At 36.4% G+C, this 141210-nt stretch overlaps 5 protein-coding genes across 6 annotated transcripts; 2 read left to right on the forward strand and 3 right to left on the reverse strand.

Annotated features, from left to right (window-relative positions):
• The first annotated feature begins 3635 nt into the window (after positions 1-3635).
• On the forward strand, positions 3636-9865 carry LOC140158723 (solute carrier organic anion transporter family member 3A1-like). The gene is made up of 8 exons (XM_072181915.1): positions 3636-4475; positions 5083-5379; positions 5975-6154; positions 6615-6828; positions 7123-7312; positions 8246-8439; positions 8659-8723; positions 8911-9865. Exons 1-8 carry the CDS (start codon positions 3683-3685, stop codon positions 9216-9218), a joined length of 2241 nt encoding a protein of 746 aa, XP_072038016.1. The 5' UTR covers positions 3636-3682; the 3' UTR covers positions 9219-9865.
• Positions 9866-9920: 55 nt separating this feature from the next.
• Positions 9921-14838, reverse strand: LOC140158724 (uncharacterized). 2 transcript variants are annotated; one of them, XM_072181916.1, is made up of 9 exons: positions 14611-14838; positions 13864-13981; positions 13223-13323; positions 12493-12594; positions 12289-12328; positions 11878-11972; positions 11082-11272; positions 10370-10574; positions 9921-10198 (listed from the first exon to the last, which is right to left on the reverse strand). In XM_072181916.1, exons 1-9 carry the CDS (start codon positions 14800-14802, stop codon positions 10106-10108), a joined length of 1137 nt encoding a protein of 378 aa, XP_072038017.1. In that variant the 5' UTR covers positions 14803-14838; the 3' UTR covers positions 9921-10105. The 2 variants fall into 2 exon arrangements, with proteins under 2 accessions (XP_072038017.1, XP_072038018.1); XM_072181917.1 differs by lacking the exons at positions 13223-13323; positions 13864-13981.
• An 8998-nt stretch (positions 14839-23836) lies between these two features.
• LOC140158725 (phospholipase ABHD3-like) lies at positions 23837-33386 on the reverse strand. The gene is made up of 9 exons (XM_072181919.1): positions 33148-33386; positions 32557-32720; positions 31896-32014; positions 31385-31491; positions 30733-30845; positions 27306-27479; positions 26641-26689; positions 25603-25768; positions 23837-24937 (listed from the first exon to the last, which is right to left on the reverse strand). Exons 1-9 carry the CDS (start codon positions 33256-33258, stop codon positions 24759-24761), a joined length of 1182 nt encoding a protein of 393 aa, XP_072038020.1. The 5' UTR covers positions 33259-33386; the 3' UTR covers positions 23837-24758.
• A 3002-nt stretch (positions 33387-36388) lies between these two features.
• On the forward strand, positions 36389-50767 carry LOC140158726 (proteasomal ubiquitin receptor ADRM1-like). The gene is made up of 10 exons (XM_072181920.1): positions 36389-36681; positions 43736-43852; positions 44488-44623; positions 45252-45350; positions 45936-46005; positions 46429-46688; positions 47257-47289; positions 48084-48244; positions 48834-48936; positions 49321-50767. The coding sequence occupies exons 1-10, from the start codon at positions 36484-36486 to the stop codon at positions 49455-49457; spliced, it is 1314 nt and encodes a 437-aa protein (XP_072038021.1). The 5' UTR covers positions 36389-36483; the 3' UTR covers positions 49458-50767.
• A 1031-nt stretch (positions 50768-51798) lies between these two features.
• Positions 51799-70833, reverse strand: LOC140158727 (epidermal retinol dehydrogenase 2-like). Its single transcript, XM_072181921.1, has 6 exons — positions 70510-70833; positions 66343-66515; positions 57004-57135; positions 56115-56359; positions 54394-54519; positions 51799-51931 (listed from the first exon to the last, which is right to left on the reverse strand). Exons 1-6 carry the CDS (start codon positions 70649-70651, stop codon positions 51805-51807), a joined length of 945 nt encoding a protein of 314 aa, XP_072038022.1. The 5' UTR covers positions 70652-70833; the 3' UTR covers positions 51799-51804.
• Positions 70834-141210: the final 70377 nt, after the last annotated feature.

The following is a 141210-nucleotide window of genomic DNA, read 5'->3' on the forward strand; positions in this document are numbered from 1 at the left end:
TGAAACGCTGAAGGGGGTGGGTCCGGTACCCCCCTCCCACGCTGCATGTGGAAGCTTTTGAAATGCATACATTTTTACATGAATTGTACCTTACATTTTGAATTATACCTTAAAATTACGAATTTTACCTTAAAATTATGAATCTGATCCTAAAATTATGAATTTTATCCTAAAATTATTAAGGGGCCTTGCCCTAGGCCCCCCCCGGTTCCGGAGCCACTGGTTTATTAGGATAATTAATTGTGACCTAACCTAAAACCAGACCAAAGGAAATTTCAACTATTGGCAACTTGCATCAGCACCCATTTTGTGCATATCTGGACTGGGTATGGGTTGATGTAGGCCTACATGTATGGTCATATTATTTTCCCCCAGAAAGTCTTCTTCATAATAAATTATTAATTATGCACCCGTGTATTGCTCATCGCTAATATTGATCATCGATATTTATATCAGGTCTGACCCAACCTTGATAGATAATAATATGTGAAACAGTTGCGCAGGTCCATAGTATATGTTGTGTCAAACAGTCAATAAAAGTTCATGTCCTCTATTTGTCCTCTTTTTAATCACAATAGAATTGTAGATATTGATCATTTAAATATTATCTTGTACTACGATCAATGCAACTTGCAGCAAGATATATGTCCCTATGTACTTAATCAATTTATTTACACCGTGCTGCAAATTGTGTGTGTTTCACAATAGGAATACTCTCAAATATCAATTCTAAGTACGCAATAACACATTGTAGTTTGGTTTTATCTGGAACTCTGAAAAACACGTAGACCTACGTAAACAGAAGCCAAAGACTGATGAGTAAAGGTCTTGCGATGAAGACGTGAGTGTGTCATACCTACATCTTGTTGGTTTGCACTATCATATTTTGCCTTCTTTCTTTAATTTTATCAGTTCGAATGCAGATAATGCAGTAGCTCTATATATTGACAAAACACGCAGCGCAGAGGTAAGTAAGCTTATTAATGAGAACTTTTGAAACCGTGTTTTAAATGACATCTAATGTAATAGCAGAGCAGCGGACATACAAATTCAGAAACTCGGCTTCACCATGTTCACTGCAATATATGGCTTCGTATGTGTCAACGTAAGCTTACAAAATGTGATATTTTTTGTCAACAAAAAACACAATTATTATAAATAACCCTAAACATTGTAAGTCTATTGTACAGTAATTGGAGAGAGATAGAAAAGGCAGAACTGAAACGAGACGACAATTTTGTCTCAGCTCTGCGCTTGTCATTTCAGGAAAGAGAGGTAGAGGAGACAGAGACATGACTAGATGAGAGACACATGAGACAGAGACATATAGCCCCTGCCCTGCTGCAGGAGGGGAACTCCAAAAAGACGAAACCGTGCAAACAAGAATACCACCAGCATGAAAATTGACAATTCGATGGAGCACTGGATTGGTACCTATTTTTTTAGAACATGCAAAGAAATGGTCGTTTTCAGTAGACAAACATATGCACGTATTGTCTGTGACATATATATTTATAGGCCTACTCCAATGTGACCCTCTTATCAGAAAACAATGCTAACCTTTGTATTGATAAGGTTAGATCAGGGTACAAATTTGACTCTGTATACGTGTATAGGTAAATAATTACATTACGAAATGTGTCAGCAACGCTATTTATATTCAGAGACATAAGATTGAATTGCTAAATTCTATAGATAATATAATTATTATTGTTTTAGTTGTGTTACATTGCAATTTTCCCGAGGAATTTCTTTAATTCTCTTATAAGTTATATTACTTACGTACTTCATGTAATTTGCTATGTTAATGCTATAGGCCTATGCATTTTATACTTGGAAGAGCAGTATATTTCAACCATTCAAGTTATAAACTATAGCCTATAGCAAACGCAAAACGTTTTCGACATTATTCGCAAAAGGTTAGAAAAGGTTGCCAGAAAACTTTTAAATGTCGGGTTATATAAAGGGTATAAAACGTGTTCATAACATTCAAAAACATTTGTTGATAACCTTCTGCAAATATTCTGACATAATGTTACACTTAAAAGTGTTGACAAAATATTTGGCACAAAAATTTGCAAAAAATATTTTACAATAACATTTTGAAAAATATTGTTGTCATACAAAACGTTTGAAAACGTTTCCATGACCATTATATAACCTGATATTTAGCCTGATATTTAACGTTATTAAAACGTTTTTATCTAAACCAAAACCCAAAGTATAAGATGTTTAAAAACGTTTTAAAAACATTTGTGTGTTTGCTGGGTATAGTAACTTCCATAAATTTATTTACTGTTCTTGGCTCATAAAGTTTGATTCCTGAATTTGATTAACATTAATATAATAATCTCTTCTACAATTCAATTCGATTGTTGCTGGTGACTTCTTGATCAGGCCATTTAATGATCAAAACCAAGAGGCTGGGGGATGCGATATTGCGGAGGGATTCGGACCCTCTCATAGGGGTCTCTTACTAGCATTACCATTAAACTGCTAGTTTGTTTGGTTTTTTTTTTTTTTTTTTTTGGGGGGCTCAAAGGGGTCCTGACTGAGGTAGCTCATTCAGAAATGATTCAAATGAATACAACGTGTACTTGTGATTTTTAACCATAAATTCATGCATTATTTAAACCTCGGTAGTTAAGGCCCTACATGCTTATCGACCATGAATGAAACCTTTTGGACGTATCAATTGAAGATATCCTTTAACAAACAAGCCGACATACGGACAATGCTTAGTACAACTTGTTTATAACGGAGTATACTGTGACGAAACATTGCAATATACAGGCTGCATCAAAATGTTTGGTACCCATCAGTTGTTGGTGTGTATTGACGAGCTTGCTTTTTCAATTATGCAACATTGGATCCTCTTGAAATGCCTATCCGCATCATGAGGATTTATAGTTTTATTAACGTATATAATAATTCATCTATTAAGCTCAGTGGCGGCGCCAGGGAGGATGGGGTATGGGAGCAAAGTGAATTTCAGCATTTCAGGGGGCAAAATAAACAAATATTGCGCAAAATTGCAGCAAAAGTGGAAATTTTCGTATTGTGAGTTTTTACAGGGCACTGATATAGCTCCTATGTTGCATTTTGATATGGCTGTCTTGTCCGTGATAACTGGAAACTGACGGGTACCAAACATTTTGATACAGTCTGTATACCTTTGGGTGAAGACTGGTGCAAGTGGCACAAGAAACATGGCCACAGAAACTACCTTCGATTGCTTTTGTTCATCTACAAAATGAATGAATACTACATGTATTTGAAAGTATATAGTAGAGACGTCTGCGAAAACATCGCGAATGTGGTTGCAAACTTGCAACAACTTGTTCTTGACTCTCCGCATGCCCAGTAACAGGTCTATAATGTCTCGACCAGCAAGTTCTCTGAGATCAATTTGTACAATTCGAACTGTAGTAGTAGATGGACATTTGTTTTTCAGGATCTCATGTGGCAATAGTGATCGTGAGTCTGGGTAGTTTCTTAAACCAGGTATTTCGTGAAATTATAGGCATCATTTTGCTTCAGCAAATGCAATATTTTACAGATGCGGAATTGAAAAAAAAGAAGGAACGAAACGGCTACATCTCATCATTTGTCTTCTTCTTATTATTTTGCAGGTAACTGCTCATGGTTGGCTTCTAAAGCAGCAATAATATAATCAACAACCATGTCGTCTGGATATTTTCAGTTAGTCTTCTCTTCAGGAGAAGATGATGGGTCTGCATTCAGTGATGAAGATGAAAGTGATGTTCGCGTTCACTTTGAAAGACCCAAGACTCCTCCTCCTCCTCACCAAACGCCTTCATCAAGTAGCACTTCATCACCCAATAACACCATTAAGGCCATCAGCCGGGATAGCAGTAAAACACGAGCAATGGCACCTATGACATACAAAGCCTATTTAGTCTTCTATACTTTACTTATATTGCTCACGGGCTGCGCTTGTAGGGCTTACTTACATGGAATCTTACGTCTTATACAAAGGACCGTGTACGTTACCGATGCCGAAATTCGCATCATGGCAATCGCATATGACATTGGTTTAATATTTGCTCTTGTGCCTTTATGTTGCTCCAATAATACTATTCATCGACCAAAATTGATAGGAGGTGGTGCTGCTTTTATAGGTCTCGGCTTTCTCCTTGCCTGTATTCCATATTTCATTATGAGGACGCAAATTCCAAGAACGGATCCAGAGAAAAATGAGTATGAATTATGCATCCCGGCACCAACAGGGGATCCATACGATACATACAATGTCGACAACCAGATGACATTGACAAATGTCAGTACTATATCACCTACAACATCCATACCAGGAGCTGAAAAGCAACCTTGGAGTACGATTTGGATAATCATGGCGATGCTGGTAGCAGGAGTTGGAAGCGCACCTCAGTTTGTTCTCGGTTTACCATACATAGAGGACACCATTAGAAGACCACCCATGGCATTTTGTATAGGTAAGAAACTCTGTATTAGTTCTATTTCTTTGTTGAATATTCGTCAACCTCTGTCACTGTGGTAATGGCAGCAGCCCATGATATTTGAACCACAATCAAAGTGATCACTGCACGTCACCGGAACGATGTTGCCATTCTATTGAGCCATCTTGAGTATTCGATTGTTATTATGAAAACGACTGGAACTTGTCAGGCAAGTTGGTCCTACTGGGGCCCTAAAACAGAAAATGACTTATCCTCAAAGGATATTGTTTAGTTGGGGGTATGGCAAATCGAGTATGATCTTGACTATCGATCTGAGCCTTTGAGGACCCGAGTTGTATTTTATCTTGTAAATAAGTAGGTGCAGAACCTAGAACCAGCAACACAATTGTACACATATGCACTAAGATCTTGAATTCATTATACATGTATCATTATTTAGATTATTTTTACAGACTTTTACAGGTTTACTCGATCTATATAACGTTTGTATAGCATGTCAAAACGCGATCCCTAGTTCAAGTCCTTAAATTCAAGTAAATAAAAATGTACGACAAAAGAAGTTTGTTGATACATCTGGTTCAATATAATAATATTATGATATCTTGTGTTATTATGTTTTTAGCTTTAGTGTTGTCTTCTCATTTTGGCGGTATATGGGTTGGTCAGTTAGCATCATTCTTCATGTGGCATCATATTAGCGTAGCAGACCCTGAGATCCTTACACGATGGTGGTTAGGCTTCTTCGTGGCCGCAATGGGAGCATTTGTCTGTGGGTTGGTGATATTCATGTTTAAAGATCCTGGTAAGAAGCAACCAGAAGCGCCACAGGAAAAAACGAATGGAAGCTACCAAAATAGCGAAGAAGAAAGTCATTCTACTGAGAGTCCATACTACCAACGTCTTGGAAATGATTCTACAGGTAACACAAATATAAGCAGTGGTAAATACTCCCGGATCGTATCAAAGTTACTTCACACAATGGAGTATCGCATTAACATGTTCTCATTTTAGGCTCCCAAACGTTAAAGGCTTGGCTCTCTAATTTTGATCAGATCCATGAGTAAAGATTTAATATTCATGTCCAGTATGCTAGTAGCCATTAATTGCAACGGTATGTATATCAGAGACAGAGAGTTGCAACATTGCACCAAACTTGTATGTTTGTAAATTAGTTTTGTTGACAGAATAATAAATAAATAAATAAATAAATAAATAAATAAATTCAAAAGTATACATGTCAAATTTTATTTTGTACACAAGAATACCAGCAAAACGATTTTCCTCATCCACTGATCTCTTATGATATGATGGGTTCGGTATGTAGACGATACTTTGCGAATCTATTAACACAACCAATGACTGTTGAAATAACACCGCGTGGTTTCTCCACATCATTAAACCTTGACGTTCATGCATATTATTGAAAATATTAAAATATTATTTCGGCACGTCTTGAGTGTTTTCAACGTATCAATATTATCATATTTCAATGTTTTTCTTCAAATCTTCTATAGCTCAACCCGCCATCTCAGTACCCGGCCGGATACACAGATTATCCAGAAATGTGCCTTTTATATCTGTGAATTTTGGCGGAGCTCTTGAAGCTGCTATGTTGACAGGATTACTGGTCTTCCTACCACGTTATCTGGGTTCAGTCACGAGTACGGGAATCGCACCTGCACAGCTCTTTGGAGGTGAGCGTAACTATACTTCAGATTGAAATTGAATAAAATGAAATTCAAATTCAAAAACTTGATTGATAACCACGGCCCAGAGCTTTCTCCTTGACTACAGGCCTTCTCTTGTAAATGCATTAAGCGATATAAGAATAACGGTCTTGCATGGACCTTTGTGTGAATAAATTGATACCGTTTAGCAGGGGCGTAGCGGGGGGGGGGCAGCTGGGGGCACCTGTGAAAAGTCTTAAGTCTCACCTGTGAAAAGCCCCCCCCCCTCACCCTGTGTTATGGTGGCCGCCCGATATTTAAGATTATTAGGCCTTTTTGTACTTTTTTGCCATCTTAAAATTAGTCTTGAATACAATTTTGTAACAGACTCTCAACAAATACGTTTACGTCCCGGTGTGAAAGCAATAATGTATTAAATGTTGATTATACCACTTTCCCGTCTTTCTTTCTTCCCTTCTAAACACAGGATCAGCTATCATATTTGGTGTAATCATTGGAGTGTTTCTAGGTGCATGTCTTCTTTACTTCAAGAAATGGTCAACCAAAAGACTATCCAAGATGGCTCTCCTTGCAAGTGTTCCAGCCCTTTGTCTTGCCTGGACGCTGTTTTTCTTCCATTGTGGTGACCCAAAAATAACCATTGGAGTAAAAGTCAATGATGATGTTATAAAGCAAAGCAGGTAGGCCTACATAATGGGCATTTTCAATATAACGTTGGCTTGAGGTAATAACGTTAACGCGTGCGTACTAATTTGCCGTCTTTGTGCGCGTGTGCATATGCCTACTGATATAGGCATGTATGTCAATATTTTGAGGAAAGGAGAATGATCTATTTCTTCCACGTTGGGTGTAAAACGCCATGACCATGACCATTAACGTTTTCTTTAGATGTGCATGAAATGGTATGCCAATTCCATCGTAATTTAAATAAGCACCTCTTTAACATCAAAACTTAACTCTTTTTGTTTCTTCAGAAACCTTCATGAACTGCTCCTGAATGCAAACATTACCGCACCGTGTGATCTAACCTGTCCGCCATGCTCACCTGAAACAATCACCCCAGTCTGCGGGGCAGATCATCTAACCTACCTGTCGCCATGTTTTGCGGGATGTTCAAATGTTGTAGAAATAGACCAACCAGATTATGACGGTCACAAATCATTAGTAAGTATAATTATAGTCAATATGGTTAATTCTTTTTCTGCGTTATACCATTAAAGGTTCTCACATCTCTCTGTGTGTCAGGTGGCGCTGTGTAGCGCTGCTGTGGTCTTCACAAGAGTACGCCATCTCCCTCGATCTGATGCCAAGTGCGTTGCACCTTGCATTCCTTGGTTAGAAACCAGCTTCACGTCATTAGTCCAAGATGTTGGTGGACGTCCTCTTCCTCGTTTGCCTTCCATAGCCCCTTGCAAAATATGTTTTTCTACACCTCCATATGGCCAAAGAACTTCAGCTTTCTCACCTTCTCACATATAAAGTTGAAAACTCATCAAAAATTAATTGTTTATAGACGGGGTTTGTTCACAACAAAACAGAAATGATTGCTCGCGACTAATAAAATCTCCTGGCCATTACGGATTTCATGATGCGTACCTTTATTATTAATGCTATTCCAACTGATCAGCTGGGAATGCGAAGATCAATGTAAAACAACCGTTTTTCAAAGTTCCCGATCTCTTCTACATGATCCTGTAGCTCACGTCGCTTGTACTGATTCGATATGGCAAATTGGATATTCCTAAGGCTTTGACGTCTTTCAGTACATGAAGTATATCGCGTCACATTTAAATCTGAGCCATTTAGAATTGAGAAACTTGCAGTTTTTTAGCCATAATACTCGGTCATTTGCAAAAATGAAGTCTTTTTAATTCCGGTAGGAAGAGAAAACGTCTAACGATTTGAAAAAACCTTACCGCAAAATATATCTTACGCAGATACTTGGCCCTTGGGTACCATGAGTGAGTACCCAATATGCTCAACCGTGTTACAGTTATCCGCAGACATTCTTTAATCATTTGCTTCTCAATATGCAATGTTGATTTTTAATAACACTTCATTTATCAATCACACATTCATCTGTCTCTTTTCTCCAAGAATTTTACAGACTGTACTTGTGTAAACATCACCAGGACATCTCCCACCTCTAACACATCTTATCAACCAGGTTATGCCATAGCAGGAGTATGTGCTGTCCATTGCAGCCCCGCTTGGTTGTTTTGGCTCATTTTGTGTGCTATCTACATACTTGCCGGCATCCAATATACGCCGCATCTGATATTGATGATACGGTACGTAGACGATACTTTAGCTGAGGATTCTTTATTATGTAATATCGTATCTAGAAGAATAAGCAAAGAATTGATGGGAATGGCTTCTAATTGAAATGCTGACACGAAAAGAAAATAATGTCACTTATCTGAAAGACACCCTGTATAATTTTTCTTTCGGGCTAATTCTCAAATACCATTCACACTGTTCTCTACTTGTTTCATCTTCCTTGTAAACAGATGCGTCGTTCCAAGAGACAGGACAGCTGCTCTAAGCATTCTGGTTATCTTCTGGCATCTTGTCGGTAAGAATTAAGCCCTACTAAGAACTAATAATACATGATTTGTCGACCCAAAACATCCTAGTTATCGTCATTACGGTCGGATATTATGCTTAATTGTTAAGGTTTCAAACATTTGTAACAAATGGACATTTGTTCAAATTCAATTGAAAGTACTGACAACTTTCCATTTTTTGGTGTCCATTTTCAGGTTATATTCCAGCTCTTATTTACTTCAGTTTTGCACTGAATAAATCCTGCATCTTATGGTCAGACGTCTCCACACAGAAGTACCACGAATGTGAGATCTACGACTCTGGTACTCATCATATGTACTTCTGTACTCTCGTAGTCTTCCTCAAGTCGTTCTCGGTTGTCTCTTCTGCAGTGACTTACAAATTTACCAAAGACAATGAGGGAGAAAGAATTCACAGAGACTGGGTAAACTATGACGTTTTAGAAATGGATTCTTATAATCGTAGATCGGGAAATGTTTACAGTTCCCCTTCCTATATCTAACGACTTTATAACAATCACTGATAATAGGCGCCTTGTCTCAAATCAGTGACATGACAGAAACCTGCTGACATCAACTCTGATCAAGTGATCTGCTTCCGGATCTACTGCCCGGATCTACTGATGTTGCATTCTTCGCTTCTGGATATGCACACCTCGTGAGCCCCATGCATATGTCAGCGCCATGTTCATTGATGATGCATATGAAATGGACCCCAGTTGAACTGACTACAGCAGGTACGGATGTCAGGTAGTGATGAGCATAGAATGGCATTTTCAGCACATGGACGAAGCTTCCCATCATGTGCAACCGAGTATAAATATTTTCATCAGCAATATAATGAAGTGCTGCTGATGGTTGCGTAACTTAACATCGGCCGAATAAGAAAGACGCGGACATTTTACAGGCAAATGAACTACAGCTACGATCAGATTACATGAATTATAAAATAATTGACAAAATGACTAATCAACAATAAATACAATTATTGTTTTATTGAAACATTCTGTATCTCATGCAATATTTTACATATCTCATTGAAAATCAATAATCTTTGATGTAGAATTTATTAACATCGATTAACATCGCGTCCGCATCCGAAATGCGACGGGTTTTTTTCGAGCGAAAGACAAGAATTATTATTATTGTCATGGTTAACGGTACATGTGACCATTGACCAATAAATTTGAATATTAACTGCTGGCTTTCATAATCATTCTTAGTCATCAAGGTAATTTCTTAAGCAACTACATAAGCTTTGAGCCTTTGACTTTGAGTAGATACTTCGCAACGTCTCTTCTGAAGGCAAACGCAAAGGATAGAAATTTACAATCTTGCGCTCATCATCTCAAATCGACTTTCCTATAATGATGTGACAATATTTGCCATCCTATTTTTCCCAGTTGACAGTGTGCCTATTGTGATTCACTAACTCCCACCGATCCATCCATGGGCCTGAAAGAGTCGTGTCAAATTCCTCTTCCTATAAATATGATAACGAAAGAAAAAACGAGAATAAAGAAGGGTGCAGTCAGAAAAGAGAGTGAGGTTACATGGTTTTGACAGTTGCGGTGGTTTTCTTTGATGCACATCCCCGGTGAATTACAATTAACCATTCCGAAAATTGAGCATCTTTCTTCAAAATGACACTTACCTTTGCTGGCGATCCAACCTTGGCTAAGTTGGTAACCACAGTGCGGTTCACTTTGGTGAATTCGTCCCACTTAATCTCATGTTTGGGATTTTTCTTGGATCGAAGAAGGACGGGATCCTTAATACCATGAAATCCCGCAGATTTTTCTGCTGTCTGGTAGCGAAAATCAAAGGCCCATCTGATATTATCCGAATAGTTCTCGAAACTGATCATTAAAAAGAAAACCCAAAAGGTTGTGTTAGGTTGCATAATTTACCAGGAAGGGGTAAATGCTAAACAACTGTCTTTGTTTTTCATGCATTGTTGCTGGAGCGAGAGCGTCAGCCCCAAGCCTATGTGATTCTCAGTTGTGTCTTGTACGCGGACATGAAGCCAAAATATATAGTTTGTATGTATAGGCCTAGTATAATTACATTTTACTGTATATTTTTGTCAAGTTACCTTACCAAAGTGATGCATAAGACCTAGTGACAAGTAATGCCACCTATCAGTGGCGTAGCTGGGATTTTTTTCCAGGGGGGGGGGGGCAAGCCTGTATGGGGCGGGTGCCCAAATCCACCAAACAACAATTTTGCCGCCCCTTCCTCAACAGCCCGAACAAAATGTGACATAAGCTGCCCACGTCAAAGAAATGTGACTTCATTTGAATTAACCGCAAGTTCAGTGAGACTAAATCACACGATCTATTTCAATCTGATACCTTTGATCTTACCTCCGGTGAGGAGTCAAGTTGTTAAACAGAATGAAGTCTCCTTTCTTCATTTCACACGTCACCAAATCTTTCTTCATATCCACACCCAGCGATTTGACCATCTCTTCTTCTGACGTTTGGATATAGAATGTGCCTCCTGCACAACACGTGTGTTTAGCCAGAACACCGGTACGATGACCGCCTCGTAGAACCTGACACGAGATAATATAAACGATGCTCAACTTATAGAACAAAAAAAAAGATCTATAAAACATTAATCTCAGACATGAATATCAACATATTTACTGCACGCTTAGTTTGTTTCTTTTCTTTGTTAAATAAATAAATGTTAAGGCTTTCGGGTTTCCGCGTGTATCTAAACTGTGAGGTGTGGGGGTGTGTATGTCATGGGGTGTGGGGGTGAGTGGATGAGGTAGGTCGGGAGTGATGTATTGGTAGATGCATTAGAGTGGGGGTGTGTTTGTTTCCCGGGGTTTGTTTGCTAGTGAATACCATATGCATATGTATCTCAGATATGCGCTGCGCTGCACTCAGGCACATACAATGTTGTTAGTAATGTGCTTTTTCCGTTACCGGGTACGCCTTGCAGAAGCAACCGGTGCTTATTAAAGGATTTGAAGCCCGGATTTTAAGTTTGCGAGGTACGTTAGTTATAATGCGTATTTAATACGGGTGCATGCGGAGTGTGGGGTGTGTGTGGTGTAGGTCTTTGTGTGGTGACATGACGGTATACATACATGTAGGGGTGTGGGCGGAGGTGTTTAGGGTGCGAGTTGATTGGTGTCGCGTGTGTTACCTGTAGGCATCCGTTATTTTCTTCTACATCCAACATTGGAATCCAAGCCGTTGGTATAAACAATTCTTGAGCAGTCTCGTCATAATAACCATTATCTAAGAACATTAAGCAAAACATATTTTAGTGTTTTGGCATTGAATTGTAACATGCATAGGGCCTATGTAAAGAATGTGTTGGCAATAGATATTTACCAAAGGCCTAAAATGATAACGACATTCCTCCATTTAATAGGTATATTCCCGTAAAATAGCAAAATTAATGTTATATCATCATGATTATCGACAACGGAACATTACAAAGATACTATGTTGCGTTACGACAGCAAGATGTCGTAAAAGTAATTTCTTAAGAGTGCATGCACGTAATACGCGTAACATGTTCACATGAGATAAGATAATGATCTTAAGTTACCCTGATGCCAAGGGACTGTTGCTTCTTCAGTCATAGGTGTCTGTAAGAAATACATAACACATCATTGTATTATTTCACAAAAATTGTGTAATGATATAGGCCTACGGTACCCCAATTCACCCACAAAATACCTCTCTTCGCACACAACGTCCGTACGTGAAAAACGCTGATCTTTTAAGGTACTATAAAAACTCTACATGATACCTTCGGTCTTATATTCCAGACTGGGTTTCCAGCTACCTCTGGTCCAACCAGCTGTTCCATCATATTCAATAAGCGATCGTTTGCCCATAACTTCTTAAATGCCTAGATATGCAAGAGGAAAAAGTAAAATACAATTCGGTATTATGATTATAGCATTCTTTATTTTAAAAGGTGTATGCATAGATCTATTTGTCGGACATGTAATTGACTCATCATTTCGTATTTCTTCAAACTTTTCATCGATGATCGTTGCCGTCAGTGGCGCAAAACAGGTGCACACTAATAATTATTGAGAGTTCAGATAAACACACAGAGTTTCTTCGCGATTATATCAAAGTTCCTTAAACAAGATAGAGGGATGAGGGGTTTGTTTTCTTAATGCTATCTTCTATTCCAGATAAATGAATTGCAAACCAGTCGCACTAATGTGATTTTGATCATCATCATGGCGTACGAGAAGTCAACAGAAGAAATCACAATCGCTCAAATAAGGCACCACGCCCAATTTTGTCCTATAGCGCTATCGATGCCCGGTTAGGTCCCGATGACTCTGTTTTTATCATACCCTGGTGATGTTATAAATTGTCTCAAGCGTAATGATTTACATTTGCATTGTGTTATAATTTTACATTCAAATAAAAACGAAAACACGCCGCTTCAGGGTACGATATGAAGAGCATCGGTGCATCGATAGTGCTCTAGGACCAACTTAGATGTTGTGCCTAATTACCTCCGGTAAACGTCCTGTTTTGTGTATAAGAATGGGTGCTCCGGGAAATTCTTTGTTTATTAGCGAGAAACGATGGAATACATCAGCATCTTCGTATTTGTCTGCAAGAGTTATATAGTGACATGCGTGATAATATGGTCACGGCAAAGCGTGGAAAAGCGGGGAAAAAATTAATTTACATATTACCGTTTATACAAAAGGTAAGCGACTCGATGATTTGCAGATTCTGTGGGAGTGGTCGACTTTTTTTAGAATATCTTTATTTTGCACTCGTGATGCAAGCAACGCATTCTAATCACAAAATACAAAATTAAAGGTCAGATGCAACAACGACATGTTAAGGCCCTATTTGACAAAATGGCACGTTTGTGAAAATTATCTAATCTGATAGCTTCTTCATCATCAGTTCAGCTCTTTGTCACTGAACTTAATTAAGTATGTCTGTGATATGTTAGTGTTAGTCTATGTTGATATTATGTTGTTGCAAGCTCTTTCCTGCGCCAACCAAATTGAAATGATAAAAATACAATATATACATTTTTCTTAAAACGAGTCCAGTAACAAAATAGGTCCAAGCATTCAGCTGTTCGTATGTTTTTTTATCATAATGATTTAATATTCCATGAGACTATAACACCTACTTTTAATTTTGCCAGCCTTGTAGAGCCTCTCAGCAATCAGATCCACTTCTTTATCAATTGCTTCAAGAACAGGGTCGAATTCGCTATCTTTGAAGAAAGATGTCAGCACAATAAATCCCTGAAAGAAACCAATATACCAACCTAATTTCAAAAGGCCGTATTATTTTTAAGGCATCAGGTATTGATTGGAAGATCTTTTCACTATAGAGGCCTTGCATTCTTTTATCGATTGGCTCCAAACAAAGGATTTGAACCGGTGTCCTTCACCGTAGTTATGGCGGAGTGCAGTCCATTCAATCAAATGTTGTCATCAACCTATTCGATCGTAGTGCAGGGTTATATGAGCGAGACGAACTGTCACGGTAGATTGCAATCATGCTTTTTTTGAATGCATTTGAGTAGTCCGCCATATTTACGGGATGATACGTCACATGCAAGGCCTCTATACCAGAAATTATAGGTAGGCATATATCAGTGAAATAATACAAAATCAGCTTTTGGCGAATCGAAAAAAGGACATTACAGTAACTGTTCTTTGACATTTTGCGGGACATTTTGAGACTCGCATGATAAACTTTGCCAAAAGATTTGCGATTGAAATAGCATTCGCTGATTATGGACTATTGCATTCTATCATTAAAAGTCTTGCTGAAACATCCAGTAAACGGTCGCATTATGAACGAAAAACTGTCTAGGCACAATTCCCAGAATGTTTAAAGGAAAAAAAGAAGAAAGAATAGGGCCTACCTCTTGATAGTATTGACGAAGTTGTTGTGATGTTAGCTGTCCTGGCTTCTTCTTCCCCTTTGGCTGTGGTGGTGGCTTAGTGAACAGTTCAGGACATGCTTCCTTTGGTTTGGAGGGTGGTTTGGATTGGTTGGCTTTGGTTGTTGGCACCTTTGTTGTTGGCGCCTTAGTTTTTGCCCTTTTAGAAGACATTTGGGTCTTTGAAGGGAGATGTTTACGTTTCGGAGGCATGGTTATAGGCTACTTCTTTGGCTGTGGTGGTAAGAAACAATAGCTGAAAGATTATTTCAATCTTTTAAGGGCTCTGGTATGAACGTTTCGACCCAGGGTTTCGACCGTATTTTTGTGGGACATGAGAGCACATCAGACATATCGAATTGAATTCTGAATACGAGGAATGTCCTTCTGATATCAAATAATTTTGATTTTTTTTTTTAAATTCGCGATATAATAGAAATTTTATGACAAATTATTAAATTTTGATATTTTGTAAATTTTTGATATCTATCAGTCCTCGAAGTAAAATTTGTAAATCTAATGATATGTACTTAAACTTAAAGTGTATGTAGGTGGGAGGAAAAACCGCGGCGAGCAAATTTGACCTTTCGTATTGAAGATATGGATTTTTTTCTTCCAAAAACACCAAAAACAAAACAAACAAAAAAACCCAAAACCAACAAATAGGTCCTTTTGGGAAATAAATGTATAATATTATCTTCAATATGAAAGGACACAATTTTCAATTGATCTTCGGCTTTTCATCCCAGCTACATACACTTTAAGTACGAATCATTAGATTTATAAAGTTTACTTCGAGGACTGTTAAATATCAAAAATATTAATTTTCAATCATTTGCCATAAAATGTGTATTATATCGCGAATTTCAAAAAATCGAAATTATATGTTATCAGAAGGACATTCTTCGTATTCAGAATGCAATTCGATATGTCTGATGTGCTCGATCATGTCCCACAAAAAATACTGTCCAAACGTTCATACCCCAGCCCGTAAGAGCATTAAAATTAATTTTTACAATCCCTGCGGTTATTTTGACGGTGAGGATATTTGGTAAAATATTCCAGTTTAAAATATATTAAACAGTGCATGGCGTAGATTTCTTTTTGACATTGGGGGGATGGAGTTGGAAAACAATCATTGTATTATAGTGAATCCAGCACCTTTTGGCGACAGAATATGTTCATGGTACAAATGCGCGCGAAAAATGTTGCTATTTTGAAGCTAAACTGATTAAATATGGTGCAAAAGTGGAATAAATGCGCGCGAAGCGCGCGAAAAATTGCACTTTGGGGGCTAAAATGGCCAAATATGAGGTTAATTTGGTCAGAAACACATATTCAGGCGTCAACATTGGGGATGATTGTATGGACCACCCCCCCCCCCTGACAAAATATTTGATCTACGCCTATGAAAATAAATATCTGATTGCCTCGATAGTCGATCTAGAGGCATCTACTAACTTACCTTGTGTCGATTTTACAACGTAGTAGGTGTACCTCGTTGGTTGGTGCACTGGGCGCAGACAGACGATGAAACAATTGCGTACGTGCCGTATCTCTAAACAAATTTAACCGTCACAAAGGTTCATGGGCTCAATATTGGTGCAATGTTTGCTTTGGCCAATGTCGACTCAATGTCGGGGGGGGGCACGTGTGGCCGAGTGGATAAGGCGTCCGACTCATAATCCATAGGTTGCGAGTTCGAGCCCCGCTCGTGCCAACGTGTTGTGTCCTTGGGCAAGGCACTTTATCCTCATTGCCTACTAGGGGGTGGGGTTGGGTTGGGTTGGATTGGATGTTTGTATGTTGTTTGTTTCAATGTTGCAATATTGGCGCTGATTAAGCTGCTGCCTGCAAATTGCATTGTGTCTGTTTAGTTGTGTTTAATGTACAATTCTAGCAATTTGACCTGCGGGTCACCATTAGAGTTTTAAATAAAAGCCTTCCTTTTCACTCAACACAAATGACCATACGTGTATGCTCCCCCGAAAATAATGTAGTTAAATGAGCAAAAATGACTAAAAAGGCTCATATGTGATGCGATCAAACCAAATCAGTCGGAACTCGGAAATATTGATTTTGAGATATAGCCAAACAAAGTATTTTTTTCCTTTTGTTTCCCCTTGTTTTGGGAACTCTTTAATTGCTCATATCTTTGGAACTGGTTGTTCAATTTCAATGGGGTTTTCTGCAAAATCCAGCTTTGTAAATACTGTTTACTATCCTATAGGAAACTGAAAATTTAATATTGCCGAGTTCCGACTGATTTTGCTTGATCGCATCACATATGTAACTTTGCCAACATTTTGCTAAAATTCCATGCATAAATGTTCAGAGTACTTTTATTTTGCATTTTCTTACCTTGAAATTTGGTTAAATGTTTTTAATATGTTCAAATGTATTGTTTTGTCTAGCCGCCCTCTAATTTGCATAATTGCATAACTAATGAGCTAATTTGCATTAATAACTTAAGAAAGGCTCTCAGCGAGAGTTCTATTTTTACTATTACAAATACAAACATAAATACAAATACATGTTCATGTAAAGTATCAATTTCTTAAGATTTTATTTCACACACCATTTGAATTCTGAACATTAAAGATAACCTTTAAATATTTGGAAAGACAATAAATAAATAATTATATAACAACATAATGATTCTTGTCAAAACAGCTGCTGCACACAGTAAATCGACATTTTTCATGTTAACATAATAATTTGATAGGGTTATACAGGTTTTATTTTAGTTTCAATTTCAGCAGCATTTTCGAGTTGTCAAAAATTTACAATAAAAAGATGAAAAAAAACCCACACCCTGTTCTATGAGCGGACTGACTTTTCCAGTAGGGTTGGGTGGTTGTGCCTTTTTTCCCTTTTTTTTTTTGTTGCAAATGACGCTAAAAATAAGCAAAATCTGCAACCAGATTTTAAATTAAATAATAATAATAATAATAATATAAAATAAATAATGAAATATCAGAAATTGAGGTTGGCATTCATTTGTACAGGATTTTCTTTTAATTTGGGGATTTAAATCTGGGTTAGTCGGACCCGTAGAACAGGGTTTTATCTTAAACTTTATCCATCAGATTTTGGTCATCGATGAAGAAAAGACCTCTAATACACTAGTAACCTTCACAAGACAAATGAATTATTACAGAAAAACAAATACATAATTATATAAGTCCAAAATACAAAATAGGATAAGTATGAACAAACTAACAAACCACTTTATGAGTATTTTCTTGAAACTGACACCACATAAAAGGTCATTACAATAGATACTGATTAACAATTACAATGAGTCATGATACAGTAACATTCTGCTCAAAATTTACAAATTGAAATATTAAATATATGCCAAGCATGCCTCTTCAGTTATGTTGTAAAGAGGGCTGAAATACTACTGTAAAACGTACATAACTCATTAACAACAATAAATCAATTAAGTTTTCAAAGTATATGATTTGTAGAATGAACTTTTGCAAAACATCAAAGTGTTATTTTTCAATAATATATTGATTTAGATAATGCAAATCAATATTTTGGCTGCTTAGACCAACAATATTGCATCTACCCTTAATTCTGTATGCCCGGGCATAAGGAATTCTGTGCAAATCAGAGGTCCTTTTCAGAGGGCTGAAAAGGACTTCCCAAGGGAAAGATTAAATCTTACGCATGTTTACAGACCTAGAGTACCAAGTAATTTCAAAGAGTATTTTGTATATTTTTGAAAAGAAATGGTTTCAGGGTATTTCCTCAAGTTATTAACCATTTTTAAGTGAGTTCATAAAATTGTACATATTTTCTGTGGTTCTCAGCAGATCTCTCAAAGTCTTTTTAACCAACTTAATCAGCCAATCAGCATTCAGCTGCAGCGCTGGTTAAGCTATTGATTTACCCAGTTAGACGGATTAGAAATTTGACATGATCTTCTCCACGGGGGCCAAAGGAGGCATTTTTGAAAATTGAGTTACTATAATTATTATCAAATACTGAAAACACCAAAGGTCTAGCATATTTGGGTCTAAAGTTATGAGGTTATGTGATGTGTATTTCTTATGTATTTTATTGTTTTTTACTCCATATTTTTGCCTTTATCTCAATTTAAAATTTGCCGCCTTTGGCCCCCATGGACCAGATCATGTCACAAATGAGAAATGGCTTGATTTCAACTATCTTTCTGTCAACAACTCCTGTAAGACAAAAATGTTGTTTTACTTCCACAGTTGTCATGTGAGACTCATGCGCGTATTTGGGGGGGGGGGGCTTTGGGGGCGCCAGACCCCCGGGGTCAAAGCAAGGGGGCGGCCAAAACGAAGGGGCGGCGGAAGAAGAAGGGCGGCAAAAACAGGGTGGCAAAAAGCGAAGGGGCGAAAACAATTAGCAAAGAAAAAGGGCGGAAAAAATTGAAAAAGTATAAAAAATTTTGAAAAAATGGTACTATACATCAAAATGTGTTGCTTTTAGGGCGCTAGCGCCTAAAATCCTTTTTTTTTTTTTTTTTTTCACTTTTTCAAACCACCAAAAAAAAAATTGGGTCAACCTTTTCGGGCTGTTAGGGAAGGGGCGGCAAAATTTAATTTTCTTCAGCCCCCCGGGATAGGAGCGGCCATGGTACGCCACTGAGACTTATGGGAGACAACACCTAACAGCTTGTACTATACTGTGTCTCGTCTCAAGTTGAGTAACGCCATGTTGGATTTTGTAGTCAGACTCAAATCAGTGGGTTAACAAGGGTCAAAAACGCCAAATTGCCTTTCTATGCGTTAGGTTAGCGTGCGCGATTTGAATTTGCCACTATGAAATCCAACATGGCGTTACTCTCAACTTGAGATGACACATAGTATACATGTAGTGCGTGCTAGCTTTAAAATGTTGTCTAAAATCAACTTATGAAAAAACCATAATAATGACTTGTTATTTGCACTTGCAGATATAGTGATTAAAGTTTCATCAATTAATTAATTTTATCATTTTAATGAAATGTTCATTAGTAGGCCTATATACAGTACTAGTAAATATTAATCAGTTAAGGGGTACTACACCCATCGATAAATTTGTGTCTATTTTTGCATTTTTCTCAAAAACTAATAACACAGTGGTAACAAAAGTTATGAATATTATAGGGGCAAGGAATCCAATAACTACACTGGAATTTCAGAGACCCAAGACAAGCGGTTTGTTATTTACGATCAGAAATAAGGTACCGCGAGGATGTACCTGGTTTCCTATCATATATACTGAACCGCTTGTCTTGAGTCACTGAAATTTCAGTGTAGTAATTGGATTCCTTGCCCCAATAATGTACATAACTTTTGTTACCAGCGTGTAATTATTTTTTGAGCAAAATGCAAAAATAGTCACAAATTTACCACATGGGGGTAGTACCCCCTTAAACTATACTGCTACGATAAGACTATTGAGATCACTTCATGGTTTTTCACATCACAGTATTAAGTTATTTGTACTATTAATTTTCAAAATTGAACTGAGTTGTTCTTAAATTTATAAGATGCATTTATCAATTCTGGCAATGCATTTATTGAGTTGGGTCTAGGTGATATATAAACATGGCAAAACTGGTACCACATTCGTAATTGACATCATCATCTTATAACAAAGATTAAAGCCATAATGTATGATATTATAATATGAAACTGTTGGTTTTTTTTTTTTTCAAACCTGATTTTTTGGTATATTTGTAATGTTCACACCAGTCCCAACTTACACCTAAATGGAATCGGCCAAATCTGATGCGTTTGTCAGGTAAACAGAGCAATTTTGACTTAATGTCATATTCAGACATTAATTCCTCATATAAAACTCCAGTTTAATGGACAAAAGAACCTGTGGGTTTCTTTCACTTTATCTTCTTATTTTAGCTTAAAATCGACAGAAACCTTTCCAGATAGTTATTGCTACTGAATATTATTATTTCAGCATTTTGCATAAATAACAAAATTAAAATTTGATGGAAATCGTACATTATGGCTTGACGAGTTAATCTCATGTACATGTAGTTCCTGGATGTAATTATACATAGTCATAATGTACTTATGATATTAAATTACCATACATGTATTAACTAACTGTTTTCCAGGATAGCTTTCCTGCAAACTTTAATATATTCTAGTAATATTAATCAGTTAAAATATACAGCTAGAATAGGACTTTCATCACTTCATATTAATCACATTACAGTATGATCTATAAGGTATAAAAGTTGATTTGAGTTGATTTTCAACATTTATTTACAATTCTGGCAGTGAATTTATTGGCTTGGATTAAATGGTAATATAGTTGATACAATCATATAAATGTAGCTATTATATCAAATTCCCAGGCATGTATAAACTGATCCTTTTCCACAATTTCATCTCTGCCAACTTAACAGTTTTAGTATGGTAAGCAAATGAAACCAAATATCAATTAGTAGTTTGGGCTCAACTAATTATATAACTCACACAAAGATTATCGTCATTTGACTGGTCAACTAATATTGATTAATATTTTTGCTATTTTTAGCATCAACTGTAAAAGACCACATACATGTATTTGTGCGAGTGCATTTTTGTATTTCCTAATGCACGCTAAAATTAAAATACATTATGCGTTTATCCATACTCTGTGTCGTCCAGTGGTATGCACAGGTTTTCAAGAGTGTGAGGTGGGAACAGGTCTTGATTCCCCTGACTGCTCAAAAATATTTGGCTTGCTTCGCTGGCCATTATTGGTAGCCCCATAATTTTACTTTGACTTGGCACATTTTCCCTGATTGATAAAAATGAGGGGACATGGCATCTGAGTCCCTGCGTACACCACTGGAGTACACACATAATTATATTCACAGGAAAACCATTATGCAAGTATGCTAATAAACATGTATGTAGCATTAACTTAATCCAGTGTGACTCTCAATTACAAATGTTTTTAAAATAAATGCATGTTAGATATTTAAAATTATTTCATGATCCTGATCAATTACAAAATTAAGTAGATGAAATAGAATATACATATGAATTATGAGTTATATAAAACAAATATTGAATGCTTTTATTTATAACAAGTTCCATTCAATGATGCAAAGGAACAACCATATACTCATACACATTTTGTATACCCTACAATAATAACCAATACAATTACATCAATGTTTGTAATGTTGAAGGTCATAATATGATGCAAATCTTTCTTATAATGAAAGAATATGTCATTAGAATTTGTCCTTTGTACAGCATACGATATCAAATATTAAGTTATGAGTAAATGTCATATACAAAAATATTACCATTTTAATTCAATGGTACTTAATCTAGATGTAGAAGAAAGGTGTTGGTCCTAGTATTCCCAACCATATGTCACATGAGTTGTTTGGCTATGAGTAATAAATTGAAGTGTTCAAAACATTGGGATATTCCATTTAAAATCCACACTACCCCTGTGGAAGATTTAGCTCAAGTCTGTCACAGAGGGAGTATGATTATTGAATAGAAAAGACCATTGGGTAACTTCCATTTGAAATACTTACTCCAGTTGTGGAAGATATAGGTAAAGCCACATGTATAGTATGGAGTATGGGTTTCAAAATGATTAACCCTGACCAACTACATCTGAAAAACATACTCCCTCTGTGGAAGATATTGCAAAAATGACAACCCCACAATGTTTAGAGGCATGGGGAGAAAAATCTGAAAAGTTACATATTTGGCACTTTTCTCCCAAAATAGTGAATTTTGATTGCTGATTGGAGAAACAGGGAGAGGCTGAATTTAAGGGAAATGCTCCCACAGCACCACCACAGTTTCTTTCCATTTATATGCTGCAAAATGTAAAATTTATGTTGCAAACATATGAAGGAGTCAGGTTCTTTTAGCTCTGTATGTGAAACAATTTTGTTTAAAATGGTAATAAACTTATAGCTCTGTATGTGATGTGACCGACATTTGGGAAATATCTTCCAAAAGGGGAGTATGAATTTCAAATGGAATTGACACATTAACCAACTCTATTTAAAACCCACCCTCAGAGGGTGTGTAAAATTCAATGGAGTTGCACAATATGTTAATTCCATTTGAAATTCGTCCCGCTGTAGAAGATATTCCCAAAGTCTTCCACTGTGGGTAGTGTGAATTTTAAATAGAATAACCTCATTTACATAATATATGACTGAGAAGTATTTGTTACATTTTAAAGGGGCATTTCGTGATCCACAGCCTCATCCCCCACTTTTCTCAAAAAAAGTTGAGATTTTTATATCACTGGAAACCTCTGGCTACATAATGTTTATGTACAAAATATTTCTTGCAGATTAATTCGTTTAGCAAAGATATCGTGAAATTTGAATTACAACGTATTGCCTATGGAGCAGTGTAATACACATAATCATGCATAACTCGCAAACGCAAATTCGAATCAACTGAAATTTTGGGAATATGCTTTTTTCGTGGATATGTACTGAAAAATGTCATAAAAAGAAGATGCTAGGATCACGAAATACTCCTTTAACTTATCTTAGTACAGAATTCAAATAAATAAACATGCTTTATAAAAATGGTCACACACTTCTAATTTTGCTAAGGCTATAAAGGTTTAGAGACATCATACTTCATAGGCTGCTATAGGTATCATTGGTTTGAAGGTTTCTTTGCATAGGTTGAATACTATACAATGTGACCACATCACATGACTTATAGAAAAACCTGCATTGTATATTGTATAGGTAATATACTTAAAGTTCCTTGAATCTAATTTTTTTGCTAGTTTGTTATTTTGAAAGTTACATATGTCATGGCATCTGTTAATTTCAGTATGATGTTGCATTATTAGATTTGGAATTGCAACTACTATTTTCAAATTTGAATAAAAGTGTTACTTTGCCAGAACAACTGTGTCTCTTAAAAGCACTATCAGTAATTCCTTAAATCAAAAAACAAAAATCGTTTTTTATGCATTTTTGTAAGAGAATGGGTGTGTTGACATAATCTGCAAGTGATAAGACTGAAAGCAAGCTAATAATACATCACATGTAACATGTTGGTCAATGTTTGGGGGAGCCTGAGTTGTGGAGCTTCATATTTATCAACACTGCTGTTTTCTTCCTTTTACCATGTTCACACACTTCCACCAATTTAAATTTAAAATTTTGCTGGGATCACTGACAGTGCCTTTAAAGCAGTGTTTCTTTTCAAGTCTGGAAATAATGTTGCCATGAAAATGTTTTGTTTTACTGTATGAAAATATATAATACATTCAAGATACAATATAAGACATGCATATGTTATCAATGAGATATGTATTGGATCATATTTACTTGGGCCTTTGGGCCCCACAGTGTTTATCATCAGGGTGTTATCAAACTGCAAGCATATGACACTGGTATGAAATATGCTGATGCTACACACAATTCAGTACCTTTTTATTAACAACAGCATATAATAGGAGGCGATCGAGTAAGATGAAAGTTTACACTTCAGTTGTGACATGAAAATATTCATATAAACATATTCCCATTTCCATGGAGTTTTGAGCAAAAATCACATGTGCATCGCAAATCTTATTGACCTGCTCATTGTTTCGTAAAATTTCGAAGCCCATTCTACCTCCTTACCATTTATCCCATATCTGAATTCTGGAGATTCACTACAAGTTGGGACATTTAAAATACAGTACACACTTCCTGAGAGACCTGGACTCATGCATCAGTCTTATGTCATACCCACTTCTGACAAAACCATGATGATATTACACACTGCCCCTTACATGAGCTATTAGAATATCTACATTGCAATATGATTGTCTTAAAAAGATTTGAAATATTCAAGATTTACAAACAATATATAGTATACGCACGTCATGGTAGTATCTAGCTGCTAGTACTTACTATCTACACAACCACCTTACCTAATAGATATTAATATAATGCCAATTATTTTTGGATTCCTGACTTTCAACAAAAAATGCCTTGAGGTACAATTTTTGGTCTCAATGTGTGACAAGCCAATAAGGTGGATTGTGCCCACACATGGCTATGGAGTCATGCTTATCCAAGCCATTGGTTTGAATACATATCTCTACCACTATGCCCTTACCGGGGCCCTTACCCCTGACCTGCCTGGCTACAACACTATTCACTGCAACTCATCAGCTCCAAATTTGAAGACAGCATCCACATACTCTGACATCAGCCTATCATCGTAACCTTTGTCATACGGTAGCAAACCTTCTAGAAATCCAAGATGGCCGCCGTAAGGAGTTACCACTAGCAGGATATTTTCACCTTCTTTAATTGCTTCTTCAATTGGTATAGCTGTATAGATAAAAAATTTTTAATGTTGTCAACATTTCCATCTTATTACATGACTTAGATTCAAGATGTGGATCAGGTTTGTGCATATTAATATGTAGTAAGTAATACTAATAACTTTTAACACCATATTTTGACTCCCCTGATCCAAAGATGATGCACCTGGGGTGGATCCAGGATCGTCAATTAATGAGGGGGGATGAGACTATAATTGTCTAAAATGGGATGATTTTGCATGATTTTGATTGATTTTATAGTAGTGCGACACCAATGGCATAGCGTCATAAGGGCACAGGAGATGGGCACATGCCCCACGATCAATTGCAAAATTGAGCAAATCCCATAGGAAAACTGCCGAAAAACGGCTTGTGCCCCCCAATCAGACCCGGGCCCCCAATCATGGTCGGTGCCCCCTCCCCCCAATATGATGACCCATGCTACGCTATTGTGCAACACCCTGTGCCCTGTCTGGATCCACCCTGCTCAAATGGCCTTTAAGTTTTCACCCAAACACCTTTTTATTCAATTTCAAAGACAATTTGTCCCAAGAATCCAGTTCCATCAGATTGAGCAAACTCTTACAGAAATCAAGTAAGCCTTATATTTTTATATATCGTACATGATTTGATAAGTTCAATATCCCACATTTCACTTGTGTTTATACTAACCTCTGTGTGGCGAGAAGGGATCATCGGAAGCACTCAGACATAGAGTTGGTACTTTAATTTTATGCATCTTTTCTATTAGGCAGGCATCTGAATAATAATGATCTACATCTCTGTAGCCAAACATCTTGACTGTCATCCGCTGGTCAAACTGCTTGATAGTCCGAGACTATGAGAGAAATGAGATGGGGAAAAAGAAATGTTACTCATACCTCATGAATTGGTAATGCTGGCAATGCTGGCTAATGCATTGTAGTTAGGTGATATCTCATCATTCCTCAAGTTGTGATGTATACCTTTCCCCTTGTCTAGCTTCAGACTTTGGTGAGAAGCACCAATCCACAAATAAATTTTTGCCAAGACTCTTGCACAAAGATTTGCATGAATCAAAGTGGATGCTTATAAAATTTTCAAATCTAAACAGTACATTTTTTTATATATTTTGCAAGAATCAATATTGATTGTTTGTACCATGAAATTCTAGCCTGCTTCCCTGAAAATCCAGCCTTTAAACAAGCTATAATTATGTTCTTTGTTCATCATAATTTATTGTAAAGGGTATATTACCCATCAGGGTATAAAATACTTTCAATATGTGTGTGAAAATTAGACTAGCCTGATGTAGTGGCTAGATTATGTTATGCTCACAAAGATTGATAATTGATAGGGTTTTTTCCTGCATAGTTGAAAACATTCACTAATGAACATAAATTGTTCCTATGAATATGATCATTATAAACACCCTCACCCCAGAACCAGAACAAATATATGGCGAACACTACACTTATATTATTTTTTAATCAGAAAACCAATGTTGGAGAGTGAACATAATTCATGGCATATGCCAAAACTTATTTTGTTATGAAGGTTTTTGACGTACAAACATAAAATTTTTGCTCTAAAATTGCTAGCCATTATATTGTAACTGCCTCCTAACTTCAGTTTACAATTTACATACATATACCACATTTGATGAGCTAAATTATCAACTTCACGATCACAATAGCAAGGTAAAACATGAGAACAAACACCATTACTCACCTTCATGATGTGTAATGTATCAAAGTGGTCCTCAAACATGCTGACATTTCTGGAAGCAAAAGTGATCATTATAACAAATTATTTTGGCATTTGTAGAAATGTACTTAATTAAAATTAATTAATAAACTGACATAAATCTCTGCTAATCAGATGCATAGATGTAAATCAATTCCCTAAAGTCAATCCAAGTGTTTGGGTATGAGCAGGTTGAAGGTTGAAATGATTACTATCAGGTGTGTTTAGACGGTTGCCTACTTTCGATTGTAACTTACAAGTGAGCCAGCAATTAAATTATGCTATAAGCGAGTGTGTGTCCACACCGGACTTACTTGTAAGCCAACTCAAAAGTAAGTGTGACCTTCACTGGTAAATTATGCCATGATTATGCACAATCAGAATAGGATTGGGTCATCAAGGTCATGCTTACATGCGAGTTTACATGCAAGTCTTGTACACTGGCCTTACATTCGAATGTAGCTCACTACATGTAAGATATCTTATATGTAAAATCGTCACTTGTAACTTGCATGTAGCTACATGCGAGTCCGTTTAGACGGGCATTACATGCAAGTTTACATTTCGTTACAAGCGATTTAGCGATCGTTTGAACAAGCCTTATGTATTTTTATTTTGAATTTTAATTGGCATCAGTGAAATTGACTTACTCTCTGACAGCTTGGTTCAGCCCTCTAGTCAGTGTATAGTTAAATAGAAGAAGATTGATTGGTGTTTCTAGATTTTTGGTTGATTCAAACATATCATAGGCTACTGATATGGTCATGGCGGCCACCATCTGTGCCTCTGAACCGTACTTGGCAAGGTAGTTAAATAAAATGATCCTAGAAAAGTAAAAAAGAAGAATATACATAATCATTACAGAATATGTTTGTACACTTGAGTTATAGATATGCTTCCATTGAAGATGTTGCAAGCCCTCAACCAAGTGGGGCTGAAGATCAATATGAGCAAGACCAAAAGTATGTTCAACAGTTTTGTCATCAAGAAGCAAATCTACATTCACCAAACAGCACTAGAAGTAGAAGAATATGTGTACCTAGGTCAAGTTGTCAAAATGAGCTACAACCTACAACCAAAAAGTTAAAAGAAGAGTGAGTAAGAGCAGGATGGGGTGCTTTTGGAAACTTGAATAAGGTGATGCAGAGCAATATGCCATTATGTCTTAAAGTCTACAACCAGTGTGTCCTCCCAGCCATGACATATGGCTCAGAAACTTGGGCCATGACTCAGAGAATGGAGCTGAAGTTGAGAGTGGCTCAACAGAGTATGGAAAGGTGCATGCTATGGATCACAAAAGAGACAGAAAAACAAATGAATGGATCAAAAGCATGACACAGGTCATTAATGTCATCCAGACTGTAAAACAAAAGAAGTGGTCTTGGGCTGGTCATCTAGCTAGAACATCAGATGGACGATGGACCAAACTGGTTACAGATCAATGGATACCTAGAAATGATACTAGGCACCAAGGCAGACTGAAAGTAAGATGGAGAGATGAAATAACAAAATTTCTTGATGTAACCTGGATGAGAAAGACGTGGAATAAATCAGAGTGGCGTCACCTTGGAGAGGCCTTCACCCAGCAGTGGGTCGACGATGGCTTAGAATGATGATGATATTGTAGATAATAAGAGAATGGAAGAAGAGATGTGATCATTTAATCCAAACCCATGAAGCATGCACTACTTATTCTATTAAGGCAGCTGTGTACTCTAGACATTGTTTCTTTCGCAAAATTGAGTTTTTTTGATATGTTTGTACTTTGTTATGTTTTTTATAAATACAAGGAATGAAAATCCAGATTTGTAAACTCCAACTGCAATATTTTAAGGATTTTATTTCACTATTCCACTCGTGTTTGAAATTGAAAAGGAAAGAAATCTTTGTTGTACCAGCAGGGTACACGCACGCAACAACGCATCGCGTTGCATATAGCGCAATTTGTTAACGCACAAATACGCTACGCACACGCGTCGCTTATCTGCATGCGCGGCGCATCTTATGGAAACACCACAGAAGCACAAAAACCTAGTGGTCAAATGGCTCTGTTTTAGCTGATAAAATGTGGGCTTTTTCAAGTTCTTTCCCCCGATTTAAATATCAAGTTATGAATAGATTTCGCTCAAACTTCTCAAGGGGCCATGGATTTACCCGATGTTTATGTAATGTAAGGTAGAAAAATCAAAACTGCCGCATTCTCCTGCGAGATTCGATGAAAGTGCAAAATGTGACCACTTTAAACTTCAACGGCCATTATTTCAATGTTCATTTTTTCGGTAAAATGACGATTTAGGTACACGATAACTCAATAAAAACAGCATCTATAGGTAAGCAAATATGATCATCGTAAAAAGCATGATCAACTCAAGAAACGGTTTTCTCATTTTTTTATATTTTGGTCTATTTCCGATTTTAGGCATCATTTTGTGCAAATAGGCGTTTGTGAATTTTAAAAAGTTAATTTGATGCCTTATATGGTCAATATCTCAAAAAATAAGGCCAATATCAAAAAAATAAAAAAAACGTTTTTGGAATGAAGCCTCAAGATTGAGCTAAAAACAAAATAAAATATTTTGGAAAGAGTGTTTTCACTTTTTTTGTGATTTTCTTCATAATTGTTGTTTTTACCCCAAGTCTGTATTTATATTAAGATTTATTGATGTCTTGCCTTCATAAAAATGTATACTTTTATATGTCTTGCGCGAATAATAATTACAAAAGTTATTGCACTTTTACTACATGCATGTCTGAGAGTACACAGCCTCCTTAAATGACTCAACACCAATATATTCACACTGAAAAAAAAAAGATTGTTATATCCATAATATACCAAATACTTGTTCACATCACCAAAGGAAAGTTTTCAGAGTGAATTTGAAATCAAAATATGAAAAGACTTCAATCCACCTTCATAACCACTACAACCTGCCATTTGAATATAGACATAAAACATACTAAGGTTGGATACTTCAAGTATGACTTACTAATTCTATCACAGATGACTTTTCATTCCGGTTACTTGTGATAACTGTATTAATGAATATCAAAAGCGTTTGAAACTGAACATTTTTCCTTGCATGAAAGCTTGGATAACTGGATAAATAAATATTAGTATGCAGTACAAATGAACAAATAATAAAACATAGAGACACAAACAAAATGAAACAAAATTTATTATTTGCAGCAACTTGATAGTACATCTGACACATTTTCACCAAGTTTACCTTCCAGTCTTCAACCAACCTGATTTAGTCCAGCAAAGTATGATTGCAATTCATATTTAATTGTGGCCTACTGACTGTCTCTGATCTGTAGGCAAACATATCATTATGAGTTTGACATATGGCCAAATCCAGATTAGTCTTTTTGTTAAATTCATGTTATGCATGAACTATGTTGAATTAGAGAACAGGGGATCAGTGCTTTTGCTCCATACTGGGCAGCATATCAATTGTTTAACACTGAGTGATCAGCATCGACCATGCTGTGCTGTACCGTTATGCCTCCCTCTTCCACTTTCTTATCACACTGAAGACTAAATTGATATGCTACCATTTAGAGCTAAAGCACTGATCCTGTGTTCTCTAATTCAAAATAATTCAAGTGTAGATTCATCCAGATTCGAGCATCCCAAACTCATAACAATATTATACCTGTTTCCAATTTCAAGTGCAATTTGATTAAGCATTTTTTCTAAAAGTTCTTTCATTATAAAATTAGTGATCAACTTGATATTGATGACACATTGTGTAAGCATTCCATTAGGATTAAGAACTCATGTGACACATGGAACAATATATCACATGACCTATAAAGAATGTTCAGGGGTGGTACCAAATAGGGACCAGGAGGCAGACTTCCCCATCAAAAAATATTTTACAGGTGAACTCTGGACAAAAAAACGCAACTTTTAAGACTTCCATCCAAGATCACGACCACCGACTTCAGAGCCCCCGTTAGACCACCAGACCACTCTCGTCAACTTCCAGTATAGTCCCTGGTGGACTCTTCAGGAGTGATTTCTACAAGGTACAATGTACAAGATTAGAAATGGTAACATTTGAATGAACTCACCCTCCAATGGAAGCTCCTACACCTAGTAAGGGTGCATCAGGATATAGCTTTTTAATGTGAGATACAACATGATGAAGATCTTCAGTATTAGCAGCACAAAATGTCCTAGGAGTCTGCACAGAGAAGAAAATGACATCATATGTAATGGTTTGTACAGTAAAGATATCTCCTACAGTAAAAGAATATAATATCTTATAAAAGGAAAAAATTGATAAGTGTACACTAGGTATTTTTATGTGCGTGTGTGTCTGTATGCATATGTGCACAAAATGCATGTGAGTTAGTGTCCTTATGTGTTTGATGAATATTGAGCAACTAACATATTGGCACCTGAAGATAGCTTACATTTTTCTCATAACCCCAGTGAAGTAAAATTTTAGACCTGAGATATATTTCCTTTTGATGATATGAACACAACGATGTGGTAGCCTCATCCCCATATGGTGTTCCACCCGTACTCTTCCGAGTCATTTTGATAAACACATTTTTGCTTCTAATACCCAAAACTCCCTGAGCCATTTTCAATGACTCAAGTCAAAAGTAAAATTTGGGGAATCAAATTATTATATGGTTCGATGTATTGTAGAAAACACCATAAATAAAAAAATTGGACTGCCTATTGTTAATCTAATGTTGACAAGCTTTTACTCACCCTTAGCTGTGCTCCTCCAAATCCTCTATTATTGAATACCACACACCTGTATCCTAGCTGCTTCACATTATCAGCAAAATGCAATGCATAGCTGGCACTACTTGAACCTGCATGCACAAAGAAACATCAGAAATAAAAGATATAGGAATAGCAAAGGAATGTGTTTAGAGAGGTTTGTACAACCCTTATTGGTTAATGTAACGTGTAAATCATCTGATTGAAGGCTAACTGGGCCAGCTTCAAGGGTCTGACATACCCCATGACTATGTATTGAGTACTATAGACAAATGAATACCTTAGTAGTTACTAACAAACCCAATATGTCCATATTGGTCCTATTTTTTGTGACAAACTGTTCAAAAAGTATACAAATACCCATTGTCAGACATTTCAAATTCCACTTATTACATGCAAAATATTTTTTTTAAAAGCTATCAGGAATCCATGATTCTGATCCTCTACCCACCATTAGTATTTACAAACATCTTTCCTAGACTATGTCCTCACATACCTGTTAACCCTGGTAATATAATAACTGTTGGTCTTGATTCTCTTGGTATGTTGCTGAGTTCATCATTATCAATCCAGTCTAGTAAGATCTCACCACCATCAGATGTCAGGATCCTTTCACTGTACACATGGATAATAGTGTTTAAGATTTAGTTTTTATTTAACTACTTATTCTAACATATTGCCAGCATCACATGGAGGTTTACTACCAAATCTCAGAGCATAATTTTTAACCCTGCTTAAAGGAGCATAATGTTTTGGTTATGTTACCCCACCCTATAGCTATTCCATCCTATACACCCCTAACAATTCATGACCTTAAAGTCACCCACACAAAATTAAGGTTATGTCTTCAATAAGGGGGTGTATGGATTTAACTAGAATAGCCAATGTCCAAATGAATCCCGGGTGCCGGCATTGTGTTCTTGACAAGCCTGATATTACCCATAGGCCTCTGATAGAACACTCTGTAATAATTTATGTCAACTTAGAATAGGTCCTACCTGGGATTCAAAAGCATGCAATGGTAATATTTGGAGTTTCTCTGTGAATTTAGAAAAACTGAGATGAATCTTTGTAACAATTCCCAATATCTTCTTGTTATTAAAACTTTTGGTATGTTCCAGGAAGTAATTTATCTGATCTTTTTCACCCATACGTACCCTCTATACTTGACAGCAATTTCTGTTTTTATTAGAGCTCTCACAACAGTTTGCAACCTTCCTTCAAAACACCATATTGTTGGCCAGAAAGGTTTGCTTAAAATAGGCATGTGTTTGGTGGCAAACCGTAGTAGACCTGCATTCTGACATGTTACCAATGGTTTCTGAAAAAGACAAGAATAAACACAATTTAATGGTTAGCAATTATTTTGGCAGTCGAAAATAAATGAATGAACAAACCATTGAAGCTCACAAGTAGGTAGTCAGAAATTAATATTAAATGATTTTGAGTTTAATTATCAATATTATCATTATTTATATTGCTGTTGGTGCTGTTGGCACTGCTATTGTATTGTTACTGTTGTTGGTGTTTTTTTGCTACTATTCTCATTTACTTTAAGTTGAAGAATGCCTTTATTTTTCTTGCTTATGTTCTTTGTTTTGTTTTCTTTTTATGTTTTGTATCTGTTTAAAGATACCTTCTTAGGTAACACACTTTTAGGACAGGACTCCAAATTTCCTAGTACAGGTGCTGCTGATGAATTTAACAAAACATTAATTAAATTTAAGGTACCTGTATTATTAACTTACCCTAACCACTTTTGCAAAGTAATATATTGCATATACTGCTCCCAAACCCAATACGACTGCTGTAGAAGGCCATTCCTTTACTAACTGAAGATATCGATAATATCGATCCATGTTTTACACATCGCTAGATATGTAACCTATACTTAGCTGCAGTCAAAGTCTGGAAATTATGGCACTTACATGTATCAGGTATAAATATCGGTAAGATACATACACCTTACAACCTGTGGAAAGAATTACCATAGTTTGTCAACTGTTTGTAGAATCATTTTCAAAAAAAGGTTGGTAGGATTTACATAACTTGTCATACATGTATAAAGGCATCCCCTCAGTATACCATCAGCAATTCAGAGTCACATGAAAAAAATCAAGACAGAGGATATGCTAATATCCTACCATTTTTCTGTGGCTCTAAAATGCAACAGTGACTCAGCAAAGTCAACATGCTCATTTTTGCCCATGAAAATGCATCACTGTAAACCCACGAGCTTTCAGGGGGTACTGCCCCCTGAACCTCCACCATGGTTTTGGTGCAGTTGGAGCAGTTACAATAGAATGTAAGGAGAGATGGTTAACTTAGTAGAGCTAAAAATCACTCTCCTATATCAGTTCTTGAGTAATGGCATGGCCATGATGATGAATGATGACAATCATAAACAAAGTCAAAACATGAGAAAGAAAAATTATTAGGCCCTACTCTCTTTAAAATGTTTTGCCTTTGCTAGAGCTTGTCATACATGTAAACGTATAGTACATATAGTGACATACTAATTCATGAATTATATAAAAATGTATAATATTTATTGTATGTACCGTACCATACGTACTAGCTATCCTCAATCCAGGCCACAAAACTGACGATGGATATATGAGGATAGAATGTGGAGCTATCTCAAAACGCATCAGAATCAGTGAAGCATGACACCATGTTAAAGAATGGAAATGGAAGTAAACACGCCGATCACAACGGGTATATCGCCACAAAAAGTTGCTCAAATGACACGTCAGCAAATTGAGCATGGTTAATCTCTTAAAAATTAGTAAACTTTGCTCTGAAGATACAGGTAAGTCATCAATATAAATTTCCGTAACATTATACTTCACAAAAGAATTGTTTTAAAGGGGCATTTCATGATCCACAGCCTCATCCCCCACTTTTCTCAAAAAAGTTGAGATTTTTATATCACTGGAAACCTCTGGCTACATAATGTTTATGTACAAAATATTTCTTGCAGATTAATTCGCTTAGCAAAGATATCGTGAAATTTGAATTCCGTTCTGGTGCACCAGAACGAAATTACAACGCATTGTCTATGGAGCAGTGTAATACTCATAATCATGCATAACTCGCGAACGCAAAATCGGAATCAACTGAAATTTTGGGAATAGGTTTTTTTCGTGGATATCTAATGAAAAATTACATAAATAGAGGATGCTAGGATCACGAAATACTCCTTTAAGATGTTTGAAAATGACTGACGTAGTTATATATATGCACCCTCAATCTTCTATCCACACAGTAACTATCGTGTTGTTGTGGATATAATAATTTTTGCAGTAAATCTTTTACAAGTGCATATTTTAATCATACACCACATATTTACTGCATTAGTTGTCTCCGATTGGCTGCTGAGGCGATCTGCTGTTGCCGAGTGGAAATCGACTACGAGTATGAAAGAACTTTGCGCCATACGCGTTGTTAGCTCCGACTTTGCAATATCATGGTAGTACGCGCTCGTCAAAGGTTTACTGCAAAATATAGTTAGAACTTAGACTTAGTCTTAGATAGATTTCTCGATCAAAACTAGCTACTACATTGTATACTGTACTACGGCCCCGCCTCGGCGAGTATTTATTTTTATACTTCTTTTTATTTACTTGAAATCACCCAGTCTAAACTTTGTGAATAGTTTTAATCTATACCAGAGTATTTGCTCTTATTTTCCCTGCTCTGGATTATAGAGAAATGGGCTGTCATGCTTGTAAAAACCTACAAAAGTTTAAGCTTACATGATCTGTCCGCACCCCGGCACTGCCCACTAATTGCCGAGGGCGCACACCACTAAATAATCGTCCCATTGAAATACACGGGAAAATACAAGAAAGTAAGTTTGTTTTTCTACCCCATGTAACAACATTTTTAATATTTTGATCGAATCAACGTCTTAAATAAAGATTAAACTTTTATTTAAATATGATTTTTGGGACAAGTTGAGACAAGCTTAAAAGATACGAACTCCTGAACAGCGCCATCCCGAATTTCAGCCGACACTCTCGCCTCCTTACCAGTTCCGGCCATGATATTGTTCCGAGGGCCTATTGCCCATGTACATTCGATTCGGAACATTTTCTGAACAGATTTGTAATGTTGAGCTCCTATTCTATCGTTTTTATCAAAACAACCAAGAGTCACTCAAATTTGGTTCCCTTGGGACGCCGATATATTTCGCATAGGCGCTATTTTTTACCGGAACTATGAAGGGTTACACCAAATGCGGAAGGATTTAGTGTAGTGCACTCCCGACGGGCTGTATTTGTGAGAAACAGTGTTGCCAAAACTTTTCAGTGTCAAGGCGCGGCGCATTGACTCGCCAGGCCGCGGTAAAAGATTCTCAAGTAGCCCAATTTTTCAAGCTTCCAAAAAAGCGCCCAATAACGGATATTTGGGCGGATTTACCCGAATTTAGAACGCAAAACACCCAATTGGGCGGAAAAGCACTTGACATTCAAACTTCCGGTACTTACTGGGAAGTTACTGACCGATCAATAAATGGTCACAAAACCCATTGTAACTTCAATTTGGAGCTTCAAAGACTCAAAACCTTTATAAATCGGCTAAATTGAAAGGAAAATACATCAAATTACTGCCGCGGCCTGAGACTGGCAAAAGTAGCCCAATTTTAGACAAGTAGCGGCAAGCTTTTTTGAGTAGCGGCAAGCGATTGCCAAGTAGCCCAATTGTGCGCCTAAGGCGCGGCGTTGGCATCACTGGTGAGAAAACACAGCTCGTCATCATAATTAGAGGGCGCACTTTGCAGTGTTTTTATTTTAGAAAACAACATGTGTCTCAATTTAATTAATTTTAATTATTCTTTCTCCTCTAAAACAAAGCCTAAAAATAAAAATAGCTTTCATTTGATAAAACATTTAGTCTTGTTACACAGTTGTTATAAAACATAAATAATTAGAATCACACACATCTTCTTTTTGAACCACTATATAGAAACACTATAATAGCTGAAATTACCAAAATCGGCGTGACTTTGCGTTTTGTGCATCAGGAAAAGCACTGGTAAAAGTCATTATTTACACCGAAGATCACCTAAATATATCATCATGTCGCTCTTTGGAAGTTCAACAGGTGGTGGTAGATCCAGCAGCAAAAATTTGGTTGAATTTCGTGCAGGGAAGATGCATTTGAAAGGGACAACAGTGACGCCCGATAAGCGAAAAGGCCAGTTGTATCTTTACCAATCTGATGATTCCTTGATGCACTTTTGTTGGAAAGACCGCACTACCGGCAATGTTGAAGATGTGAGCATATTAAATTAATATCATAACACTTTAAGGAACAATTTCATTTTGGCGTTTACTGTGGTGTCGCAGCTCCATCATTTTTCGGCAGATCAGTGTTGCAAGCCAATGGCTGCGCTGTTGCCCAACCCCAAAATTGGCGAATTCTCCCAAATAGTACGAATTCTCCAACATGCCAAATAGTGAGAATTCACCTTCTTACCATAGTGAGAAATTCTCACTATAGTGCGAATTGTTTATTTCAAACACGCTCGCAACTAACGATATAGGTGCTCGCACTTTATGTGGCAATATCGGCATCGTAAAGTAAAGAGCGGATCAAAACGCCCAAGATAGGTAGAATCATAAAATTTTGAACTTAAGGGGGTACTACACCCCTAGCATATTTTTTGCTTATTTTTGCATTTTTCTCAAAATTATAGCGCATTGGTGACAAGTAAGATATGTATATTATAGGGCAAGGACTACAACTACTGCACTGAAAATTCAGCAACTCAAGGCAAGTAGTTATTGATTTATTGATCAAATATTGGTTTTCCTCATTTTTGACTGTAACTCCACAACTGTTGTCTGTGCTGAAATAAAATTTCCAGTGTAGCAGTTGTAGTCCTTGCCCCTACAATATACATATCTTACTTGTCACTAATGCTCTATAATTTTTGAGAAAAATGCAAAAATAGGCACAAAATTGGGCAGGGGTGTAGTACCCCCTTAAGAATATCTCCTTAAAAATGCAATTAAATGAAAGATGACAATTTTCTTTAAAAAATGATGGTTCAACCATGTCTGCAGGTTAAATAATTACAAAGTTATGACCAAAAGTATGTCGCTTTTTATTGCCAAAATGTGCATTGGCAATTGCAATTTTTTGGATCACAAAAAGTTTGTTGACCTCCTAATCATGGCTTGCCATATAGCATGATTCGACATATTCCCATTGAAACCTGTGCTAAATTTTAAACCATTTTAGCTAAAATCCGCTTTACTTTCATGATGTCCAGTTGCTTGTGTGTGGTTATTTGGGCAGTGAGTACACCCTGATATAAGAGATTTTACAACATGGGATTTTTGAAGAATAAAATGTTGAATTTTCCCCATACTTTTACACAGTAAAGTACACTGCCAATTTTGCTCACATGGCATGCCATGATGATATATTTTAGTATGCTATAAAGGGCTCCCTCTATAATCAATGATGTGAACATATCTACCCAAGACTACCGATGGAAAAAAAAGTAACAAAAAATGCCTTAAAAATGTACTCATTTGCAATTAATACCAAGAGCTTAAAATTTATTTAATTAGCTATTCTATATATTTTTATTTGATTATCATCCGGTAATGTAGTGCCGCGTACTATTACGCTGACTTTCGTATTCGGCGAGGAGGACGATTTTGACCTCCTGGTTTGTTTACAAACAGAGAGGTAGACAAAAACTGTTCCGCTTGTCCAAACACTCAAGTATCAGAAGGATGGTCCACAATAGCGTGATTCACGTAACCTGAATAGGGATTAAAAAGCTGTCACGTAGAACCATGTGCTTCTATTGTCCAATTTGCCATCAAGATTTCATATGGAAACAGTTCAGACCCAGTACAGGATTATGTCAGAAATTAATATTTTGTTCTGGGTCTGATTATTCGGACTACCGGTAATGATTGTTCAAAAATCCAAGTGTAAAGTGTGTAAATTGATGTGCAAAGTTGCAGAATTACTTTCTTAGGTCAACTTAGGTGTGTGTCGCCATTTTCAATATTTTTGCTGTAACTGCTCATACGCACAGAGCGTCATGCAATGGTCAATCCCTTGAAAGGGCTGACTGTACCACTTCACATTCTAAATTCATCCACAGCATGTTCATCTTGTTGGGCAATTTCTTTCATAATTGTTCCTGTTTTTTATTGCATCCGAAAGATAGGCAATATTTACCCACAAATCCATGCAAATGGTACATGTACCGGTACTTAACTACTTATTAGGCTAATGAAAGTCGATTCCCAGTTTCCCGTTACCCTACTCCGCTCAAAACAATTTGCTGGCCAAATATTTCATTATTTTGAATAAAATGTTGATTTCTAACAAACTTTAACACACAAATAAATAATTGTGGTTTTTTATATCACAAATCTCTTTCTGTTGATTTTCAGGGATTTTCTTTGCAGTAGGAGCATGGTATGGTTAATAATGAATTAATAATGAATACCTACTCAATTCTCTGTCCCGCACTTTTTTGATCTGCTCTGATCTCATCCCGTAAAAAATATTGTGAAACTTTTGATAATAGTTGTACAATCACCTTTATGTGGTTGTAAACTACATCTGTAAACTACAAACTGTGATTTATCACATGTAGGCCTATACATGGGTAGTTATTGGTTTACACCTGTAACAGATGCAGTAATGAAATGGTATAAAATAATGAATAATGAAATGGTCACCTACACAGTCATGAAAAATTATGTAACGGGAAACTGGGAATTGACTTTCATTAGCCTTATGGTCGCATGTCATGAATTGGTCATCTTTTGTGTAACATGATGTAAAATGAGAAAAATATCACCAATTTTGATTCAATTCAACACAACTTTTAATGAATACATTTTATACCATTATAAGCAACGCACTGAATGGTCTATTGTTCTATTGTGTCCGATTTGAGCGCTGACATATTGGAAAATGTTGCCAATCAATATTCATGAGAGTGTACATTCAACGTCCAATTTTCGAAATTGGGTTACTTGTGCTTTGCAGGTGTAAAATACATCTGACTGGGCGTTTTAAATACGTAACGCATAAAGGCATTGCCATCATCGAATGGCTGCCTATAGTGCTGTTAGTGTTAGGCCTATGTGTGTGTGTGTGGGGGGGGCTGTGTTTAGTTTCTATAATAATTATTATAAAAGGCCTACATTTATTTGTCATTCATTTCTTTTCCTTTCTCTGTACTTGCTAAAGTATCACTCCCTCTTCTTATCTCCCTTTACTTCTCCATCCCCTCTTACGTTTTGTCCCCTCTCATTCCTATCATTTTCCTTACCTTTCTATTTATTTACGTCTATTTATTTATTTCTCTTTACTTCCTCTTTCTCTCTTCCTCCAGTCCCCTCTCATTCTTCATATCCCTCCTCCACCCTCATCCCCTCCCAAGACCTCTCACAGAAGAGCTGCCCCCCTTCAGTACGCCACTGATTATGATATTCCCCTTCTTAAAATAAAATAAAATCTCAATTTGTAAAACAACTTTTATATGCCTATACCGGTATACTTATTATATGTTACATGTATACGTAGCTCCCGGGACGTAGCTATTTAATACCATTATTGTACTATTGACATGCAGACACATGGCAGCCTTGATGCGTAATCATTCAGCAAGCGCATTCAATTTATTTAAATGAAGCACCTAATGTCAGTGGGGTGACAACGAAATATGCATTAGCGGCTAATGTGTGCCTTTTGTGCTTACGGCTACTCAATCACACCCTTGGGTTTATGTATAACAATAGGTAGGGGAGATTGGGGTTAGTTGAAACATTTTTCACAAAATCGTCTTTTTAACGCAAACCGATTACTTTCAAGAAACACTAACCATATCAGTATAAACATATACATACATGCTACAAATACAGCCTTAAACTTTATTGGACCTGCTTATGATTATTCATATAATCCAATTTGAAAATTTGAGGGGTAGTTTTCAACTAACCCCACCCCTGGGGTAAGTTGAAACATAGGGTGAGGGTTAGTTGAAACACGGCTTGTAAAAATTTCAAAATAATTATTATTGTGTTGTTAGGGTTATACTTCCCTTGAAGGCACCCTTTAACATACAATCAGTGTGAAAAAATGAATAAATAAATATGTGGAGTGCGGTCAATACTTTGGACACAAGGTGACGAGTGTCACCATGGACCAAAATATGAGAAGCCTAAAATATTATAAAATGTACTTTCTGTGTGCACTTTTTGCTTGTATTATTGCTTTTTAACCATATTAAAGCAATATTAAAGAAATGGTAAACATGTTACAAATTTTTAAAAAGTCAAATTTTTAACCATATTTTTCTATGCGATTTTCATGTGTCAACTAACCCCACCTCAAAAGTTTCAACTAACCCCGATGCCTATTTTTACATTTCAAAGTTCATTAGACAAAAGAAGAAATACAATAAAACTTTTATTTAACATTATTCTGGGACTTATACTAGTGCTTATGATACTCAAAAAATAATCCCCTGAATCTTCGAACAACATGGAGATAACGATCTTTTCTGAGGGGTATAAAATTAGTCAGTAAGTCAAAAACAGATATTCCTTTCCCAAGCCAACACTGGTGGGGCATCAGTGCTGTTGCTAATTTGGTGGATGACCCTTACTAATACCTATTACTAGGTGCCAGTATTTTACCAAATTAATTTTTTGTGTCAGAAAAAAATACAATGTTTCAACTTACCTCCGCGTGACTCCAACTAACCCCAATCTCCCCTACTTTTCGTTCCATTAAGCGCTTTCACGCGACTTTCATTTGATCACTTATTGACAGTAGCCTGCTAGGTAAAGCGTTAATACACTGTCGGGTCAGCTTACTGATTTAATGGCGGAAGCCCTTTGTCCCAAACAAAAGGTACGGTACCTTTCGATGAATAGCTTGTCAGATTTCAAATCGGCACAAGGTTTCAATGCGTTACGTAATCTATTTCCTCTCCATCTTATAATAGCTCCATGATTATAAGTATATATTTCTGGAAAGCTTATATTACAAGGATGCCAAATCAACAAAGCGTAACATCATAATACAGGGTGGGTGAGAAATATACAGGGTGGAACAACAACAAAATTAGCATCTTTCTTGTCATGGTGAACCCCATATTTTTCCTTTTCTGAAAGCTATGTAGTTCAAAATAAATATGGATTCAGAAAGACATTGCATGGGTCCTTCAAACAAATTAGGAAGAAAGAGTTTAGTATCCCTTGCTTTAAACATACAGGGTGGTCAAAAATTGTAAAATAATTACACAATTTCTATGACATTTTTCAATCAAAACTTTTTTCCTCCATTTCTGGCACTAAAACTAATTTAGCATAATTGAATTCCTCATCAAATTTCCTTAAAAATATGTGTTCTTTTGAATAAGCAGGGTGACTCGGGCAAGAGATAGTCCATTTAGAAATGTCGGAGCATAGTATGCACACTTTGTACAGTAACATATAGGGAAAACTGTCTTAATTAGCATTTAATTAGGCAATTAATTAGTTACATCTTTTGTTACAGTTGATGTACTATGAGGTAGATCTACAATCCAGGATGGTACATGTATATGTGCAATTTGAGGTCCATGCTAGTTGTACTTTTCAAGATACAACGGTTTGAAGTTTGCCATATTTTCACAATTTTGTGTATAACCCTATGGGGCTCTCCCGAACCGGCTCTCCCGAACCGGCTGCTCCATTGACACATCTTATATATTGAGGTATAAATCTCAAAGTACTTGTCCAATTGACTTGGGGGTTTTTGTATTTGAAAAAGAACATAATTATCTACAAAATGACACCAAACTTTCTACAATAGGTATTATACTTTTAGAATAAACCTAACTTGAAGTGTGAAGAAAGTGTTTTCATGTTACGGCTGCTCCATTTTTGGGTGACCTATTTGTGACATGCCACCTTATACAAGTTATCAGTTTATTTGCAGACCTATTTTTAGTGACTTCAAAGGGGAAATCCCCCCAAAGCCAACAAAAGTGATTGATTTCTGGCGATGTTGCGCATTTCAAAACACAATTTCTTTCACAAATTTCTTCCAAATTTGGTCTCATGCTGCAGGGGAATTCCTCGATATATATTTTTTTGACCCTGTAAGATTTTAGATTAAAAGTAAATTGGCAAAGAAATATTTTGTGAAGAATGAAGTGCTTTTGTGAAGTGGGGGTTATATCGCCGTATACAGTGATACATTGTGAGCGAGGTTGCCCAATCCAGCGCTTATTCCTGACCAGGGGCGTTTATTCTTCCGTTAATCGCCCCCAAAGGGGAGGGAATAATTTTACCCCTTTGGGGAAGAATTTTGCATTTTGAAAAAGAAAAAAAAGAGGGGGGGAAAAACCGAAGAAAGTCAACAGGATTCAAGGAAGAATAAAAATAAAATTAACTAATTTGGGGGAAAATGTATAACTGGAATATGTATTATTATGTTTTATGGTATTTTTGGAATGAAATAGATGGTCACTGGCTGCTCTACAGAGTGGGTGAATTCATCAAGTGTCATTTTCCTGACTGATGTCACCCACCTTTGCACAGTATTTTATCTTGTGCCTGAGAGTACATCAGACACACCAGATTACAATTTGTGATATCATATAAAAGTAGCATTTGAACAGATATGTGACCGTACATGACGAATGAGCCGTAAATGTCCTCTATTGTATTCTGAGTTACAGTGTAAAATGGGCATGAAGGTCGTATTCATAGGTACCTCAATTTGGTGCTACGTGTACCTCATTTAATGAGATACACGTAGCACCAAATTGAAATACCTATGAATATGACCTTCATGCCCATTTTACACTGTAACTCAGAATACAATTGAGGACATTTACGGCTCATTCGTGCTGTACGGTCACATATATGGGTCAAAACCACTTAAATCAAGCAATTCCGATTTCCGAAAATGGGAAAAATAAAATGTTATTCTAAACATATTTGCAAAAGATAACCCTTCAAACTTTGACCTGGACAAATATGAGTTATATGTAATATTGTTAACTTTTTTTTTTGCCACTTACAAGTAAACTGGCAAAATTTACTGCTGTAACATTTGTTACTATGGTTCGTAAAACTCAGTGTTTTTGTCAGGGAAGGAAGCGCATTGCTAATGATCGATTATCACTATTTGAAATGGATGTTTGAACTTGATTCTTTCAACCCAAAAGACTTATTTCACCCAAGGTTACCGTTACTATGGTTCATAAATCTCAGCAGTGTTTTTGTCAGGGAGGGAAGCACATTGCTAATGATCGGTTTTCTTAATTTCTTAATTTTCTTGTCTTTTCAGGATCTGATCATTTTTCCAGATGACTGTGAGTTCAAACGTGTTGCACAATGTACTACAGGGAGAGTCTACATTCTGAAATTCAAGTCGTCATCACGCAAGTTCTTCTTTTGGCTCCAGGTATGTTTCATGTCTTGCAAGTTTCATAAATTATGGAAGCATTAAGTGATATCAAAGGATGTGTTTAATGAATATTTGTAGTGCTGCTCACTCTTGTTATGTCAGTATCACTGTGTCATACCTAAGGCTAATGAAATGAAATGATTAGTTTCCCATCACCCGCTCGCATCACCTTTTCAATTTCACCAAAACTTTAATTATTTTCATAAAAAAGTCAATTATCTGAAAATTGAGATGGAAATAATCAAAATTGAAACTCTCAAAATGTCTGACATCCCCTGCTGATCATAATCAGCAGTTTTTCTTAGTTGTAGGGGTAGAGGATGTAGTAAATAATGGAAATTTGAGGATTACCTCATCATGTTTCTAGTGATTGTGCAAAAATTGCAAATTTCTCTTCATTTTAATAAAAGCAAATTCCAATCGTTTCTCAATCTGTTGCAAAATGTCTGTAATGTTGATCTAAGCAAAAATAAGCATTCATCAACAATAGGTAAATGAGAGGTAAATGACAATAGTGAAATTTTCCAAAATAATGAATAATGAAATCATGACCGCATTTTTCACTGAAAAAAATGTGACGGGAAACCATATTTTTACCATTTACCTTGGATTCATTCTCATCACTTACACAGGAACCAAAGACTGATAAAGATGAAGAAAACTGCAAGAAAGTGAATGATACCTTGAACAATCCCCCAGCTCCAGGTTCCTCTGGTGGAGGACGCAGTGGAGGGTTGGGCGGACTACCTCCTGAATTGGCTGGATTAGGTAATGTAAAACACATTTAATCATAGCACAATGTGTATATTATTTCATCAACCTACAGACTGACTCAAAACTCCATATGATTGTTTGTGCCTCCTTGATCAAGCATTACTAGTAAGCCAACACTATGATCAGTTCCAAAGATATGGGCATTATACATCATGGATGTAGGGATGTTTTATGCTAATCTGGCGAGCCTAGTGACAATGCACCTGTGTCACACATCTGAGGTGGGAATTGTAATGCCCACTCATATGGATCTGAACTGATAGAACTCATCAGAGTATGCTGTTGCTGTACTATAAAGCATGTTGGCATTCATGTTTTAGGATTGGTTATGGGACTAGCAAGGAGTCACAACATTACCATGGTTACAAATATTTTATTACGCGAAAGACAGAAACTCTACAAAAAAACCCTTTTACGGGGAAAAGTGGGGTTGTTCTCAGTTGCAAAGTTTTGTGCCATGTTGTAGTTTAATCCCATTCATTTTATTTACCAGATTAAAAAACCTTTGCATGTCTAAGATACTGTCGGTATTATAATCCCTTTTATTATTTATTATCCTATTAATCCATTTAGTTTGGTATTATTGTAATGTTCATGTTTAATTCATTGTATTGTTTACTAGGTGGAGAAGCTGGATTACAAAGCATGCTAGGGAATATGGATCAGCAGCAGCTTCTTCAGCTACTTGGAGGGAGTGGTTTGGGAGGACTTGGTAATCTTGGTAAGTCATGTGACCTACAATATTTTTACATGTACATGCATGTTTTCCACTCTTCAGATGTGATGGTTAGATCCTTGATGGGGAAATCATGTGTCTGGTATTTTAAGAATTTGGTGTTTTCAAATTGGTGGGATTCTTGTCATTCACGTTCAGATATGACATCATCCATCAACAATTCTCACAATTCACAATACAGTGCGCTGACAGCGGTTGCTCTTGCCAGTCCCATTTTTGACCTCTTAAAAGTTGACATCGCCTCTCTAGCCACCATATCAATATACTACAACTTATTATATTGACCTCTATGCACTGTTTGCAGAGGTATTTGTTTACACAAGAGACTATCAAAAGTACAAAACAGACTGAAATATTCCATTTTTTTTCCAATAAAATAAATAATGAATAATTTTTGCAAATTGACTTTTTTATGTGGCTTTAAACACATATGACGCGGACGGAGGCAACAGAAAACTCACAATCAACTTTCAAGGATTAGTACCTGATTTTCAGCATCAGTTGTGTTTACAGGTTGTTCTGCATGACTCATTTTCTCTGAATTATATTTTTGTTCTCTTGTACAAATAGGGTTGGCAAGTCTGATGGGCCCTGGAGCTGGACGTTCTGGCAGTGCACAATCCAGTTCCTCTTCTGCTCCGTAAGTATGACATTGCGTTCATATGTAGTACCAGTTTACAAATCAGTTTACAAATTATGTGTACTCACGATGCTCTTACCACGCTTTTATCATGCATTACTACAAACTCTATAACATGTACAATACAACATGTAGTTCAGTGACAAGAAAACAGCATGTTGTACTAGCAGCCTATCACAGACTGCCTTTAACACAGTGGATGTTAAGTACCCTCTTGTCAAAGGTTAGAGCAATTTACTATCAATTCTCTCAATTATTGAATTGTTCCTGCAGTACAGAAACATATCAATTGTTTCAGGTCATATCTAAGCTAGGGCATAAAAGATCATACTTTTTAGGAACATTCACATTTCATCACATACTAAATACATGACTATTGTGATGCTAAATTGATTATGGGTTTGTATGTTTTATATCCATCAGACCATCAAGAGTTCAGTCCTCTCCTGGACCTCGTCCAACATCTGGACCACCAGCAAGCCAACCACGTGCAGCTACAGCAGCACCGACTGCTAGCAGTACATCCAACAAGAGTAGCACTCCATCTAGTGATAAGAAAGACTCAGGTGGTAGCAAACCTGCTACACCTGCCCCTAGTACTACAGGTGCAGCTGCTGCTGGTGCAGGTGGACAGACTCCTATTCAGCTGAGTGATCTACAAAATATCCTCAGTAACTTGAACAGTAAGTACATATCGATGGATTAACAGCAGAAAGACATGTCTCCAGTTAGCTGCTGTGAATGGTATGCACTTTGAACTCAAGCCTATTACAGGCAATCATGTACCCAGCACCTAAGTGAGATACATCTTTCTACCACTAAAGTTTGTTCGGCTTATAATAGGCAAAAAAAAAAAAATTAGGGTTTTTGTTACTGCGTACGTCAGTTAAGTCCGAACTCAGGCTCGCGTAAATTCACATAAGCGTCAGCCAGTCACACATTACACAAGGCACACCTAGCATAAGTGCTGCAGCCAACTGCATGCATTCCGTTCTATATCAATGCACAGTGTTACAAGTCCTATTTTTCCCCGCCTATTATAAGCTGAACAAACTTTTAAACAATTGTATTGTAAACGGGCTTCATTTCATGCAACAACACTATGGCCGAACTAATCCGATATCTGATATTGATTTTATCAAATCTATATTTCTGTATAGATATAGATATTATTAATTAAGCTGCAAAGAAGTAAGCATGTTCGTAATTTATAAAATCTTATCTTCTTATTATACCTTCTTTTGTGTACAGTCCCAAATCCTGGAGGTGCTGAACAACAACCACGTAAGTATTACACATTGTGAATGCAAGCCTGGGTTAACAGTGCATCGTATATCTTGCAAGAAGTACCGTATTAGTCCCTCTAGCACTGAAGCCAGTCATTTTCAGAGGATGCATTTTAAATCAATGAAATGAAAGGCAAACTTGGGAATTGACTCGAGTAAACAATAAAAATACAGTGTATCTGATGTCAAAATCATCATAATTCTTAAGTGGGAAGGTTTAGATGATAATTTTATGGGGGTGTTTAGACAGTTGTCACTTAAAAATTGCAGAGGAGCTACTAATATTGTGTGGACATGAAAGTTCCCTAAGGCAATAAATTTGCAGTAAATTAGAGGTCCCATTTGGAATTCTAAGTTTGCAAACACAGAAGTGAGTTTTGATCAGTAATATCTACATCATGTAGGCTGAATGCAAAGTTGCAAGCGATAGGAGAGACCAATACTGAGGGGGGTTCGGATCAACAACCTCATCCCCACATTTTCTCCTTCAAAATGGAATTAGTGGAAAGGCCTTTATTGAGCTGAGAGGTGTTGGGCTAATGATGAACCCATTTGTACTGAAGCACCTTACATATCACATGTACATAGAATAGGACACATCTGCTTAGAAACATGTGGTTTTCTTTCAAATCTTCTGCATCCTTTAATGTAAATGGGATCAAGTATAAGCCTCCCCCCACATGATGTCTTGATCAGATTATAATGAAGCGGTATTTAATCATTGATTTAATAAGAAGACGCCTCATAACATCCCATCCTTACTCATACATGATGACGAAATTTCTTTTTCAGCTGTGGATATGGTACAGGTGTTGTCATCTGAAGCTATGGCTCCAATCCTGGCTAATCCTGAGATGCAGCAACAACTTCTTCCCCATCTACCAGAGGGAGAGTTATTGCCTCGTGATCCTGAACAGCTCAGAACTACACTGCAAAACCCACAATTCCAACAGGTGAGCTGGTATACATTAGTCCATCTCAATTTGTAGTTGGGAAATTTGTATAGTAAATTAGAATATTGAATTTTTTTGCATTTTGTCCCATGTGCTAAGAGCAAGACTTCTTACAATGGGGCAGCTGTTTACCTGGCTATGCCACTGATCAGTTGCACAATACACCTGTTACCTTTTGAAAAATACATGACATGAAAAGCCTCTGAATGTGCATAGTGTTTTATTTGGAATGGAGCCATTTTATTTATTGTCACAAAGGTTAAAATTCCACTGTATGAACCTATTGTGAAGAAGTTTGACACTACCAGTATCAGGGTCAAAATCCCATTTTAATTGTTGAATGTTATAATTTGTCTTATCGGCTTGCCTTCATGTTTGTCATTTGCTTCGTTTATTATTAAGGATTTGGTGCATTCAAAAGGTTTATATCATGAAGCAAATAACTTATTATTTTGAGACAATACATCTACCTTTTACCACTAAACACTAACAGTACATTGCATTCGTCAGCAAGCCTTATATAAGTGCAGTCACCAGCCATGTGCCCTTTATGATAAGAAACATTTTCTATACATTTATTTGCACACAGGCTGTGAACATGTTTACTGCTGCATTTCAATCTGGTCAGCTTGGACCCTTAATGGCACAGTTTGGCCTTGGAGACAAAGCTGCAGAAGCTGCCACCAAAGGAGGTATGTATCAATCAGCAACACAAAGATCAAGCATTATTATTCAGGGGTACCAGATGATTTTTACCCTTTGTGGTTAGGAGAATTTTTGCACTCAGATTGACATGTCAGATGCAATGTAGTCTATATTTTTGCACATGTTGTAAGGCTAATCATACACAATTAAGCTTATGCAAGGAACTTTACTTGTTATGAGGATGTGCACTTGGTCTGCATGTACTTTTGTTACAATTTTGTAGGTTTATTTTGCCATCAAGTATTAGGTGTAAATGGTGTTGTTATATGGCAGTCCTGACATGGCCTTTATGAGCTCCCACCCTCCTGGTTATGATGACTGAATAGGCAATTTGAGAAATATGACAAAATGAATTATTTGTGTTTGTGTAGATTTGGTGGCTTTCAGCCAAGCCTTGCAAGGGAAGTCTGGACAAGCAGAAGGTAATCAAGAAGAGAAGAAGGATGAGAAGAAAGAAGATAAGGACGATAAGAAGAAAGATGAACCAGAAGAGATGAGTTTGGATTAGATACCAGATATATTCAACTTGAACCCAACTGTAATACTAAATCGATGTTGTAATAGGCTATCCAGTTGAAATCCATACACCCCTATAGAAGACATGACCTTAATCTTCAACACAGGGAGTGCGATTTGCAAATAGGGTTACATGAATGTGTGACTTCATTTAAAATCTGCATCCTCTGTGTGGGAGATTAAGGTAATTTCTTCCATAAGGGATGTATGGATTTCAACTAGAATAGCGCAATCAGTAAACCCATTTTTGAATGAGTCTGTTGGCCATTCGTTTTCATTATTCAGAATTATTAAATTTGTAAGTACAGTGATCGAGTAACTATATAGTCTTGAGGCAGTTAAACTGATTTGATGTGTTCATTATATAATATGCATGTGCTGTTACAAGAAATAACATAATACAGTAAGCCAAAGAATTAAGTTACCAGTTATGTTCACCCCTATATATCCTAAACAAAGACAGATATATCATAATTGGAACCAGCATCTCTTAGCTAAAATATAAGACCCGATTTGTTGAAATTGTTCAAGATATAAAGACACAACGATCCAAAAACCTAAGGAATGTGGCAATATAAAAGTTGCAGTTGGCTTTATTGCTTGTCCTATTGGTTTGTACACAAAGAGTTCGCAAACAAGAGAACTAGCCATGCTAGCACTGTGCTTCCATTGATTATTACGTTAAAACTAGCATTGTGCTTTCATTAATTAGAACGCAAAAGTTCAATTTCGTTTCTTCGTTAGGTTTTAGATCACTGTTTCTTTAATTCTCAACAAATGTCAACAAATAAGGTCTTTAATCAGAGCTAAAGAGTACAGGTATTGGCTGATTGTTTAATTTCGACATATTTGTCTTTATTTAAGATACACAGGGGTAAACACAACTGGTACCATAATTCTTTGGCTTAATATATTTCAACCTTGCGTAAATAGTTTTATAAATTTTTATTCCCAAGAAGCTCATGCTGTAACTTCCAATAGGACTGGGTAGGGTTGTGTACCACTTAGGATACCGGGGTATATCATATGGTAGCAGTGGTTCATTAACGATGGGGTAATTTGGAGTCATATTGTTGATCTAGTCACCTTCGGCATCCTTTAAAGAACTGCCTGTGAGTTGAAAACTCCTGTGCTAGATGGACAAAGCATGGGTATCTTTAAATTATAAATAACATGGTTCCAAAAGTTTGAATCATTGTTTAAAAAAAATTCTCTATATCTCCTATAAATCTGATTGTCTTTGATTACAAATTGTTTGCTAATGGCATTAGTACCAAATAAAATTTATTACGCATCAACCTATTTGAGTTTGGATTTTGTTTTCTTTGTCCTGGCAGATATGCTTGGGATGGGACATTTTAAGACAACCGTGCGAAGGGTCAATATATAGGCCATTAATTCCATTTTGTTATGGACTTGTGGTAAAAATATGGCACTTGTTACTGAAGTTGATCTTAAGGGATCGGATAACATCATTTGCACAGTATATTTTTTGTGGGACATGAGAGTGCATCAGACACATCAAATTGCATTTTGAATACAAGGAATGTCTTGATGATATCAAATATTTTGATTTTTTGAAATTTGCGATATAATTATAAAAATTTTATGGCAAATTATTAAAAATTGACATGTTGACATTTGACAGTTCTCAAATTTAACTTTATAAATCTAGTGATACATATTTAAGTGTATGCAGCTGGGAGGAAAATCCATCAATTTGAAATAATGACCATTTCTAAAAAGACCTAATTTTAGGTCTCTATCAGACTGTTAAATGTCAAAAAAAATTAATAATTTGCTATTAGAAGGATATTCCTGGTATTCAGAATGCAATGTAGTGTTTCTGATAGCAGGGGTGTGAGAGATCAGATTAAATCTGAATTCAAACTTTTTAACTTAATTATGTGGCTTTCGTTATCATTTACACTTGAATTTACAAATCAATCATTTTACTGTTTGTACTATACAACCTTTACATCAGGAATATGTCCAACATTTAGAAGGCAGTTTTTTATTTTTCGGTTTCTTTTCGCAGCAGTAATTATCAGTTTTCTAATGTGAATTCCTGTTCTCAGTTACAATTTTCCACTCAAATTCTTTTTTTTTTTGGGGGGGGCTTTGTTCCCACCTCCTGGCCCCCCCACCTTCACTGGCTACACCACTGAAAGTTCATGAGGCATTGATGTAGTTTTATTGTCTTCAACATGGCTGATGATATCCAAATACTTGAAATCAAATAGAATGAAATAATCGGTCAGCAAGATGTATGACATAATTATTGGATGAAAAGTTAGCAGCATCACCAAAATGAGAATGAATAGTCAGCTATGTATCCATTAGATGTCTTTATCAGCATGTCCAGTATAAGGGTCCATGTTAGTTATATCCTTGTCAGCATGTCCAATAAAAGGATCCATGTTAGTTACATCCTTGTCCAAAAGAGCAGCTTCAACTGGTATCCAACTAAAAATGAATTAGGGATTGAAAAATACCAATTTAGATATACATTACAGAGATTTGACAGCAGCATTGAATTTGAACGTTTTTATGTCAGGCGGATTTATCCGCCTGATATACTGTGAAGCTCTCAAATCTTCTTCTTTCTTCTTTAGTAGAACCAAAAATTGCTACTAGTGCCAGACGCTTGCACCAATTTTGACCAAACTTGGCCACAAGAAGCACTGACCCAAGCTTAATATAACTTCTACACGGATAGGGGTCAAAGGTCATGTAAGGGTTATTAGGGGTCATTTTGTGAAAATCTTTAAAATGCTACTTCTCCTTTAAATGACATGCTATGACCACCAAACATGGTCAGCAAGAACCGCTGGCCCAAGCTTCAAATAAGTTGTACCACAGATTGGGGTCAAAGTTCATGTAAGGCTTAATAGGGTCATTTTGTGAAAATATTTGCATGAAATGTAATGAAGCAGCTATCAGTAGAGGCAGCAATTTGGCAGATACCTTGTGCAGGGAAACAGCTATTTGATAACAAGAGATAAGCATATAGATTTGTTGCATGCTTGGGCATGTCTACTGGTGTGGTTTTAAGTTTCCAGGAAAATTAACAGTAAATATTGTGCTGCTATTTTGAAAATAAGAGATACATGTAAGAGTTGTTAGGTTTGGAAATTATGCTATCCCATGATGCATTTATGAAAATACACACTGAAGGTTTGGAAATGATGCTATCCCATGATGCATTTTTGAAAATACACACTAAAGGTATGTGATAAATGCTATATAGTTGCTTGTGCGGTGGGGATGGTGGTCAAATTATATTCCTTCCCATGATGCATTTATGAAAATCAATACATACACACTAAGGCTATATGGTAAATGCTATAGCAATAATGGTGAATACTAGTACTCGGGTGGGTGGGGGCGGTCAAATTTTGAAATATGTCCGATTGGGCTAAAACTTATATATAGGATCATGAAACATCAGCTATGGTCATCCAAGGTCAAATGTTACAGCTGCTCCGATGGGGCAGTAACCCTGGGAAAATGATCCCTGACACTTGGGGAGTATGATGCCGCAAAGGTCATGTGAGGTCAAAGGTCAGGTCAAATTTAAAGTTGCTCCGATAGGGCTGTAACTTCGGGAAAATGATCCCTGACAATTGGGGAGTATGAAACCACAAAGGTCATGTGAGGTCAAAGGTCAGGTCAAATTTTAAGTTGCTTCGATTGGGCTGTAACTCTGGGTAAATGATCCCTGACACTTGAGGAGTATAAAACCGCAAAGGTCAACTGAGGTCAAAGGTCAGGTCAAATTTAAAGTTGCTCCGATTGGCATGTAACTCAGGGAAACCAATCTCTGACACTTCATGAGTATAAAACAAGGTAATGCGAGGTCAAAGGTCAGGTCAAGTTGCTCCGATCGGGCTGTAACTTCCCTGACACTTGGGGAGTATGAAACCATAAAGGTCATCTGAGGTCAAAGGTCAGGTCAAATTGTAAGTTGCTCCCATTGGGCTGTAACTCGGGGAAATGGTCCCTGACACTTGGGAAGTATGTAACTGCAAAGGTCATCCGAGGTCAAAGGTCAGGTCAAATTAAATATTGCTCCGATAAGGCTGTAACAACTTGCGGAAAATGATCCCTGACACTTGGGGAGTATAAAACCATAAAGGTCATCCAAGGTTACAGGACAGGAAAGGTCAAATGAGGTCAAATGTTAAAATAGGCCCGATTGGGCTTAAATGTGATGCAAATTACCCTTGATATGAGAGAGCATGAGTAGTCAAATCAAGTTTACCCGAGGTCAAAGGTCAAATGAGGTCAATCAGAAGTCATCAACTGACATTCGTGGCTCGTGAGCCACAGTAGCTCTAGTTATTTTTGTTGTCATCCCAAAGCAATGTAAAAGGTAATAACTGATAACAATAATAAATTGCATTGTTTGTGGGTTTTTTTCATGTGATACAAGAATATACAACATTTGCCATGAAAATACCAACCTTGGCTCACTCAATATTTTCTCATATCACACTCCAATTATCCAAGATGGTAAACTGCATTATTATTATTGTGTGCTATTGATAAAAGGTTCATATTTAGACAATAACTGTGCACCATTTATTTTTAGGTCATTGTGTGACAACAGGTTTTTTGTTTTGGGCACAGGAATTTTTGAGGGGGACTAAAGGTATACTGCCCTACCATAATAAAAGGGCACAACTTAGCAAATGTGATTATTCTGAGATAATGGACAAAACCTGTGACATGTTTGCATTAACTTGTACACACGCAAAAATTGGATGTATGGAATATCAGTTTGAAATACTACCTGAAGGTATCTAAGGTGAAACCACAGAATTCTATACATGTGAATTTGTGAAAAACTTTTGGCAAAACTGTCAGGTGTGCATTCTTGAGAGATTGATTGAAATATGAGATTCAATAAAATAAAACCAACTTACCTTTTCATCCATTTCAGGAGGTATAGTAACCTTGGTATAAATATAACTCTCTGATTGGTTAACACTGCATGCATAATTTTCTCTACAACATATTCTGGTTCCAAAGCTGGTAAGAGACCAGGATATCTGAAAAACAATGCATACAGCTTTTGTTATAATAATAATTGTATACCTCAATTTGTTAACCACTTTAAAATGATGTATCGGAATCAGTTTACTACCTTCCTGTGGGAACCAGGTGTGACTCCTCATGGAGCCAGGGCTGTAGCAAGAGGGTGGGCGGGGAGGCCATGGTCTCCCCACGTTATGAGAATGAAAATATTTTTCTTTGTATTAATTTGGGCATTTATTTGTATTTTGGCCGCCACACATTTTTTTGTGATTGCCGCCACACATTTTTCAACCTTGCTACAGCCCAAACTTGCTCTGTTGACCAGCAAACACAACAAATTTGGCCGATTCCATTTAGGTGCAAGTTGAGACATGTGTAAATATTAAAATTAACCAATTTCATATTAGGCCATCTTAATTTAATTGTTTGTCTCAAAGCCCCCACACGCATTAGTAATATTACCCACTTTTTGCATGTTATTCCAGCTGGATTGAGTAAATTTCATTTTTTTCCAAAAATCCACCACAACCATCACACTTCTGACATCAGACGTAAAAATTGCATTAGTTGTAAATCTCAATGCATTTCTTCATCTTGAACACAGAGAAACTATACATGCATATTCCCACATTTTGCCTTTTTGTTTTTAAAACTGTGTTCCACATTAGGGTTTCAACTTTAAAAGGGCTTTGAGACTAACTATTAAATTAAGGTGGCCGTATACATCACACATGGCTTTAAGCATGCTGGTATACATATTTTACACTTTGATGTTACAAGCTTTCTTGGTAGCTCAGTTTTTGATAACACTGGTCCAGCCTAGATCCCCAGGTCTAGATCCAGATAGGTCACTTGGTGAGGATACTGGTTTAGTCTAGACCTAAATACTATAGGTCACAGTAGCTCGAGATACTCTAGCTAAAATACAGGTTTACATTTACTATCTTACATTATCTTGCTGTATTTCAGCTAGAGCTCCAAACGACAAGCTTCCGGGTTTTTTTGGAGAACAATACTATTGTTAATTGTGATAATATAGTAATTTTTGCCTGTAGCGATATTGACCAATATAAATTAAGCATTAATTATGATTAATTAGTTGATAGTTCATTAATAACAAGCATCGAAGCAGGATCGACGGTCGATGCAAAGATCGAACAAATTTGTTTCTGGTGCCTAAGCTGAATGCGATCTGTACTTTTGTAACATTCCGATCGCTTTTGATCACCTATTATCGGCGAATTTGCTTGAAAACACGTGAGTTCATGTTGTGTAAACATAATTAGCATAGACACAAATGAAATTACGATGCAATACAATGCAATTTGAATGCGCAGCAGATCTATAGAAATAACGTTGCCCGGTTTTATGCAGAATTATACCCTGTCTGGGTCACAGTTTAAAATCTTTGCAAGGTTTGGGTTGGTGCTTGGATTTATTTGGCACTACTTACGCCATTTTTCCGAAATCTTCATGTATCAAGGTCAATAAGGGAGACAATGCGTTGGATCAATATACTGACCTGTTTCTTCTTAAAATACTTTGTGATCATACTATTTACCTTGTAGTTTTACAACTACATGGAACTGTAAAACAAAAACAAACTTACTTGAGAGTTACACCTTTGAACATGCCAGTATTAATCAAATATGGATTGACTATGGTAAAGTTGACATTCTCAGCTCCTACAACAACAGCTTCTTTCTCCACAGACTCATGGAGTCCAACAGCTGCAAATTTACTCATGCAATAATCCGCCATTCCAGGTTGCGTTAAATGGCCAGCAAGGCTAGAAATTGTCACAACATGACCACGGTCATTCTTGAACATGTCTGGAAGGAACGATTTCAACATCTGTAGAAGAACAAATTGACAAAACAATTCATGTTTATATGAAGAGGGTAGTTGCAAAATCACTTGCAAACATTCAGCACATTTGAGTTGGATGGTCATGTATTATATAGTCCTAATTTTGTGTAAAATGTTGTTCTTTTTGCTCTCAAGGAGCATTTCCTTATTCATATCGTCTTTTCCTCTCAAGCACATAATGACCATATTGTTAAATTTGGTGTATTGGATCACACTGAATTCATATTTTCACTGCATTTGACATATTGATAATATTCAACAATAAATGATAGAATGATTATAATGGGGTCAAAATCTTTTATTGAAGCAAAATACATAACACAATGTTTCTATATGAATGAGGACCACTGTTCATCAAACTAAGGCGCCAAAATGTGGACCACTTTGACATTTAACTATTCGCTGTCGTAGTGCATGTTAGAATATGACCGTTGCTAGGTCAACTGGATCATGTTTTCTTTGTTACGAACCACTGATCGAAATGATCACAACACAAAGCCTATGGCATATCAAAATTCGGAACAGGTGTATGAGCCCATGCTTTTAGCAGTAACCAATTGTTAGCACTTAGTTGGTTACTAACATGCACGATGACAGCGAATATCTACAGTGTGAAGTATTTCACCTACCCAAACATGTGCCAGGGTGTTAACTTCCATTGTCTTGATAATCTTTGCATCGGGTGTATCCAATAGTTTAGTTCCTGACACAATACCTGCATTGTTGATAAGAATAGTAACTTCACCTACTTCCTCTTTCACCTGCAATCAATCAGGAAAAAATATTTTCATAAATCACACTAACATACACACCCCACGTACACACCCCTACAGACACACAAATCCCTGCATGATTGAAGTGCAGTCAAGAGGCAAATAATTCTGCATTAACAATTCTTCATAAAATCTAGATTTAATAACCAATGTCTATACTAATCCAACTTGTAGGCAAAAGATGGCAAACAAGATGGTTAGAGCCGAATGATCACTTTGTCAGTTTGACTATGTCGATGATGTCAAGAATAAGGTTTGCTATATATATATATCGAATATGAATGAAGATTCCCGGGAAAGATTCGCTATGTCAAATCTATCCCTATACCTAACCTAACCATATAATCCTAGCTAACCTAATTTCGTATTCAATATACATGTAGTAAACCTTATTTCATATTCAACATAGCGAACATTTTCGACATAGTGAACCAACAAGACTACATACAGTACAGGCAAAATAATGTAATAATAATAAATTTCATTGTCCTGTAAAAGAAAACATGATCAAAGGGTTATCAAGATGACGGAATCATAGGCAAATCCATGCAAAAGGGCAAATTGAGACAGAAACAGCCATCAGTTTTATTAGTTATTTTCTTCAATTGGTAACGAATACCTTGGCTGATACGTTACAGTATTAAACTCCCAGCAAACAGAAGTGTTTGTAAATGCTGTAAACATGCTTTGGTTTTGGTCTAAACGTTTTAAGAACATTTTAAATGTCGGGTTATATATGAAGGTCTTAAAATATTCTTAAAACGTTTTATATGAAAAAATCTTACACCTGATATCAATTAATACAAATACAATGGAGATCCTGGTTGTGGTATAAAACTACATTAGTTGGTAACAATCTTACACCTGATATCAATTAATACAAGTACAATGGAGATCCTGGTTGTGGTAAGACTACATTAGTCGGTAACAATCTCACACATGATATCAATTAATTCAAATACAATAGAGATCCTGGTTGTGGTAAGACTACATTAGTCGGTAACAATCTTACACCTGATATCAATTAATACAAGTACAATGGAGATCCTGGTTGTGGTAAGACTACATTAGTTGGTAACATTCTTACACCTGATATCAATTACTACAAGTACAATGGAGATCTTGGTTGTGGTAAGACTACATTAGTCGGTAACAATCTTACACATGATATCAATTAATACAAGTACAATGGAGATCCTGGTTGTGGTAAAACTACATTAGTTGGTAACAATCTTACACCTGATATCAATTAATACAAGTACAATGGAGATCTGGTTGTGGTATAAGACTACATTAGTTGGTAACAATCTTACACATGATATCAATTAATACAAGTACAATGGAGATCCTGGTTGTGGTAAGACCACATTAGTTGGTAACAATCTTACACATGATATCAATTAATACAAGTACAATAGAGATCCTGGTTGTGGTAAGACTACATTAGTTGGTAACAATCTTACACCTGATATCAATTAATACAAGTACAACGGAGATCCTGGTTGTGTTAAGACTACATTAGTTGGTAACAATCTTGCACTGATATCAATTAATACAAGTACAACGGAGATCCTGGTTGTGGTAAGACTACATTAGTTGGTAACATTCTTACACCTGATATCAATTAATACAAGTACAACGGATATCCTGGTTGTGGTAAGACTACATTAGTTGGTAACAATCTTGCACTGATATCAATTAATACAAGTACAACGGAGATCCTGGTTATGGTAAAACTACATTAGTTGGTAACAATCTTACACATGATATCAATTAATACAAGTACAATGGAGATCCTGGCTGTGGTAAGACTACATTAGTTGGTAACAATCTTGCACTGATATCAATTAATACAAGTACAATGGAGATCCTGGTTGTGATAAGACTACATAAGTCGGTAACAATCTTATACATGATATCAATTAATACAAGTACAACGGAGATCCTGGTTGTGGTAAGACTACATTAGTTGGTAACAATCTTACACCTGATATCAATGAATACAAGTACAATGGAGATCCTGGTTGTGGTAAGACTACATTAGTTGGTAATAATCTTACACATGATATCAATTAATACAAGTATAATGGAGATCCTGGTTGTGGTAAGACTACATTAGTTGGTAACAATCTTACACATGATATCAATTAATACAAGTACAACGGAGATCCTGGTTGTGGTAAGACTACATTAGTTGGTAACAATCTTACACATGATATCAATTAACACAAGTACAATGGAGATCCTGGTTGTGGTAAGACTACATTAGTTGGTAACAATCTTACGCATGATATCAATTAATACAAGTACAATGGAGATCCTGGTTGTGGTAAAACTACATTAGTTGGTAACAATCTTACACCTGATATCAATTAATACAAGTACAATGGAGATCTTGGTTGTGGTAAGACTACATTAGTTGGTAACAATCGTACACATGATATCAATTAATACAAGTACAATGAAGATCCTGGTTGTAATAAGACTACATTAGTTGGTAACAACCTTGCACATGATATCAATTAATACGAGTACAATGGAGATCCTGGTTGTGATAAGACTACATTAGTTGGTAACAATCTTACACCTGATATCAATTAATGTAAGTACAATGGAGATCCTGGTTGTGGTAAGACCACATTAGTTGGTAACAACCTTGCACATGATATCAATTAATACAAGTACAATGGAGATCCTGGTTGTGGTAAGACCACATTAGTTGGTAACAATCTTACACATGATATCAATTAATACAAGTACAATGGAGATCCTGGTTGTGGTAAGACTACATTAGTTGGTAACAATCTTACACATGATATCAATTAATACAAGTACAACGGAGATCCTGGTTGTGGTAAGACTACATTAGTTGGTAACAATCTTACACCTGATATCAATTAATACAAGTACAATGGAGATCCTGGTTGTGGTAAGACTACATTAGTTGGTAACAATCTTACACATGATATCAATTAATACAAGTACAATGAAGATCCTGGTTGTAATAAGACTACATTAGTTGGTAACAACCTTGCACATGATATCAATTAATACGAGTACAATGGAGATCCTGGTTGTGATAAGATTACATTAGTTGGTAACAATCTTACACATGATATCAATTAATACAAGTACAATGGAGATCCTGGTTGTGGTAAAACTACATTAGTTGGTAACAATCTTACACATGATATCAATTAATACAAGTACAACGGAGATCCTGGTTGTGGTAAGACTACATTAGTTGGTAACAATCGTACACCTGATATCAATTAATACAAGTACAATGGAGATCCTGGTTGTGGTGAGACTACATTAGTTGGTAACAACCTTACGCCTGATATCAATTTAATACAACAGTGGACTTCGGGTATATATATAAATGCGCATTTATAAATGCGCACGTGACATCTACAAGTCGCCATACCGTGTTCAACGATGTAAGGTACCCGGATGTACACAAATTCCACACGCAAAAGTATAGGCGAAAATGACAGGTTACAAGGAAAATTGGTTTTGCAAAATAGTGGCATTGATTGCAAAGGGCAAAATAATTTGACCCGAAACATAAACTCTTTATTTGGATTTTCCATCACGGAAAAAAAATGAATGACGGAAAAGCTAGATATAGCTGATTTAAAAACTTATATTTCATTATTTTCGTGCTAAATGGGCGTGGCAATTGGTCATATTGATGACGAAATGTGATTCTTACTGGCATTAAGGTCAGAACTGAGTAGCTGCCGATGATGTTATTTGATAATTTTTGCACTTGATGATAGGGAACTTAGGGGGCTGTCATTTTCTTCGGAAGGAATGGGTCATGGATTTATTTATTTGGGAGTCAAGAAAGTATTTCCCCTCATCCCCCCCCCTCACCCTAATTTTAACTCTAATTTTAACGTAAATTGATGAAACTATAACTTTAGCCCTTTTCGGAATAATGCCCCTCTCGAACTAGATGTCCCCGCCCGTCCTCCTCAACCCTAACTTACTCATTCGCTCGCTCACATTCAATCAATTAAGTATCAAAATGGACAAAAATCAAATTCAAAATGTGTGTTTTTGAGCACTTTTTGTGTGTCCCCCATGCTAAATCGGTAATCTGTACACCCTTCGACGTACAATTTAGAGTATAAACACGTAGAGGACTATACATGATCTAATCATCCCGACTGGAAGATGTTGAGGAAGACTCGTATACTATACATCACACTCATACGTTATAGGACAATTTGACGTACAATCACGTATGTGATGCATGGAGCTAGTATGGTAACTTATCGTCACACACTAGAGTCACACACATTATTTCATGGTATTATATATTGTAATTGTATACGTCAATTTTGTTCAGTTTGGTTCAAACGGCTTATAAAGTTTTACTTTACACGGAAGGGGAAACTTAGCAAAAAAACAATTAATTTATGAGTGTAAAAAAAAGGGGGGGTGAGTTTTGCCTAGCCGAAAGGGGGAACAAATAATATTTATAAAATTATAAGCAAAGTACATAAGTAAGTTTTGCCTAGCCGAAAGGGGGAACAAATAATATTTTATAAAATTATAAGTAAAGTCAATAAATAAATAAATAAATAAATAAATAAATAAATAAATAAATAAATAAATAAATAAATAAATAAATAAATAAATAAATAAATAAATAAATAAAAATTAGTTATGTTTGTAAATGGGGTGGGGTGCTGTGCAATAATCATGATCCTTCGATATCCATGATTTATCCTTGCAAATTTATAGCATCGAACCTCCAGCCAATGTTCCTTGCCAGTGCTAGCCACGAAACAAGGTCACAGCTGTAGCCACTCCCTCAATGGTCGCCATTTCAGTGATTGACAGTGATGTAATGCAAATATGGCGCTGGCCATCCCATCTGGTCACGTGCGCATTTATAAAAGCGCATTTATATATATATATAACCGAAGTCTACTGTACAAGTACAATGGAGATCCTGGTTGTGGTGAGACTACATTAGTTGGTAACAACCTTACGCCTGATATCAATTAATACAAGTACAATGGAGATCCTGGTTGTGGTAAGACTACATTAGTTGGTAACAATCTTACACCTGATATCAATTAATACAAGTACAATGGATATCCTGGTTGTGGTAAGACTACATTAATTGGTAACAACCTTACACCTGATATCAATTAATACAAGTACAATGGAGATCCTGGTTGTGGTAAGACTACATTAGTTGGTAACAACCTTACGCCTGATATCAATTTAATACAAGTACAATGGAGATCCTGGTTGTGGTGAGACTACATTAGTTGGTAACAATCTTACACCTGATATCAATTAATACAAGTACAATGGAGATCCTGGTTGTGGTAAGACTACATTAGTTGGTAACAATCTTACACCTGATATCAATTAATACAAGTACAATGGATATCCTGGTTGTGGTAAGACTACATTAATTGGTAACAACCTTACACCTGATATCAATTAATACAAGTACAATGGAGATCCTGGTTGTGGTAAGACTACATTAGTTGGTAACAACCTTACGCCTGATATCAATTTAATACAAGTACAATGGAGATCCTGGTTGTGGTGAGACTACATTAGTTGGTAACAATCTTACACCTGATATCAATTAATACAAGTACAATTGAGATCCTGGTTGCGGTAAGACTACATTAGTTGGTAACAACCTTACACCTGATATCAATTAATACAAGTACAATGGAGATCCTGGTTGTGGTAAGACTACATTAGTTGGTACCAATCTTACACCTGATATCAATTAATACAAGTACAATGGAGACCCTGGTTGTGGTAAGACTACATTAGTTGGTACCAATCTTACACCTGATATCAATCAATACAAGTACAATGGAGATCCTGGTTGTGGTAAGACTACATTAGTTGGTAACAACCTTGCACATGATATCAATTAATACGAGTACAATGGAGATCCCGGTTGTGGTAAGACTACATTAGTTGGTAACAATCTTACACCTGATATCAATTAATATAAGTACAATGGAGATCCTGGTTGTGGTAAGACTACATTAGTTGGTACCAATCTTACACCTGATATCAATTAATAGAAGTACAATGGAGATCCTGGTTGTGGTAAGACTACATTAGTTGGTAACAACCTTACGCCTGATATCAATTTAATACAAGTACAATGGAGATCCTGGTTGTGGTGAGACTACATTAGTTGGTAACAACCTTACGCCTGATATCAATAGAAGTACAATGGAGATCCTGGTTGTGGTAAGACTACATTAGTTGGTAACAACCTTACGCCTGATATCAATTAATACAAGTACAATTGAGATCCTGGTTGCGGTAAAACTACATTAGTTGGTAACAATCTTACACATGATATCAATTAATACAAGTACAATGGAGATCCTGGTTGTGGTAACTGGTAAGACTACATTAGTTGGTAACAATCTTGCACTGATATCAATTAATACAAGTACAATGGGGATCCTGGTTGTGTTAAGACTACAATAGTTGGTAACAATCTTACACATGATATTAATTAATAGAAGTACAATGGAGATCCTGGTTGTGGTAAGACTACATTAGTTGGTAACAACCTTACGCCTGATATCAATTTAATACAAGTACAATGGAGATCCTGGTTGTGGTGAGACTACATTAGTTGGTAACAACCTTACGCCTGATATCAATAGAAGTACAATGGAGATCCTGGTTGTGGTAAGACTACATTAGTTGGTAACAACCTTACGCCTGATATCAATTAATACAAGTACAATTGAGATCCTGGTTGCGGTAAAACTACATTAGTTGGTAACAATCTTACACATGATATCAATTAATACAAGTACAATGGAGATCCTGGTTGTGGTAACTGGTAAGACTACATTAGTTGGTAACAATCTTGCACTGATATCAATTAATACAAGTACAATGGGGATCCTGGTTGTGTTAAGACTACAATAGTTGGTAACAATCTTACACATGATATCAATTAATAGAAGTACAATGGAGATCCTGGTTGTGGTAAGACTACATTAGTTGGTAACAACCTTACGCCTGATATCAATTTAATACAAGTACAATGGAGATCCTGGTTGTGGTGAGACTACATTAGTTGGTAACAACCTTACGCCTGATATCAATAGAAGTACAATGGAGATCCTGGTTGTGGTAAGACTACATTAGTTGGTAACAACCTTACGCCTGATATCAATTAATACAAGTACAATTGAGATCCTGGTTGCGGTAAAACTACATTAGTTGGTAACAACCTTACACCTGATATCAATTAATACAAGTACAATGGAGATCCTGGTTGTGGTAACTGGTAAGACTACATTAGTTGGTAACAATCTTGCACTGATATCAATTAATACAAGTACAATGGGGATCCTGGTTGTGTTAAGACTACAATAGTTGGTAACAATCTTACACATGATATCAATTAATAGAAGTACAATGGAGATCCTGGTTGTGGTAAGACTACATTAATTGGTATTCATAACCTCATTAATAAACGCGATGCGTGCGATCCAATTACATTTAGTTATTTGTGAAAACGCGAACGCAAATCGAGGTCATTAATAACTCACAATTGACCGCAAAATGCGTAATTGTTCCAATGTCGCACACAATTGACCGGCGTTTGCGTGTTGTTGTGCGTCGAACAAACAGCGCGAGCGCTGGCTGCCGTATTTGGATTGCGCGCTTCCATATTTGGACAGATTGTGATACGCACTTTTGTTATTGGTCGTCCTGTTTTAGCCTGATCGATTTTTGGAAAGGGAAGATATAAAAATCATCTATTTTTATAAACTTTTAAGCAAAATTTTGTGTTATTTTGTAAGGTGAAGAGATTAAAGTGACGGTTATGAATGAGGTTAATAACTTTGCATCGGTAATTTGTCGGGCATTGTGAAAAATCTAAACATTTTGCTTTGGACCTCGGAATATCCTCGGGCTGCGCCCTCGGATATTCCTCGGTTCCAAAGGCAAAATGTTTAGATTTTTCACAATGCCTCCAAATAACCGATGCGCAGTTATTAACCTCTAAACAACCTTACACCTGATATCAATTAATACAAGTACAATGGAGATCCTGGTTGTGGTAAGACTACATTAGTTGGTAACAACCTTACGCCTGATATCAATTTAATACAAGTACAATGGAGATCCTGGTTGTGGTGAGACTACATTAGTTGGTAACAACCTTACGCCTGATATCAATAGAAGTACAATGGAGATCCTGGTTGTGGTAAGACTACATTAGTTGGTAACAAGCTTACGCCTGATATCAATTAATACAAGTACAATGGAGATCCTGGTTGTGGTAAGATTACATTAGTAGGTAACAATCTTACACCTGATATCAATTAATACAAGTACAATGGAGATCCTGGTTGTGGTAAGACTACATTAGTTGGTATCAATCTTACACCTGATATCAATTAATACAAGTACAATGAAGATGGTTGTGGTAAGACTACATTAGTTGGTAACAATCTTACACCAGATATCAATTAATACACGCGCAATGGAGACTTTGGTTGTGGTAAGATTACATTACTGGGTAACATTCTTATACCTAATATTTTTTTGGAACTGTGCACCCATAACATTTCTAAAAATGTTAAAATGTTTTTGTAAAATATATTTTGGCAAACATTTTATCAACATTGAATAACATTATGTCAGAATGTTTTGGATCAAGTTTTCAAATATGTATTCTGTATGATATGAAAACGTTTTGTACCCTCTATACGATAACCCGACATTTTAATGTTTTCTGTAAAACGTTCTGTGTTTGTTGTGTAACTAACACTACTCTTCTGTATACACTGAACATAAATAAAAGTTTGGAAAACAAAGCTGATGTTGTTTGGAACATGGCAAAGTCTTCATAATTTTAAGAACGTTTCTCTTGTCCATCGTTGTCTGTGGAATAAAGAAATTGAAAGAAGAGTTGAATGTGCCACTCTCTGCAAACATAAACATGATGAGAGGGGGTTAGTGTAAAGAATCGGGGGCAAAGACCAGTGGTGAAACAACTAAGACATGATCTACCTACATGCTTACCTTGGCAGCTGCTTCATATACATCTTCTTTCTTGGATATATCACAGACATAGGTATGTGCTCTTCCTCCCATCTCTCTCACCAATCTTGCCCCCTGTACCCCCCCCACTGGCTACACTACAGTCTACATGCTTACCTTGGCAGCTGCTTCATAGACATCTTCTTTCTTGGATATATCACAGACATAGGTATGCGCTCTTCCTCCCATTTCTCTCACCAATCTTGCTGTAGCTTCATTACCACTCTTATTGATATCCCACAGCACTACCAATGCACCACGTTTAGCAAATTCAACTGCCATCAATCGACCTACGGTTGAAAAAAAAGAATTAGTATGTAACAAATAGTTGATGTATGCAGATACATTACACATGGGTAAGTTTGAACCTTTATTGTGTGCAAAATGTTCAGGACCGAGACCCAGTTCCCCCAGAATGCCATATGTTGGAGGTACCACTTGGGGGAGGCAAGTTGCACTGCTACCAGAGGTAATTAACATCAAGTATTACACAATAAAGAATGGTTACTGGAATACCGGCATATGTTTGAGTAGAGTATTGAAGTGATCCTGTAGACTGCGGAACTCAGTCCTCAATGATAGTCAGTCATTTATCTTTTGGTCGTTATATGACTATCATTTGAGGGACTGAGTTGTTATAATATATCTTCCGAGGTGCAATTTCAGACAATAGCTGGGGATTAGTGGGGCAGAGGTTATCTATTGAATCCTTTCATGACCACTGAAGCATAGTCAAGCCTGCCAAGGACACTCGGCACAAATTGAAAGACCATCACAAAAGAATGCATGCATGTCAGGTCATCGACACCAATTTGGTGTTTGTTATGACACAAATTTTGTGTCTGTTATGCACCTCGAAATATGTACCTTAAAGTCTGTATCTAGTGATCCTGTGTGTAATTTTGGTTCATTTTGATACACATGATTTTAAGATATGACCTTGTGAATATTATAAGTTTCTTTTTTGGCTTAGTGTATTACTGTAGTAAGGATTCAGAAAATTAGATACAATTTGACCTATCTAGAATGTACTGTTCTTGCGTTATATCCAAAAATGTCGAAGGTCAAGTGTTTGGCTGTGTATCAAAACATCAAAATGCTCCGGTTTTTGACAAAAGAGGTGTGACTTGAACTTCGTTTTGATAACACAATTCAAAATAATAAAGATGGAATTGCACAATCGGGAGGTTTCATTATCGAAGTAATGCATCACTAAATAGGTCAAGGTCAATAGGCCTCAATGAGACCTGGCCTATTTTGCTGTGAAACATCCTTGACTGTGCACTTGTACTCTATCTTTATCAAAACGAACATTTTGATGTTTTTGACCTCCTATAGGTCTTGTCTTTATGTTGGACCCCATTGGAAATAAGTTTAGGCCTACACATTTGCAGCCAGTGCCGTACTATTAAGCGCGCTTCAGACTCCGTATTGTACGTACAATATTGTATGTACAATACTTTTCGTGACGTCAAAAAGTATTACACGTGCAATAAGTAGTATGTACCGGGAAAATATATATTTTGCTACAATCATTGGTTGCTTAATTGATACGGAGTTGCCAAATTTCTAAGAGTTCTAAATTTAGTGAGTGCACGGAATGATGAACATCTTTTAATGTCTTCTTGTATTCAACCATAATACCTACCATGATTCAACTGTACTTGAATTATTATATAATCAATGGGCACCTTTTTAAAGTTAATAATACGTCGTATTGGCATAGCATTCGTTACATTATAACACGCTGTGTTATGAATTTGCAACACCTTTTTACATATTGATATCGTTGAGGCATGTTATGATAGGCCTACTTATGATCATCACAATACATCCATAAACGTGTTAATGCAGTAACCGTAGCGTTAGGGGCACGGAAGCCCCCCAATTGATCTGAAATATTAGAAAATCCCATAGGAAAACTGCCGAAAACGGCTTGTGCCCCTCCCCCCTCATCAGAACCGGATGCAACGCCTTCTATACTTTTTCATTCATTAATTATAGGCGTATTAATAGTAATGCGTCGAGTTTTTAAAAAGTAATATCCGCCTTTTTACTTTCTTTTTGAAATGACATACGGTACTTGTTACAAAAACAAATCAGCATGGAAAACATTTTTTTTCGTCAGAGGCAGATATTTGGCCTATTCAGTGTCATAAAGCTTCAAAATAGACGATGTTTTAAAATCATTTTTAAATGGCTATTTATTTTTCAACCTTATTGTTTGTATTATTTTGTAATGTTCACACAATCTGAACATGTGCTTGTAGGACAACGATTTTGAATTAAACATGTTAATTGTGATAATTATTTTAATTCCCCTAGTTCACCACAGTTAAGCGTCCAAAATTGTAAGTGGGTTTTCTTTTATTTAACCTCATTATTTCGCTAAAATTACTCGAAAACCCTCCTAAGAGTTGTTGTTACTAATAAACATTTCATAATTTTGGGCAAAGGATAGCCAAATAGTTGACCGAAATCGTATATTTGCACCAATATTTGACTGAAATCGTATATTAACATTACCGCCCCTTCGTGGCTTTATTGCAAGCCAAAGTGTGAAACGAGATTACTTGAAATATATATTTCAGAGTTGAAAGAGTTTCAAACCTACGAATATATTTCTGAAATATGTCTCTCTGATTGGTTGATGGTCAAGAGGATTACGGCATTCTCAAAGCCTCTTGCTGTAATTCTCTAATCGATATCTATTATAGGACCGATCTTCTGAAATCCATACAACCGTGTCAAATGAAATAGTCTCGAATCATAATTTGTGCACGATACAACGTTGATACGTCAGATTTCGGAATTTTATTAAAAATAGGCATAAATCACATTGAACTTGTTGAATGCTGGCAAAAGTATAGATAAAATAACTATGGGTCGAATTTACATTAATCAGTGTCCTGGGGCCAGGATAACATTTAGGACTCCTTCGAATTCTAAAACAATACTTCGCCAAATGTCCTTGCTTTCATTTTCTCATTTAATTTGTTTTAATTTTAATTAATTTCTTTATCCACTGGCTCTCTGGTAAATCCGGTATTGCCAAATATTTCTTGTCCATTACCCGTGTTAATCTATTTATTTATTAAAATGAACCATCTATTAAATTCCTATAATACAATGTATAGGCCTAGTGTATTTGATAACAAATTTGTTTTTATTTTTGATTGGAATTTGGGTTCCATTACACGATTTCATAATAAGATATGTTTGGGCATGGCGGAATTAGTATATGATTAAAAATAGACATACTCTTAAGCCCCTTTTTAGGCCTAATGTTTGTAGGCCTACATTATTGATATCAATTATGTACAAAATGCAAAAGAATGTATATATATATTTGATTGTTTTGTAAACATTAAATGTGATGTTTACTCATAATTATGTCTGGAAAGTCAGGGAAAAACTAAGGAGTATCGGTATTTAGTTTCCTGGGAAAGTGGATCAGATGAACAGTGAGTAAAAACATTTGCCCTAAATCTTTATTTGATTTTTATTGTTTTATGAATTTATTAGGGTTACTGGTAAAGTGCAGAAAAAACCTCCAAACGCACTCTAGGATTTTTCATCAGCAGCAGTAGAAATTTCTCTTGCATAGATTTTCTGATGACCTCGCTTGGATTTAGCAAACAATGAACCGTCAGGGTTATAGCGCGTTATTTAATCTGATTCAACTCGTCGTGGGACGTATATTTATTGCACGTGTAATACTTTTGACGTCACGAAAAGTATTGTACATACAATATTGTACGTACAATACGGAGTCTGAAGCTAGCCTTACGCTGACTTTCGTATTCGGCGAGGAGGACGATTTCGACCTCCTGGTTTGTTTACAAACAGAGAGGTAGACAAAAGACCGTTCAGCTTGTCCAAACACTCAAGTATCTGAAGGATGGTCCACAATAGCGTGATTCACGTAAAATGAATAGGGATTAAAAAGCTGTCACGTAGAACCATGTGCTTCTATTGTCCAATTTGCCATCAGGATTTCATATGGAAACAGTTCAGACCCAGAACAGGATCATGTCAGAAATTAATATTTTGTTCTGGGTCTGATTATTCGGACTAATTTGCAGCTAGACTTTATGGATTATCCTGGCATTTCGGCTTTTTGGTGTCTTTGCTTGTATCCATGTGTTTCATATGCTAAATTTGTGATTGATTATATTTATTGTTCGTGTCGATTTTGCCGAATAAATATGAATGAATGAATAGCGCATGCATTTTGAATAAAACTTATTATGATACGGATGTATGATATGATTGGTATCTTACCTATTCCACTGCCAGCCCCAGTAATCAATACCGTCTCATCAGCAACAGATTTCTTCCTAGGCGGTATGATCCATAGCATCCAGGATCGTACTATGTAATACGCCGTCAACACAGTCATCCATAGTAAATTTAAAACGGCCATCTGCAAAAATGTGTAAGGAAAACAAGTTTCAATTACCTCCACTTCGCAGGTTGCCCTTTAATCATAGCTATCGAGAGAAAAAAATCCACCGAAATATAAGCCAGGTATAGGTAGCCCGGGTTCAATAGACCTAGTATAACATGAAAAGCCCAAATGTAAAGTACAAATAGAATGTCACGGAGAGCTGCCTCCGGACAAAGTTACCAAGGATTTATTTCAGCACAGTCCAATAAACATGATAAACATGACAAAAATCAATAGACGTTTTGAAGCCAAAGATTTATTTTTGACGGACTAAATATTTTAGTAATGCGTTGTATGAAGCTGATTATTTCAAATTTGGACATTATCTCCATTATTATCATAAGTACTCGACAGTATTATTTATTTATTGAACCAGAGCATGTTAGTCTTCCAGCTTAGTTCTTTTCTAATCTTCTTTTATTATGTTTAAGTTTACCTGGATACCATAGGAAAAACTCGGACTGCACACCATCAATCATAGGGCCTGCACTTTGGCTCGTTTTTTTGCAGGTTTACATGGTCCAATAATCACAAGATGACTGACATGTGGTAACAAAGGAAGCAGTCAGTACAATTTGATTATGTCCCATATGATTGGCCATTCAAGACACCCCTGTGAATATACTATAGCGGCCTTTTCAAAATATAATACCTGTTTGCTTGACTGTATTGACAATACCCGGGAACAATACACACAGTATATGCATTGGACAAACTTTTTTACAATAAGCATGATAAGTGATGATGTGACCTCCAGATTTATACATCGTTCGTCTCGCACACTGACAACATTTGATTGAATGGACTGTAGGCTACTGCGCCGTGATTACGGTGAAGGACACCGGTTCAAATCCTTTGTTTGGAGCCAATCGATAAAAGCATGCAGGGCTTCTATACCCATGTACAGTTTATCCCTACATAACATATGTCTTGAATACGCTGGCAAAGTTATGTAATAATCGGATTAATACTTTAGCAGTAGGTAAAAACAAGTTTTGAATAATCCGCGCTATAAAGTCCCATTCAGTGATCCCAGCGAAAGTGAAAAAAAAAATCAAATTGTTACGTTTATAAATTTTTTTATTATAACAAATGGCAAAAAAACAAAACAGGAAAACGACAGTATTGACGAAGTTGAAGCCCCATTCAAATACATGTAGCCAAATTATATACCGTCAGTACCGGTATGTAAATTTAATACAGACTCACGTAAATGCATTATTTTTTGTCTTAGACACACGGTTTTCGGCTGAACCACTGCACTAGCAAGCTACTAGTATGTTAGCACATCTATGACAATGACGAAAGGTACAAAATCAGTCATAGGCCTTTAGATAGCAGAAGACACAAAAGTGGTGTTTTATGACCTTTGACATTCTTTTGTGGCGAGTGGCATGGTCTTTCAATTCACGCCGAGTGTCCTTGACAGGTTTGACTATGCTTCAGTGGTCATGAAAGAATTCAAAAGATAACCTCTGCCCCAATAATCCCAAGCAATTGTCTGAAACTGCTCCTCGGACCCGGGGGTCACTCCCATTGTGGCCTGTACACCATCCGCGATAATGAAAACGCGTAAAAGGGTCGTTTTTCGTGAGTAGGCACGATACTCGCGTATCGCGTTTATGGTGTCAAAAACATGAAAAATTGGAAAAAAGGGTAGCAAAATTGCAATTTCTAAATACGCGGAAATGAAATTTAGGGTATGAAATTTGATGTTAGGAATGAAATCCCTGTTTAGGGTGTCGTTTTAGCCAAGGGTTAAATCCTTGTTTAGGGTGCTTTTCAAAAGTTGATTATCGCGGATGGTGTACAGGCCACAATGGGAGTGACCCCCCGGGTCCTCGGATCATATGAACTCAGTCCTCAAATGATAGTCATAATAATGTCCAAAATATAAAAATTACTGACTATCATTGAAGACTGAGTTCCGCAGTCTAGTATCCAAAATCTGAATTTTGATGATTTTTACGATCGTCGGGATGAAAAAAATCAAAAAATCACTGAATGGGCCTTTAGTTCCCTCTCCTTACCCTGGCAATATAAATCAAAGAAAAATAAAGAAAGAAAACAAGAAAAGAAAATTAACCAAATTAAGGGATCTGGAATGAGCGTTTTGAGCGTTTCGATAGTATTTTTGTGGGACATGAGAGCACATCAGACATATCGAATTGCATTCTGAATACGAAGAATGTCTTTCTGATATCAAATAAATTTCATTGTTTGAAATTCACGATATAATACAAATTTTATGACAAATTATTAAAATTTGATATTTTTCACATTTTTGATAAATAACAGTCCTCGAAGTAAATATCATAAATCTAATGTTATATTCTTAAACAGTCCCTGGCATGACACCATACATGTATAGGCCTATGTATAGTAAATTTGTCTGCTTTATCTGTTTTGTGCTGTTTAAGCAAATAGTTAAACATAATTTCCATAAAATGTAAGCTTTTACTGTCAGCTATGTCCCCTTTTAATTTTGAGCAGAACAAGTGAGGTAAAGCAAAGAAAATTGAAATTTACTACTACTAGCGCCAATGAATGTTATAAGATTGTAAAACGGTACGATCCTCTGGGTGGGTGTGTGTGTGGGGGGGGTGCGTATGTGTGTCCTGCACGCGTATTTTTCTCTGCAACTATAACGGGACGCAATACGATACCGGTATGTTATAAGAATCAAACTTACAAGAAAGATGGCTCTTGTCAAATCCTACAATTCTGTCAGAGAAAATATGCATATTTGCATTAAATTTTTAATTAATTGACATAATTGATTAATTAATAAATATTTTATTTAATGATTTACCATATTTCCAAATATGTCAAACAATATGTCAAATTAAAGCTAATGAAATGCTTTATAAATTGGTCAGAACGCATTTTGCAGAATGCATTTAGTACTTTAATTACATGATTCCAAACATTCTATTCCAATTTTTTGCTATACACGCATAGGAGCTGTACTTTTAAAATCCGCGCCTAATCAATAATAATAGTCTTTCACTCCATTGTCAAAGTACTGTGCTCCCTGTAGCTGTAGCATTATGGAGTGACCAGGTCCTAGAGTGTGATGGTTTTGTAGCAGATGACAGTGCTCATTCAAGCCTGTCAAGGTCAGTTAGTAGCCACTTGCTGAATGGATGGCCATGATCAGCTATCAAAGAGATACCTTGTGCAGCTGCCAATCACAGTAGAGGTTTGATAACATTTTGTTAAAACCCAAATGTGATATAAGGACAAAGCTGTGCATGTTGGTACTTAATTGTTTGGATTCTTACGTTGAAATTCCCTTGTATTAGTATTTTTATGTGTAGAGTATAGTGGTCATAAATTATATAGCTTTTAAATTTTGGGCATTTTTGCTCTGTTGCACTGTACCATTATGGAATTTGAGCAAATCAATTACCGACACAAGCAGGTATACAGTGTATTATTTTATTTTTATTTCGTATCTCAGGAGCACAGCTCACTTGGTAAGGCATCAGAATTTGGTACACTAGCGCTTCGAACTTTAAATCGGAAGGTGGTGAGTTCGAGCCTCATCACGGTCACGTTAATTTTATAAACCAAATATTGTTCGAACTTTTCATATTTGTTTTTCTTTTATTGTTTGTTTTCTTTGTCTTTTTTTTTTTCTTGTTTTCTTTATTTTTTTCTTTATTTTTCTTTGATCCATATTGCCAGTGTAAGGAGAGGAGGGAACTAACGGCCCATTCAGTGATTTTCTTTCATCCGGACGATCGTAAAAATCATCAAAATTCAGATTTTGTACAAGACTGCGGAACTCAGTCTTCAATGATATTCAGTATCGAAGTTACGTAATGTTACTATGCCAACGGGATCACGCGCCAGAGTAATGAACTACGATCGAAACAATCACCACACAAAGTATATGGTACTCGAAGGATATAAAAATAGCGTGATCCGGTAACCAAGAGAATTACGTAACCACTTCGATGCTGAATAGTCAATAATCATCTTTTGGTCGTTATATGACTATCATCATTTGACGACTGAGTTCTTATGATACATCATCCGAAGAGCAGTTTCAGACAATTGCTTGGGATTGTTGGGGCAGAGGTTATCTTTTGAATTCTTTCATGACCACCGAAGCAGAGTTAAACCTGTCAAGGACACTCGGCGTGAATTGAACTGACCATGTCACTCGCCACAAAAGAATGTCAAAGGTCATAAAACATCAACTTGGTGTCTTCTGCTAGTGGTTCAGCCCTAAGCCGTGTAGGCCTATTTAAGACAAAAATAATGCATTTACGTGAATCTGTAATTTATATACTGACAGTATATATAAATTAGCTACATGTATTTGAATGGGGCTTCAACTTCGTCAATACTGCCGTTTTCTTGGGTTTTGTGCCAATTTTTTCATTAAATTTTTTATAAAAGTAACAATTTGATTTTTTTTTTTTCACTTCACTTTCGCTGGGATCACTGAATGGGGCTTTGCAACGCGATATATTCAAAACTTGTATTCACCTACTGTTATAGCATTAATCCGATTATTACACAACCTCACCAGCGTATTCAAGATATCCAATGCAAATAATCACCTAGATTATGACGTATCATACCGTAAATATGGCGGAGTACTCAAATTCATTCAACAAAAGCATGATTACAAGCTATTGCAATCTACCGCGACAGCTCGTCTCACACACATAACAAATGCACAGATACGATCAAATAGGTTGACGACAACGTTTGATTGAATGCACTGCATTGTGCCATGATTACGGTGAAGGACACCGGTTCAATTCCTTTGTATGGAGCCAATCAATAATTTCACGCACATCCTCTATTATTGCCCAATTATTGCCCGGGATGATTGCACACTGTAAAAGAGCTATTGTTATAATGTTTGATGAAATCGTGTTTAACTACCGTATTTGCTTAAGAAGGGGCACAATACAGATAAAGCAGACAGATTGACTACATGTGGTACATGTATACATATTAATATAGGGAATGTGTGTGAGTCGAGTATTACCTAATTATAATAGGGGCGTATCCAAAAATGAATGCACGCCCCTTTCAAATGTCGAGCCAAAGTGCAGGCCCTATGATCGATCAAAACAAAATATTGATCATGCATGACTTTTGTTTAGCTTGACTGACTCCCTGATTGGCTGCATTGATTCTCGCTTGATGAAAGCCTAAAATTCCTTGAAATTCCAGGGGGGATTTTTTTGCATATTTGTAATGTTTGCACTTGTCCCAACTTGCACCTAAATGGAATCGGCCAAATTTGTTGTCTTTGTAGGTCAACAGAGCAAAGTTCGACATATTATCATAATTTAAAAATTATGATAATATGTCCTCCCGTAGAACTGCGTGTTAAATGGCCAAAATAACCAGTGGGGTTTCTTTCACTTTACCTTGTTATTTCAACTTAAAATGGACAGCAACCCTTCTCGTCAGTTATTACCAATATTATTTCAACATTTTGAATAAAGAATAACAAAATCAAAATTTGACGGAAATCGTACATGAAGGCTTTAATACAAATACGATGGAGATCCTGGTTGTGGTAAGACTACATTAGTTGGTAACAATCTTGCACTGATATCAATTAATATAAGTACAATGGAGATCCTGGTTGTGGTAAGACTACATTAGTTGGTAACAATCTTACACATGATATCAATTAATACAAGTACAATGGAGATCCTGGTTGTGGTAAGACTACATTAGTTGGTAACAATCTTACACCTGATATCAATTAATATAAGTACAATGGAGATCCTGGTTGTGGTAAGACTACATTAGTTGGTAACAATCTTACACCTGATATCAATTAATATAAGTACAATGGAGATCCTGGTTGTGGTAAGACTACATTAGTTGGTAACAATCTTACACCTGATATCAATTAATATAAGTACAATGGAGATCCTGGTTGTGGTAAGACTACATTAGTTGGTAACAATCTTACACATGATATCAATTAATACAAGTACAATGGAGATCCTGGTTGTGGTAAGACTACATTAGTTGGTAACAATCTTACACCTGATATCAATTAATACAAGTACAATGGAGATCCTGGTTGTGGTAAGACTACATTAGTTGGTAACAATCTTAAGCTTTCTATCTCCTGTATTGCTTAAAAGCAATTTATGCGATTAAGTTAAATAATTACCCTTTCTCTTGTATTTAAGCAATCTATGCGATCACGTTGAATAATTACCGTTTCTTTTGTTTTATAAGCAATTTAGGTGATCATATGAACTTCGAAAGGACTTCTGGTATTCTTCTTTTTTGGATTTGTATCTTTTGCTTTTATTTATTATCCAATAAGCCCAATCGGCATTGGAAGTTTGCAATGCATTGTAGGACAGTTTTTGCAGTTTTGGGACACTTTGTCCTTTGACCTTTCAGAAAAGTCAGAAATATTGGGGTTTTGTACGTGCAAAATATAATCTAAAATGTTTTACAATATTTAAAACAAATATAAAAAATATTAGTATTTTATAAATTAATTATTTGGTATTTTTAATGATCAAAATTATGACAATAATAAGAAAATTAATAATAATTACGTCAATTTTCCCGATATGTCAGAGGTTATTTTGGAAATAATAAGCGTCAATCGGCAACTTCTCTTTAAAGCTGGCAACCAACTTATTTTTGTTAATTCGGGTATGCTGAATTTGAATATTTTCATTAGAGAATGAATTTGGAGAAAACCTGATAATTACAAACACTCGTTGAGCAGCAAGACCTTCCCTCTAAGCTTTTGATCCGATAAGCTGATTATCTATTTGTTTTCATGAAGTGGAAGACATTCTTTGATGTATTACTGAGCTCAATCATCTGAAATTACTGGCGCTGGAGGTGAGTCACCCAGTCTGGTGGCTCAGCATTGTATTTTATTAAGGTTGATGAACCCTGGAATTATTTCGGGCCTCATAATTTCTAAATTGTTGGTCTAAAGCAGCGCACTGAATGGTCTATTGTTCTATTGTGTCCGATTTGAGCGCTGACATATTGGAAAATGTTGCCAATCAATATTCATGAGAGTGTACATTCAACGTCCAATTTTCGAAATTGGGTGACTTGTGCTTGGCAGGTATAAAATACATCTGACTGGGCGTTTTAAATACGTAACGCATAAGGCTGCGTTCACATAGAAGTATACTATTCGGGTATACGGTGCACGTTTTGCAGGTGCACGCGTATAGCTTAAAATCGAGCAAGGCAATTTCATAGTACCGGGTCACATAAGGCTACGATCGCATAGAAGTATACTATTCGGGTATACGATGCACGTTTTGCAGATGCACGCGTATAGCTTAAATCGAGCAAGGTAATTTCATAGTACCGGGTCACATAAGAGCTATTCGAAAAGGCCGTATACCTGCGTATAGTATAGTATTATAGTGGGAATCGTGCGTGTTCGATTTTAGTGCAACGTATACCGTCCTAATTTTAAAAACCTAAACCATATGTGGGCAAATTAATTTTTTTAATAGATGCACTATCTAATTCTGCACATTAAGACACCTCATTGAATGCAATGTGACCTCAAGAAGTAAAGTTACAAGCATTTGATAAGGCGAAGAAAATGGGTAAACTGACATACTCGCCATTCGCTATACGAAATACGCTCATTCGATCAGGCTGAGTTCACATAGTATACTCCTACATGAACTCAGCCTGATCGAATGAGCGTATTTCGTATAGCGAATACCGTATACCGTAGACTTCTATGTGAACTCAGCCTAAAGGCATTGACATCATCGAATGGCTGCCTATAGTGTTAGTGTTAGGCCTATGTGGGGGGGGGGGGGCTGTGTTTAGTTTCTATAATAATTATTATAAGGCCTACATTTATTTGTCATTCCTTTCTTTTCCTTTCTCTGTACTTATTCTTTCCTTGCTAAAGTATCACTCCCTCTTCTTATCTCCCTTCCCTTCTCCATCCCCTCATACTTTTTGTCCCTAGTCTTTCTCTCTTCCTCCAGTCCCCTCTCATTCTTCATGTCCCCTCCTCCACCTCTTCCTCCCTCATCCCCTCCCAAGACCTCTCACAAAAGAGCTGCCCCCCTTCAGTACGCCACTGTTTATGACATTCTCCTTCTTAAAATAAAATAAAATGTCAATTTGTGAAACAACTTTTATATAGGCCTATACCGGTATACTTATTATATGTTACATGTATACGTAGCTATTACCATTATACAGTACTAGACATGCAGACATGGCAGCCTTGATGTTTAATCATTCAGCAAGCACATTCAATTTATTTAAGGTTATTAATTATTTTAAACTGTTGTGATTTGGTAGTTCACAGCATCTTACGAATGGTAGTGAGCTTTGGCAAAAACTGTATTGCTCGATTCATAGCGAGTGTGTAGAAGAATTAAAATACCACAGATATACTTTTATAGGTACTGCGGTTCTTGAGTTACGTTGTAAAGAGGGCTGAAACAACAACACTTTTGTAAAACGTACATAACTCATTAACAACAATAAATTAAGCAAGTTTACAAAGTATACGATTTGTAGAATGAACTTTTGCAAAACATCAAGGTGTTATTTTTCAATAATATATTGATCCAGATAATGAAAATCGATTTTTAGGTTGCTTCGACCAACAATACCTCGTCTACCCAGGCGGTGATGGAAGCGATATCGCCAATTTTGAGGTCGCCGTTGGATTAACACATAATCATGAAATTTTCATAAACAATTCTAAATTTGTTATGTGGTGTCAAAGCAAAATTATCTTACTCTAAAACCGTCGGGGTACGACCGTGTACCACACTGCAAGTATGTTAATTTTCCATTTGTAATTGCTAACCGTGTATTTTGAATGGGGCTGTCAGCCCTGTATCTTCGCCAGCCTCGTACGTCACGTGTTGCGCTTCCTATGCCGCCTGTCGTCTACCCTTAAATGAAGCACCTACAGTCAGTGGGGTGACAACGAACTGCATCAGCTGCTAATGTGTGCCTTTTGTGCTTACGGCTACTCAATCACACCCTTGACAACAAAGGGCACTTTTCGTTCCAATAAGCGCTTTCACACGACTTTCGTTTGATCAGTTATTGACAGTAGCCTGCTAAGTAAAGCGTTAATACACTGTCGGGTCAGCCTACCGATTTAATGGCGGAAGCCCTTTGTCCCACACAAAAGGTACCTTTCGATGAATAGCTTGTCAGATTTCAAATCGGCACAAGTGAACAATGCGTTACATAATCTATTGCCTCTCCATCTTTAATAGCTCCATGGTCTAAAGTATATAAAAGTATACATATTTAGAATGGCAAAGACTTGATAAGTTCATCTGTGAGGTCAAATTTGGGCAACAATACCATTTTTTGGCCCCAAATCCCAAAAATAACGGTTTTTGGCCCACTTCTTTTTCGTGCATCGTAACAAAAAATTTCTTTGGCCAAATTTTTTTTTTTATTAATTTTTAAAAATTAGATCAAAATATCTAGGACCCGTTTTTTTCATTTTTTTGAATTTTGACACCCACTGTCTAGGTGTTCTTTAATAAAGGTTCACCGTTCGTATAGTGCTTATCCTAATTGGTAGTAATGTCGTTTTACCACTATCTATGTGTTTCTTTAATAAAGGTTTACCGTTCGTATAGTGCTTATCCTAATTGGTAGTAATGTCGTTTTACCACTGTCTAGGTGTTCTTTAATAAAGGTTTACCGTACGTATAGTGCTTATCCTAATTGGCAATAATGTCGTTTTACCACTATCTATGTGCTCCTTAATAAAGGGTTACCGTACGTATAGTGCTTATCCTAATTGGCAGTAATGTCGTTTTACCACTGTCTTTGTGCTCGTCAATAAAGGTTTACGTACGTATAGTGCATATCCTAATTGGTAGTAATGTCGTTTTACCACTGTCTGTGTGCTCTTTAATGAAGGTTTACCGTACGTATAGTGCATATCCTAATTGGTAGTAATGTCGTTTTACCACTGTCTGTGTGCTCTTTAATAAAGGTTTACCGTACGTATAGTGCCTATCCTAATTGGCAGTAATGTCGTTTTACCACTGTCTATGTGCTCTTTAATAAAGGTTTACCGTACGTATAGTGCCTATCCTAATTGGTAGTAATGTCGTTTTACCACTGTCTATGTGCTCTTTAATAAAGGTTTACCGTACGTATAGTGCTTATCCTAATTGGTAGTAATGTCGTTTTACCACTGTCTTGTGCTCTTTAATAAAGGTTTACCGTACGTATAGTGCCTATTCTAATTGGTAGTAATGTCGTTTTACCACTGTCTATGTGCTCTTTAATAAAGGTTTACCGTTCGTATAGTGCTTATCCTAATTGGTAGTAATGTCGTTTTACCACTGTCTAGGTGCTCTTTAATAAAGGGTTACCGTACGTATAGTGCATATCCTAATTGGTAGTAATGTCGTTTTACCACTGTCTATGTGCTCTTTAATAAAGGTTTACCGTACGTATAGTGCTTATCCTAATTGGTAGTAATGTCGTTTTACCACTGTCTAGGTGCTCTTTAATGAAGGTTTACCGTACGTATAGTGCTTATCCTAATTGGTAGTAATGTCGTTTTACCACTGTCTAGGTGCTCTTTAATAAAGGGTTACCGTACGTATAGTGCATATCCTAATTGGTAGTAATGTCGTTTTACCACTGTCTATGTGCTCTTTAATAAAGGTTTACCGTACGTATAGTGCATATCCTAATTGGTAGTAATGTCGTTTTACCACTGTCTATGTGCTCTTTAATAAAGGGTTACCGTTCGTATAGTGCTTATCCTAATTGGCAGTAATGTCGTGTTACCACTGTCTATGTGCTCTTTAATAAAGGTTTACACAGTGCCTATCCTAATTGGTAGTAATGTCGTTTTACCACTGTCTTTGTGCTCTTTAATAAAGGTTTACCGTACGTATAGTGCTTATCCTAATTGGCAGTAATGTCGTTTTACCACTGTCTATGTGCTCTTTAATAAAGGTTTACCGTACGTATAGTGCATATCCTAATTGGTAGTAATGTCGTTTTACCACTGTCTATGTGCTCTTTAATAAAGGTTTACCGTACGTATAGTGCCTATCCTAATTGGTAGTAATGTCGTTTTACCACTCTCTATGTGCTCTTTAATGAAGGTTTACCGTACGTATAGTGCATATCCTAATTGGCAGTAATGTCGTTTTACCACTGTCTATGTGCTCTTTAATAAAGGTTTACCGTTCGTATAGTGCCTATCCTAATTGGCAGTAATGTCGTTTTACCACTGTCTATGTGCTCTTTAATAAAGGTTTACCGTACGTATAGTGCCTATCCTAATTGGTAGTAATGTCGTTTTACCACTGTCTATGTGCTCTTTAATAAAGGTTTACCGTACGTATAGTGCCTATTCTAATTGGTAGTAATGTCGTTTTACCACTGTCTTTGTGCTCCTTAATAAAGGTTTACCGTACGTACAGTGCATATCCTAATTGGTAGTAATGTCGTTTTACCACTGTCTATGTGATCTTTAATAAAGGTTTACCGTACGTATAGTGCCTATTCTAATTGGTAGTAATGTCGTTTTACCACTGTCTTTGTGCTCCTTAATAAAGGTTTACCGTACGTACAGTGCATATCCTAATTGGTAGTAATGTCGTTTTACCACTGTCTTTGTGCTCCTTAATAAAGGTTTACCGTACGTATTGTGCTTATCCTAATTGGCAGTAATGTCGTTTAACCACTGTCTATGTGCTCTTCAATAAAGGTTTACCGTTCGTATAGTGCATATTCTAATTGGTAGTAATGTCGTTTTACCACTGTCTTGTGCTCTTCAATAAAGGTTTACCGTACGTATAGTGCTTATCCTAATTGGTAGTAATGTCGTTTTACCACTGTCTTGTGCTCTTTAATAAAGGTTTACCGTACGTATAGTGCATATCTTAATTGGTAGTAATGTCGTTTTACCACTGTCTTGTGCTCTTCAATAAAGGTTTACCGTTCGTATAGTGCATATCCTAATTGGTAGTAATGTCGTTTTACCACTGTCTATGTGCTCTTTAATGAAGGTTTACCGTACGTATAGTGCTTATCCTAATTGGCAGTAATGTCGTTTTACCACTGTCTATGTGCTCTTCAATAAAGGTTTACGTACGTATAGTGCATATCCTAATTGGTAGTAATGTCGTTTTACCACTGTCTATGTGCTCTTTAATGAAGGTTTACCGTACGTATAGTGCTTATCCTAATTGGCAGTAATGTCGTTTTACCACTGTCTTGTGCTCTTCAATAAAGGTTTACCGTACGTATAGTGCATATCCTAATTGGTAGTAATGTCGTTTAACCACTGTCTATGTGCTCTTCAATAAAGGTTTACCGTTCGTATAGTGCTTATCCTAATTGGTAGTAATGTCGTTTTACCACTGTCTATGTGCTCTTTAATGAAGGTTTACCGTACGTATAGTGCTTATCCTAATTGGCAGTAATGTCGTTTTACCACTGTCTATGTGCTCTTTAATGAAGGTTTACCGTACGTATAGTGCATATCCTAATTGGCAGTAATGTCGTTTTACCACTGTCTTGTGCTCTTCAATAAAGGTTTACCGTTCGTATAGTGCCTATTCTAATTGGTAGTAATGTCGTTTTACCACTGTCTATGTGCTCTTTAATAAAGGTTTACCGTACGTATAGTGCATATCCTAATTGGTAGTAATGTCGTTTTACCACTGTCTTGTGCTCTTCAATAAAGGTTTACCGTACGTATAGTGCTTATCCTAATTGGTAGTAATGTCGTTTTACCACTGTCTATGTGCTCTTTAATAAAGGTTTACCGTACGTATAGTGCCTATTCTAATTGGTAGTAATGTCGTTTTACCACTGTCTATGTGCTCTTTAATGAAGGTTTACCGTACGTATAGTGCTTATCCTAATTGGTAGTAATGTCGTTTTACCACTGTCTTGTGCTCTTTAATAAAGGTTTACCGTACGTATAGTGCATATCCTAATTGGTAGTAATGTCGTTTTACCACTGTCTATGTGCTCTTTAATGAAGGTTTACCGTACGTATAGTGCTTATCCTAATTGGTAGTAATGTCGTTTTACCACTGTCTATGTGCTCTTTAATGAAGGTTTACCGTACGTATAGTGCATATCCTAATTGGTAGTAATGTCGTTTTACCACTGTCTTGTGCTCTTCAATAAAGGTTTACTTACGTATAGTGCTTATCCTAATTGGTAGTAATGTCGTTTTACCACTGTCTTGTGCTCTTCAATAAAGGTTTACCGTACGTATAGTGCTTATCCTAATTGGTAGTAATGTCGTTTTACCACTGTCTATGTGCTCTTTAATAAAGGTTTACCGTTCGTATAGTGCATATCCTAATTGGTAGTAATGTCGTTTTACCACTGTCTATGTGCTCTTTAATGAAGGTTTACCGTACGTATAGTGCTTATCCTAATTGGCAGTAATGTCGTTTTACCACTGTCTATGTGCTCTTTAATGAAGGTTTACCGTACGTATAGTGCATATCCTAATTGGCAGTAATGTCGTTTTACCACTGTCTATGTGCTCTTTAATGAAGGTTTACCGTACGTATAGTGCTTATCCTAATTGGTAGTAATGTCGTTTTACCACTGTCTATGTGCTCTTTAATGAAGGTTTACCGTACGTATAGTGCATATCCTAATTGGCAGTAATGTCGTTTTACCACTGTCTATGTGCTCTTTAATGAAGGTTTACCGTACGTATAGTGCATATCCTAATTGGTAGTAATGTCGTTTTACCACTGTCTTGTGCTCTTCAATAAAGGTTTACGTACGTATAGTGCTTATCCTAATTGGTAGTAATGTCGTTTTACCACTGTCTATGTGCTCTTTAATGAAGGTTTACCGTACGTATAGTGCTTATCCTAATTGGTAGTAATGTCGTTTTACCACTGTCTATGTGCTCTTTAATGAAGGTTTACCGTACGTATAGTGCTTATCCTAATTGGTAGTAATGTCGTTTTACCACTGTCTATGTGCTCTTTAATGAAGGTTTACCGTACGTATAGTGCATATCCTAATTGGCAGTAATGTCGTTTTACCACTGTCTATGTGCTCTTTAATGAAGGTTTACCGTACGTATAGTGCATATCCTAATTGGTAGTAATGTCGTTTTACCACTGTCTTGTGCTCTTCAATAAAGGTTTACCGTTCGTATAGTGCATATCCTAATTGGTAGTAATGTCGTTTTACCACTGTCTATGTGCTCTTTAATGAAGGTTTACCGTACGTATAGTGCATATCCTAATTGGCAGTAATGTCGTTTTACCACTGTCTATGTGCTCTTTAATAAAGGTTTACCGTACGTATAGTGCTTATCCTAATTGGTAGTAATGTCGTTTTACCACTGTCTATGTGCTCTTTAATAAAGGTTTACCGTACGTATAGTGCTTATCCTAATTGGTAGTAATGTCGTTTTACCACTATCTATGTGCTCTTTAATAAAGGTTTACCGTACGTATAGTGCTTATCCTAATTGGTAGTAATGTCGTTTTACCACTGTCTATGTGCTCTTTAATGAAGGTTTACCGTACGTATAGTGCTTATCCTAATTGGCAGTAATGTCGTTTTACCACTGTCTATGTGCTCTTTAATAAAGGTTTACCGTACGTATAGTGCCTATCCTAATTGGTAGTAATGTCGTTTTACCACTATCTATGTGTTCTTTAATGAAGGTTTACCGTACGTATAGTGCCTATCCTAATTGGCAGTAATGTCGTTTTACCACTGTCTATGTGCTCTGTAAATTGCCTAGTCATAACGCTCAACATGACGTCTTGAAGCCAAAGCCTAACGGAAACTTCAAGATTGAGACGGGAAAAATGGCTGGACAAAGGTTGAACATTTGTACTTATAATACAAGGACTCTGAGAACAGAGGAAGTGTTTTACCACTGTCTTTGTGCTCTTTAATAAAGGTTTACCGTACGTATAGTGCTTATCCTAATTGGCAGTAATGTCGTTTTACCACTGTCTATGTGCTCTTTAATAAAGGTTTACCGTACGTATAGTGCATAGCCTAATTGGTAGTAATGTCGTTTTACCACTGTCTATGTGCTCTTTAATAAAGGTTTACCGTACGTATAGTGCCTATCCTAATTGGTAGTAATGTCGTTTTACCACTGTCTATGTGCTCTTTAATAAAGGTTTACCGTACGTATAGTGCATATCCTAATTGGCAGTAATGTCGTTTTACCACTGTCTTGTGCTCTTCAATAAAGGTTTACCGTACGTATTGTGCTTATCCTAATTGGTAGTAATGTCGTTTTACCACTGTCTATGTGCTCTTTAATGAAGGTTTACCGTACGTATAGTGCTTATCCTAATTGGTAGTAATGTCGTTTTACCACTGTCTATGTGCTCTTTAATAAAGGTTTACCGTACGTATAGTGCATATCCTAATTGGCAGTAATGTCGTTTTACCACTGTCTATGTGCTCTTTAATAAAGGTTTACCGTTCGTATAGTGCTTATCCTAATTGGCAGTAATGTCGTTTTACCACTGTCTATGTGCTCTTTAATAAAGGTTTACCGTACGTATAGTGCATATCCTAATTGGCAGTAATGTCGTTTTACCACTGTCTATGTGCTCTTTAATAAAGGTTTACCGTTCGTATAGTGCCTATCCTAATTGGCAGTAATTCACATCCAATTATTTAATACGGTTTTTGCTAGCAACACCATCAAAACACATGGTGCTCTCCTCTGGAATGATCTTGACCAATCCCTTAAACTCATCCTGTCTCCTACAGTATTTAAAAAACATTCAAACAAAACCTCATCAATGGATATTTACATGATGATGTTTAAAGTGCTTTCTCCTGCATGATGGATTTACATGCGCTGCTTTAAGTGCGCTTCAGACTCCGCATTGTACGTACAATATTGTATGTACAATATTTTTCGTGACGTCAGAAAGTATTGCACGTACAATAAAAAGTATGTACCGGGAAAATATATATTTTGCCACAATCATTGGTTGCTTAATTGATACGGAGTTGCCAAATTTCTAAGAGTGGTAAATTTAGTGCAGTGTTCGTGCACGGAATCTTTTTATGTCTTCTTGTATTCAACTGTACTTGAATTATTATATAATCAATGGGCACCTTTAAAGTTAATAATATTAATACTGATATTAATATAAAAAAATATTAAAATTGTAATAATAATATAAATGGCACATTCAGTTCTTATTTATTTATTTATTTATTTATTTATAGATTTATTTATTTAGGCCTATTTGTTTATTTATTTATTGATTGATTGATTGATTACTGATTGATTAATTGATTTAGAGATTCATTTATATTTAGTCATATATTGATTTATTCAGTTTCTTAAGTATTATTTGTAGGCCTGTAGACCCGGATGCAACGCCTTCTATACTTTTTCATTAATTATAGGCCTATTAATAGTAATGCGTTGAGATTTTAAAAAGTAATATCCGCCTTTATTTCTTTCTTTTTGAAATGATATACTCGTTACAAAAACAAATCAGCATGGAAAACATTTTTTTTTCCGTCAGAGTCAGATATTTGGTCTAATCAGTGTAAGCTACAAAATAGACGATCTTTTAAAATCATTTTTAAATGTGTTTTTTTTCAACCTTATTGTTTGTATTTGTAATGTCTACACAATCTGACAATGTCCCAGCTTATACCTAATGTGAATCGAGCCATTTAACATGTGCTTGTAGGACAACGATTTTGAATTAAACATGTTAATTGTGATATTTTAATTCCCCTAGAACACCACAGTTAAGCGTCCGAAATTGTAAGTGGGCTTTCTTTTATTTTATCTCATTATTTCGTTAAAATTACTCGAAAACCCTCCTAAGAGTTGTTACTAATAAACATTTCATAATTTTGGGCAAAGAATAGCCAAATAGTTGACCGAAATCGTATATTTGCACCAATATTTGACTGAAATCGTATATTAGCATTACCGTCCCTTCGTGGCTTTATTGCAAGCCAAAGTGCTGCTAAATGTGAAACGCGATTACTTAAAATATAGAAAGAGTTTCAACTATACGAACATATTTCTGAAATATGTCTCTCTGATTGGTTGATTATCAAGAGGATCACGGCATCCTCAAAGCCTCCTGCTGTAATTCTCTATTCGATATCTATTATAGGACCGATCTTTTGAAATCCATACAACCGTGTCAAATGAAATAGTCTCGAATCATAATTTGTGCACGATACAACGTTGATAGGCCTATATACCGTACGTCAGATTTCGGAATTTTATTGAAAATAGGCATAAATTACATTGAACAGGTTGAATGCTGGCAAAAGTAGACAAAATAACTATGGGTCGAATTTACATTAATCAGTGTCCTGGGCCTGGGTAACATTTAGGACTCCTTCGCATTCTAAAACAATACTTCACCAAATGTCCTTGCTTTCATTTTCTCATTTAATTTGTTTTAATTTTAATTAATTTCTTTATCCACTGGCTCTGTGGTAAATCCGGTATTGCCGAATATTTCTCGTCCGTTATCCGTGTTAATCTATTTATTTATTAAAATGCACCATCTATTAAATTCCTGTAATACAATGTATAGGCCTAGTGTATTTGACAACAAAGTTGTTTTTATTTTTGATTGGAATTTGGGGTTCCAATTTACAAGTGGTCTGTTTTTACACGATTTCATATATAAAATATGTTTGGGCATGGCGGAATTAGTATATGATTAAAAATAGACATACTCTTAGGCCCCCTTTTTTAATGTTTGTACATTATTAATATTAATATTAATGTACAAAATGCAAACGAATGTATATATATTTGATTGTTTTGTAAACATTAAATTTGATGTTTACTCATAATTATGTCTGGAAAGTCAGGGATAAAACTAAGGAGTATCGGTATTTAGTTTCCTGGGAAAGTGGATCAGATGAGCAGTGAGTAAAAACATTCCCTCTAAATGTTTATTTTATTTTTATTGTCTTATGAATTTATTAGGCCTACTGGTAAAGTGCAGAAAAACCTCCAAACGCACTCTAGGATTTTTCATCAGCAGCAGTAGAAATTTCTCTTGCATAGATTTTCGGGTGACCTCGCTTGGATTTAGCAAACAATGAACCGTCAGGGTTTTATATTATATAGCGCGTTATTTAATCTGATTCAACTCGTCGTGGCACGTATATTTATTGGACGTGCAATACTTTTTGACGTCACGAAAAATATTGTACATACAATATTGTACGTACAATACGGAGTCTGAAGCGCACCTTAGTTCGCATTTTATGCTTCATTGATTTTTCGGACTTTATGTTGTCTGTCTATGGCATTCATAGAATTTGTAACCTTATAATTATCGAATATTGTATTTAAGCTACAGACTTGTCTGTAACCTTCAAATGGGTGCCACAACTTTACACGCTTTGCGTTTCTGTGGCATCCACATCTCTCATACCACATTATTAAAATATTATTTTGTAATATTAATATTGGTATCTCAATTATAAATTATTTGGCATTGCATTGTTACTAATTTATTACAAATTAATGTTTTTTTCTATATCATGTTATTTATATGTATGTGTATTGAGATGAAAATAAAACTGAACTGAACTGAACTGAACTGTAATGTCGTTTTACCACTGTCTATGTGCTCTTTAATAAAGGTTTACCGTACGTATAGTGCCTATCCTAATTGGTAGTAATGTCGTTTTACCACTGTCTATGTGCTCTTTAATAAAGGTTTACCGTACGTATAGTGCCTATTCTAATTGGTAGTAATGTCGTTTTACCACCGTCTTTGTGCTCCTTAATTAAGGTTTACCGTACGGCAGTCATGTCGTTTTACCACTGTCTTTGTGCTCTTCAATAAAGGTTTACCGTTCGTATAGTGCTTATCCTAATTGGTAGTAATGTCGTTTTACCACTGTCTATGTGCTCTTTAATGAAGGTTTACCGTACGTATTGTGCTTATCCTAATTGGCAGTAATGTCGTTTTACCACTGTCTATGTGCTCTTTAATAAAGGTTTACCGTACGTATAGTGCATATCCTAATTGGTAGTAATGTCGTTTTACCACTGTCTATGTGCTCTTTAATAAAGGTTTACCGTTCGTATAGTGCCTATTCTAATTGGTAGTAATGTCGTTTTACCACTGTCTATGTGCTCTTTAATGAAGGTTTACCGTACGTATAGTGCTTATCCTAATTGGTAGTAATGTCGTTTTACCACTGTCTATGTGCTCTTTAATGAAGGTTTACCGTACGTATAGTGCATATCCTAATTGGTAGTAATGTCGTTTTACCACTGTCTGTGTGCTCTTTAATGAAGGTTTACCGTACGTATAGTGCTTATCCTAATTGGCAGTAATGTCGTTTTACCACTGTCTATGTGCTCTTTAATAAAGGTTTACCGTACGTATAGTGCTTATCCTAATTGGCAGTAATGTCGTTTTACCACTGTCTAGGTGTTCTTTAATAAAGGTTTACCGTACGTATAGTGGCTATCCTAATTGGTAGTAATGTCGTTTTACCACTGTCTATGTGCTCTTTAATAAAGGTTTACCGTACGTATAGTGCATATCCTAATTGGTAGTAATGTCGTTTTACCACTGTCTATGTGCTCTTTAATAAAGGTTTACCGTTCGTATAGTCCTATTCTAATTGGTAGTAATGTCGTTTAACCACTGTCTATGTGCTCTTTAATGAAGGTTTACCGTACGTATAGTGCTTATCCTAATTGGTAGTAATGTCGTTTTACCACTGTCTTGTGCTCTTTAATAAAGGTTTACCGTTCGTATAGTGCTTATCCTAATTGGCAGTAATGTCGTTTTACCACTGTCTATGTGCTCTTTAATGAAGGTTTACCGTACGTATAGTGCTTATCCTAATTGGCAGTAATGTCGTTTTACCACTGTCTATGTGCTCTTTAATGAAGGTTTACCGTACGTATAGTGCTTATCCTAATTGGTAGTAATGTCGTTTTACCACTGTCTATGTGCTCTTTAATGAAGGTTTACCGTACGTATAGTGCTTATCCTAATTGGCAGTAATGTCGTTTTACCACTGTCTATGTGCTCTTTAATAAAGGTTTACCGTACGTATAGTGCATATCCTAATTGGTAGTAATGTCGTTTTACCACTGTCTGTGTGCTCTTTAATGAAGGTTTACCGTACGTATAGTGCATATCCTAATTGGTAGTAATGTCGTTTTACCACTGTCTATGTGCTCTTTAATAAAGGTTTACCGTACGTACAGTGCATATCCTAATTGGCAGTAATGTCATTTTACCACTGTCTAGTTGATCTTTAATAAAGGTTTACCGTACGTATAGTGCCTATCCTAATTGGCAGTAATGTCGTTTTACCACTGTCTAGGTGTTCTTTAATAAAGGTTTACCGTACGTACAGTGCATATCCTAATTGGCAGTAATGTCGTTTTACCACTATCGATGTGCTCTTTAATGAAGGTTTACCGTTTGTATAGTGCATATCCTAATTGGTAGTAATGTCGTTTTACCACTGTCTATGTGCTCTTTAATGAAGGTTTACCGTACGTATAGTGCTTATCCTAATTGGTAGTAATGTCGTTTTACCACTGTCTATGTGCTCTTTAATAAAGGTTTACCGTACGTACAGTGCATATCCTAATTGGCAGTAATGTCGTTTTACCACTGTCTAGTTGATCTTTAATAAAGGTTTACCGTACGTACAGTGCATATCCTAATTGGTAGTAATGTCGTTTTACCACTGTCTAGTTGATCTTTAATAAAGGTTTACCGTACGTATAGTGCATATCCTAATTGGCAGTAATGTCGTTTTTACCACTGTCTATGTGCTCTTTAATAAAGGTTTACATAGTGCCTATCCTAATTGGTAGTAATGTCGTTTTACCACTGTCTATGTGCTCTTTAATAAAGGTTTACCGTACGTATAGTGCTTATCCTAATTGGCAGTAATGTCGTTTTACCACTGTCTATGTGCTCTTTAATAAAGGTTTACCGTTCGTATAGTGCCTATTCTAATTAGTAATGTCGTTTTACCACTGTCTATGTGCTTCTTTAATAAAGGTTTACCGTTTGTATATTGCATATCCTAATTGGCAGTAATGTCGTTTTACCACTGTCTATGTGCTCTTTAATAAAGGTTTACCGTACGTATAGTGCTTATCCTAATTGGTAGTAATGTCGTTTTACCACTGTCTAGGTGTTCTTTAATAAAGGTTTACCGTACGTATAGTGCTTATCCTAATTGGTAGTAATGTCGTTTTACCACTGTCTATGTGCTCTTTAATAAAGGTTTACCGTACGTACAGTGCCTATCCTAATTGGCAGTAATGTCGTTGTACGTTACCACTACCTGGGTGCTCTTTTATAAAAGTTTACCGTACGTATAGTGCTTATCCTAATTGGCAGCAGTGTCGGTTTACCACTGTCTACCGGTATGTGCTCTTTAATAAAGGTTTACTGTACGTCCAATGCTTATCTTGAAATGGTAGTAATGTCGTTTTTTACCAGTTATTGAACAGTTTACTAAAGTACGTAATACTCAGAATACTCAGAATCTGATAACCACTTTCTGTACAGATGTCAGAGGTATATGACCAATCTGGAAATTAAAAGCATTTCAAGTGCACGAAGCTAGAGTTTGATTAATAGCATGCCTATTTGTCCACGGTTAATGGTCTATTGCGTCAAGTGTATAATCGCTTTATCAACACCGTGTATATATAATACCAGTTCAGTCAAGTAAAGGCAAATTGTTTTTGGTTTTAGTGGATAACGTGAGTTACCTGATGTGGTTTACTAAAGTTGACTGTCTACTGCGTCAAGTGTATAATCGCTTTATCAACAGAGTATAAATACTATCACAAAAAGTTCAGTTCAAAACTTATTGTCACCCTTTTTTTAAAACTTGGTCCCCCATTTAGTAAATTTAGTAAATTCGTAAGAACATGAAGAACGGGTCACATTCACAATGAGAATTTTAACAAAGTGAGTTTTTGCTCCTTCTTCTTAAATCAAATACATTATAATGTCTATACGGAAAAACTTCAATCACGCACGAACATTAATTCATTCACTCTACGAAATGTTTTTCAGAAAACAATGCCAACTAAGAAAACCAACAAGTATAGATGACTTTGTATACGTCTTAAGACACTTTCATAAATGGGACCATTTTGAACCGTTTTTGTTAGTAATGTCGTTTAGATGAGTTTTTTTAAATTAAGGTGACTCTTGCTTTCTTGCCCTGCGAGGCCCTTCTATTGGGGTCCCACTTGGAGTGTTCAGTCGCGGTATGAGAGTCGTCGGGCTCAGGCCTGCCGGCCATACGGCCTTGATGTTTTTTGTTGATACTGGCCCCAGTTAAGGGCGCACACCACCAAATCAAGCATGTCTGAGCTAAGAGCAAAAAATGTGTATTTGTAGCCAGAAGAAGAAAGAAAAATCGGGTTGGATTTAAAGACCTAGCCGGTAACCAAAAACTTTGCTAATTTCAACACCGAATTCGATTGTTTCAAGCGCCTAATTAAGTGACTGAATGGGTCTTGTTTAACAATAGCCATCGACTGACTAGCGTTCTACGTGATTATAGTGTACACAAATTATAGGGTGACCCTGAAAGAACTGTATCATCGGAAACTGTATTTTGCTTTGTATTTTAATACCCGAAATAATCATGACCGAATACTTTATGCATTTGCACAGTAAAACAGTTTTTGTATCATTTTTATAATTTTGAAAATCGACCCTTTTTTTGCCTTCTTGAAATATAACAATTTTACGAAAATACCTCATTTTCAGTCTTGATATAGCAATCAATGATAATTATGTATCTGGTTTACTAAGCAATTATCGATCAGGGTGACGATATACTACATTGTCTCGAGACATCAGGAAAACACAACAACAACAAAGCAATGATTAGACTCCGCATTGCCCTCACGATCATGAGGACCATTTTAATAAGCTATTTATAACCATTCAACAATTTTATATTCATAGACATAAATATAATTAAGATAAATAATGATTAATAAGCAATTAAGACATATGCCTAATATAAATAGAAAATAACCGATGGCAGCAAGCATACTAAATTATTTATCTTCCAATAAATATTATTAATAACACAATACAAGAATTATTGGAAAAATATGTACATTGTACATTGTACAACAAGCCAACCATACAGGCTGGACATGCAAGAATAGACGTCTGTATCACATTTAACCACATTTCATCTTAAGGGATCTAAAATGATTTTTTCCCAAAAGACCTAATTTTTTTGGGTGTTTTGGGAAAAAATCCATATCTTCAATACGAAAGGTCAAAATTTTCAATTGATCGTCGGCTTTTCATCCCACCTACATACACTTTAAGTATAAATCATCAGATTTATAAAGTTTACTTCAAGTACTGTTAAATATCAAAAATATCAATTTTAATGATTTGCCATAAAATGTGTATTAAATTGCGAATTTCAAAAATCTAAATTATTATATCAGAATGACTTTCTTCGTATTCAGAATGCAATTCGATATGTCTGATGTGCTCTAATGTCCCAAAATAAATACTGTCCAAACGTTCATACCCCAGCCCTTAAGCAAAATACAGATACCTCTTTGGATCAAACAGAGAGGATTGAATTGGAAAACAATATTTATAACACAATTATTAAATAAACAGAAAATTTCCAAAAGAAGAAACAATGCCAAATCTATCAATGAATCAAATCTTTAAATCCCTCTATAAGCTGGCAATTATTGGAAAATCAGCCAACATTTATTATAAAATAATATTAATAAAATGAAATAATCCACTGACAAATACAATAAAGTCGAAAAAAGATTCTTCAAACAAGCATAAATTACCCCACATAATGCGTAGTAGAAAGTGGAGACAATCTACTGATTAGATTCTTCAGGATTTGAAGAAACTGCAGACAAAGCAGCGTAGATTCTTCAGGATTTGAAGAAACTCCTTACAAAGCATTCATTAAGCCATCACAATGCGTAGTAGAAAGTGGAGACAATCTACAGACGAGATTCTTCAGGATTCGAAGAAACTCCATACAAAGCATTCATTAAGCTATCATAAAGCGTAGTAGAAAGTGGAGACAATCTACTGACGAGATTCTTCAGGATTTGAAGAAACTCCATACAAAGCATTCATTAACCCATCACAAAACAGAGTAGAAAGTGGAGACAATCTACTGATGAGATTCTTCAGGATTTGAAGAAACTCCAGACAAAGCAGCAAACATATAGTAGAAAGTGAAGATACTATACTGGCATACTGGCGAGATTCTTCAGGATTTGAAGAAACTCCTTACAAAGCATTCATTAAGCTATCACAAAGCATAGTAGAAAGTGGAGACAATCTACTGACGAGATTCTTCAGGATTCGAAGAAACTCCATACAAAGCATTCATTAAGCTATCATAAAGCGTAGTAGAAAGTGGAGACAATCTACTGACGAGATTCTTCAGGATTTGAAGAAACTCCATACAAAGCATTCATTAAGCCATCACAATGCGTAGTAGAAAGTGGAGACAATCTACTGACGAGACTCTTCAGGATTCGAAGAAACTCCATACAAAGCATTCATTAAGCCATTACAATGCGTAGTAGAAAGTGGAGACAATCTACTGACGAGATTCTTCAGGATTTGAAGAAACTCCTTACAAAGCATTCATTAAGCTATCACAAAGCGTAGTAGAAAGTGGAGACAATCTACTGACGAGATTCTTCAGGATTTGAAGAAACCCCATACAAAGCATTCCCTATCACAAAGCGTAGTAGAAAGTGGAGACAATCTACAGACGAGATTCTTCAGGATTCGAAGAAACTCCATACAAAGCATTCATTAAGCCATCACAATGCTTAATAGAAAGTGGAGACAATCTGCTGACGAGATTCTTCAGGATTCGAAAAAACTCCATACAAAGCATTCATTAAGCCATCACAATGCGTAGTAGAAAGTGGAGACAATCTACTGACGAGATTCTTCAGGATTTGAAGAAACTCCATACAACGCATTCATTAAGCCATCACAATGCGTAGTAGAAAGTGGAGACAATCTACTGACGAGATTCTTCAGGATTTGAAGAAACTCCATACAAAGCATTCATTAAGCTATCAAAAGCGTAGTAGAAAGTGGAGACAATCTACTGACGAGATTCTTCAGGATTTGAAGAAACTCCATACAAAGCATTCATTAAGGTATCACAAAGCGTAGTAGAAAGTGGAGACAATCTACAGACGAGATTCTTCAGGATTCGAAGAAACTCCATACAAAGCATTCATTAAGCCATCACAATGCGTAGTAGAAAGTGGAGACAATCTACTGACGAGATTCTTCAGGATTCGAAGAAACTCCATACAAAGCATTCATTCATTAAGCCATCACAATGCTAAGTAGAAAGTGGAGACAATCTACTGACGAGATTCTTCAGGATTTGAAGAAACTCCATACAAAGCTTTCATTAAGCTATCACAAAGCGTAGTAGAAAGTGGAGACAATCTACTGACGAGATTCTTCAGGATTCGAAGAAACTCCATACAAAGCATTCATTAAGCCATCAAAATGGGTAGTAGAAAGTGGAGACAATCTACTGACGAGATTCTTCAGGATTTGAAGAAACTCCATACAAAGCATTCATTAAGCCATCACAATGCGTAGTAGAAAGTGGAAACAATCTACAGACGAGATTCTTCAGGATTCGAAGAAACTCCATACAAAGCATTCATTAAGCCATCACAATGCGTAGTAGAAAGTGGAGACAATCTACTGACGAGATTCTTCAGGATTTGAAGAAACTCCATACAAAGCATTCATTAAGCTATCAAAAAGCGTAGTAGAAAGTGGAGACAATCTACTGACGAGATTCTTCAGGATTTGAAGAAACTCCATACAAAGCATTCATTAAGGTATCACAAAGCGTAGTAGAAAGTGGAGACAATCTACAGACGAGATTCTTCAGGATTCGAAGAAACTCCATACAAAGCATTCATTAAGCCATCACAATGCGAGTAGAAAGTGGAGACAATCTACTGACGAGATTCTTCAGGATTCGAAGAATCTCCATACAAAGCATTCATTCATTAAGCCATCACAATGCTAAGTAGAAAGTGGAGACAATCTACTGACGAGATTCTTCAGGATTTGAAGAAACTCCATACAAAGCTTTCATTAAGCTATCACAAAGCGTAGTAGAAAGTGGAGACAATCTACTGACGAGATTCTTCAGGATTCGAAGAAACTCCATACAAAGCATTCATTAAGCCATCAAAATGGGTAGTAGAAAGTGGAGACAATCTACTGACGAGATTCTTCAGGATTTGAAGAAACTCCATACAAAGCATTCATTAAGCCATCACAATGCGTAGTAGAAAGTGGAAATAGAACTGGCTCCGTTCCTCTGACCGCGGCAAACTCCATACAAAGCATTCATTAAGCTATCACAATGCGTAGTAGAAAGTGGAGACAATCTACTGACGAGATTCTTCAGGATTTGAAGAAACTCCATACAAAGCATTCATTAAGCCATCACAATGCGTAGTAGAAAGTGGAAACAATCTACAGACGAGATTCTTCAGGATTCGAAGAAACTCCATACAAAGCATTCATTAAGCCATCACAATGCGTAGTAGAAAGTGGAAACAATCTATTGACGAGATTCTTCAGGATTTGAAGAAACTCCATACAAAGCATTCATTCAGCCATCACAATGCGTAGTAGAAAGTGGAAATAGAACTGGCTCCGTTCCTCTGACCGCGGCAAACTCCATACAAAGCATTCATTAAGCTATCACAATGCGTAGTAGAAAGTGGAGACAATCTACTGACGAGATTCTTCAGGATTTGAAGAAACTCCATACAAAGCATTCATTAAGCCATCACAATGCGTAGTAGAAAGTGGAAACAATCTACAGACGAGATTCTTCAGGATTCGAAGAAACTCCATACAAAGCATTCATTAAGCCATCAAAATGGGTAGTAGAAAGTGGAGACAATCTACTGACGAGATTCTTCAGGATTTGAAGAAACTCCTTACAAAGCATTCATTAAGCCATCACAATGCGTAGTAGAAAGTGGAGACAATCTACTGACGAGATTCTTCAGGATTCGAAGAAACTCCATACAAAGCATTCATTAAGCCATCACAATGCGTAGTAGAAAGTGGAGACAATCTACTGACGAGACTCTTCAGGATTCGAAGAAACTCCATACAAAGCATTCATTAAGCCATTACAATGCGTAGTAGAAAGTGGAGACAATCTACTGACGAGATTCTTCAGGATTTGAAGAAACTCCTTACAAAGCATTCATTAAGCCATCACAATGCGTAGTAGAAAGTGGAGACAATCTACTGACGAGATTCTTCAGGATTTGAGGAAACTCCATACAACGCATTCATTAAGCCATCACAATGCGTAGTAGAAAGTGGAGACAATCTACTGACGAGATTCTTCAGGATTTGAAGAAACTCCATAAAAAGCATTCATTAAGCTATCAAAAAGCGTAGTAGAAAGTGGAGACAATCTACTGACGAGATTCTTCAGGATTTGAAGAAACTCCATACAAAGCATTCATTAAGGTATCACAAAGCGTAGTAGAAAGTGGAGACAATCTACAGACGAGATTCTTCAGGATTCGAAGAAACTCCATACAAAGCATTCATTAAGCCATCACAATGCGTAGTAGAAAGTGGAGACAATCTACTGACGAGATTCTTCAGGATTCGAAGAAACTCCATACAAAGCATTCATTAAGCCATCAAAATGGGTAGTAGAAAGTGGAGACAATCTACTGACGAGATTCTTCAGGATTTGAAGAAACTCCATACAAAGCATTCATTAAGCCATCACAATGCGTAGTAGAAAGTGGAAATAGAACTGGCTCCGTTCCTCTGACCGCGGCAAACTCCATACAAAGCATTCATTAAGCTATCACAATGCGTAGTAGAAAGTGGAGACAATCTACTGACGAGATTCTTCAGGATTTGAAGAAACTCCATACAAAGCATTCATTAAGCCATCACAATGCGTAGTAGAAAGTGGAAACAATCTACAGACGAGATTCTTCAGGATTCGAAGAAACTCCATACAAAGCATTCATTAAGCCATCACAATGCGTAGTAGAAAGTGGAAACAATCTATTGACGAGATTCTTCAGGATTTGAAGAAACTCCATACAAAGCATTCATTAAGCCATCACAATGCGTAGTAGAAAGTGGAAATAGAACTGGCTCCGTTCCTCTGACCGCGGCAAACTCCATACAAAGCATTCATTAAGCTATCACAATGCGTAGTAGAAAGTGGAGACAATCTACTAACGAGATTCTTCAGGATTTGAAGAAACTCCATACAAAGCATTCATTAAGCCATCACAATGCGTAGTAGAAAGTGGAAACAATCTACAGACGAGATTCTTCAGGATTCGAAGAAACTCCATACAAAGCATTCATTAAGCCATCAAAATGGGTAGTAGAAAGTGGAGACAATCTACTGACGAGATTCTTCAGGATTTGAAGAAACTCCATACAAAGCATTCATTAAGCCATCACAATGCGTAGTAGAAAGTGGAAATAGAACTGGCTCCGTTCCTCTGACCGCGGCAAACTCCATACAAAGCATTCATTAAGCTATCACAATGCGTAGTAGAAAGTGGAGACAATCTACTGACGAGATTCTTCAGGATTTGAAGAAACTCCATACAAAGCATTCATTAAGCCATCACAATGCGTAGTAGAAAGTGGAAACAATCTACAGACGAGATTCTTCAGGATTCGAAGAAACTCCATACAAAGCATTCATTAAGCCATCACAATGCGTAGTAGAAAGTGGAAACAATCTACAGACGAGATTCTTCAGGATTTGAAGAAACTCCATACAAAGCATTCATTAAGCCATCACAATGCGTAGTAGAAAGTGGAAACAATCTATTGACAAGATACTTCAGGATTTGAAGAAACTCCATACAAAGCATTCATTAAGCTATCACAATGCGTAGTAGAAAGTGGAGACAATCTACTGACGAGATTCTTCAGGATACAAAGCATTCATTAAGCCATCACAATGCGTAGTAGAAAGTGGAAACAATCTATTGACAAGATACTTCAGGATTTGAAGAAACTCCAGACAAAGCGGGGAGTAGCATAATTTGACATAACTTTTATTGAAGCATCTTTGACAATTGAGTTAACGGATGTACCCTTCCAGCTACTGGGGGGGGGGGGGGGTTGTTTGGTCCAGCATGATCGGAGAAGCAAATGCAAGTGGCTCACTAAGTTAACAAACATTGTTTACTTTATTTTTAGGTATACATACATGCAGGTGCAACAACCATTACTATTTTACAAACATCAAGAGATGATAAAAATAATCTGTTTACGTTTTCATTTACTTAGCATAACAACGGGTTAATGCCCATGCCATAAGGCTAAAAAAAGTTATGTTTCAAAGCTCACCCGCGCGTTCGTTTTTCTTAGCGCGTCCATGTCAGCTGATAACAGCAAATTCATTGTTTATTCCCTTTTTTTAAGTTTCTTGTCGTAAAATCATGAAATTCTGTGACAAATTTGAAAGAAAAGTTACTGGATTCGATACTTGCATTTGTTTAGGTATAGAACAATCAACCACAATTTTATGCAGTGAACTTTTGAACACTAAAAAATGCCATCTTAATTCAAAATTAAGTTCCAAAAGAATAATAATTAAAAAAAATCTTTAAATTTTTTTTTTTAGCCCATAGCATTCTCGACTGAACGCAGGGTGACGATTGTTATATAGTTATCATCGAGGAATGTTTTATATTCATGCATGGTATATGCACTTTTCAATCTTTGAAGTAGCCAAACCTCCTCCGCGGATAGAGTGAAAACGGATACACTTCTTTAAAAAGGCATATCTTCAAAAGTTATGAGCCGATTGAAATAATTGTTTCGGTTTATTAAAGCTAACGGGTAAAGGCTTCTTTACATACCAACATATACTTGATCATATGAGAAAAAGAGGGCGCAATGTGGGGCCTCTTTTTTTGGGACATCCTGTATTTAACAGATATACCTTAGTTCTAAAAGTATTAGCATCCATGTCATACTGATACATAAACATCATAAGTCACATATTTAGATATATTACAATGTATAAATGTATAACGAGAAAATTAGACAAGTATTGTTCTGCCGTTCGAGAGGCCAAAAGGCTTGCAGTGAACCAGTGGCGTAGCCAGTGTGTGGGGTGTGGGGGGGGGGGCAGGGGGGGCCGGTGCCCCTGCTCGTCATGAACCTCGGTTCATGTAAGGCCGTCGGTAGTGAAAAGAAAATTGGGTTAACTATAGGCTATTATTCACCCAGGGTGACAGTAAAAAGGGGAGAATTATCAAAAAAAAATATGAAAAATTGTGAATGAAATTGAATTTTACATAAAAATTGTGTGTTTTTATGTTGGTATCGCCTATTATCCTTTTTCTTTTTTTTTTTGCTCTTCAGTTTTTCAAACCATGCAAAAAAAAAGGGTCAACAATTAACAACTTCCGTCGGCAAAAAATATTTCCGTCAGTACATTTACAAGTTGTGCCCCCTCGGTTCAAAAATCCTGGCTACGCCACTGCAGTGAACGACCCTCTTAATTACGTTACGTTACGATGCATGACCTTACATTATTTTATTACTTATATTAATTTGACAACAAACATTTAACTTACATTAATTTGATAAACAAACAGATATACCTTAGTTTTAAAAGTTTTAGCATCCATGCCATACTGATACATAAACATCATAAGTCACATATTTAGACATATTACAGTGTATAAATATAGAATGAGGAAATTAGACAAGTTGTATTGTTCTGGTTATTATGACATGGACGAGCCATTCGAGAGGCCAAGAGGCCTGCAGTGAACGAGCGCCTTCCTTATGGCCTTACATTATTATATAACTTACATTAATTTGACAACAAACATGGAATTTACTATCCTTCAGGTATTGTGCTGCTTACGTAGACACAGAAAAATAAATAGGTTTGATTTTATAGCAATATAATAGTAAATTGTATTTGTGCTGGTTATAGACACAGAAATGTTGGTGCTATTTATATCTAAAGCATTTTACCGGTGACTAAATCGTTTTGATTTGATAGAGATATAATATTTAAGTTTCACACATGAAAGGTAGTTTGATAATCAATATTATTCATACAACTGAATGGTTTTGATTTTATAAAGATATAATACATTTACACTTGACTCGTTCATACAAATATAACTCTCATTGTCACAAATTAACGAATTGTGACAATACATAGTTACAAGTTTTTTTGGTTACTAGTGCACCTGCGGCTGTGAGAGCCCAGATGCTGTGAGAGCACTGACATGATAGTGATACTGTTTGACCCCAGATGACCTTTGAACTCGGATGACCTTGGTGCTTTTCATGCTCCCCTCAGTCATACGAAGGATTCCACCTATCAAGTTTAAGCCCAATAGGGCAAAGTTTCAATTTAGCCCCTACATGACTTTTGACCTCGGTTGACCTCAATTTTGTTTTGCGCATATATTCCCCTCGTATCAAGGATTGCACCCACCAAGTTTGAACCCGATAGGACAAAATTGAAATCCATGACCTTTGACCTTTGACCTCGGATAACCTCCATATAATGTTTTTCATGCTCCCCTCATACGAAGGTTTCGACCCACCAAGTTTGAGCCTGATCGGACAAAGTTTGAAATTTGACCCCTCCGTAATGACCTTTGACCTCGGTTGACCTCGATTTTATTTCACGCATTATATTCCCTCCTATCAAGGATTCCACCCACCAAGTTTGGGCCCGATCGGACAAAGTTTGAAATTTTGACCTTTGACCTTGACCTCCGATGACCTTCAAAACCACATGGCCAACATGCTTTTCCCGATACCTATCTATATGCGAAATTTCAGCGCGATGCGTCGATGCACGGCGAAACGCATAGCCGGACAGACAGATAGATAGACAGATAGACAGATAGAGACCGCTTATTATTTTATTAGTAGGCCTACTAGTGCACCTGCTGCTACATTATAGGCAGAAAAAAAAATTTACTGGCCAAAAATGTGATATTTTTGGCATTTTTCTAGTAACATTTTTATGGAAACAAAAATTACAAAAACCTCGGTAAATCTGTCAATTTACAACCAATTCTACCACCCGAAAGAAAAAACTGTCCGTGTTATTTTGCTCACACAATAGTTCTTGTCCAAAAAAGCAAAACAGCAGAATGCGTGTTATCTCTAATTTTAAAAGAAATGTTCGGGACTTTTTATCACGATTATTGTACCACCACAAAAGAAGTACAGTACATACATCCGACACGTAGCATACATCCTTTTGGCCTGATAACATACCAACATAGCACCCGGCTATATGGCCACATAAAATTTTTAATTCGTTTCGCATCCCACCTTTTGGAAAAGTGAGGAGGGAGGGGCTGTTGATTTTTGTTTTTGTTTTTTTGCTGAATTGACCAAATAAAGCAGTTTTCATGTAAAATTGACATTGCTAGCAGTTTTCGGGCATTTCAGCGAAATTCAGCATATGCCATGAAAACGACGAAACCATCATTAATGAGGGGTAAGATCCCTTAGAGTTCCACAAAAACACTAGCAAGTGATTCATGCTAACTAATGAACTTGTTTATACGCATTAACATTTCACTCATGTATTGAAACCTTTTAATGTAATATGAAAATTGAAAAATAAAAAATATAGACTGATCCCAGAAAGTGAGGAAGGAGGTGGGCGTACAACAAATGATTTTTTCTGCCGAAAGCAGTATGTATTCGAATTGGAACATGAAACACGACTATTGGGCGAAATAATGGCCGGATTGCCATGACAAATCATTCTGTCAAGTACATTTGGGCTACGTTTTCCATGTTGCCACGAAGTTCTTACAGTACAAAATGCTCAATGAGTCTGCATTTCGGGCTAATGAATTATGCATTAGAAAAAAAAAAAATGACAGGGACGGTCATAAATTCTTTATACGGGGTTGTAGTAAAATGTTTGCCTTGAAGAGTGATTATAAAAATGTTTGACTTGATTCTGGACTTTGAAAAGAATATAAAGCTTTGAATGTGTAAAGTTTTATTGTTTTAAAGAAGTTAATCTGAAATAAGGTATCTGTGAAGGATTTTAGGGATATTTAAAGGGCCTGCACCCCCCGTCTTACAAAAATGTCGAATTTTTTGTGAACGGTAGCTAAATAGTTCAGCCTGAGAAGAATATTTAGGGAGATCGGGGCAAAGTGGAACACGGGGCAAAGCGGAATCATCAGTCGGCTGCGGAGCAGGTGACTACAAGCTCCTATCTTTGGCTGCATCCTTTTTTGTACTTTGTGTACTTAACCCTCTATCTTTTTAACCAAATATCCCACAGAGTCGTGCGATATGTCAAACTTTTCCTCTGGTCATAAAGAACAAAAAAGTCAGTGGTCACATCTCTGTAGGATCATTGGTTGATGAGATATAGTCACTTTTTTCTACTTTGTGCATTTAACCCTCTATCTTGTTAACCAAATATACCACAGAGTCGTGCGATATGTCATACTTTTCCTCTGGTCATAAGGAACAAAAAAGTCAGTGGTCGCATATCTGTAGGATCATTGGTTAACGAGATATAGTCACTTTTTCTACTTTGTGCATTTAACCCTCTATCTTTTTAACCAAATATACCACAGAGTCGTGCGATATGTCAAACTTTTCCTCTGGTCATAAGGAACAAAAAGTCAGTGGTCGCATTTCTGTAGGATCATTGGTTTATGAGATATAGTCACTTTTTTCTACTTTGTGCATTTAGCCCTCTATCTTTTTAACCAAATATACCAGAGTCGTGCGATATGTCATACTTTTCCTCTGGTCACATGGAACAAAAAAGTCAGTGGTCGCATATCTGTAGGATCATTGGTTAACGAGATATAGTCACTTTTCTACTTTGTGCATTTAACCCTCTATCTTTTTAACCAAATATACCACAGAGTCGTGCGATATGTCAAACTTTTCCTCTGGTCATAAGGAACAAAAAAGTCAGTGGTCGCATTTCTGTAGGATCATTGGTTTATGAGATATAGTCACTTTTTTCTACTTTGTGCATTTAGCCCTCTATCTTTTTAACCAAATATACCACAGAGTCGTGCGATATGTCATACTTTTCCACTGGTCATAAGGAACAAAAAAGTCAGTGGTTGCATATCTGTAGGATCATTGGTTGATGAGATATAGTCACTTTTTTTCTACTTTGTGCATTTAACCCTCTATCTTTTTAACCAAATATACCACAGAGTCGTGCGATATGTCAAACTTTTCCTCTGGTCATAAGGAACAAAAAAGTCAGTGGTCGCATTTCTGTAGGATCATTGGTTTATGAGATATAGTCACTTTTTCTACTTTGTGCATTTAGCCCTCTATCTTTTTAACCAAATATACCACAGAGTCGTGCGATATGTCATATTTTTCCTCTGGTCATAAGGAACAAAAACGTCAGTGGTCGCATATCTGTAGGATTATTGGTTAATGAGATATAGTCACTTTTTTCTACTTTGTGCATTTAACCCTCTATCTTGTTAACCAAATATACCACAGAGTTGTGCGATATGTCAAACTTTTCCTCTGGTCATAAGGAACAAAACAAGTCAGTGGTCGCATATCTATAGGATCATTGTTAATGAGATATAGTTACTTTTTGTACTTTGTGCACTTAACCCTCTATCCTTTTAACCAAATATCCCAGAGTCGTGCGATATGTCAAACTTTATACCTCTGGTACGTGAAGACGGCCCGATTGGCGCGAGGTTCATATTGGTGCGTATGCACCAAATATGTATCTTGTAAACCTTAAATTTTGCCTTGCCTTCCTTCGTAATCCTGATTGGGCCACAAACAAAAATGTGTTCCACTTTGCTCCGGTCTCCCCTATACTAGGTATATTCGTCTCGGGCTGTCTCCGGTTTTAAAGCATCGCTCGATGGGTTAAGCTTTACTGATTTTCTTTATTTTAATACTAGTATATTGTAAAAACCAAGTACCGTAGCTGTGGTGTTAGCTCAATATGCTAGGAAAATATTATAACCGATGACTTCATGTTCACTTTGGCTAAATCAGCTGTATTTTTGCTGATAAGGGTGCATAAATTAGCATTCGACATGTTGGAGAAATTCGCGTCAACTGTTTCACTATTGAAGTAGTAGCACTGACAACGTTCTTCTTCTTCTTCTACCGGTGAGTACATTCCTCTCTTCGAGAGTATCGCCAGTACACACGACGAAATGATTGCAAATTTACACATTTGTAATCATTTTGACCACAAAATATGATGTGAAAATACCGGGAAAAATACAGGTACCCCCGGTAGGCTCTAAGCAATGAGAACAAGTCCTCAAACATTTGAAATTTGTAGCGTTACTATAGGTATGCCAGACAAACCTTAGTTAACACATTTGCTAGTCAGCCAAATTCGCCTAGAACACATACATATATTTACATAGAAATATAAAAGAACTGGCCGGTCAAGGAAACCTACATAAATATGTTGTCTATACTTCACTTAACCCAAATATATGATTTTTTATGGTGATAAATCACTCGCACATGGAATTTTAGAGGATTTTGATAGCAGTTCCATTAAAAAGCTGCTATCAACATGAGGTCTAAGATCTAGAAACACCACCGAAATGCTTTTTTGGGGAATTTTGCTAGATGAATCTTTTTGATGAAAGTCAATCTTTGACAAGATGTAACTTTACTATGGAAAGTGCTATGAAAAAAAGGTTTTCAGTTTTGGCTTTCTTTACTCAAGGGCTTTAATTTGATATATAAAATGATGCAGTTTGATGGCAAATTTGAATTCACCTGGCATACCTACTTACTACAACCTGAGGCTGAGACTTTTGAATGAACGCAGGTTTCAACAGCTGCACTCGATCCAACCGCGATCGTATATCGCGTATTTCAAACTACAACGCGAACGCACGACCTTGGATACAATGCTAACCAATCACGAGTGCATTCCCAGACAAACGAGCACCTAGACCAGTGACTTTGACTCGCGTAGTGAAGCGGACACTGCTTAGCAACGACTTTGACACGGACGCATACCTGGGCGCAAGCAAGCAGATATGTTCGCGTCTGAACATGTTGTATTTGATGCGAGCGATAATGGCGCTGGAATCACACAAACCAGCGCGCCTTTCTCTCCAGTCGCGTGTACAGAACATGTTGCATTTGACACGAGTGACAATGGCGCAGCAATCACGCAAAGCGAGTCTTTCTCTCCAGATATGAACGCTTTTTTTCTCCGCGTCCGACCAACCGACCAAAATCACCTTGGATACGTGGCTTCACCTACTGCCCTGGTTAGGGATGGGCACTCATAGGTCTAGGTGGTATGTCTATGAGTGCGTGGGCATGGTTGGATTCCCTTCCGCGATACTCACACACAATCGCACACGCTGGCGTATATCGCGCAGTGTACGCAAAAATTCGTCACGCTATTGAAAGTTCATTCAATTGGAATTCCCTCAGCCGAATTCCTACTGAAGACATAAATCATCTACACATGTCAGATGTATATATTGTATTAGCAAATATCCACAAAAGCATTCATTATAAATTTATTTTGATGATTTAATATTTTATGCCATATATTATATCCTTAAAACTAACCGGTGGATTTGCGAACAATTTGTCGACATAAATGACGTTATTTTTAGTAATATGCAGACGAATGGCCAAATTACCTGTTGTGATAAATTTATCTGTACAAATTGTCGCACTCTGAGTGACATATGGTACGGTATATTTGCAACCCTGCTGTGGATATGTGAACAATTTGTCGACATAAATGACGCTTGCGGAGAAATTATTAGAAAAAAAAGGGGTTTTTTGCCTAGGCCTGTCCTAGGCCTATGCTAGGTATGATCATCAAATTTCGAAGTAGCCTTTTTAGTACTTTTTTGGTCCTGGTGACAACCCTGCAAGTAGGATATTCCACATTGAAATTGTTTTGTTTAGAAAGGTGATTATTTAACTTGGGCAAATGTATTTTGCCCAATTCTGTGATCATCATTGATGGTACCTTACAATGAATACCTGTACAAAAAAGCAAGTACCCATTATGCAACATTTTTCAGCACAGCATTCAATTTTACAGAAAAGAGATTATAATAGAAAAAATCTTACTATCACTTCTGCTGTATAAAGGTGTACCAATTGACACTTTTTGACTTTCAACCTTAAGTTTCTGGTGTCCAAATTTCAATTTTTTTGTATTTCCTACACAGTTATTAAGCTATTTCTGTGGTCACAAGTTGGGAGTTGAAGGAGGCCCTCTATTATATATAAGCATCCGGGGCTCATGATACGTGATTATAGCCTAGTTTCTTGTGTGTAGCCTCAGTACGAAGGCTACAGCAGAGAGTTGATATTCTTGAGAGGGCACTCTATTCACGTGGTTTCTTTTCCAACGCTAAAAGATCACGAATTTTGGTGGTTTGCAAATAAAAAGTGTCCGCACTATCGATTGATTACGTAACTGTTATGAATAATTTATTAGGTTTTTCAATGCAATCGCCTCGACCCATTAATACATATTATCTGTATTATCAAAGTACTTGGAATAGCAATCCGGTGAGTTCACTGAACTACGCCCTAATACTGATGACGTTTTAATGGCGTTTAATGGCGCTAATCCTCTCCATACACAGATGAACAAATACAATAGATGAAGGTCAACACGTATGACCTCCTATGTGACATGTTATATGTGATGTACAAAAACCTGAATATCATAAAGATCAGTATTCGTTTGTGCATATGAACTGCACATTTACGTTGCTAGATATTACTCATTATATATAATGACAAATATTGGTATTATGACAATACGGTATATACATTGTATATAAAACGACTAATAGATCCTACTATCATGGCGTCAGGTCAATGTTCATCATACCCCGTATGTTTCTTAAAATTCATTCATATTTGAGACAAATTGCTGTGCCAATTTTATTGGTGCACAAGTAGATCCGTGTTTTTTTTAATTTTCATTTCCTTTTAATGAAAGAATTAAGGTTTTCCACTGCACGGTGGCCACAAGGGTGATACTAATTTTAATGCTATATTTTCAAAACGAATACGTGCTCCCGGTTGGCTCTATAGCGATTTCACAGAAAAGGTATTTCTAGTGCAATGCAGCGTCGGACTCTAGCTGAGAGCGTAGCCTAAGTCATTCCGGACTCCAAAAGGGCTCTCCATACACAAAATGAACAAACACAAGGAGGGTAGTCTCCTCCGTGACCGGCTTGATTTCGATGGAGCGGAACCAAATTGGCTGCGGAGGAGACGGGTCATTTTTCCATGCAAATTTTTCAGTGTCAGCCGCCTGGCTACAGCATCAATGTATTGAAAATGCAGGGTCCATCGATCATGTCAGTAAATGAATAGGGCCTAGGCCTATTTTGTTTTGGGACTGATTATTCGGACTACCACCCGGCATGCAGGTATTCCTACATTAAATACAACAGAATTATTACCATTGCAAGATGGCTTAAAGCTAGCATTTCAAGTATCTCTTATAAGCTAATAACAAATGGTGCCCGCTGGAATCTCTTGAGGCATTGTCTTTTTTAAAGACATTTCTTGTTTTTATTTGGCTTAGCATGGACTATTAAACCGGTGTATGTCTAGTATTCTTAACCGTAACTGCGGGGTCAACAGTACATCCGATTTATAGTGATCTACAATCAGTCGCCATGCTGTGAGTTATTTATTAGTAATCAATCAAATAAAAGCACTTTCCTACAATACTGAACAAAAGCTTTAGTCCTGTCTCGCAGTTGAAATCGCAATAATCTTAAGCGACCAGTAAGTATAAACTCAGCGCCATTGGATATTATATATAGAGGGAGACATTCCAAAGTCAGAAAGATTATCACCAGGGGGGGCCGGCCAAGATTGGCTCAATTTTGACGTTGTCATTGGTTTTACACGTAAACACAAAAATGTCTCAAATTATTCCAAAACTGTACGTATGTTATTAAGCACTATTTTATCAGTCTAAATCCGTTGAGGTTCGCCAGTGAACCTCATTGTAAGTACTGTTTTTTTAAGTTTTTTTGTATGAATAACGCACGATATGTTACGATATATACTGAAAATTTCCCCTACGTTTGTCAATGAAAATACGTAGTGTAGTGGTTACTAAGCTCGCCTCCCACGCATGAGGTCCCGAGATCGATTCTCCTCCCCGGCGGTGATTAAAAAATTTTCTTCTTCTTTTTTCTTTGAATTTAAAATTATTTATTTTCATGTGAAAATGTATATATTGCACTGGGAAATAATATTTTGTGCTTTTTTTTCTGTAATGGGGCGACCCGGCCAATAGAGCTAAAACGGATCTTGGCTCCGGGAAAAATAATTGCGTCCATCGTGCAGGCAGTGTTGCCGTCATATTGTCTGTTTTGTTTACGCTTTTGGCTGTTGCCACATTGAATAATGTAGTCCACCATCGTCTGATTATCACTGTAGGACCTATGCTATGAACCACTTGTGGGGGACCCTTCGGCCAAAATAGCAGGGGACCTTGTCAGCAACTGCTGACTTGCTGACAGCTAAAAATCCGCGTCTGGTGCCACTCTGCATTCAGAATAAAAGGATTATTAAAAATAAAAAATAAAATACTACTTGCTTATATATAAAAACAGGGAAAATCTGTTCCAACTGACCAGCGGGGAACCAAAGGATGGATCCAAAAGGATACAGCAGAGTCACACTAGCAATGGATAAAATTAAAAACAGGGAAAATATGACACAACATCCAATGGGGGAGTAACATAAGACATATAAACAAAGTTTTTAATTTTTTTTATATGTCTTATGTTACTCCCCCATTGGATGTTGTGTCATATTTTCCCTGTTTTTAATTTTACTTGCTTATAGCAAGTTCAAAAAGTGTATAGTGTATAATTGTATGAGACTATTTTGGAAGCGACAAGTCCTGAATCGCAGCAATATCAAAACGCAGATACTGTCAAACAAACTAAATCAGGCAAACCAAACAATATGTGCAAGATAATGCTTAAGCAATCATTTAAGAACACAACAAAATTAAACAAGTAAAAAGCAATATCAATGCGCAGAGAACCAAACTGCGGGAGCAAAGATAATTAAAATTCGAAAAGCAACGACGGGTCATCTTACTATTTTGGAAGCGACAAGTCCTGAATCGCAGCAATATCAAAACGCAGATACTGTCAAACAAACTAAATCAGGCAAACCAAACAATATGTGCAAGATAATGCTTAAGCAATCATTTACGAAGACAACAAAATTAAACAAGTAAAAAGCAATATCAAAACGCAGAGAACCAAACTGCGGGAGCAAAGATAATTAAAATTCGAAAAGCAACGACGGGTCATCTTACTATAAATAGGCGATTGTTGTATCCATGTATCTATGCATCCATGTGAGTACATCATGAGGGATATCATGTACATCAACGGCTCCGTCAGTTTCGATTCAAATGTCGCCAAATTAATACGGGTGATCGAGGAATAGAGTTTAAAAGACTTCAAGAGCTTTCAAGGCTCCCATGAATCAGTAAAAGCAATTTTGAGCAAATGTATTTTGAGCTGACTTTTGATACGGTGTACCATGAGGGACATGAAAACTTCAATCAGGTTTTTGCAAACTTCAATCAGTTTTTGCAAACTGCAATCAGTTTTTGCAAACTTAAATAAGTTTTTGCAAATTTCAATCAGTTTTTGCAAACTTCAATCAGTTTTTGCAAACTTCAATCAGTTTTTGCAAACTTCAATCAGTTTTTGCAAACTTCAATCAGTTTTTGCAAACTTCAATCAGTTTTTGCAAACTTCAATCAGTTTTTGCAAACTTCTATCAGTTTTTGCAAACTTCAATCAGGTTTTGTAAACTTCAAACACTTTTCGCCAACTTCAATTGTTTTTGCTAACTTCAATCAGTTTTTGCTAACTTCAATTGTTTTCGCTAACTTCAAACACTTTTCACTAACTTCAATTATTGTTTTTGGTAACTTCAATCAGTTTTTGCTAACTTCGATTGTTTTTGCTAACTTCAAACAGTTTTTGCTAACTTCAATTGTTTTTGCTAACATCAAACACTTTTCGCAAACTTAAATTGTTTTTGCTAACTTCAATCACTTTTGCTTACTTAAACACGTTTTGCGAACTTCAGACATTTTCTTGGGGGGGGGGTCAACACTCTTTACTACATGGCTCAAGGACTATGAGACCTGTAATTATATGGGACATTAGTGCATGTGCAATAAGTTTGTGCAAATTTCAATCAGTTTTTGCAAACTTCAATCAGTTTTTGCAAACTTCAATCAGTATTTGCAAACTTCAATCAGTTTTTGCAAACTTCAATCAGTTTTTGCAAACTTCAATCAGTTTTTGCAAACTGCAATCAGTTTTTGCAAACTTAAATAAGTTTTTGCAAATTTCAATCAGTTTTTGCAAACTTCAATCAGTTTTTTCAATCAGTTTTTGCAAACTTCAATCAGTTTTTGCAAACTTCAATCAGTTTTTGCAAACTTCAATCAGTTTTTGCAAACTTCAATCAGTTTTTGCAAACTTCTATCAGTTTTTGCAAACTTCAATCAGGTTTTGTAAACTTCAAACACTTTTCGCCAACTTCAATTGTTTTTGCTAACTTCAATCAGTTTTTGCTAACTTCAATTGTTTTCGCTAACTTCAAACACTTTTCACTAACTTCAATTATTGTTTTTGGTAACTTCAATCAGTTTTTGCTAACTTCGATTGTTTTTGCTAACTTCAAACAGTTTTTGCTAACTTCAATTGTTTTTGCTAACATCAAACACTTTTCGCAAACTTAAATTGTTTTTGCTAACTTCAATCACTTTTGCTTACTTAAACACGTTTTGCGAACTTCAGACATTTTCTTGGGGGGGTCAACACTCTTTACTACATGGCTCAAGGACTATGAGACCTGTAATTATATGGGACATTAGTGCATGTGCAATAAGTTTGTGCAAATTTCAATCAGTTTTGCAAACTTCAATCAGTTTTTGCAAACTTCAAACAGTTTTTGCAAACTTCAATCAGTATTTGCAAACTTCAATCAGTTTTGCAAACTTCAATCAGTTTTTGCAAACTTCAATCAGTTTTTGCAAACAACTTCAATTCAATTGTTTTTGCTAACTTCAATCAGTTTTTGCTAACTTCAATTGTTTTCGCTAACTTCAAACACTTTTCACTAACTTCAATTATTTTTTTGGTAACTTCAATCAGTTTTTGCTAACGTCGATTGTTTTTGCTAACTTCAAACAGTTTTTGCTAACTTCAAACAGTTTTTGCTAACTTGTTTTTGCTAACATCAAACACTTTTCGCAAACTTCAATTGTTTTTACTAACTTCAATCACTTTTGCTTACTTAAACACGTTTTGCGAACTTCAGTCATTTTCTTTGGGGGGTCAACACTCTTTACTACATTGGCTCAAGAACTATGAGACCTGTAATTATATAAGAATGGGACATTAGTGCATGTGGTGGAACTTTATTTACACTTTATTCTAGGGGTCAATGCCTACCGATTCTCACGGGGGGCACTCAAATCAAACTTGAAGTCATCCTTGAACAGAATAAAATTCCCTTTAAAAGGGAAGGCCAGCCTCAATGCAGAAGAGGTCTTGTAAATAGTTTGGGTCACCGTGAAAGGCATTTTTTAGGATCACGCTTACATCCATGTTACATGACAGTTCACCAAACCATCAATGGTGAGAACATGCACACTGAAACAGCAAAAAGCATTAACTCCTATAACTCCTGTCAACTCTTTAATTCATAAATTGTTCTGTATTTTTGTCTTTACTGCTTTTTACCCATGCTTATTATTAAAATCAAGAAATACACTGCAGTTGTTAGTTAATTCGCTATGTAAACTCAACTTACATGCACATTTTATTTTAAAATGATTTTATATTATTTCGCAATGTATAGTTTACTATAAAGTAGATAATGGCAAGCACATGATAAAGGACTGATCATTCACTACAATCTTCACTTTTAAACTGTATTTTTTGAATGTGTTGATTAGTCCGAAACTCCTGCAAAGCTATGGACATAGCATCTTACATACTCCATTCTGTAATAGTCTGCATTGTGTGTTTTCTCAGTCTTCAATCATTTTGTTGAATGTAATTTTATGAATCAAATAAAAAAGATAGAAAGTGGCCTCACTTTAGTTATGTGTCATTTTACAGTATTTATAATTTATAAAGTAAGACAATAATTTATTTATTTTCTATAAGTGCATGTCAAAATATGGTTGTTCAATATTATAGCTAGCCCCTAAAAACTTTATTTTCCATCAGATTTTTCCCGTTGAAAAGACAAAACTGAGGTTAAAGATAGCAATAATATCATCAATAACATTTTGAGTCAATTTTATCCATAAAACGATACAGGATAGGATAGATAATTACTTTGACTTCAATGTGGTCCATATAATGAAGATTTTGATTCTACAACATTATTAGATCTGTTATCAACATATCAATTATGTACTCACAGGCAACCAAACATCATGCTATGCTCAGTAATCCACTGATAGTGATATGACCTCGTTCCAGTGATCATTCCCGGCTAATTACTAATTGTTGACCATGTCCTTTTTTTGATATGCTGATTGCTGAACAAGTTTGTGTTTAAATGTGTAAGCCTAACCTATGATAATTTTTCCAGCCATGGCTTAATTCTGAATTGTCACCTAATTTGGGTGTACTTTGTCTTGGGTCCAATCTCTATCATGGAAAGTTTGCTATATCTTTCTAAATATAATGATTGTTTGTTCTAGATTTGTGTTTTTGCGTTTCATATTTGAAAGAACTAATGTTTAATTGCAACATTTCGAAACTACAAACCCAAATTGGGTGCTATGATGTACAAGATTGGGCTACGAGTATGCATTTTATCAAGTTAGCAATAGGTATTTCCTTCATGTTGCCAATGCATGACTTTCTTTATTATACTCAAAAACGGATTTTATTATACATGTACTAGAAAGTTGTTTACGTGCATATAGGCTCCTTCACAGCCGGTTTCTGTTGTGTATGTTTACAACTGAGCAACATACAGACTGGGTTGCCGGGACTACCAGACAAAGAATCTGTTTTTTGACTATAATTTGGCCTCCTATCAGTTTTACTGATAAGATGGCTAATTGAAAATAAACACTTATTTTGTAAACAGATAATGCTCTGTGGTTATTTATGGATGGAAACTTAGGAAATTGCTATTAATGAAATAATTAATATATTAAACATACATTTTGCTTTGTTAACGACGGAAATCCGTTCAGAAATAAGGTTTTTTGGAACCATTCGACAATAAACATTTTGAACAATTTTGCTCTATGAAAAAGGATACAATTGCACCCCTGCTGATCCGACTACTGATAAGCTGTCAACAAGCATTGACAAGTAAAGTGACCACTAATTAAACAATAATAATGAGCATTATCTGACCATTCCCTGATCTGACCAGAGCTGGGTATAAATAGTGCAGGTCCCTACTTCCAACACTAATTGATGTTGGGAGTGACACTAGTCGTCGAGGGGGGTGGGGGTACCAGTAATTGGGGTAGATAATAGTGGCTTTGGTTTTATACATTTTTGGTACATGTAGAGCAACCGGGAATCCCTGGGATTGAGTAATCAGTCTTTTTGATTAGGCCAATGAAAGTCGATTTTGAGTTTCCCGTCACCTCCCTCACTTCATTTTCTAACCCTCACTTGAATTCATTATTGTGACTATTTTTAATATACTTAGACCAATTTAGCACACATTTTCCAATTCAGCTTTCGAAATGAACATTTTGAGTATTTCCTAGTATGTCATTGGTGGTATTTACCAATAAATGCCAATATTTCGCACCCAGTTAGTTGTGCCAAACATTAAAATTTACTAGCTTTCCAAGTACTTGCAATGCAAAATTATGAAACATGATCTTCATCCATGGCGTTGTCTTTTTAAAGACATTTCTTGTTTAAGTCATAATTAATTCAAACATAACTTTGGCAATACTCAATCGTTTTCGTTCGTTGAAACGGCAAAACATACTTTCTTTTCCTTGCAAATCGAATTAGCAGACATCAAAAACATTTCCACCACAAGAAGTAAAAAAAAATATTCATACCAATAGAAGAAGGCTATAATCTTAGCTAATCTTTAGTGTACACAAATCCCATCTCAGAAATAGGTACCAGCCCTATGGGCTGGCGAAAACATCGAAAAGGGTTGGGTTTTCAGCCTGTGGCACGTATCAATTTCAAGCTTTTTGCAAAAAATGGTAGCCTTTTTAGTCACTTAGACCTATAAGTCGGCATTAAGGGTAGTGATTTTCATGTTTTGTCGGAAGCCGTTTTCCAACTGGTATTTTACATACACAGCAATAAATATTAAAGCCCGTACGGGAGCCCGAGTATTAAGTCTACTTTATTGTATCATTAAAAAGTGTGTATATTTTGAGTTGATCAGTGAAAAGGGTTCCTATTTTGCTCCAAGGTCAGTAATAAGGATTCATTTTTTTCACACAATAAAGGTCGGTGTTTAGGGTTGGGAATCTGAGGGGTTGTTTGAGGATGACAACACATAGGCCTAATGGTATTGGCACACTCACTGGTGGAGTCATCGATATATCGGCTTGCCGCTGGCCACAGCCACTCCTCTTTTCGCCAAACGCCAAGAGTTTCTAGAATGCTGTTAAAATGAGAAATTTTTTAATGCTAATTTATTTTACATTCTAGGGAAGCGTACGTGGTTACCTTTTTGAAATAGCCGAATGAGAGGGTTTTCAATGAAATTATTTTTGTGTCAAACCTGAAGCATCCTCTTTATAAAAGAAAATATGAATATTAACTGCATATCATATATAACGTGATACCCAATTGTAGCACTTTTGATGTCGTTTAAGAGGCAGAGGAATTTATTTCAATTTTATATACGCCAAAATATTTTTTTAATTTAGTGAGAATGACGATAGAAAAAACGTTGACAATTCTATGTTAAAATTACACTAGACCCCGCCAAAGATTACTGTTTTGTTTTTATGGTAATCTAATCTTTTATTTCCTGAAATAAAATTTGGGGTCTAATGTGGATTTTTTTTATATAAATGATACAAACATCGACGTTTACACAAGAAAAATGGTAGACTCCATATACTGACCCACCTGTAGCGCAAGTGCAGCCCGGCGAGTCAAAATCGACATAATGTATTGTGCATGTATAGAGCCTCATTCATTGTCGGATTTCTGTATGTAGAACACGCAGTTATTAACAATTGAGCGCTATTAATACACATTAATGTTTTTAAGCAAATAAAATTGCGGCGTGAGTTCCAAAATATGGCACGTTTTCTGTCTTTGCTTGTCACGTGGTATAAAGCCTATGTTGAAGTTGCGACTATATGTTCAAATAAATTTTAAAATGGATACCAACAAGTCAGGTAGCCAAGCGATCTAAGGCGCTAGGCTCATTCAGTTAGCGCCACCTCTGCCGAACATAATTTACTTTTTAAAAATTTTTATAATTACGATTATTTATAGGGAAATTTGGCTGGGAGAATTTATGTATAGCGTAGGGAGGAGTGAGCCACCGCTAGCCTTTCTGGCATTTCTGGTGCGACTGCGCAGTGAAGTAAAATCGTCGAGCAGCGAAGCGGCAGTGAAGAATGAAACCAGCATACTTGCACGACAGGTGTCCGTCTCTAGACTAATTATTACATAATATAACATAATAATTATTACATTAAAATTTGACACTCGTTGCATTTTTTTATTCGTATTTCTCCTGAAAAAACTTGAGAGAAATTGTGTTGGTAAAACGCTGGCTCGTATGGGCCCTCCCCCGTTCGAAGCGAAATTGATTTCCAAGGCAGCGGACTGATGACGTAAAGTAAATGAAGAGGACACTATTATGTTCACGAGCAGTACATAACACATGAGCCCTAGAGCCAGGGTTGCCAAAACTTTTCAGCCCAAGTCGCGGGTATTAGCCGTGAAATGTCGCCCAAATAGCCAAAAAATCGCCCAAAATTTTAAAGTCGATTTAGGGGGGGTTCTACACCCCTGTTTTATTTTGAAATTTTGGAAAATGTTGAAATAAATTCTAAAAAAACAACAAAAACTGAAAAATAAATAAATAGATATAAAAAAAAGCTGAAGATAAATTTAAAGTCGATTTGAGGGGGTCTACACCCCTTTATTTTGGAAGTTTTGGGAAAAGCTGAAATAAATTATAAAAAACTAACAAAAATGAAAAAAAAGTTTAAAAAAAAAAGAAAAATTAAAAGACGGCTGGGGGGTTCTACACCCCTTTCTTTTCTATTTTTTTTAATGCTGAAATAAATTATAAAAACTAACAAAACTGATTTTTTTGTTATAGGCTTAGGCCTACTGTAAGGAAAAATTTATTTGTGAATTTTGTGGAAATAATTATTGAAATAAATTAAAGTAAAAAAAAAAAAATTGAAGAAAAAAAATGTTTAAACTGCAAATTGAAATAATGAAAAATTAACAAAATTGAAAAAAAAAAAAAAAAGAAAAAAAAAAAGCTGAAGATAAATTTAAAGTCGATTTGAGGGGGTTCTACACCCCCTTTATTTTGGAAGTTTTGGGAAAAGCTGAAATAAATTATAAAAAAACTAACAAAAAATGAAAAAAGTTTTAAAAAAAAGAAAAATTAAAAGACGGCTGGGGGGGGGGGTTCTACACCCCTTTCTTTCTATTTTTTTTTTAATGCTGAAATAAATTATAAAAAACTAACAAAAACTGATTTTTTTTGTTATAGGCTTAGGCCTACTGTAAGGAAAATTTATTTGTGAATTTTTGTGGAAATAATTATTGAAATAAATTAAAGTAAAAAAAATAAAATTGAAGAAAAAAAAAATGTTTAAACTGCAAATTGAAATAATGAAAAATTAACAAACATTTTCAAAAATTTAAGAAAAAAATAAACTGCAAAGAAAATAAAATGTTGACTTTTGACGGGGTTCTGCACTATCTTTTTAATTTTGGGGAAATGCTGAAACAAATTATAAACAAACGAACAAAAATTATTTTAAAAAAATACCAGGAAAACGAACACATTTATTAATAGACATGCCATTCATTGCAATATAGGGGGGGGGTAGGCCTATTTCCCTTCAGCTGAGTGATAACAACGTGTGCATGTACTATTTTTAATCAAATTCAAAACGGCTGGTGCTTTTGATCATCATGCCGTTTCAAAAGAAAATGTGCGGTATCGGTACTATAGGTGTTTACACATTTTTATTTCAAAAGAACCGCCAACGGGAAAAAAAAACCTTATGTTGAAGTAGAAACTTCAAACTTGGCACCCCGCTGCCACTAAGAAGCAACTTAAGTCGTCTTAAACCACTTGCTCTGAACCACTTGTGAGTATTTAGATGGGAATATTCTAAGGATAATCCTCCAGCTCAAGTGGTCTTTAGCAACAACATGTGATGCGATTAACCAGCCCCCTCCCTGTGCGTGCCATTGTTATGGGAAGCACACTGACCACAGAGTGTTTTGTAACTAGTTGCTTATTGAATTACTTGTTTGGTGCTTTTGTTGAATGACCATTGAAAGAATTGGCAATCATGATCAAAAAAATAAGTTTTGAAGTCGGCTTTGTCACAAATCGCCCAACATTTAATACATTTCGCGGGTGAGATTTTCAAAGTAGCCCAAATGTCGCGAAATCGCGGGAGCACTTTCTTTGTCGCGGGACGGAAGTTGAAAATCGCCCAATTGGGCGCCCAAATCGCGGGTTTGGCAACCCTGCCTAGAGCTCTTTTGATGTTCATTCATGTATAAATGCGCGACCTTCATCACGAGAAATTGGGAATGGACAACAAAAGGTTAGCTCCCGGGCCATTGTTTATTTCACACAATGAAATGATATGACTGAATGACATTTTATAACTTAATAACTCTGTTCTTATATATAATCATTGATGCATGTACATATTTTCCTGGTTGGTATTGTAATATTAATTTGAACCTCATTCTGCACAAAGTTTCTGAGGAGTGAGGGCTACGGCCCTTACGAAACAGTTCTGTAAAACAAATGTAGCAGGGTCATCTAAGTTTTATCATGAACTTTGTCTCATAAATAATTGTGATTAAAACGAAATGCACCACGTTCATTTGTCAAACCTAATCACATTCAATAATAAACAATCACCTGCGATAATCGCTGACAATTAACATTTCTCATACAGCATCTTACCTTAATTTTCAACAGAAAAAAATTCGAGTCTCTCTTTCGTCAAACGTGGTTTAAATTCTGGGTAAGTTTTCTGAGACCCAGTCGTACATACCACCTAAACAAAATTTGAGAACCCGGGTTGAGAACCCGCGGCCCCTTCACCGGGTTTGTGATGCAAGGAAGGATAGATACCTTGATTTCGGATATTTTGTTTGAAGTAATATGTAGAAGTCTTTCAGACCAAGAAAGAACTGTCATGCATGCAATTAGGAATGAAGGGCGTTAAACTTTATCCGAAAGATTATGTGATATGGGGAAAGAAAATAAAGTTGCAAGGAGACCTTCACACCAATCCTACAGTTTAATTTTGATTATATACATGCAGCATGTGCAGTGGGTATTCCCGCACCAAAGTTGCATCGTATACGCCCGCACTAATGCATCCACAGAGTATTTGAATATCTGTTTATCAGTAGTAGGCCCCTACTCATGGCATTTTTTTTTTGCCATTTTATTTGTGCATAACTCGATGGGGGTAAAAAGTTACGCACGCTTTGTGAGTAAGTGAAAATGGCGAAAATTTTTCTATTTTTCTATTTAAAATAATGATATCGCATGTGTTATACATATGAGACGATAGATCCACATCAGTGGCTAAAAACAATATCTTTATTCTCTATGTGCATACTGTCAACTTTGAAGTCGCCAATGTAAGGGTGAATGGATGACTAGCTTTTTACCTTTGTACATGTAATTATGAAAACGATGTAAAAATAACTAACCATGTAAAATGACTTTTGCTACTTATGCACAACAAATACGGTACATTTTACAACAGTTTTGACAAGATTCTTTAAAAAGAAAAGAAAAAAGGCAGGCTGCATAGTGCCCCAATAAAACTACCAATATTGCCTTTGCACACTGTACTGCCGCCACCCGAAGTGATTGGATTTATTTAAGTTTCCCCAAAACTCTTTTCCACTTCTCTTGAGGGGAGCTGTCAATTCAAAGATAATAATCAAATAAATCATGTTCCATTCCTTAACCATGTGTTAACTTTGAATTTTTTTCTCTTTAATTGTTCTCATTCTCTTTCTCTCTCTCCCTCCTCCCTCCCTCCCTCCCCCTCCCTCCCTCCCTCCTCCCTCCCTCCCTCCATATCTCTCTATTTCATCTGGGCTCGCTTCTCTCTTCTCTCAGAGCTTCAAAGTTCAGAAATAATGCTTTGTTAAAACCTGATAATTCTTTACAATCTTGCCTCATTTGAATCAGATGTAGTAGGTAACAAATCCTCTGAACGATGTTGACTACGATTCACATGCACATGTTAGGAAATATGCATATTTTGTAGCGCTATATCTGTTGTATGGGGTGCCTGTCGCCAATTGGCTTGTTGAATTGCAGATTCTTTCGCTTGTTTACGGCGATTGCTGATGATGTCTGCGATAGTGTACAGATAAGGGTTGATTGCAGAATTTATGGGCAAAATTACTGTCACAGACCATGCGAACACCGAAGGAGGTAGAGTCAGTACACCAGCTTGCACAAATATCCCCAGTAGAACAATCGGTGACCAACAAAGGAAGTCCGTAAGAACAATGGCAGCAACTTTGACAGTCATTCTGACCTGGTCTTTCATATCCTTGTTTAAACCTGCTCGTTTCGATGACTTCAAAACAGATCGCACAATCTCCACATAGCACATCAGTATGACAAAGTAACAGATTCCGTTAAGACCTAGGAACACGGCTATGGCGTAATATAATCCAGGAACATGGCCCAGCGATTGAGAGTTGGCTGAGTACTTAAGATATTCAATATTGCTAATCGGTCGAATGAGTGTCTCATGGTAATACGATACATTCTTTGTGAATTTTTCGATTTGTGCCAGGGGCAGGCCAATGCACACATGAGAGTTATCATAGAATTTATAATTTCTCCCCGCTAAAATGGAGGGAACCGTTCCCAATGTAAAGGAAATCAACCAAAGTAATACAACAATTGCAGCCGATGTTTTCTTTCTTAATTTAATAGTGGAGAAAGGAAATCGGATGTTCATGAATCTGTCAATGCTAATTAATGTCACAAAGAAAACAGAAGCTTCACTTGATATTATTGATATTGCTCCAGTTATTCTGCAGGTAATACCAGATCTCCAGGTTTCAGCTTGCATCGGAAAATATTCACCAAAGTAAATGTCAGCAGATGCAATAATAAGCATATAGGTGCCCATGAGTAAATCCGACATTGCCAGATTGTTAAGCAAAAATGTTTGAATTTTGTTCTTTTCATTTTTTGATTTTTTTCTGCACAAAACAAACAAATTTCCACCTAAAGCATTCAAACCAATGAGCCACATCAATGCCATCAACACTCTGTCTGACAATAATCTACCACACGTCAGATACGGGGATCGGACATTTATAGCAGTACAGTTAATACCACTTGGTACATAACATTCACAGATTTCTGTTTGGGTTACGATCATTTCTATCTGTTTTGGGAGCCCAATAAAAGTATACTTGTCTATTAGGGTCAATCTGTTTTCTTGTAATCCGAGGACAGCAAGTTCATTTAAGCTCTTAATATTAGGAATATCTGTCAACTGGTTGCCAGATAATTCCAGTACATAGAGACTTGTAGTGTCTTGAAACAGTTGCACATCTAGTGCACGAAGCTGATTGAAAAACAAATACAGGAATACTAGGTTTTTCAATCCTGCAAATATTTTGGGATGCAAATCAGTTAAATGGTTATAGCCCCAATCGATATATGTCAAAGTGTCCAGTTTCGAAAAAAAATTAAAACTCAACTTTATAACGTTATGCCTAAATGCTATCGCTTTTAACCTGTGTAAATCGTCAAATAATGTACTGTCCAATGATGTAAGTTCATTACTACTGAGGTCTATAATATCCATGTAATACAGACCTTGAAACAATTGCTTTGGTAGATGTTGTAACTTGTTGTCCGTTAGGTCCAGAACATGCAGCTTACTGGTCTCATTAAACAAATCCCCATCTAGTGAATTGATTTGATTTCCATTGAGGTTTAAATATGCAAGGCTTATTAGCCGTTTGAACAACCCTCTTGGCAATGTGGTAAAAAGGTTGTTATTAAGTGTCAGATAAATCAGCTTACTTAACCGTTTGAATAACCCTCTTGGCAATGTGGTCAAGAGGTTGTTATTAAGAAGCAGATAATGCAGCTTACTGGTCTCATTAAACAAATCCCTGTCTAGTGAACTTATCTGATTTTCATAGAGTAATAACACTTCAAGGTTATGCAACCCTTTGAATAACCCTCTTTGTAAAGTAGTCAGGATGTTGCCATAAAGATACAGATAAACCAGCTTACTGGTGTCATTAGACAAATCCCTGTCTAGTGAACTTATCTGATTTCCATGTAAGTACAATTCACCGAGAGTTTTTAAATTTGTAAATGCTTGAGGATGTAGTTTGGATAGTTTGTTATAACTAACATCAAGTATCTTTAAATGTTTCAGATATATAAAGGCATTTTCTGATATCTCTACTATGGTCTGCTTTGAAAGGTCTAACACACTGATATTATCTGGATAAATTATCAGAGCTTTGTAGCTTGACTGGAAATTGTTTTCCTGACATTTGAATTCTACATATCTGTTACCAATAGTGGCATTACAGTTAGATGGTAAATTGAAAGAGCAACTATGGTTTGAAAATTCGAAACAAGAAATTGTGTGATTGAATTGTTTAACATGACAGTATTTTGCATCAGGTATCCCATAATCCTCTTTCGTTCCTTCTTCACCAATTTCCTCTTCATTACAAAAAGGCAGAGACTGGTTTATTGGTATGTAATTGAGATGGATACTAGCATTACCTTGCAGCAATAACTGGAGCTTTGTGTGCGAAAATACAATGAAGCAGGGTTCGTCTGCTGTAATAACCACATATCTACTTTGGCAATTCGGCAGTTCTCCTTCAGCAATAATGAATGTATCAGGATCCATTTGTTGAGGTATTTGTATCATAGTTCCTATTCCGATTGATGTTTCCGCATGCACACTGCAAGTTGTACTTAAATCGCTGGTCAATGTTGTCGATTTCTGTCCAATAATGCTGTCTATTGTGAGAAGGCATGGTCCAGAGCTATTTTGAGTTACATTCCAAAGAGGGGTAATATGTAATTCTGCACTGCAGTGTAACATCGGAATTTGGAACATGAATGAACACAAGAGAACAGTGACAAGGGTTTTAAAAACTAAACTGTTTTTCTTTTCCATCTTGATTGACCTTTGACGTTTTGCAAGCTTAGATGACTCTAGCTTAAACTATCATTCATTACATGCACTTGCTACAAACAATCATGCTCACATGTAACCATGTGATCTGCTTCTCAGTTGAGTTGACAGTAAAAAGTGTATTGTATTTCTGGTAAATTTCGTAACATGTAACCATGTGATCTGGTTCTCAGTTGAGTTGACAGTAAAAAGTGTATTGTATTTCTGGTAAATTTCGTCAATCTAGTGGCATATCTTCACGCGCGTAAATAAGCAGACCCATCTTGCAGATTCTTGCGTGTGAGGATTGATTAAGGATACTTGAGTGTGTGGTATCTATGCACTTAATTCTTTAACTATTACGGATTCATTTGATGGGATAAAAGGTAACCCAACAAGCCTTCCATTTTCTTCCTCTCTGCAATGATGAACAACATTAAGCCATTGACATGTTTCTCAAAGCGAGGGGGTTGACGGGTGATGCAGGATGATGCACGGTAATAGCAGTCCCAATAGAAACAAATCAGATTGAAGGTGATGACAGATGGTGCACAGTAAAGTTACCATCAACCAGTGAACCACCTTCTTTATCTGTTTATCAATAGAATGTTAATGGCTATAATGATGGTGGTGATTGACACAAATTCTATTACAAGCTACCGGATTACACAAGTATACTCGATCGTGGCTATAGTTTACCGGGTACGCTGACAGTCACTTTAACTGTAATAAACTACAATACAGTGCACGAATAATCCAAACCTGACCTTATCAGCTTAAAAGTTACAAAAAGGTTTTTTTGTATTATGAGTGAATGATTACCCACCTTTTGAAGTGCAGTAGAAACGAACCAGTTAATGGTGACATCAAAAATATCGGAGAAAAGAGTGCGATGCAAGGTGTCCAGTATAAACATAGAATGTCCAGCGGTATACAACTTCTTCATCTGTTTATCGATAGAATGGTCATGCTGATAATGGTGATTGCAAATGCTATTACAAGCTACTGGAGTATGCAAGTAAAATCGATCAAGGCGACGGTTTACCGGTTACGCTGACAGTCACTTTAACTGTAATAAGCTACAATGCAAAAACCCTGACCGTATCCAACTTGAAGTTGGTGACATTTATCAAAAATACAGGGTAATAAAAGCACTACGATGCAAGGTATCCAGTAGACAACTTCTTCATCTGTTTATCAATAGAATGTTACCGGCCATGTGATGGTGGTGATTGATACAACAAGCTACTGAAGTACACCGGACGACAGTTTACCGGGTACACTGTCACTTACCCTGTCATACGCTACAATACAGAGCGCGTATTCCAACCCTGACCTTCTTATCCAACTTGAAGGTCACAAAAAAGTTTTTCGGTACCTTTGGTCTCGCCACTAAATGCATGGGGAGTGAATGATTACGCGCTTTTTGAAAAGCAGTGGAAACAACCCAGTTGATGTTGACACTTAAAGGGAGATAAAAGCACTGCGATACAAGGTGTCCAGTATAAACATAGAATGTCCAGCAGTAGACAAATTCTTTATCTGTTTATCAATAGAATGTAAATGGCCATGCGTACACGTAGCTGTGATTGATAGTTCCAACCTACCGGAGTATGTACTCAACTATACTCAATCGAAGGAAATAGCAACAGGTAAAGCACCTCTTTTGAAGATAATGTCAAGCTGTACAGTGTCTTTATTAAAAGAATGTTCAAAGACGTCCAGAAAGACAACAAGAGCCAATAATCCTTAATGTAGCCAGTCTCCACCAAATCTTTTTATGGTTTTGGTTGTACTACACGCCATGATCATGTTCACTGATGTTTGACTTTTCTTAAGGAAGTCTATGAGAGAAGTGAGCGGAGAAACTAATAGATTGGACTTGTAGCTATCTACTGATTTGAATTTTGCATTATAGGTAGAAAGTTTTATAGTATACAGCTTTGTTAGTCCAGTCGAAATGTAGCCTCGGTTCGAGGCGTCTGGGCTCGGGGATGGTGTTTTTGTTTCCTTTTGTTTTTAATTTTTTTACCTTCTAATTTATTCTTGCTGCCACTCAGTTACAAAGTTATGCAAATGAATGAATGGACAACTCGTTTGTGATTGGTTTCTTTATAACCAATGAAAGTTCTCTACGCTGGTTCGCAGAGGCTCTGCTTGAAACATGCATAGGGCAATGTTAATTTAATTACAATATCGCCGAGGCGTCTAGGGCAGCAAGAAAGAATTAGATGGAGCCTACAATACACCGAGAACTTTACAGTGTTGTGAGTAAGATCTAAAAACTGGTTGGAATCATCAATTTTCTCTGGTTATTTTCTCCGAACCATGACAACGAAGAGAGGTAGTAATCTGATATTATCATGCACAGATCAGAGGTGAGTGGACAGGATATGAAGACACCTGAATAAAAAGATATATCGAGAAGCAAAAAAAAAAAAAAAAAAAAAGGGAAAAAAAAATAAAATAATAATAATAATAATAATAAAAAACCCATCCCAGAGCCCAGACGTATCGAAGCGAGGCTAGCCGAACTGCGGCTGGACTCTTGTATTTCAGTAGTTAGTCCAGCCGAGCGGCGGCTGGACGGGGCATAGATATTCTGCTTATGCTCTTTAGTTTTCTCCTTTTCCTTTTGCTTCTCCTTCTCCTTCTTCTGACTAGATATTTCCTGGGGTAGTGTTAACCCCAGAGGTCAAAGGTCACGGCCCCAGTGGTCCAAATGTAAAAAATACAAAGTATGCAGTTTCTCATCAAATAAAGTAGCTACAAGGCTACACTAATAGGTCTTCAGCATTATATTGTTATATGTATATATGATAGCCCCAGGGGTACTCAATATTTTACAGGTATACATGAGCTCCATATGTCATATATTATGGGCCCCAGTGCCCCAAATGTTAAAATAAGAGGCAACATATTGATAAGGCTAGGTCTAAAACTACAAGGGCACTAGGGTTCATATGTGGCACACGTATGGGCCCTAACATATAAATATGCCTATTTTTCATTTCGGCTCCAGATGTTAAAGGCTAGGGGCCCCAGAGGCCCAAATGTTAAAACAAAGGGCCGGTCGTTTCTCAGCAAATAAAGTAGCTACAAGGCTACATTAATAGGTCTTCAGCATTATATTGTTATGTATATATGAGCCTGATATGTCACATAATATGGGCCCAAGGGCCCCAAATGCTAAAACATAGGGTCGAACGTTACTCAGTATAATTATAAAGCAGCTATAACGCGCTGCTGGAGTATACTGAGAGCACTTGAGAATTTTACCCAAACATATGTACATGAGATCATCAGTCAAATAAAATGGGCCCTAGGGCCCCAAATGTTAAAGCCAGGGGGGGGTTAACCGCTTAAAAGTGCACTCCGTTTTGGGCTTAAAGGGGCATTCTGTGATTTTTAATTCAATTTGTTTAAAAAAATTGGCGGTTTACTGATAGCCCGTTTAGCATTAAACATATTATGGGGTATCAGGCAGGATTAATGGGGTCAAACGTTACGCATGAGTACTTTTGGCTAAAATTTCGATTTTTAACCAAAATGCTTCTTCTTCTACAGATTACATGGTAGCGTAATGAGACTTAGTCATCGGCATCTACTATAGTTGGGGTCTATGGGGTAAACACAGATTTGGGGTCAAATGTCATTAAGAGGATTTTTGGCACATAACCTAATATCTTCAGAATGCTTCTTTTCCTACAGATTACATAGTACAGAGATGAGATTGACACAATGTGCACTGACATTGGCTGATTAGACACGGATTTTGAGTTCAAAGTCATGGAGGGGTCAAATAGGGTAGATTACTGAAAATCACCTTAAAATTCACTATTTCTTGCATATTAAGTGCAGTGATAATCAGAATGATGCCAAAATGACTATAGCATTCGGTGCATATAGGGTTATAATCAGATTTGGATTGAACATGGGGAGTGGTCTGTTTTGGGGTTGTTACGAGTCGTACTGACTCAAGGTCAAAATCACCTTTTACCCAAATTCACACGAATGCACAACACAAATACACTGTTTGATTAAGCTAACAAAATCTAAGTCTTTAATTGAAAGTAAAATATAATTGATACAATATATGACAACAAATGCATATACAAAAGTAATCACACAATCACAATAATTATTTTAACTACTCAGTGCTTAACCAGCAGTCTTCTCCTTGATGATTATCTTGTTCATTTACAATGTTCTTGACGGCTGATCCTGGTGTTCACTTATCCTGCGAAAAATTAGCGAAGTCCATTGTACACTTGCTTTTCCTTGCGTATAAAATCCTCACACAAAAATGGTGCTGCTTACTCAAAACAATGATCTCCTTGCGCTGGTTTCTCCAAACGCTTATCTCCTTGCGCTGCTTTCTCCAAACATTTATCTCCTTGCGCTGCTTTCTCCAAAAATGGTGTTTCTTTCACCGATCACTCTTTCTCCAGGGAACAGGCTTTTTCAGCATTGTATTTGACAGATGTGTTAATTTAAAATACCAGATTCCAGCAAGTCGACAGAAGAACTTTAATCCTTCGATGAGGAAGAGCACCTTCGTGTACTCATAAATCTCCTTCGTTGCTGTATTAAAAATAGCTCAATTATTGGCTATGTAAACTGGTTAAAATGTACTTTTTTTTAAAGCCCAACACACACAAAATTTAAAATCTCCCATGACATTCTGTAAAGTCCAATCTCAAGCCTCCAGCTTTTATACCAGTACTCATGCAAAAACCCATCATCTATTAACGGAAAGCAAAGAATTAAACAAAGTGATGAGTTTTAACATACTTAATACAAATCGCAAGAGGCGGACGTTCTAACGGCAACAGGTAGATTCCAAGCACCTGAAACAAATACAGTGGAAGTTGCAAAATTGGACTGTAGTAAAAAATATTCCAATCATAAATACATTGTTATTTTTGGGATCCTCATATGCCAACATATGGTTAGTCATTAACTTCCAATCATAAATACATTGTTATTTTTGGAATCCTCATATGCCAAAACATATGGTTAGTCATTAAAAGCATCTTCCTATGTCCATTGGTTCAAAAGTTCCATAGGTTCATGGCATTTTACGTAAAAAATCTGAAATATGGCGGCCATCTTGGATATTTGCTAATTTAGAGTATTTCTAGTGTTTTTATTTTGTTTCTAATGAGTCGTTGACCCTTTTATATAAGTTCAGATACAATATAATAAATATTGTATGACATTTGAAAAAATAGTTATGGTTAATTGGGAAATTATTTTTAAAAATTGGCGGTCATTTTGAAATTCAAAACGGAGGCTCTAAATGTTAATGAAAAAACTGGAACCTATTTTTTCATAATCAGTGATATTTCAAGATGTGTTTAAACATGGGTGCCAAGAATCGACCCCAAAAATGACAAATTTGAAAAATATCACGTAAGCCTATAGACTATTATATAGTACAATTTTTTTTATTCATTCACTAATTAGAAGTAATTAATCTTCAAACTCATGCGGCAGTATGCCAAAATATGCAGAATTTGACAACCTATGTATTAATAATGATACACCATGTGATACGGCAGTATTTTGTTTTCATTTGTTCGAGTTTTGACAACCCTGGATAACCCAAGAAGGCCTCTATTAAAGCTTATTTCCATTGCGGTCCAGTTTGAACGGTGAGATACATGTACAGGTATGTCTCTCTGCACACGGGATCGACTGCTTAACGCCCCCTCCAAAGGATGGAGTACTTTCATGATTCATTTACCCAATTCTAAATGAACCAAAGGGAGAGGGGAAGTCTGAATTGAATCTACAGAGGATGTCAATTTTAGTTAAAATTTCAGACATTTTTTTTTAAGTTAATATCCCAGCAAATCGCCACCGCCGGGAATTGAACCCGGGACCTCGTGCACTAAATGCAAGTACCCTAACCATCAGGCCACGCTCTGTCACAGTATGTCAAAACAATAGGCAACTGCAGTTATATGGTGGCCTATGGCGACGTATCATGATATGACTGTATGCCAAAACACAGAACGAAGATTGGGGGGGTGGGTACATAAAAACCATATCGTAGCATACTAATTAGTGCCATATCTCATTAACTAATTACATTTAGATCTCAAAACTTTACGACAGTATGCCAAAACAGCGACCAGAAGTATTCTCTTTTACTTCTCTCTTTCTTCCTTCTTTCTTTCCTTCCACCTCGCCAAAATAGGCATGGAGCGTTAGACTTGATTTTGCTTCTAGTCAAAACATGGTTGCCGCTAAGCCCCCTGGGTTTGTTTACAGGTTCAGATTTAAGCACTTAATTTGCCGCGCATTTACTAACGTGCCAAACCACCTGCATACAATAACGTGACGAGGAATGCATTATATACATGTAGAATGCAGGCAGGCGTGACATGGGTTATTGCATAGGCCTATAGCTAATGGAAATTGCACAAAATTGGACCCCGAGTTGGTCATTTGTTATTGCTTGGCTAAACTTAGTATTTTGAATTAGATATAAACCCAAGTAGGTAAACATCACCTATAAGGGCAGGGTAATGGAGCTTGTATACTAACCAGTGGATTAAAAAGCAGTCAAGTTAGCTCTATCTGCATTAGTGCTTTCAAGGCGATGCGGGTTCAAATGCGAGGATATATATGTAACTTATTTTGAGACGGAAAGTCCGAGATGAGTATTGCATATCCCAAATTCATTTTCCAAATTATTAAGGTCTTTTATAAAATGATATCGATGTTGTGTAACTTCTGCATAGTGCAGTTACAGCCATAAACCCGCTTAGCTTTAACAACCCTGGATAACCCAAGAAAGCCTCTATTGAAGCTTATTTCCATTGGGGTCCAGTTTGAACACCAGGATGGGTTGGGAACAGTCAGGGGTTAACCCCCTACTCTTTTCCAAAGGATGGAGTACTTTCATGATTCATTTCCCTAATTCTAAATGAACCATGGGGAGAGAGGAAGTTTGAATCTATAATGACGCTATTGACTTGTGCGGGCGGAGCTCCACTGACCTAGTTTTGGGGTATTTTTCAATGGTTTGCTGTCATTTACTCATCAAGGCGGTCCCCTGTTATTATAAGGACTATGCTAATAATTTAAAAATTGACATAAACCATACTTGATTGACAGATAGTACTAAATTTGTACTTAATACCATTTGGTCTAATATCCATTTGGTCTACATCCATTTCGTCTAAACCCGTTAGGTCTATATCCACTAAGTCCAATAATTATTTGGTCCTTTTACCATTTGGTCCGATAACCATTTGGTCCGATAACCATTTAGTCTAATAACCAATAAGTCTAAAATCATTTAGTCTAACAACCATTTAGTCTAATACTCATTCGGTCTATAACCAATAGGTCTAATAGCCATTTGGTCTAATACCCATTTGGTCTACACACCATTTAGTCTTACAAGCATTTAATTTATTAATAAATAGACAAAATGGTATTAGACTAACTGGTTATTAAACCATACGAGTATAGACCTAACGGTTATTAGACCAAAGAAATATTAGACCAAATGGTTATTAGACTATATGGTTAGTAGACATACCGTTTATTTGACCAAACAATATTAGACTAAATGTACATTAGACTATATGATTATTAGACTAAGTGGCAATTAGTCTTTCTGGTAATAGACCAATTAAATATAGACTAAACGGGAATTATACGAAATGGTATTAGACTAAATGGCAATAGACCAAGCAGAATGTAACAAAGTAGCTGCTAGAGAGCTGTCATATTTCACAACGCGATACCAGAAATATGATTATAATGAAAAGGGGTGGATGGTTTGGTACCTGGGTTGGGTTGGGTTGGGTGGCTACCACTGTGGGCAGAGCACTGTGGGTGGCTACACGGGAAGCATGGACGGATCATGGAGGAGCATACCAGTAAGAGAGTGACACACATGTGCCTTTATCATGTATGTAGCTGCAAATATTTAAGGGGGGAGGCAAGTACATTTTGACAGGTCCTGAAGGAGATTTTTGACAAGTCAAAAGGAGGACGAATTTTTGGCAGGCTTAGGGGTGGAGACATGCAATTTTGGGCAGGTCGAAAGGGGCCATTGTTTTGACATGCTGGTGGGGGGGGGGCATTTTTGGCAGGCAGTTTTGAAAACCCCATGGAAACAGATAATTATTGCACAGCCCTGAGGGTCTTTTAGTAGGACAAGACACAAATATAGGGGTATTCTGGATAGAAAAATAAGATGCTTGAAATAAGTGTCTGTTGGTGATGCATAAAAGTGGGATATTAACTCCACTTACTTTAATTACTTATTTCTGGGGCATCAACAACAACAAAGAAAAAAGGGGGTTTAATTCGTGGGGTATGGGCGAACTTGTCATTATTATTAAATTAGTCGGGGTATTTTAAAAGAAGTCTTCAGAGAGAAAAAGAAGATATTTGGGACTTTGGGACAGGTGACATCTTTCGAATGGCATACAATGCAAATCGTAATATTAGTGGCTTTATGGGTGGGGATAGGGAGGGGTGACTGTGCTTTTGCGTTTTCTGTCCTTATCTTCTGTCTGTGGTTTTAATAATATTCTGTATAAACGTGACTGATATAAGGGCGTGAACCCATCATTTTAATATGCACTGCATGTGTCATCCCCGTGGTGTGGAATACAGTAAGCCAAAAATTTAAGGTACCAGTTATGTTCACCCCTGTATATCCTAAATAAAGACAAGTATGTCAAAATTATGTCAAGCATCCAATACCTGTATTTATTAGCTCTGAATTTAGCTCAAACTGCAACATTATATTTGTTGAAATTGGTTGAGAATTAAAGAAACGGTGATCTAAAACCTAACGAAGAAAGGAAATCAAAAGTTGCACTTTTGTGTTCTAATCAATGAAAGCACGACGCTAGTTTTAACGTGCTAATCAATGGAAGCAAACGCTTTGTGTACAAATCAATAGGGCATGCAATGGCGTAAACTGAAACTTTTATATTGGCATCTTCCTTGGGTATTTGGACAGTGTTTTTAATTCTAAAACAATTTCAACAAATGAGGTCTTAAATTCGAGCTAAAAGATGCTGCTATTGGCGGCTGGTTCCAATTATTACATATCTGTCTTTGCTTAGGATATACAGGGGGTGAACATAACTGGTACCTTAATTTTGGCTTGGCCACTAAGGGCGAATTTCTCGACGGGTGGCTTAGCAGTTGGCTAGTCTAGCCTCAAGGCTTAAGAGGTCGTAAGACCAGGCTTAACTGAAAATACGTTCCCCGAAGCACGGCTACCATAGCCTCGAGGCTTCGTTGGCCTGTGGGCCAGGCTTGTAGGATTAGCCCACAGGCTTCGGTAAAATTTGCACTTTTCTCGAAATCAGTCTTCTGTAGCCGTAGTCTACGCAAGCCTGTTAGGCCAGGATTACAGCGGCTTTTCTTGGCCCTGCCTCAGAGCAGGTCTTAGGTCGTAAGCCGTGGTCTATTTCAATTGACAAATTGCTTAAATTGTAATGCAAAGTTTTTCTTTCATATTTTTGAGAAATCGAAACAGATGCTACCTTTCATTCAACATAGAGTAGGCCCCTACCCCTAAGTAATAATTATTGTTCGATTTAGTTGAACATTTCACCATTTTATTTTAGTGTTCATTCGAGTCAGTTAAACCTGCGGTTGCTATATAAGGCCTACTCATTTTGAATGTTGAACTTTATTTTGGAGCAACGGTGCCAAAGGGGTGCAATTAAAGCGAGACGCAATCTTCGACGTCAACTTGCTGTCGTGAGCGTCTTTATCTGAAGTATTCGGACACAAAATTTAAATCGCGCTGCCGATTCAGTAAAGGCAATGTTTTAAGGCTTACTGATCTGCTTGAACCTAACTTGTAACGGTCAACAAAAAGGGGCAACCATGATGAACCATCTCCTTCATGTTCAACAAATATTGCTAACCTTAACTATATTTTGCTACAAGAAGTCCCCCACCCCCATGACCCCCATATTTGACATGTCGAAAAACCTTGACGTTCCACATGAACTTGCTCCCATGCGTTCCTCTTTTTTGCCTGAGATTTATTATCTGACGCCTTGCTTTCAATGACATGAAGCAGTGGCTGCAAAATATGCAGTAATTCAATTCTGTATACATTTGTTGCCTGAGTGCGACTTTTCGGAGGCATGCTGATGGTAATAATGATTATATTAACGATGTCGTTTCGTTAACATACCCGAAGGAACGGTTCTTGAAACGTTTGAATGATCAAGAAACAAAACTTCTTTTATCGTCATCATCATCATCATCATCATCATCATCATCATCATCATCATCATCATCATCATCATCATCATCATCATCATCATCATCATTATCAACATCATCATCATCATCCAACATCATCATCATCATCATCATCATCATCATCAAAAAATATGCACTCATGCTAAATTCGCAAATAGAACATGAAAATATCAGCAGTAGATAGCACGCACGATGGTTGTCAAATGCTTGGTTATGTTTTTGTTTTTGCATCAAAATTATCCTTAAATAATGTTTTACTTTTGACATCGACAAACATGTGTATGATTTGTTTGAAGTGTGAAACATTTTTTGCTTTAGGTCTACTTTTTTTTTTTTTTTTTTTCCGTAAATTTTATTCTCTGTACTTGGAGCTGGTGGTGGGAAAGAAAAAACATACAAAATGGATCCACCAGCTCCCACAACACATCTTACATTACCAATGCTATACAAGTATAAAATTTACCGGATTTTTTTTAGAGAAAAAAAAATAGCACAAACAACAATGAATATTTAATGGTATACAATGAAGAAATTATTTCTAAAGGCATAAATAATTATTACAGGGCAGGAAAAGAAATTGTATTAACATGAAATATATGAAAAGGGTTATACAAGGCTTACGTGACAATGTTTACCCAGCCTTCCCAAAGTTTATCAAAAATGTGTGTTTTTAAATTGCAAGAAGCCATACACTTTAGCGTATTATAATAATACTTCAGTTCTTGTTTAAAAATGATCAAATCAGGTTTCCTTTCGTTCATTTTGATTTGTAAATATGAAACTTTCCTAACACAATAATTAAATTCCTCAGATAATTACCATCTTTACCAAACATAATATCTAGTGGGGTCAATGTAACAAATAGGCTATGGGAGGTATTTTCTGTAACATATATTTGTACTTTGATCCAGAAACATGACGAAACTGGACATTTGATAAAAAGGTGGGATAACGTTCCTTCTCTTCATTACAAAATGCACATAGATCGTTTTGACGTTTATTCATTTTAAACAACATTGCATTTGTTCCTAGAATTCTGTGTATTATTCTGTACTGAAACCATCTTAATTTTACATCATTTGTAAATTTGAAATTGCGACTACAAATGTCTTTCCATTCTGTTTCTGTAAAATTGCACATTAACTCACTTTGCCATTTACACTTATCTGTAGGAGATCTGTATTGAACTTTCAACAAAATTTCATAAAATAATCTACATCCCTTTTTGTTTGGCTTTAACAGATCCATTACAATTGGATTTACAAAACCATCTTGCTTCATTAGTTTTTGCTTAAATTTGAAACCACCTTCAATTGCATGAATAATACTATAATATTCTATAAAATTGGTATGAACATCATAGGTTTGCACAAAAGAATCAAATGTTTTAAAGCCACCATTGTCATCAAGAAGATCATTTATCACCAGAATACCTTTCAAACTCCAATGTTTGTAATGGATCGGTTTACAACCAATGATTATTTTATCATTCCACCAGAGATATTGCCTAGCAATCGAGTTATAGTCCAAATTCTGGTTATTGAAAGCACAAATATAACCTGCGACCAGGAGGATAATGTATCATACCAGAATTTATTTGAGATCCTATCCTTAATGTCTTTAAACCTATATGTACCGAACATGAAAATTTCATCCCGAGTTATATTGGCTGTGAAGTAAAAAGTTGCTTCCATTTTGCTCCCCAAAAGCAATTCTTCTGATCCAAGATGTTTTTAAAACGTTTAAATGGTTTACAACATTAGGCATTTTAACACCACCATTTTCATAAGATTGCGTCATTTGCTCCCTTTTAATTTTGTCTGGTTTGCCTTGCCAAATAAATTTGTAAATTTCCTCATTTACTGTTTTAAAATAATCAGAATTTGGATTTGGCAACATTTGACCAATATAATTTAGCTTTGCAAGTACGAGTGATTTTACTACGACTACACGACCAAGCACAGTAATATTACGTTTTGACCACATCAAGATTTGATTTCTCATTGATGTCAATGCTTTGTTAAAATTAACATCCACCATATCAGATAGGTTTGTACTAAACGTAACTCCCAACATGTCAACGATACCATCAAAATGCCAATTTAATTTCAAATTCTTGCATATTGGCTCTTTCCTGTGCTTATTTGAGCCTATCCAAATTGCAGAGGTCTTTTTTACATTGATTTTGAGACCGGACATATCTTTAAAATCATTCAATGTATTCATCGCATGCTCTAATGATTCGGAAGTTCCATCGAGAATTAAGGTTGTATCGTCAGCATATTGTGAGAGCTTAAAAGACATATCATTTATTACAATTCCTTTAATTGACTCATTACATCGGATCATGGAACCCAAGATTTCAGCACATAAAACAAAGATATAGGGGGACATATGGTCCCCTGCCGGCACCAGGCAGAAATATTAAAAGAGTTAGATATGTGACCATTTACTATTACAGATGAAGTGATTTTACTATAAAATGTATTAAACCATTTAATAACATCTTTACCAAAATTAAAAAAATCAAGAGTCTTTCTGATAAAATTGTGAGATACCGTATCAAAAGCTTTTTCAAAATCAATTAATAACATCATACCTGGAATATTGGAGATTTCAGTATAACTAAGTAAATCATATATCAGCCGAATATTTTAACCAATATATCTGTCTGCCACAAAGCCAGTTTGATCTTCATTAATAACAGTTGGTAAAACAGTTTTAATACGGTTTGCAATACATGATGAAGCAAGTTTGTAAGAAACATTCAATAATGAAATTGGTCTCCAATTCCCAATAAATTGTCTGGGTTTATTTCCTTAGGTCTACTTTTAGGGGCCGCAAAGCGGCAAGTCTATTTTGCATAACAGAAAGTGCATAACTGCATAATGGGATTTGCAGACTAAAAGGACAGAGGACTTGGGGAGTTATTCATTCCTACGAGTTACAGTGTCTGCCAAAATAACCTCATCTCCTATGGCAAAGTTCATTAACACCATTCAATAAATATAGCTAAAAGTTGACCTCAAGTTAAAGAGTATGGGATTTTTTACCCAACAGACTCAAAGGTCATTCTATGCCTGTACAAGTGTATTGGGGAATAAAGCATGTTTGTGTTAGCTCATGTGGGTGTTATAATTTGTGGTATTAAGGTTATTAATTATTTTAAACTGTTGTGATTTGGTAGTTCACAGCATCTTACGAATGGTAGTGAGCTTTGGCAAAAACTGCATTGCTCAATTCATAGCGAGCGTGTAGAAGAATTAAAATATCACAGAAATACTTTTATAGGTGCTGCGGTTCTTGAGTTACGTTGTAAAGAGGTCTGAAACAACAACACTTTTGTAAAACGTACATAACTCATTAACAACAATAAATTAAGCAAGTTTGCAAAGTATACGATTTGTAGAATGAACTTTTGCAAAGCATCAAGGTGTTAATTTTCAATAATATATTGATCTAGATAATAAAAATCGATTTTTAGGTTGCTTCGACCAACAATACCTCGTCTACCCTTAAGTGTTTTAACATGCCTCATGTTCCAAGGATGTCTGTGTTTATATTTATCATTTCAGCTTGTCATATTATGTCTCAAGTCAGTTGAGGAAATGTCTGATACTGTGTTGAGTTGCATGTTGGATCTGTAACCATGGTAATGGTGATAGAAAATACACACAATTTTGGACTTGGTCAATACCGAGGTCAATTAGACATGAAATTGCAGAAGTTTAAAATGATTTTGTATTGCTCGCCTGCCTGGTATAAATATTAGTCTGATATTAATTTGTAACATTTTTATAAGATTACAGTGGCAGGGCAAGGGGGAATTTGCCCCCCCCCCCCCCACTTTTGAGGGGAAAAATCCCAAAATTAGGGAGTGTTCAGAAATACTCTGGTGGGGGGGACTGGAAAATATGTAGGGGGGGTCATAAAATTTTAGGAGTTCTGAATAGGGGGGGTTGAAAAAGTTTTGGGTGTATGAACAGGGGGGGTTAAAAAGTTTTTCTGCACGTAGGGGGGATGTAAAAATTTTTCGCGCGCTGCGCACGCAAATGTTCCCATGTATTAAACCAGAACAAAAGTACATTTGATCCAGTGTTAAAAATTTTAAATTGTTGTCTATAATTTTCAGGTTTGTGTCAGTTCTTTCTGGTCATCTCTTTAAATCATTAAAAGCTGCAATATCTTAGTGTTGACAATTTTTACAATAATGTTTCATGTAGTTCAGATTATTAATTTATTATCACTGATATATACAACTAAATCATGTTGCATTACAATTATAGGCGGAGGAAGCTTGGAGAACCGGGGTACACGCCCCCCCCTAATTTTTTCCATGGGGGACATCCCCTAAAAATCCTTAAAGAAGAAAAAATAAAGCAATAATTGCCATGTGCAACTTTTTTAGCACATCGAAAAGCACCATGTTTTGGGCCCAAATAGGGTAAAATTGCAAAATTTTGCGCTTCGCGAACTGGCCCATCAATTTAATAGCAAAACACACCATTTCGGCAGTAGTGTAGACAGGGGGCGAAAGGTCCCCTGACAAAAAATGAAAGAGAAAAGTGCCCCTCTGACAAAAAATGAAAGAGAAAATCTGGAGGGCAAAGAAAAGGAGCAAGGAGACCCTTTTCCATAATAAATACAACCCGATCATGGGCCAAAATAGTGTAAAATACAAAATGTTTGCACGCTGTGTGCAAACATTGTCACAATAAAGGCATTTTCATCCCATCATGGGCGAAATACTTGCACACGTTTTGTCCCAATAAAGCCTTTTTTGGAAGCTCAAATACATGTGGACGTGCAGTCTCTCTAACAAACAAAACCGGTATATGTATTTGCAACTGCAATTTCTTTTTTCGTCTGTGCCCCCGAAATTTTATTCACCCCGACCAAGAAAACTGGCTACTCCCCTGTATTTTGGGCTAAAATAGTCTTGTTTTTGCGCGCTTCGCCGCAACAAAAAGTCCCAGTAAACATAGGCGTAGATCCCGGGGGGATGGCCCATACAATCATCCCCCAAATGTTTGCGCGTATTTAATCCACTTTTACATCAAATTTCATTCGTTTAGCTTCCAAATGGCAAAAATGTTAGCGTGCTACTTTAAAACATTTCCACAATTCCACATATTTCAATGGCATGGGTACAATTATTTCATTGCACTTGAATACAAATTTTAGTATCATTTTTAAAATGCCATTTGAATGGTAGTAGAATTGAATAGAGGTTATCCGTGTTCTATAAGCTGCATATCCTACCAGCGACTCCTATACCTTGTTTAGGACTTTCAAAAGAAGTACCTGAATGTGCAACCATGACTATTTCTAAATATCCCGCCAAAGTCATGCAGGTAACCCCGAGGTCGTGCATTGAATTAGTTTGAATGAGGAATACTACGGGAACCAGCGCCTTTTGTTAGAAGTCACACATGAGTAAAGTGGATAACCTCTATTAGTAGAATGGTACATTATGATGGGGGGGGGGGGGTCAAAATAGTTTTGAACCTATGAGGGGGGGTGAAAAAAGTTTTAGGTCCATTAAGAGGGGGGGTCAAAAAAGTTTTGGGTTCGCGAAGAGGGGGTTAAAAAATTTTCGACATGAAAAATATATTTTCCAGTCCCCCCCCCCCACCAAAGTATTTCTGAACACTCCCTTACGTAAATTTGTGCCGATTAAAAATAAAAACATTTTTCTAGCCCGAGTTTTCAAAAAGGAAATGGAGGAGAAATTGTTCTGACTTTTGTCGGAATTGCAACTTTTTGGGTACCCATAAAATCCTTGAGACCCCCTCCCCCAAATACTAGTAAACTGAAATGCATTATTTCATCAAATTTGCATTGTGTAATTTGGTAGGCCAATAACAATATTACTTTAGGCCTAGTATACGATATCTAAGACTGAAAATGAACTTAATGAAGAAGAAACAGAGTAATATTATAGGCCTGTATATGTTTTCTTATATCCACTATAAAACAAAAGAAATTGAAATATACATGGATTAGCTTTTCTGTGTCCATGATTTCGACTTTCCACTGCCAATATTAATCCACAAAAAAAAAACCAATTGGAAACAACACAAATCCTGTGAGGTACTACTTCCCGAGATCAATGCTTGGAATGTTCTGGAGTTTTTAACCTCTCATTTTAATTTTAATCTGGAAATGATATTAAGACATTAAAAGTTTACTTGACAACATTTTTATGAGTACCATATAACATTTAATGTATACAGATAGACTAAGATAAGATATAGACTAAGATAAGATAAATAAACATTAAACCATACCCCACAATGCCCCACATAAATTAGCATGAATTTGCTATGTGTTCATATTTTGTTTTTGCTAAACATGATATTGTACAGTACAGTGAAAATTCTACTGAATGCTGGGAAATCATTCGGGATCATGATTCGTTAAGTGGAAATTATGTTTTGTTTTATATTATTGGCACCTACCTATCCTATATAGTAGTTTGGCCAAGCCCATATTTAAGACCTTGCCTGCAGGATCTCACGTCCTTGGGTATACAGAAACTCATACTCCACAACTTGAGTTTGCATTTTAAGCAATACTGTTGTATGACGCTATTGAACTATGTTATTGGAAATGAGGCTGGTTTGCTTCCAAAGACTTGAAACAAGTCTAACGCTTATCGAAGCATAAACAAATGCAGTGCAACTCCTCACTATTGGGAGCTCTACATAATTTTACTCATTTAGCCT

The sequence above is a fragment of the Amphiura filiformis genome, chromosome 8 (genome assembly GCF_039555335.1).
Source record: "Amphiura filiformis chromosome 8, Afil_fr2py, whole genome shotgun sequence".
NCBI lineage: Eukaryota > Metazoa > Echinodermata > Ophiuroidea > Amphilepidida > Amphiuridae > Amphiura > Amphiura filiformis.

Coding starts and splice junctions, on each gene's coding strand:
- LOC140158726 (XM_072181920.1), top strand. CDS start 36,484: ATGTCGCTCTTTGGAAGTTCAACAGGTGGTGGTAGATCCAGCAGCAAA. Junction 43,853..44,487: donor AGTTCTTCTTTTGGCTCCAG/GTATGTTTCATG, acceptor TCACTTACACAG/GAACCAAAGACTGATAAAGA. Junction 47,290..48,083: donor AGGTGCTGAACAACAACCAC/GTAAGTATTACA, acceptor TTTCTTTTTCAG/CTGTGGATATGGTACAGGTG.
- LOC140158724 (XM_072181916.1), bottom strand. CDS start 14,802: ATGTCTTCTAAAAGGGCAAAAACTAAGGCGCCAACAACAAAGGTGCCA. Junction 13,982..14,610: donor TTCGTCAATACTATCAAGAG/GTAGGCCCTATT, acceptor GGTTTCTTTCAG/GGATTTATTGTGCTGACATC. Junction 12,595..13,222: donor AAACAGGACGTTTACCGGAG/GTAATTAGGCAC, acceptor TTGCATATCTAG/GCATTTAAGAAGTTATGGGC.
- LOC140158725 (XM_072181919.1), bottom strand. CDS start 33,258: ATGGATCGATATTATCGATATCTTCAGTTAGTAAAGGAATGGCCTTCT. Junction 32,015..32,556: donor ATTGCTGTCAAGTATAGAGG/GTACGTATGGGT, acceptor CCATGTGTACAG/TGAAAGGATCCTGACATCTG. Junction 27,480..30,732: donor GTAGGAGCTTCCATTGGAGG/GTGAGTTCATTC, acceptor TTACTTTTCTAG/GATCATTTTATTTAACTACC.
- LOC140158727 (XM_072181921.1), bottom strand. CDS start 70,651: ATGGCCGTTTTAAATTTACTATGGATGACTGTGTTGACGGCGTATTAC. Junction 66,516..70,509: donor TGGGGCTGGCAGTGGAATAG/GTAAGATACCAA, acceptor TTTCAACCGTAG/GTCGATTGATGGCAGTTGAA. Junction 54,520..56,114: donor TTCAAAGGTGTAACTCTCAA/GTAAGTTTGTTT, acceptor ATTGTTTTTCAG/ATATCCTGGTCTCTTACCAG.
- LOC140158723 (XM_072181915.1), top strand. CDS start 3,683: ATGTCGTCTGGATATTTTCAGTTAGTCTTCTCTTCAGGAGAAGATGAT. Junction 5,380..5,974: donor TCTTGGAAATGATTCTACAG/GTAACACAAATA, acceptor AATCTTCTATAG/CTCAACCCGCCATCTCAGTA. Junction 8,724..8,910: donor TATCTTCTGGCATCTTGTCG/GTAAGAATTAAG, acceptor GTCCATTTTCAG/GTTATATTCCAGCTCTTATT.